Source organism: Pseudophryne corroboree, chromosome 5 (assembly GCF_028390025.1).
Source record: "Pseudophryne corroboree isolate aPseCor3 chromosome 5, aPseCor3.hap2, whole genome shotgun sequence".
Lineage (NCBI taxonomy): Eukaryota > Metazoa > Chordata > Amphibia > Anura > Myobatrachidae > Pseudophryne > Pseudophryne corroboree.
In genome coordinates, this window is record NC_086448.1 from 678,427,451 (window position 1) to 678,571,629 (window position 144,179).

At 45.3% G+C, this 144,179-nt stretch overlaps 1 long non-coding RNA gene across 1 annotated transcript; it reads left to right on the top strand.

The window, feature by feature from the left end:
• The first annotated feature begins 22,618 nt into the window (after positions 1-22,618).
• LOC134928253 (uncharacterized) lies at positions 22,619-108,162 on the top strand. Its single transcript, XR_010177871.1, has 3 exons — positions 22,619-24,443; positions 41,008-41,127; positions 107,960-108,162. It is a non-coding gene; the product is annotated as an uncharacterized LOC134928253 (long non-coding RNA).
• Positions 108,163-144,179: the final 36,017 nt, after the last annotated feature.

Below are 144,179 nucleotides of genomic sequence, written 5' to 3' on the forward strand. Positions count from 1 at the left end.
CGGTTGGATCCGAAGTAGTTCACCAGTTCACATTATGTTACATTTTAGGGCACAGTACCCCCAATTCACATTATGATATACAGTGCCCCCAGTTCATATTATGCCACACCATAGTCATATTGCCCCCACTTCATATTTTGCCGCATTACAGTGTCACAGTTTATATTACAGTATAAACATTTTAATGCCCGCCAGCAGGGCTTAAAGTGTTCCTGGTGAGCTGGTGGAACTCATGGAGGAGGACCATGGAAGCACCAGGACCTCAGGAAGGAGTAGGTGGCTGCAGCTCATCAGCAACACTAGTGCCACCTGTATCATCGATTGACGCAGATGATGGGGCGGGCTTTTCTGTTGGAATTACTGTGCAGGGCAATGGAGGAGGTGGAACTAGTTCCCCCTACAATTACAGGTGGTGGAACTCAGTTCCACCTCATTCCCCCCCACTTTAACCCCTGCCCGCCAGTTCATTTTATACCACATTACAATTAGCAGGTCCAAGGGCATAACTAGCAGTGACGTGTGGTGGGGTGAGGCAGGTGAGACAGAGCCTTTCCTGTCATACTAACATTTGTGCCAGAGTTTTGACTGTATAAAGTATATGAAAAATACAAAGAATATGTTTGAAATATCTTCTTTACATTATCCTAATAATTTTTATAGCCAAAACTCTGGAGTAAAAAGTCTATGGCAGGTGTGGCAGTGCATCCATACATCTCTGATCAAAACTCACCGAATTTCAAGGAGTTTATACTGCTGTACCTGTGTATATTGCACATGTGTACCCTTTGGCTCATATATTGCGTGCAAATGCACGTCCGTGATAACTGGATATATTGTAGGCTCCAAGGCAAAAGTTTGTAACAGTCCCTATGTACCACCCAGTCGTGAAAAATGCATATAACGTGTAACTGTTACAGGGAAGGTGGCCCCTCTCAGCTCTGGGCCCCATAGCAGCTGCACTCCCTGCACCTATGGTAGCTACGCGCTTGCCCACAAGTCCAGGGCCAGCTCCAGGCCTACTAGCACCCTGAGCGAGAAATTTTGAAGCGCCCCCTAATGCGCGCGTGCTCCTGGGAAAGTGGGCATGGCCTTGCAACTTTATTATCAAACTATAAATATATTTTCACACACCCCTCTACACACACAATAAGCAGCCTTACACATAACGCCCACAGTAGGTTTCCATACATATAATGTCCTCAGTATAGTGTCAGATACACATAACATTCTAGTATAGTGCCAGATACACAAAATGATCCCGGTATAGTAACAGATACATATAATGACCCCAGTAGTGCAGTGCCAGATGCACATATGCCCCCAATATTGTAGTGCCAGATACACATGTTCCCTCAATAGTGGCAAATACACATATGCCCCCAGTAGTGCAGTGCCAGATACACATATGTCCCCAACAGTGCCAGATACACATATGCCCCCAGTAGTGCAGTGCCAGATACACATATGCCCCCAGTAGTGCAGTGTCAGATACACATATGCCCCCAATAGTGCCAGAAACACATATGCCCCCAGCAATGCCAGATACATATATGCACCCAGCAGTGCCAGAAACACAAATGTCGCCAGCAGTGCTAGATACACATATGCCTCCAGCAGTGCCAGATACACATATGCCCCCAAAAGTGCAATGCCAGATACACATAATGCCTCCACAGTGCAATGCCAGATGCACATAATATGCCCCCACAGTGCAATGCCAGATACACATAATATGCCCCCATGGTGCAATGCCAGATACAAATAATATGCCCCCACAGTGCCAAATACACATTATATGCCCCCACAGTACCAAATACACATTGTATGCCCCCACAGTGCAATGCCAGATACACATTATATTCACCCACATTGCCAGATACACATTATATTCCCCCAGAACACCAGATACACATAATATGCCGCTACAGTGCCAGAAATCACATGCCTCCACAGTGCCAGATACACATATGCCCCCACAGTGTCAGATACACATAATATTCCCCCCAGTGCCAGTTACAGATATGCCCCCAGCACTAGTTACAGATATGCCCCCAGTGCCAGTCACAGATATGCTCCCTGTGCCAGTTACAGATATGCCCCCAGTGCCATGTACAAATATGTCCCCAGCACCAGATAATCACTGCTGCTGCCTCAGCTGGTCTCAGCCACCGCTGCCTCCGCTGGTCCCTGCCGCCGCTGCTTCCGCTGGTCCCGGCCACCACTGCCTCCGCTGGTCCCGGTCGCCGATGCCTCCGCTGGTCCTGGCACGCTGTGAGGCTCCGGTCTCTGGTGGGTAAGTCAAGTACGGCACCGGTTCGTGAGCCAATCATAGCTCGCGATCCTGCAGACAATCAGGAGCCACCGCCGGTCTGTGAGCTGATTGGCTGATGAACCAGTGCCATTTTTTACATAACTGATGGGCTGGCTGATGGCCGCCCTTAGGAGTCGGGCACCTCGTGCGACCGCTCCTATGGAACGTGCCTCGAGCCGGCCCTTGCAATTGTTACAACCAACCCAGGCTATGAGTGCTAGTGCTTGGATCATGAAAGTGAGATACTGTAGATAGATAGATAGATAGATAGATAGATAGATAGATAGATAGATAGATAGATAGATAGATAGATTGTTTTGATGTCTACTTTTAAAGTGGGCAGTTGGAATGTAGGGGGCATGAACTCCCCGCAGAAATGGAAAAAAGTGCTCATTTATTTAGAGAAACTTCATTTGGATTTGGTATTTTTACAGGAATCTCATCTTTTGTCCACAGATGTTCAGAGGCTCAACGCTTTGGGCTGGAGGGTGTTAGCGGCTGCTTCATTCTCCAAGAAAGCCAGAGGTGTGGTTATTTTGTCTAAACAATCTATGCCTATTGATGTTCAATCTGTCTCTGCAGATGCAGATGGGTTATATGTCACATTCTGTATAATAACCAAATTTACACGCTATGTAACGTGTACGCCCCTAATGTCTACAACAAACACGTTCTACAGTCTATCCTCACTAAATTGACACCCTTAGTGGGTTCCCCCATTATTCTGTGTGGGGATTGGAATATTATATCCTCCAAGTATTTAGATAAACAATTCCCGAAAGAGAAAGGGGGCAACCCACCTAAATTTGGAATACCTTCTTTGACCAATAAGCTCCAACTGGTTGACATTTGGAGAGTCATGCACCTGACTGATCGTGATTTTACGTGCTTATCTGCAGCGAGAGGCACACTGTCCCTTATAGATTGTATACTTTTGTCTGAATTTCTGCTAGCCAAAACCATACATTCTGAGATTGAATCTATTCCTTATCTGACCATGCAGTCATATGGGTAGAGCTTCAACTATCATCTTCGCAGAAAATTTTTATTTCATGGCATTGCCCCCCTGCTCTTGCTACATCCCCTTCCTTTTGACAGAGGGTTCGGGATAGCTGGGATGAATTTGTTTATCATAACGCTACTATACAATCCACTAATCCCCCTTTGTTTTGGCAAGCTTTGAAAGCAATGATTAGAGGCAATTTTATTGCTCATTCATCTTCATCAAAGAAAGCTCTTTTGAAAGATTATATAGTGGCTCAACATGCCCTAACGGGTGCATTTAATATTTTTAAACATACTCCTTCGCTCACTACTAAATTACACTGTTTGATGCATTACTCACCAAACTTTCGGCAAATTACTCATTCAGGAAAAATTAAACAGATTTTATAAATTTCGCAATAAGTCCAGTAAAACTTTATCGAACATTTTAAAGGGGCAACGTCCCTCTTCCACAATACACCCTTTAAAAATGGAGGACAGAACCCTATCTTCCAGTAATGAACAGACTACACAAGTTTTGACAAATTTTTACACCGCTCTTTACTCCCACCCCACTGTCCCAGGCAGATAACGCCTCCTTCTTGGATGCTCTTCCTAGCGCGCAAATAAATGCGGCTCAAGGTGCTTCCTTAATTTTCCCGATCTCTGAATTTGAAGTGGCTAGAGCTATTTCAGGGTTAAAATCCAGAAAAGCCCCGGGCCCGGATGGCTTTACTCCAAACCATTATAAATTGCTTGGCCCTGCTATAACACCAACCTTAACCTCTGTCTTTAATGCCATTATTAACTCAACTCTATACTTCTTATTTTAACTCATCTGTTTTAAGATTACTCCCGAAGCCTGGTCGTAATCCCTCTGATCATGGGTCCTATAGACCAATATCCCTTCTTAATATTGACTACAAATTATTAACAAAAATACTAGCTGACAGGCTCAAGGTGATTCTCCCTAGTATCATACACCCTGACCAAACGGGCTTTGTGAAATCCCAGAACCCGGTGGTTAATATTAGGCGGGTTCTGGCAGTGGTGTGTGGGTCTCAGTGCGCCATGTCTAATGTGTCAAAAGCTATTTTATCACCTAACGCGGAAAAAGCATTTGACATGGTGCACTGGGAGCACCTCTACGATACCTTGCACCGCTTTGGGTTCCCGTGGCGATTATAACCACTTTGCAAACCTTATATGCTAATTCATCATCCCAATTAATCTGCAATGGTACTTTATCCGATAGTTTCCCAATATTGAGAGGGACCAGGCAAGGATGCCCCCTTTCTCCCCTATTATTCGTGCTCGATCTGCAACTGTTGGCGATAGCCTTGACACAATCCCCCTTGTTTTCAGGTATCCTGATTGGTAACGTGGACCTGCGTTTGTCCCTCTTTGCTGATGATATGTTACTTTTCCTTTCAGACCCAGAGCTCTCCATTACCCTAATTTTTGACATTATACAATGTTTTAGTTCATTCTCAGGGTATGAAATTAATGTTGATAAATCTGAACTCCTCATGCTTAGAAGACCCCATCTCTCTTTTTTGGGCATGACTAATTTAAATTCTATTAAAGTCATGCATTCCCATCTTAAATATTTGTGTGTCATGCTCCCTAATAATTTGTCATCTCTATATCAACTCAACTATACCCCAATGATTACTCATTTTGCTAAATCTCTGGAGACTGGAATAAGCTACCTTTGTCTTTATTGGGCAGACTGGAAGTGATTAATAGTATGCTGCTGCATAAGCACACATATTGCATGCAAATGCTGCACATTTGGCTTACGATGAAAGATATTGGAGAGCTATATTTGATTCTTTAGAGCTTTATATGGAAATCTAAGAAATGAAGTTTTTCTAGACAAAAACCTCAATTGCCAAAGGCTGATGGGAGTTGGGGATTCCCAGACTTACTTCACTACTCCAGTGCTTTAATGTTTAGATATATTTACGACTGGTTACTGGAAACGAGTAAGTACACCTCTTATAATTTAGATTGTGCTTTATTTTCACCCTATGCTCCTGGAGCACTCTTATACACCGCCATGGCTAATTTACCTTCGGAAGTTTATTCTAACCCACTTTTTAGGGACACATATAATGCCTGGTGGGCAGTTAACAAAAAATTAGGTAAAAACTCTCAAAATTCAAAATGGATACCTGTATGGGGTAATCCCATGTTTATTGCTGGGCTACAGAATACTTTTTTCTATAGACTCAAACTGAAATGGCTCTGCAACACTTCCCAAGTGGCCAGTTTATATCTTTTTCCCATCTGAAGGAGACATATGGGGTTTCAGATCATTATTGTTTCCCTTATTCTCAACTCGCACACTATATCAGATCTCTGTCCCCTATAATGCTACAGCCGGATTTTCTGGATCCTGTAGCCCTAGTGGCAACTCATTTCTTGAATGATAAATACAAAATGAGACTTATAATCAGAAAATGATTTCTCCTAGTAAACATACGGTGTGGGAGTCTACGGCTGAGTTGTGGAGGAGAGATATCCCGTCCCTTATATCTGGAGCCACGTTGTTTAAATATTACCATAAAACATTTAAAATGCTTCACACATCCTCCCTCCAAGAAACTCACATTAAACATTGTATAGGGGCGTACATATCACAGAAACAAAGGAGTTCAAGAGGAGGATGGGTCTTGTGGCCAGGTTAAACGTTTTTGGCATAAACTGAGAAATTTTATTAATCCTTCCTACTCTTTGACCATTCCCCTAGAACCATCCTCGATGTTATTTGCCAATTTTGATATATGGTCTCTGGCTGTCTGTGATAGATATCTTTTACCTTTTTTACAGTGCTGGTCACTGTAGCTAAAAAAGTGATCCTAAACTCTTGGATCTCCAAAACCGTCCCGTCTCTTACGGAAGTTCATAACCTGCTACGTAAATTAATGTATTTTGACAGATATTCCCTATATCCAAATGTTCAGTTGGGTACCACAAAATTCTTTCATAAATGGAGGCCTTATATTACCACGAGACCCTCAGAAGAATACTCCCAAATCATACAGATTTTTTAACAAGTTATTGCATAACTCTCCTCTTACCTTTGTGATTGGTGGGTTTGGCAACGGCCTTGGTAGTAGTATTTTCTTCCCTATGGTACGCTGTTAGGGCAGTTCCTGTCAGCCCCATAGCGCATGTGTGCCGGCGCATGTGGAGGTCTCGTGATCCATTCCCACCCCCCCCCCCCCTTTTTTTTTCTTCTTCCTCCCATCCCTATCTCTTTCTTTTCTGTGTTGCTTATTATATGTGTTGATGCAGAGATTTATTTGTATTTTGACTATTGGTCTCTCTCGATCGTTGTTTTTGATGATTTTAATTGTCTTTTCTAATATACTTATATAGTAACAGACTGAGACATTTTCAATTTTTTCTGTAGATTTATTGCTAAAGACTTTTCACTCTACAGGAACATTATTTCTATTTTGTATACACTCTTTTCACACCTCTGTGGTACATTTTTATTGTTGGAGAAATTCTATTTTCTTGCTGTGTGATGTATTTGAATTTTTTCACTCTCACGTGACCAATATGTTCTGCTGTCCATGTTGATATACTCTCTGTATGTCTGTTTATTCTACTGTGTTTAACTTCAAAAATGCAATAAAAATGTGTTTTAAAAAATAATAAAAAAGATAGATAGATAGATAGATAGATAGATAGATAGATAGATAGATAGATAGATAGATAGATAGATAGATAGATGTGCAACTCAACAAACACATCAGTGCACTTTAGCTTACAGCATACATTTTACATCTACATTTTGGGCACAAAAGCATAACCCCCTAATAAGACTTTTTGCTAAGCTACCTGAAACTGTGTTTCAGTAATAACAAGACATATCTAAAAAAGTCTAAAAAGTCTAGTGCCAATTGTTCTTCTGCATTTTTTATCATTGATGTAAAGATGTAAAACTTAGAAACGTGTGCATTGAGATATTTATATTATTGCATATGCTTAAATATTGTATTGGAACAAGAGAAGCAGAGCTACTGTAGGTAAACTGTATTTGCTCTTATGGAGCCATCTAGTGGATATATATATATATATATATATATATATATATATATATATAGTACTGCGCCACTTGTGAAACCAACAACAAACAATGAATAAGACAGATGTGTAACGACACTCCCATAATACAGGGCGTCTGCTGACCCCCAAATACACAGGGATGGTAAATCCCTGAAACAAGTAGAGCTAGCAAAAAAGGGGGATGGGGGGTATAGCGACCAGCGGTGTCTATAATAAAATTATATAACAGTATAAAAATATATAGCAAATAATTTATTAACAATAATCTAAAAAATTGATGTACACATCTCTTTAAAAAAAGGGACAAAAAACATACACAATAATGAATAAATATAAGTAAAGTGCAGCGTATTTGTAAAAGGAGGTAGCTTATCTGAATATGAGGTCAGTAACAGGATGCCCAATGCGTTTCGTCACACAGATTTCATCAAGGGGTAAAGGCAGAATGGGACTGGGCTTCTATTTATGATAGTACTTATCCATACTTAATTATGACATCATATCCTGTCTTAAAATTAGGCCACTAATTGCTGGAGTTAGTATTATGGTTAATAAAGGAGGAGGGCTGCTGCTGGTGATTCTGCTGGGTCTCCGCCTCCTTGTCCCCGCTGCCGCCTGGGTTGCAGCACCTGTCCTATGTACCATTCACAGACATCTAGATACGGCGCATGTGCAGCAGCTGTGACGGTACTGTGCATGCGCAAAACTACGGCTTCTGTGGACTGCATCAGCAGCAGTCCATAGAAGCCGGCTAGGGCTGACGAGGCAGGGAGCTGGCTTCCTACAGGAGCTAGCTCTCTGCCTATTGCAGCCCAGTCTGGCAGTCTCGGAGGGAGGAAACACCTCTCAATGGGACTGCCTGTAGTGTCTGTGATTGACAGGTAAGACTTCCAATAGGAAGTCACTGCCAGTCACAGTGAAGCCAGTGCAGTCTCACGGACTACATCTGGCTTCACTGACAGTGAACTGAGTGGCGGATTTTACCTGTCGGGGGCTACAGTCCTGCAGCCTATAGGTAAAAATCGCCACTGTAGTAAGGTAAACATAGTTTCCAAAAGTCAAAGCTTGTACTAATTCTGTAGTGTTCTAGATGACATGATTCATATATTTTTTTCTAGGTTACAAATCTCTAAATAAAACTCTGATATAAAAGTGGGCTGCTTCTCTGTGTTTTTCTCAGAATGCCTGGCCTGGTTATAATTGTCCATTCCTATAACAGGGAGTACTTATTCATTGAAACAAGCCACTATAAGTAAATAAAGCCTCCAGTTATCTATGTAGAAATGTCACAGCTTGTGTTTTATAATATTGAGTCCACAATAGTTCATTTCCCGGGATTCGTTGAGTTGTGGCTTCAGCAGTAGCGGATCTTGCCACGGGCAAGCAGGACTTTTGCCCGGGGCGCCGCCTTCCGGAGGATAGTAAGAATTTTTTTTTTTCAGTGGCGCTACTCTACTGTACAGGGGGCATAACTGACCATGCCCCCTTATGAAGCTATGCCCCTATTTCCCGCCCGGGGCGCCAAAAGGGCAAGAACCGGCCCTGGGCTTCAGACACAGATTTATCTGTCAGTCAAAAGTTATTTACCCAGTCTGTGAGGATACTCCCTTTTATCTCACACCTTGAAAAGGGTGAGGGAGCATATTTATTTTATACTTTTTTATGGATTGTACCATTTTGTAATATCTCTGAATTTGTGATATTAAATTAATATTTACTAATTGGCCTTTAGCCTCTTGTTTGGGTGACTATTTGGTGAGGGGTTGTCTACTACAGGTCCCCAGATATAAGTATTCTTCAACATACAAGTTATACCTACGTGGGTTTTCTTGGAAGAATCATCATAAATACGCTTTATATAGCGCGCTTGGGAATTGTGTTATAATTTGTATGTCATTGAGATCTGCCAACAGGGATCTCTCCCATAGTGCTGATTTTGTTCGGGCGCAAGATAAGGGTACTGTTGTACTGTGTATGTGTATATATATATATATATATATATATATATAAATCTCCAAATAGACAGCACTCCCAGCAAGTAAACACAAGTGGTGCCTTCCGTTAGGGTCCTGTGCAGGGAACTCCAACAATAGCATACATACGGCGGCACTCCAATAAATCACGCTGACACCGGCAAGTGCTTCAACGTTTCGAGGGTTTATTCCCTCGTCATCAGGATAAAATACAGTGTACAAACTTACTTCTTAAATCCCCTCACCACACCGCGTGCAAGGCGCCCGGATCCGGAAACTGGTAGGCGTCGCCCTCATGTGACGTCATCCTCCACTTCCCGTCTCCATGGCAACCACAAGACAATAACAAACATACTGTGAAATGTAAAAAAGCATCATAAGGTCACAGAATAAATGACTACTCACATAATATGCATACATAATAGTCATATAGGATTTAAAGAGGCATTCAATCCACATTTTCTACAGGTACCATACTGCTTAAAGGCCTAATAAAAGACATCGTAATAATCATATATCTGTCACAAGAAGCAATGTAGCCCCAAATTTTCATTGAGGCCTCTTGGTGATAAAGTGCCCAACCTGTGGATCCACCTTGATTCACAGCGTAAGAGGGACAGAGATCTATCTCCTCCCCTAAGCCTCGGGGGAATATGATCTATGATCCTGTATCTAAGGGCCGATAAATTATGACCAGCACTCATGAAATGCCTAGAGACTGGCTGATCGCTGTATCCCTTTTCAATAGCATTTCTAATTGATAGTCTATGTGTGGCCATTCGTTCCCGCAGTGTCCTATCGGTTTTGCCCACATAGCTTAATCCACATGGGCATGTGATCATGTATACTATATAATTAGTAGTACATGTCACCCGATGTCTAATTAGGTACTTTTTGCCACTATGTGGATGCATGAAAAAGTCGCCAGCAACCATAGAGCGACAAGTTGTGCAATTCAAACATTTGTAGCATCCATTCTTCCTGGCTAGAAAGCATTGTTGGACACTATCATTCTTGACTATAGTGATATCCGTTTTCACCACCCAGTCGCGGATGTTTTTGCCGCGGGTGTAGCAGGGCATCAGAGTCTGATCTTTCAAATTTAAGTTCTTATCACTACTTACAATGGGCCATACATTTTTAGCAATTTTGTTAATATCACAACTCCTAGCATTATAATGATTGACCCACGGGATACGTGTAGATTCTGCCCTTCTAACTTTTGATGTAAGGAGTTGGTCACGTGGTATGGCCAATGCCCTGTTTTTTGATTGTGTCAGCTTTCGTATATCATATCCACGCTGCACAAATTTCTCAATCATATGGTCAATATTTGAGATAGCTACATTATGATCACTGCATATGCGTCTTGCACGTAGAAATTGGGAATACGGCAGACCATATTTTAATGGTTTTGGATGGAAACTTGCGGCATGAAGCAAGGTGTTACGGTCAGTGGGTTTACTATATAATTTTGTGCTGATGTGACCTCCCTCCAGTTCTACTAACACATCCAAAAAATGTACTGACCTACTATCTATAGAGAATGTCAATTTAAGGGGGCTATCTGAATTATTGTGTGTAGAGATAAATATATTAAATTCCTCCTCAGAACCTGTCCATATTAGGAACAAATCATCAATATACCTGGCATAAAATTTAATTTTATCACACATCTCAGGTCTATTGAAAAAAATGTCTTGTTCTGCCCTAAACATGTACGCATTGGCGTACGTTGGGGCCACATTGGACCCCATCGCACAGCCAGATGTTTGAAGATAGAACCGGCCATCATGTAGAAAGTAGTTTTTTGTCAATATCATTTCTAAGAGCTCAGTAATAAAGTTAATGCTTGGTCCTGTATACTGTGGATTGGACTGAATTAAATCCCTGACAGCACGTAAACCTTCATTATTAGGGATCACAGTATACAGATTAGATACATCTATGCTGCATAAGAAACTGTTAGTTGGTATATTTTCTACGGCATATAATTTTTTCAAAAAGGAGGTGGTATCCTGTGTATACATAGGATGGTTCATAATGCATGGTTGTATAAGGCAATCAAGATATGTTGAAATCGGTTAGAAGTGACCCCCTGGCCGAGATGATAGGTCTACCAGGTGGGTCTCTGTATCCCTTGTGAATCTTAGGGAGTGTATAGAGCAGAGGGACCACTGGCTTTTTACATAATAATGTTGTACTTAATTCAGATGAAATCTCCCCATTCCCTACTGCCCTATCCAAACATTTCTCCAACACACAACTGAAACTATCAGTAGGATCTTGCGGTAATAACCTATAAACATCCTCATTAGCCAGCTGGCGCTCAATCTCACGCTTGTATGCATCAATCCCTTGTATAACTATAGCCCCGCCTTTGTCAGCGGGGCGTATAGTTATATCTGAATATGAAGCCAGATCCTTTAAAGCCTTAAATTCACCTTTAGACATATTACTATATGCATTATTACTTGACTTAAAGGCAATCATACCCTCCACATCCTGGCTTAACATCCTAGAGAATGTTTTAATGGAATTACTATTGGTCTGTGGATCAAATGTGGATCTTTTTTGGAAACGTCGTACTGCCTGTGGTATATCAACAACATTCTTCACAGGTATTTGTAACCTATTACCCTGAAAATGTTCATGAAGTCTCAACTGTCTATTCAGGCGATATTTCTCCACTTCCCAGTTGAAGCTATCAAAGCCCCTACCGGGTACAAATGATAAACCACGGTTAAGTACCTTAAGTTCAAGTTCAGATAATACACGAGTAGATAGATTAATTACAATTTCTTGCGGTACGATTTTGGTGGTCGCCCCGGTCTTCGTCCTCCTGTTTTGGCCCCCTCTCCTCGTGAACTTCCTCTGCCGGCTAATTGGTCGTGTGTACCCACTCCTAAAGGGATCAGGGGACGTCTAGGGGCAAAGTCCGAATCACTTGTATTTCCCCGTCCCTGAGAGGAGTCAGAGTCGGCATAAAAGTCTCGGGTCGGTTTCTGCTGTCGTCGCTTATTCTCTCTAGAACCACTACCCACCCAATGGTAGACTTGGTTATGTTCATAATCCGCAATCACTTTTGATAACTTCATTTTTTTTATTTTTTTTTTGAATTGGATCAAGTTCTGTTTGTAAGTTATCAGTTGTTTATCCAATTTATCTAACCAATTGGTATTGGTGTCAGAAATCAGTGTAGAACGGTTGGCGGTCTCAAACTCTTTAATGGAATCCCTAGTCACAGTAAGCTCGCGTCCCACCTCCTCTATGACGAGGAGCATTAAATCGTAACTACATTTATTTAGGACTGCTATCCATCGTTTACAAAAGGGCACACTGTGTCGCCCGATGGTCGGGCAGTTCTTGACGCGGAAACCGCGTGGAATCCTTTTATCCTTATAGTAGTCACTTAAGGTCACGGCGTGATAATAATAATCTAATTCACACTGTTTAAGTCTGGACCATTCACGATATAGATGCTCATTCGTCTTGAATTCAGGTTCTAGGTGCATACTATCTTTGCATAGCATTTGTTCAGCCTCAGATTCCGAAAATGATAGGGCTGTCCCTTGAGTGATTTTGGCTAAATTCAAAGCTTCATATACTATTTCGTCAGGTATGCTGTGACCCTCAGCCATGTTTAAAAATAATCGGAGTCTGACGCTCCAAAAATGCAACCCGATGCACGTAGTGAATAAGGGTTAATTCAGTCCGGGTGCTCTATGTCTAAGGCAGGTCAGTGTCCGGTCACCATACCTCCCAGCATAAATCTCCAAATAGACAGCACTCCCAGCAAGTAAACACAAGTGGTGCCTTCCGTTAGGGTCCTGTGCAGGGAACTCCAACAATAGCATACATACGGCGGCACTCCAATAAATCACGCTGACACCGGCAAGTGCTTCAACGTTTCGAGGGTTTATTCCCTCGTCAACAGGATAAAATACAGTGTACAAACTTACTTCTTAAATCCCCTCACCACACCGCGTGCAAGGCGCCCGGATCCGGAAACTGGTAGGCGTCGCCCTCATGTGACGTCATCCTCCACTTCCCGTCTCCATGGCAACCACAAGACAATAACAAACATACTGTGAAATGTAAAAAAGCATCATAAGGTCACAGAATAAATGACTACTCACATAATATGCATACATAATAGTCATATAGGATTTAAAGAGGCATTCAATCCACATTTTCTACAGGTACCATACTGCTTAAAGGCCTAATAAAAGACATCGTAATAATCATATATCTGTCACAAGAAGCAATGTAGCCCCAAATTTTCATTGAGGCCTCTTGGTGATAAAGTGCCCAACCTGTGGATCCACCTTGATTCACAGCGTAAGAGGGACAGAGATCTATCTCCTCCCCTAAGCCTCGGGGGAATATGATCTATGATCCTGTATCTAAGGGCCGATAAATTATGACCAGCACTCATGAAATGCCTAGAGACTGGCTGATCGCTGTATCCCTTTTCAATAGCATTTCTAATTATATAGTATACATGATCACATGCCCATGTGGATTAAGCTATGTGGGCAAAACCAAAAGGACATTGCGGGAACGAATGGCCACACATAGACTATCAATTAGAAATGCTATTGAAAAGGGATACAGCGATCAGCCAGTCTCTAGGCATTTCATGAGTGCTGGTCATAATTTATCGGCCCTTAGATACAGGATCATAGATCATATTCCCCCGAGGCTTAGGGGAGGAGATAGATCTCTGGCCCTCTTACGCTGTGAATCAAGGTGGATCCACAGGTTGGACACTTTATCACCAAGAGGCCTCAATGAAAATTTGGGGCTACATTGCTTCTTGTGACAGATATATGATTATTACGATGTCTTTTATTAGGCCTTTAAGCAGTATGGTACCTGTAGAAAATGTGGATTGAATGCCTCTTTAAATCCTATATGACTATTATGTATGCATATTATGTGGGTAGTCATTTATTCTGTGACCTTATGATGCTTTTTTACATTTCACAGTATGTTTGTTATTGTCTTGTGGTTGCCATGGAGACGGGAAGTGGAGGATGACGTCACATGAGGGCGACGCCTACCAGTTTCCGGATCCGGGCGCCTTGCACGCGGTGTGGTGAGGGGATTTAAGAAGTAAGTTTGTACACTGTATTTTATCCTGATGACGAGGGAATAAACCCTCGAAACGTTGAAGCACTTGCCGGTGTCAGCGTGATTTATTGGAGTGCCGCCGTATGTATGCTATTGTTGGAGTTCCCTGCACAGGACCCTAACGGAAGGCACCACTTGTGTTTACTTGCTGGGAGTGCTGTCTATTTGGAAATTTATGCTGGGAGGTATGGTGACCGGACACTGACCTGCCTTAGACATAGAGCACCCGGACTGAATTAACCCTTATTCATTACGTGCATCGGGTTGCATTTTTGGAGCGTCAGACTCCGATTATTTTTAAACATGGCCGAGGGTCACAGCATACCCGACGAAATAGTATATGAAGCTTTGAATTTAGCCAAAATCACTCAAGGGACAGCCCTATCATTTTCGGAATCTGAGGCTGAACAAATGCTATGCAAAGATAGTATGCACCTAGAACCTGAATTCAAGACGAATGAGCATCTATATCGTGAATGGTCCAGACTTAAACAGCGTGAATTAGATTATTATTATCACGCTGTGACCTTAAGTGACTACTATAAGGATAAAAGGATTCCACGCGGTTTCCGCGTCAAGAACTGCCCGACCATCGGGCGACACAGTGTGCCCTTTTTTAAACGATGGATAGCAGTCCTAAATGAATGTAGTTACGATTTAATGCTCCTCGTCATAGAGGAGGCGGGACGCGAGCTTACTGTGACTAGGGATTCCATTAAAGAGTTTGAGACCGCCAACAGTTCTACACTGATTTCTGACACCAATACCAATTGGTTAGATAAATTGGATAAACAACTGATAACTTACAAACAGAACTTGATCCAATTCAAAAAAAAAAAAAAATTAAGTTATCAAAAGTGATTGCGGATTATGAACATAACCAAGTCTACCATTGGGTGGGTAGTGGTTCTAGAGAGAATAAGCGACGACAGCAGAAACCGACCCAGGACTTTTATGCCGACTCTGACTCCTCTCAGGGACGGGGAAATACAAGTGATTCGGACTTTGCCCCTAGACGTCCCCTGATCCCTTTAGGAGTGGGTACACACGACCAATTAGCCGGCAGAGGAAGTTCATGAGGAGAGGGGGCAAAAACAGGAGGATGAAGACCGGGGCGACCACCAAAATCGTACCGCAAGAAATTGAAATTAATCTATCTACTCGTGTATTATCTGAACTTGAATTTAAGGTACTTAACCGTGGTTTATCATTTGTACCCAGTAGGGGCTTTGATAGCTTCAACTGGGAAGTGGAGAAATATCGCCTGAATAGACAGTTGAGACTTCATGAACATTTTCAGGGTAATAGGTTACAAATACCTGTGAAGAATGTAGTTGATATACCACAGGCAGTACGACGTTTCCAAAAAAGATCCACATTTGATCCACAGACCAATAGTAATTCCATTAAAACATTCTCTAGGATGTTAAGCCAGGATGTGGAGGGTATGATTGCCTATAAGTCAAGTAATAATGCATATAGTAATATGTCTAAAGGTGAATTTAAGGCTTTAAAGGATCTGGCTTCATATTCAGATATAACTATACGCCCCGCTGACAAAGGCGGGGCTATAGTTATACAAGGGATTGATGCATACAAGCGTGAGATTGAGCGCCAGCTGGCTAATGAGGATGTTTATAGGTTATTACCGCAAGATCCTACTGATAGTTTCAGTTGTGTGTTGGAGAAATGTTTGGATAGGGCAGTAGGGAATGGGGAGATTTCATCTGAATTAAGTACAACATTATTATGTAAAAAGCCAGTGGTCCCTCTGCTCTATACACTCCCTAAGATTCACAAGGGATACAGAGACCCACCTGGTAGACCTATCATCTCGGCCAGGGGGGTCACTGTTCCAACCGATTTCAACATATCTTGATTGCCTTATACAACCATGCATTATGAACCATCCTATGTATACACAGGATACCACCTCCTTTTTGAAAAAATTATATGCCGTAGAAAATATACCAACTAACAGTTTCTTATGCAGCATAGATGTATCTAATCTGTATACTGTGATCCCTAATAATGAAGGTTTACGTGCTGTCAGGGATTTAATTCAGTCCAATCCACAGTATACAGGACCAAGCATTGACTTTATTACTGAGCTCTTAGAAATGATATTGACAAAAAACTACTTTCTACATGATGGCCGGTTCTATCTTCAAATATCTGGCTGTGCGATGGGGTCCAATGTGGCCCCACCGTACGCCAATGCATACATGTTTAGGGCAGAACAAGACATTTTTTTCAATAGACCTGAGATGTGTGATAAAATTAAATTTTATGCCAGGTATATTGATGATTTGTTCCTAATATGGACAGGTTCTGAGGAGGAATTTAATATATTTATCTCTACACACAATAATTCAGATAGCCCCCTTAAATTGACATTCTCTATAGATAGTAGGTCAGTACATTTTTTGGATGTGTTAGTAGAACTGGAGGGAGGTCACATCAGCACACAATTATATAGTAAACCCACTGACCGTAACACCTTGCTTCATGCCGCAAGTTTCCATCCAAAACCATTAAAATATGGTCTGCCGTATTCCCAATTTCTACGTGCAAGACGCATATGCAGTGATCATAATGTAGCTATCTCAAATATTGACCATATGATTGAGAAATTTGTGCAGCGTGGATGATATACGAAAGCTGACACAATCAAAAAACAGGGCATTGGCCATACCACGTGACCAACTCCTTACATCAAAAGTTAGAAGGGCAGAATCTACACGTATCCCGTGGGTCAATCATTATAATGCTAGGCGTTGTGATATTAACAAAATTGCTAAAAATGTATGGCCCATTGTAAGTAGTGATAAGAACTTAAATTTGAAAGATCAGACTCTGATGCCCCGCTACACCCGCGGCAAAAACATCCGCGACTGGGTGGTGAAAACGGATATCACTATAGTCAAGAATGATAGTGTCCAACAATGCTTTCTAGCCAGGAAGAATGGATGCTACAAATGTTTGAATTGCACAACTTGTCGCTCTATGGTTGCTGGCGACTTTTTCATGCATCCACATAGTGGCAAAAAGTACCTAATTAGACATCGGGTGACATGTACTACTAATTATATAGTATACATGATCACATGCCCATGTGGATTAAGCTATGTGGGCAAAACCGATAGGACATTGCGGGAACGAATGGCCACACATAGACTATCAATTAGAAATGCTATTGAAAAGGGATACAGCGATCAGCCAGTCTCTAGGCATTTCATGAGTGCTGGTCATAATTTATCGGCCCTTAGATACAGGATCATAGATCATATTCCCCCGAGGCTTAGGGGAGGAGATAGATCTCTGTCCCTCTTACGCTGTGAATCAAGGTGGATCCACAGGTTGGGCACTTTATCACCAAGAGGCCTCAATGAAAATTTGGGGCTACATTGCTTCTTGTGACAGATATATGATTATTACGATGTCTTTTATTAGGCCTTTAAGCAGTATGGTACCTGTAGAAAATGTGGATTGAATGCCTCTTTAAATCCTATATGACTATTATGTATGCATATTATGTGAGTAGTCATTTATTCTGTGACCTTATGATGCTTTTTTACATTTCACAGTATGTTTGTTATTGTCTTGTGGTTGCCATGGAGACGGGAAGTGGAGGATGACATCACATGAGGGCGACGCCTACCAGTTTCCGGATCCGAGCGCCTTGCACGCGGTGTGGTGAGGGGATTTAAGAAGTAAGTTTGTACACTGTATTTTATCCTGATGATGAGGGAATAAACCCTCGAAATGTTGAAGCACTTGCCGGTGTCAGCGTGATTTATTGGAGTGCCGCCGTATGTATGCTATATATATATATATATATATATATATATATACACACATATACACGGGGGTGCAAGTGGTGAAAGTAGAAAAAAATTACTAGTTGTACTGTGTGCACGCGCCTTCGGCAAAAAATGGGTGTGGTAACATGGGGCGTGGCCAATGAAAATGGGGGCGTAATACACATGACCCAAATAGTGCAGTGCCAGATACACATATGCCCCCACAATGTCAGATATGCCCCCCACGGTGCTAGATATGCCCCCACGGTGCCAGATACACATATGCCCCCACAGTGCCAGATATGCCCCCACAGTGCCAGATACACATGCTCCAACAGTGCCAGATATGCCCCCACATTGGCAAATACACAAGCCCCCCACAGTGCTAGATATGCCCCCACAGTGCCAGATACACATATTCCCCCACATTGCCATATATGCCCCACATTGCCAGATACACATGCCCCCACAGTGCTAGATATTCCCCCACAGTGACAGTTTAGATATTTTTACCTGCACGTTGCCAGGGCTTTCATGCGCATTTCCAGGGGTTTTACATGTTGTGTCATGCTTGTACCCAGGGGTTTATGCTTTGGGATCCATGCTCGATGCCACGGGGAATGCTCGTTGCCCAGGGGTAGCTAGGGATGGCTAATGATCATCGATGGATAAACCACCGATGGCCATCCCTAGCATTTGCATTTGATGGTGGGCACTAGCCCGCCAGCACTATAATGCTCTCTCCTTCCATCCTCCCTCCCCCCCTGTACTTCACTCGGCTGGCGGAGATTTCAGGAATGACACGATCACGTCATTCACTGGGCCGGTCGAGCAGAGTAAGGAGGGGGAGAGGGGCCCACCGCTGTCAAAGGGCCCACCGCTGTCAAAGGGCCCAAAGCAAGCCGCATTTCACCTCTTCACTGGCATGCCAATGTAGGCGACGTCGCTCATAGAGCATGTCGCCTAGTGTGTACCCACCTTAAGTTTGTATTGTATTCAACTTCCTTTCAATTTTACTTATGTTAAAAAGAATATGTATAGTTGATACATACCTCCCAACTTTTGATTCACATGGGTAGGAACTTGTGACTCATAAAGGTGGGCGTGGCTATGCATAATAATGCTAGAATTGTGCGTGATCAGTTTTACAGGCGTGTACCAGTGACGTGCGGTGAGGTCACTGGTTGGGGAGGCACTGGCAGCTAAGAAGCCCTCCCCCCTCCCCCCCCCCCCCCTGAAAAAAAAAAAAAAAGTGTGGTCCCCCGACACACCAGTAAAACCAGCACTAGGCAGAACCAGCTAGGGGGAGTAATGCCATAGCAGGGGAGACACTCAGTGTGGGGTCCCCCTGCCATTACATTAATCTGCCCCCCAGCCAGTCAGCCCAGGGTTGGAATTACTCGGAAAGTGGGAACCCCAAAAAATAAAAATGGGGTCCCCCCTCCCGAGCAGTAACCAGCACTGGGCTGATAGCCCAGTGCTATGCCCCGCACCCCTGGTGGCGGTGGGTGCGGGGTTCATTGTGTGTTAATATTGTTCTTTACAGGTGGCCTACAAGTCCCAGCAAGCCTGCCCCAGCATGCTGGCACTTGGAGAACCACAAGTGCCAGCATGCCCGGACACAAAGGGCCTGCTGGCACCTGTAGTCCACCTGCAAAGAATAGTAATATTGTTCTTTACAGGTAGCCTACAGGTCCCAGCAAGCCTGCCCCAGCATGCTGGCACTTGGAGAACCACAAGTGCCAGCATGCCCGGACATAAAGTACCCGCTGGCACCTGTAGTCCACCTGTAAAGAAAATATTAAAATAAAAACACCACACTATCTTGAAAATAAACTTTATTAAACTGGGTCTTCACCTGGGGGCGGCGGCCTTTAAGCTCTTTTGCGTGGCCGCCGCCTTCCCAGGGCTTCCGGCGTCTTCACCTGGGGGGGCGCCACCCCCCCAGGGCTTCCAGCGTCTTCACCTGGTGGGCGGCGGCTGCTAAGCTCTTTTGCATAGCCGCCGCCCAGCCAGGACTTCCGGCGTCTTCATTCTTCAGGAGCTCTTCACTGCTCCTCCTCCGCCGTCGGACTGACTCTCCTCCGCCTCGCGCTGACTTATATAAGTCAGCCGGCGGGGGCGGGGCGATGACGCGGCGGTGATTGGCTCGCGGCGGCCATCTTGAATTTCAAAAATTACGCTGAGGCGCCATTTTTGAAACTGGAACCGCTCCGCTGCCAAACTCTGCAGAATAAAGGTAATTTCCGCCACCGCACCACCGCCGCAACCCGCACCGCCGACGCCCGCTCCACCGCCGCATCCCGCCGCCCGCACCATCGCCGAATCCAGCCGCCCGCACCTCCTCCCCCACGTCGCTCACACAGTGATTGACAGCGGATCCAGGGACGGATCCGCTGGCCAATCACTGTGGCCTCACTGACAGGGACGTGCTTTCATAGGTTGAAAGCACGTCCCTGTATGAAAGCGGCACCACTAATGGTGCCGCTTTCCCATATATTTTCAATGGGCTTTTACAGCCCAAGGCTAGTCCCCGCCCGTGCCCGCCCCCCGCTCCCCATACTTTCCGCAGTGACAACGAGAGGCACCACGATCGGTGCCTCCCAAATACATAGAGAGGGGAGAAATGTAAAGAATAATATAAAGAAGATACATATGACACAGAATATGTGTCATATGCATCTTCTTAGTATTATCTTAATCATTATGACAGGGGAGGCACTGCCTCCCCTGCCTCCCCTGACTGCACGTCCCTGGCGTGTACAGAGCGATTTTATGCAGTATACACTTAAGGGCCCCATACACTAGAACGATAATGCCCGACTTCAGCCCAATTCGGCCATTCGGACCGATATATTGGGTAAAATCGGGCATTTTATTTGTGCTTTACAGCCGATCTGATCCGATGCGCGTTCCCGTGAGCATCGGATCGAATCACCCTAGATCCGACATATCACGAGTGCTGCACTCGTGATATGTCGGATCCCGCAGGAATGGATGGGATAGTAAAAGATCCATCATATGCAAAAGGACAGCATACGATGTATCTTTTACTATCCTGCTGCCTGGGAGGCTGCCGGGAGATTGAAGGGAAATCCTAGACGACATGACGGATCGTCATGTCGTTTTAGTGTATGGGGCCCTTAAGCCAACTGACGTAATATTATAGTTATTATCCTTTATTTATATGGTGCCACAAGGGATCTGCGGCGCCCATTTACAGAGTACACAAACGAATAATCAGAACAGGAAAACAGTGACTGCCCAGTCTGCTTCATGCCTCACTCTTCTATATAAGCAATTCACTGTACAGTATGTTATTTTGTCTTTGCTGCCATCTGGTGATTATCAGAAACATTGTTTTCATTTTTTAGCACCAAAAGGTTCCATACAATACTGTGTATATATATATATAACACAGGTTTTGAGAAACAGAGCATTAATACAAGCTTGCTAAATTGCAGTAAAAAACAAATTAAAAAAAAGCAATGGCATTTTATGATAACATTTTGTAAAAAGCGTTAGCCCAACTATACTGAAAATGATTGCAATTTTTTAAAGTGTCAAATTGCAAATGAAGTCAATATTGAATAGTGTGTTGCACTGTATTGCCTATCAAAAAGTTGGTGGTTTAAATTCCCAGGCAGGCAAAACCCTGTTTGTGCTATATATCCGGGGCAGTACGGACGGTGTAATGGTTAGCATTACTGCCTCACAGCACTGAGGTCATGGGTTCGATTCCCACCATGGCCCTAACTGTGTGGAGTTTGTATATTCTCCCCGTACTTGCGTGGGTTTCCTCCGGGTACTCCGGTTTCCTCCCACAATCCAAAAATATACTGGTAGGTTAATTGGCTTCCAACAAAAATGAACCCTAGCATGAATGTGTCTGTGTGTACATGTGATAGGGAATATAGATTGTAAGCTCCACTGGGGCAGGGACTGATGTGAATGGGCAAAATATTCTCTGTACAGCGCTGCGGAATATATTTGTGCGCTATATAAATAACTGGTAATAAATATATATATATATATATATATATATATTGCAATATACTGAGGCACTCCCGGACTTCCAACTTGGTGAAACAAATGCGGTGATTTAATTCAACGTTTCGGGGAACTGCCCCCCGTCATCAGGACACACACACATCAAACAGTGTACAAACTACAGTGCTTAAATACATACTTACAGGTCTCCAGCCTCCCAGCGCGTGTTCCCGGCGTCTGCGTCTCACTTCCTGTCCCGAGTGTGACGTCGCCCCGTAAGTGACGTCCGCCGGGCCACCATGCCAGGGCTAATCAGGTTGTCATGGTAATACAGCCGACGCTGCTGCCTCCCCATGTGCTCGGATACCCAGTTCCCAGTTAGTACTCATGGCGTTCATGTCCCCCTTCCGATCCCGACTATGCCATCGCCCCGGAAGTGACGTACGCCGGGTACTTCCCCAAGGACTTGTCCCCGTTGCCATGGTGATCCCACAGCAGCCTCCGCTGACTCCATATGACCTGCTGATGCATAATACATATTCAATAATAACAATGCAAATCATTATACAGTGCAACTATCAGCTAATAATAATAAAATACATATTCACTAAAACACATGTGTAAATATCCTAAATACAAGATCATACCTTGATTAGATATGAATAGATAGCACCAAACCTCTCTGTCGCCATCTAGTGACTACAATTCATTATCACATCCTAAATTAAAAATTAAAAACTAGTGTTGCTAACCTCCACTGTAATTAATATTCTACAATTGGTGTTAATATCGAACAATCTCCATGTGCAAATCTGTCAAACATATATAGACTATATTCTCTCCCACCGAGTCTATGTTGTTCATCACTAAACTATATCACCCATCCCTGCTGTCTAAAGCTGTATTATGCAACCACAAAAATAGTTAAAAGAAACAACTGAGATTTAGGGCTTCATTCAGCCCATGTGGGCTAACCGTATTCAAACGGTATATCCATTTGCATTCCAGTTGCAACAACTGCTTATCTCTATCCCCCCCTCTCAAGTTGGGGGGGATCTGATCAATTATTCTGTATCTGAGGTTTGCCATGGAGTGTTTGGCCCTAAGGAAGTGGCGTGCTACTGTCTGGTCACTCCTCCCTTCGCTGATTGCTGCTCTTAATGCTCCTCTATGTAGGGCCATTCTTTCTTTGAATTGCCTCTTGGTTTTCCCAACATAGTGGAGTCCGCAGGGGCAGGTGAGTAAATAAATGACATATTTCGAGGTGCATGTCACAGGATACCTGATGTGTAGTGTTTTCCCAGTGTGAGGGTGCGTGAACTTGCTGCCAGCAATCATATAGCTGCAGGTGACGCAACCTGTGCATTTGTAGCACCCTCCTGGTCTAGTCAAAAAATGTGTTTTAGGGGGTTCAAGCCCTGTTATATCTGTTTTTACCAAAAGATCTTTTAAATTAGGGCCTCTCGTGTAACTGGGAATAAGTTTGGTATTCTTCAATATTGTTAAATTGGGATCTTTAGTAATAATAGGCCATAACGCTTTGGCCCTTTTCGTGGTATAATTACTTTTTGTATCAAACTGGTTGACCCATGGGAGGCTATCCCTTTGACTTGAATCAGCCCCTCTGTCCTTCTCCTGTAACAGAACTGCTCTGTCCATCCCCATAGCCTTCTGTTTGGCTATTAATAAATCCTTACGTGGATAACCTCTCTCTACAAATTTATTCAACATGTCATCCAGCTGTTTATCCCTCTCTAATTCATCGTTGTTAATTCTACATACTCGGATGAATTGCGAGTATGGCAATCCTCTGACAGTAGTTTTGGGATGGAAGCTATCGTATTTAAGTATCGTATTCCGATCAGTCGGTTTGGAGAACAACTTGGTGTACAATTTCTGATCTACGCAAGAAATATTCACATCTAGGAAGTTTACCTCCTTTTTGCTCATGGTGAGGGATAATTTGGCTGGACATGAGGATTCATTGTGATCAGTCTGGGTATCCGAGCACATGGGGAGGCAGCAGCGTCGGCTGTATTACCATGACAACCTGATTAGCCCTGGCATGGTGGCCCGGCGAACGTCACTTCCGTGGCGACGTCACACTCGGGACCAGAAGTGAGACACAGATGCCGGGAACACGCGCTGGGAGGCTGGAGACCTGTAAGTATGTATTTAAGCACTGTAGTTTGTACACTGTTTGATGTGTGTGTGTCCTGATGACGGGGGGCAGTTCCCCGAAACGTTGAATTAAACCACCGCATTAGTTTCACCAAGTTGGAAGTCCGGGAGTGCCTCTGTATATTGCAATTTGTATTCAGGGATCTGTTTGACCCAAAGGAGAGCACCCTGGCAAGGTATCAGTAAGCTATCCAGGGAGTGCCGGCTGATGGAAAATGTTATATATATATATATATATATACAGGAAACAAAGGCTGCGGCACTCAGGGTCTTGTACTTGAAAAAGATTGTATTTGAAATTCAATTACATAGCGCACCCGCGCCCCATATATACATACATATATATAGAGAGAGAGAGAGAGGGAGAGCGAGACGGGCGGCACTCCACGGATTCAAAAACATGAGACAGCTACACAGGCTTGATTTCAACGTTTCAGGTGCTACTTTAATGGCACCTTTCGTCTAGATGCCATTAAAGTAGCACCTGAAACGATGAAATCAAGCCTGTGTAGCTGTCTCATGTTTTTGAATCCGTGGAGTGCCGCCCGTCTCGCTCTCTCTGTACTTGCTCCGTCTGGATCATGGGAAGGCACCCAGGTATTTAAAGCAACATATATGGAGTGCCGGTCATACTGGAACTGTATATATATATATATATATATATATATATATATATAAAATCTGCGGTGCGGTAATTTGCTCAGTAGAGGGGTGTATTGGTGCAGTGTCTAGGTGCTTAATCATTTTGGCAGCTAGTCTACAGTAAAAGTCTCTCTCACAGTCTCTCTCAAGTCTGCCTGCTGGCATAGCACAGGCTCCGGCCTGTCTTGGGGCCTAATTCAGATCTAATCGCTGGGCTGAAAATTTTGCTGTCCTGCGATCAGATAGTCGCCACCTCTAGGGGGAGTGTAAATTCGCCGTGGAAGTGTGCGATCGCATGTGTATGCCAAGCTGCGAAAATCCACTTTGTGCAGTCTCATCGCAGTCCAAGACTTACTCCTCCGTCAACACGAAACACATGTATAGTCATCTCACCAAGTCCATGTAACAACGCCCACTCCCGTTTCCGGCCGCCACAGCTGCGCCGTCATTAGGAGATGACATCATAATGTGTGCTTAAGCACAATTACAAATGCATTTCAAAATATAACAATACAATAATACACAAACACACATAGATAATACATTACATAAAAACACTGCTGCTACTATTTTAATGCCATATAGATACATATAACCAACAATACCTCTATACACACACGGGTGGCTACATAATGAGCCAATGTAACAACATTTAACAAGGCAGCTGCAGGCCAAGGGGATGTCATCAGTAATAATCAAATACTATAGAAAGCATCTCATTATTATTGTATTTTTATATTTTGAAATGCATTTGTAATTGTGATTATGATGTCAGCTCTTAATAACGGCGCAGCTGTGGCAGCCGGAAACGGGTGTGGTCGTTGTTACACGGACTTGATGAGGTGACTATACATGTTTTTGGTGTTTGTTCTTGTATGTGGATGGCTTGACAAAAGCACATTAAAGAGTGCTGAAATGTTGCCTACAGCTACGTGTTTCTGAGCATTATTATATCGGAGTGCCGCCGTTTGTAGGTTTTATGCATGGAGTGTGACTGCATGCAGGTTACACGCTTGGAGAGCACCTGGACAAGCTACAGTGTATATCCAGTGAGTGCAGATCTTTGGATTCTTTGTATGTGACAAGTGGAGCGGGTTTGCAGACTGGCTCACCTGTCTATGTTTGATAAGGCACCAAAGGGAACAGTTTCAAGCATCTCATCCTAGTCCCGGTTATGCTTTGATTTTGGGATAAAGCTTGCTGTTCTATTTCAAGACACATTGGAAGTGTTGTGGTGATACACACAGGTTGTAGCTGATGATAAGCCTAGATACCTGAGTTTGTAACACAGTATTGTCCCTTCCATCATGGCTGCTGACAATATGGGGGGGGGGGGGCATCAGGGAATTGTGTTGGAGCAAGGAGCTACATTTAGCTTCTCTGAGTCAGAAGCTGAGGCTATTTTATTTACTGATGATATGTAAGAGCATAGCAATGCACTTACCTGCAATGAATGGTTTAATGATCTGATTCGAATGAAAAAAAAGGTGACATTGACTTTTTCTACCACGGATTGACACTGTCCAATTATTTCAAGGATAAGAGGATACCCAGGGGGTTCTGTTTGAAAACTGGGACAGTACAATATAGAATTTTGTAAGAAGTAGACATCTATCCTTAATAAATGTTCATTTGACTTGTTACTGCTTGTAATTGGGGAGTCTAAGAGGGAGATGGAGATTACCAGAACTGTACATCTACCTACATTTGTTGCTGATAAACAGTGTGATTGGATGGACAAACTGAATTCCCAAATAGAGGCTTATAAGGTTGATATGATAAAATTCAAAAACGAAAAGCGCAAAAAAGTAGACGCTAATTATGATCAACAAAGGGTCTACAGTTCACAGGTGATTACCAGAGGGATGATAGACATCCGTTATTTAGGAGGACTTTAAAGAAATCACATTTTGACACTTCTGACGATGCTGACACTACGGGCAGAGAAAGTGATGTTACACAGACTGGGAGAACACAGAGCGGTGCCACAGCCCCAGTGTGGGGATGTACAAGAGCTCGTTTTTTAGACCCCCAACACAAATTCAGCCGTAGAGGGCAACAAAACGAAAGGCAGAGGAAAAGCTGCAAAACCACCTAAGGGATGCAGGAACTCATCGTGTGTTGTCTCCCCCAAGAATTGGCTGTACAAGTTATCTAGGGGCCTCTCTTTCGTGCCTACGGTACTGATTAGCAGCCTGGCTGCAGTGGAAAATTGAGTTAATAGAGGCATTAAATTGAAAGAATTTTTTTCTGATAAAACACAATCCGCCTCTGATTTGCCTGCACAGCTGTTAAACTTGGTACCTAGATCTAAGTTTGACCCCATTAGTCAAAATGCTTCATAAAAAACTTTTATTAGGATGTTGGACACTAATGTACAGGGACATCCGTGTGTGAAAAAAACAGTTTTGGAATCTGCCTGTTGTTGAGAAGAGAGCATTAAAGGCTTTGTCTTTATATGATGATATAGATATCTGCCAGGCGGATAAAGGTGGGACTATTGTAATTTTGGATTTGGATGAATATAGAATAGAGGGTGCTAGGCAACTTAATTATAGTACTACTTATAGGAGGTTGCCATGTGATCCAACATTGTCTTTTAAAAAATAACTAGATTTAGTGGTGGGAACTGCTGGCACAGATGGTGTGATTACTCCGGCCCTGAAAAAAGCACTTGAAGTGACATGTCTGATAAGACATTTATTTTACATGATTACCAAGTTAATTAAAGATCCTGTTCATTCCCCGGGCCGCCCCATCATTGCGGTTGGTGGATCACTATACCAGCCTATCTCGACCTATTTAGATGCTCTAATGCAGCAGTGCGTGCAAGCATGTCCCACCTATCTTAAAGATACTAGTGATTTACTGTTATCTTTTGCACAATTGAAGGATCTCCCTTTTTGTTGCTTTCTGTGTTCAAAAGAGACATTAATGAACAAAAAAATCTACATAGAAAATAAGAATACAAAAAGAACAACACAAATGACACACCCACCAGGAAAAGTACAATCAAAATGGAACAAGCCACCACAAAAACTAAGAAATTTTGAGCCAAGAAAATTTGAAGAAAGAAAACCACTAATAAATACAACTCCGACAAGTATAGAATATAGAAGATACCCACCTTACAATCATAAGAACTTTTCATACAGAAACTTATATCATATCATCAAAAACTCATACAAATCTGGACAAAAAGCAGCCATTCAAGAAGATGAGAGATAGACCTAGGAAACAATCAACAAAAAGACACCACTGCGAAGAAGAAGAATCATCAGAAGATGAAGTAGATTTTTTAGAAATTACTCACGGGATTCGCAAACCCCCAGATTCCAGAACCCCAAACCTCAAGAAACAAAGAAAAAATATGGACCAAGAAGAAGAGGAACAAGAGGTGGAAGTAGGAACAAGAAGAAAGAGGTACAACTAGAATCTCCACAAACCCGACAAACCATCTTCAATTTAAGTGACAAAGCACTAACAGAACCACAAATAAAAATACTACACAAGGGCTTAAAATTTGCTCCGGAATAAAAAATTAACAAGTTTGATTTATTTATAGACGTACAAAAATTCACACGAAAGTTATGTCTGAAAAAACATTTTTCAAAACAAAAAAGATATAGACCAAGGAACAGAAAATCAAGTTATGCACACAGAATTTAAACCCACATCAACATTCAACCCTAATTTTTGTAAATGACCACACATTGACACATTCCAAAAATTGCTAGAAAAAGAAATAGAAGCCATACCCGAGAAGCAAAAAATAAAACAAAACGTATCTAAAGAAGAAAGAGCTGCAATCAAAGAATTGAGAGAAGACAGAAGTTTAGTAATCAAGCCGGCGGACAAAGGAGGAGGAGGAGTAATCATGGGATGGACACAATATGAACAAGAAGCTAACAGATTACTATCAAATACCATCACATATGAAAGACTCCCCCAAGATCCAAACAAGAAATATGTTCAGGAACTAAAGGAACACCTAGAAGAAGGCCTTCTGATGGGAATTATTACTAAAAAAGGATTTGACTTCATCTATCAAGAACATCCAAAAATACCGACCTTTAATTTCCTCCCAAAAATTCATAAAGATTGTATCAACCCACCAGGCCGTTCAATAGTATCCGGAATAAAATCCATTTCATCCAATCTGTCAAGATACACTGATTCCTTTTTTTCAAACATTAGTCACACAACAAAGAAGTTATCTCAAAGACACAACTGTCATTCTGCAAAAACTTGAAAACATACAATGGAATGACAATTATATACTGTGCACAACATGACAAAGGCTGTTCGCACACAAGACATTATCTCTCAACAAACACTCAATTATCAAATCAACAAATAAACTTCATTATGGCTAATATTGACTTTGTGTTAACACACAATTATTTTTGGTACAAGGACCAATTTTTCCTTCACAAGTGTGGCACCGCCATGGGTACGCTCTTGGCACCCAATTATGCCAACCTGTTTGTCTCCAAATGGGAAGACGACGACATCTGGAGCAATAACACATATCAGGAGCAGCTTGTATGTTGGTATCGCTACATAGATGATGTGTTCTTCATCTGGGGAGGACCTGAAGAGCAATTGGAAAACTTCAAACAATACATCAATTCAAATACAATCAATCTGGAATTCACTACCACCTCGAGCAAAACAGAAATTGTTTTCTTAGATCTAGAAATATACATCAAGAACACTATGATTCATACTAGAAGCCATTTCAAACCAGTTAATGGAAATACCATCCTTCCTACTACAAGCAACCATCATAGGAATTGGATTGCGAATGTCCCTAGAGGCCAATTTCAACTATTAAAAAGAAATTGCTCTGATCAGGACACATACCTGTCTCAAATTAAAAAAATGATGGGTAATTTCATTGAAAAAGGATACAAGGAAGAACAACTACAGATACAAATGGACAGAGTACAAAATCTGGAAAGAACGGAAATGTTAAAATACAAAGAAAAAACAATAAATAAAGTGTCCAACATTCCCTTCATTACACAATTTAACAGCAACACTCAAACAATAGAAAACATGATCAAGAATCACTGGCACGTATTACAATTAGATGAAATCCTGAGACCATTCATCACAGAACAACCCCAAATAATATACCGTCGAGCTAAAAACCTTAAACAAAAACTAACATCAAGTTTCCTACAATCAGACAGTCAACTAACAATGACTTCAGGCAAAAAGGGATATTATAGATATCTAGAATGCAAGGCCTGTAAAAATTCCAAAGAACTCTCAACTGAAGCGACAACACAATTTAAATCAACCACTACAGGAAAAACTTATACTATTAAAGATAATTTATCATGTAATACAGAAGAAGTTATTTATATGGCAGAATGCTCATGTGGCCTTCAGTACGTGGGACAGACAAAAAGAAAGGCAAAAATAAGATTTGCGGAACATCTATACAATTTAAAGAGAGGCTTAACCACACACAGTCTGTCGAACCATTTCTTGGAAAAACATCAGAAAAACCCAGCTGGAATAAAATGTATTGTCATCCAGAAAGTAAAAAGAAGTTGGAGAGGAGGAGATATTGTTTCAGAAATCAAAAAAACTGAAAGCAAATGGATCTTTGAACTAAAAACTCTTCAACCGAGAGGTTTGAATATCGATATTGAGCTGAATGCATTTTTATAAAATTTACCATCATACTCACTAATCTCAACCATTTTATATATTTTGTATTTATTTTTTTAGAAAACATGGCACCTATAGAAACCGAATAACAACACATGTATAAAAACATGTGATTCCTGCTGTTTTTAACACTTCCGGACCGGAACTTCCAGACCGGAACTTCCATTTTCTAATCAGAACAATAAAGTTTTTTTACTATAAAATAGGACCAAAGAGAACAGTCACTTCATCCTTGAAAAAGTGCACTGAATGTGTACGAAACGCGTTGGAGACGTGACCTGGACAGCCAGGCAGAATATCTACCATCCCGGAGACCTGCACTCCCTGCTAAATCGCACCATCAAGAACTTCCGCTGGATGCAGCGCTAAATGACGCCACAACATCAGAGACTCCACGCCAGCTAGTGTTCCTCGCTCCCTGTAGTGGAAGCGTGACGGAAACACCACGTGGAGCCACGGGAGGGACGAAGTAACATAATCTCCGTGGAAATAGGGTAAGATAGGGAAAGCCACATCTGATCCACTCCTGACTGTCCAAGAAAAACCCGCTCCAAAAGGAGCTGTAAACATTATGTTTTTAACCAAATTTCTTTCACAGGTGCCATGTACATTTATTTTTATTTAATCACAAGCGCTCATTTATTTTTTATCTAACTATCTCTTTTATTTTGAGCTGCTAAATTAAACACAGTGCGGACCACAATCGTTTCTATGCTTTCTGTGTTTAGTTGATGTTTGCAACCTCTATACATGTATCCCGCATGCTTTGGGGTTGCAAGCTACTAAATCCCTACTTCATAACAACAGTTTATATTGTGGCCTGGATGTACCATTTGTATTATCTCTACTAGAGCGAGCTAGTGTTAACTAGAAACTATTTTGTTCATGATGGGGCTTATTATATTCAAATGTCTGGCTGTGCGATGGGGTTGAACGTGGCGCCATCTTACGCCAATGTGTTTATGTTTGAAATTGAGGAAGATGTCTTTTTTTCTAAATCTGAGATTGCTGCCAAGACTTTGTCATTTTATTGGTATAAAGATGATTTGCGGATTGTCTGGGGTGGTACTGAAGGAGAATTTATTCAGATTAACTACACCCACAATGCCACTGATAGTCCAGTGAAATTCACCTTCTCTATTGATAGTATGAAGGTTAATTTCTTAGACGTCACTATTACTAAGTCTGATGGGCTTCTTATAATGCCATTGTACAGTAAACTCACAGACAGGAACAATATGTTGATGGCGAGTAGTGCACATCCTGTCCCCTTGAAAAAGCTTTACCGTATTCCCAGTTCTTAAGGGCTGCCCGGATTTCCTCAAACAGAGAGGAGGGGATTAGACAGATTGATGTGATGTTGGCAAAGTTTGTAGAAAGGGGTTACCCATTAATTGAGCTGAATCAAGCTAAAGATAAAATATTATCTATGTCTAGAGAACAATTAACCACCAAAAATAAATCCTCTACATGGCTACAGAATAGACATGTTTGGGTTAATCAATATAATCATGAGTACTTATATTAACAGAGAGGCGAAAAAATGATGGCCATTAATCTCCTCAGAGGTAAAAGCATAAGATATTATGTTGTGCATAATGACATTTCTAGATTGGGTAAAAAAGCCACCACCACATCTACGAGAATTCCTAGGTAAACCACGGAATGGATGTTATAAATGTCCCTATTGTACGACGTGTGGATACTTGCAAACAGGTGAATTTTTTTACCACCCTTATTCAGGTGTAAAATTCAACATTCGGCACTATTTAACTTGCACTACTAAATTTGTTATTTATACCATCACGTGTCCTTGTTCTAAGGTATACGTTGGTAAAACAAATTGTTTCTTTAAAGAACGGGTGACCCAACGCCGCTCAGCTATTAGAGCAGCTTTATCCTCAGGTACAAGTGAGCAGCCTGTAGCGAGGCATTTCGTTGAGGCAAGTCATAACCTTTCTATGCTCAAATACTGCATTATTGATCATGTACCTCCTCTTTTGAGAGGGCGTGATAGATCTTGTCGGCTTTTGCAATTATAAGCCCAATGGATAGTTAACCTTGACACTTTGACACCCAAAGGGTTAAATCAGATACTGGGGCTCCAGTGTTTCTTGTAACAAGAAGCTTTCCATAGTACTTGATTTTTTACTGATGACATCCCCTTGGCCTGCAGCTGCCTTGTTAAATATTGTTACATTGGCTCATTATGTAGCCACCCGTGTGTGTATAGAGGTATTTTGGTGGTTATATGTATCTATGTGTCATTAAAATAGTAGCAGCAGTGTTTTTATGTAATGTATTACCTATGTGTGTTTGTGTAGTGTTGTATTGTTATATTTTTTAATGCATTTGTAATTGTGATTAAGCACACATTATGATGTCAGCTCCTAATGAAGGCGCAGTGGGCGTTGTTACACTGACTTGGTGAGATGACTATACATGTGTTTGGTGTTTGTTCTTGTATGCGGATGGCTTGACAAAAGCACATTAAAGAGTGCTGAAACGTTGCGTACAACTAAATGTTTCTGAGCATTATTAACCAGAGTGGCGCTGTTTGTAGGTTTTGTATATATATATATATATATATATATATATATATATATATATATAGATATATGACCGGCATGTGACCGGCAGTAGGGAGACCGACAGTCACATGACCTCCTCCACCATCCCGACCCCTCACTATGCCAATGGTCGGCATGCCGACCAACAGGGACTATTTCCACTCGTGGGTGTCCACGACACCCATAGAGTGGGAATAGAACCTGTGGCGACCGCAGGTCGCCACCGTGCCCACAGCGTGGCGAGCGCAGCGAGCCCGCAAGGGGCTAGCTGCACTCGCCCCTCCCCGCCGGGATCCCGACGTCGGTTGGTCAGCCATACTACACCCCTTCCAGAGGTGTTGCTCATCAATACATGTGGAAAGAACAGAGGCGGCACTCACGCATGTACCAACATGTTTCGGGGACTCACCCCGTCCTAAGGCCCTGAGGACGGGGTGAGTCCCCGAAACATGTAAGTACATTAAACTGACTTCTTGATACCTGCAAAAGCCTGCGTGAGTGCCGCCTCTGTTCTTTCCATATTATATATATATATATATATATATATATATATATATAGCAGTAGAAATAAGGGCGGCACTGAGAGTCTTTGCAATAATGGTGAATAAACCGTGTCTTTTATTTCATCAGCGTTTCGGGGACGCAGCCCCTTCGTCAGGATAACCACACTGTGTACAATATTGTGCTTAAATACCTTAGAAAGAGAGGAGGTCTGCACCGCCGCCTCCAGCCACACTGCCCGGGTCCCGGTCCTGACGTCACTCCGCCCACAGGAAATGACGCGGCTCCAGTCCGTCCGGCTGGCGCACTAGGGCTAGGGAAACAGTAACCATAGCAACTGATTACACAAAGTACCAGCAGCGCTGACCAAAGTAAAGTGCATAGTGCCTAATACAGAACTGATAAAGATTAATCAAACCAGTATGTTAGTGTAAACATATCACTTAGTGTCTCAAATTAAAATATACATAATACTAATACACAAATATGAATGTAAAAAACATACTTATATACATTACGTCATACTGTATTGAACCAATAATGGGGAAGTAAACCTACTCTTATCACCATTACTAACACTCCTTTCTTATTTCATGATAGATATCATAATAAATATAATGACCTCTGTTCCAAATGTACCTAACTGATATATACATCACAGAAAGCATATGAGGCTGAGTGCTTCATTTAAACCCCTAGGAAATTGGGTATGGAGTAAATAAATCCATTTGGATTCAGCCTGTAACAATTTTTTGGAACGATCCCCACCTCGCAACGAAGGTGGGACATGATCAATTATTTTATAACGTAGCGTAGCCATTCCGTGTTTTGCTAACGCGAAATGGCGTGCCACAGGTTGATCGCTACCTCCTGATTTAATGGCCTCACGTATGGCATACCTATGTTGTGCCATTCTTGTCTTGAAGGTACAATCGGTCTTGTCGACGTAGGCAAGTCCACAAGGGCAAGATAATAAGTATATTACAAATTTTGAATCACATGATAGAGGATACCTAATATTGTACTTTTTCCCAGTATGGGGATGCTGAAAAGTATCTCCCTGTGTCATATAACCACAAGTCGTGCAGCCACTGCATCTATAGCACCCATTTTTACGCCTGAGGAAATTTTTTGTATTACTCTTCTTAAAAGAAGAAATATCAGTCCTAACCACAAAATCCTTGATGCTACGCCCCCTAGAATAACTTGGCAGTAGTCTTGACTGATAAGCTTCACCCAAATCTCTATCAGAGGCAATAATGGGCCACAGTTGTCTAGTGAGTTTAATTAAACGCGTACTGCTGGTGTTATACCTTGTCACCCAGGGGAACCTTCCATTAAGTTGTTTGGGTACATTAGGTTTCAACAGTTGCTGGCGCATAACACTCAATGCTTTTTGTTTAGCTTGTTCCAACAGATCCACTGGGTACCCTCTCTCAATAAATTTGCCTAGCATCTCATTCAATTGTTTGTCTCTCTGTATCTCCTGGCTGTTAATCCTACAGACCCGTAGGAATTGTGAATATGGAAGGCCTGAAATGGTAGATTTAGGATGGAAGCTGTCAAACCTTAGTAGGTTATTCCTATCCGTGGCCTTAGTAAATAGCTCAGTGTTAATAACACCATAAGTTAGGGTAATATATACATCTAGGAAATTAATCTGCTTGTCATTACTCTCCATAGTAAATTTGATAGGGCTAGAAGTAGCGTTATGTTGCTCTATAATGTCTATCAGCTGATTTTCAGTACCCATCCAAAAAACGAGTACGTCATCTATATAACGCTGGTATAGACATAACTGCGATGAAATGGCCACATCTTGCAGAAACACCTCCCTTTCCACTTCCCACATAAAGCCTGTAACAATTTTTTGGAACGATCCCCACCTCGCAACGAAGGTGGGACATGATCAATTATTTTATAACGTAGCGTAGCCATTCCGTGTTTTGCTAACGCGAAATGGCGTGCCACAGGTTGATCGCTACCTCCTCATATACCGTACACGAGCAATCTTAGCCGGACGAGAAGTGCCCCAACGAGGCGAGGGGGGCAAACAAAGAGGCAGACGGGGGGGAAGCGCAGGCACCAAACCGCCAAAGGGGAGACGCAATTGATCTTTGATCAACTGTTGAAACCTAATGTACCCAAACAACTTAATGGAAGGTTCCCCTGGGTGACAAGGTATAACACCAGCAGTACGCGTTTAATTAAACGCACTAGACAACTGTGGCCCATCATTGCCTCTGATAGAGATTTGGGTGAAGCTTATCAGTCAAGACTACTGCCAAATTATTCTAGGGGGCGTAGCATCAAGGATTTTGTGGTTAGGACTGATATTTATTCGTTTAAGAAGAGTAATACAGAAAATGTCCTCAGGTGTAAAAATGGGTGCTATAGATGCAGTGGCTGCACGACTTGTGGTTATATGACACAGGGAGATACTTTTCAGCATCCCCATACTGGGAAAAAGTACAATATTAGGTATCCTCTATCATGTGATTCAAAATTTGTAATATACTTATTATCTTGCCCTTGTGGACTTGCCTACGTCGGCAAGACCGATTGTGCCTTCAAGACAAGAATGGCACAACATAGGTATGCCATACGTGAGGCCATTAAATCAGGAGGTTGCGATCAACCTGTGGCACGCCATTTCGCGTTAGCAAAACACGGAATGGCTACGCTACGTTATAAAATAATTGATCATGTCCCACCTTCGTTGCGAGGTGGGGATCGTTCCAAAAATTTGTTACAGGCTGAATCCAAATGGATTTATTTACTCAATACCCAATTTCCTAGGGGTTTAAATGAAGCACTCAGCCTCAAATGCTTTCTGTGATGTATATATCAGTTAGGTACATTTGGAACAGAGGTCATTATATTTATTATGATATCTATCATGAAATAAGAAAGGAGTGTTAGTAATGGTGATAAGAGTAGGTTTACTTCCCCATTATTGGTTCCGTACAGTATGACGTAATGTATAGGAGTATGTTTTTTACATTCATGTTTGTGTATTAGTATTATGTATATTTTAATTTGAGACACTAAGTGATATGTTTACACTAACATACTGGTTTGATTAATATTTATCAGTTCTGTATTAGGCACTATGCACTTTATTTTGGTCAGCGCTGCTGGTACTTTGTGTAATCAGTTGCTATGGTTACTGTTTCCCTAGCCCCAGTGCGCCAGCCGGACGGACCGGAGCCGCGTCATTTCCTGTGGGCGGAGTGACGTCAGGACCGGGACCCGGGCAGCGTGGCTGGAGGCGGCGGTGCGGACCTCCTCGCACGATATTGTACACAGTGTGGTTATCCTGACGAAGGGGCTGCGTCCCCGAAACGTTGATGAAAGAAAAGACACGGTTTATTCACCATTATTGCAAAGACTCTCAGTGCAGCCCTTATTTCTACTGCTGCTTATTGGATCCAGGTCCTACGAGGTGAGGGCACGGGAGCAGGTTGCCGAGACGCTGGGGAGCGTGAGGAGTGCCGGGTCACACCGCACCACATGTAAGCTAAGGCCCTTGTTGCCGCAGGGCCCTGAAGCAATAGACCAAGGCACCCTTTATTTACCTGTTTAACCGGTCGCAGGAGGTTCACTTGCACCAGCACTTTTACAGCACTAAAGAACTTTTGGACACTGCACTTGTTTTGCACTTTATATACCGCTACATTATGTCAAATACTGATGAAACAGCAGCGGAGGGAGCAACTTTGTTCCTGCAATGTGATACCTAAGATACACTGAGTTTCTCCGAAGCTGAAGCGGAGAGTATCCTTTACAAAGAACCGTTGTTTGACACTGATTTAGGAGTATCCAGTGAGGATACCTATAAGGAATTCCTGAAGTTACGTAAAAGAGAAATTTATTTTCTTTATCACGCCATGACACTGTCTGACTACCACAGGGCGAAGCAGGTCCCTCGTGGATTTAGGATCCATAATATGCCGACCATCGGTCGATATGATGTGAATTTCTGTAAGAAATGGATTGCAGTGCTCAGTAAGTGCTCTATGGACTTGCTACTACTGGTGATAGAGGAGTCCACTCGCGAGCTAACTATCACCAGAAACAAAATTGAGCAATTTGAAGTCGAGCATGATCTGAAAAAAGTACCGGCACCAGAGTGGCTGAATAAACTCTCTGAAGATGTTGAGTTATATAAAACTAATTTGATTAAGTTCAAAAAACAGAAGAGAGTACAGAGTACGTGTCCAGCAGGACTATGATCAACACAGAGTATACTCGTGGCTGGGAAATCAAGCCACCCAAGGCCGTGGAACACAGTCGACTTACAATAGGCGAAGATTTCAACGCCCTCAGTATTCGAGCACATCTGCCAGTGAGACGGAAGAAGGAGCTCAGGGAACCCCGCATAACAGAAGGGAGATCCCTTTAGGGGTCCGTACCCGAGCAATCTTAGCCGGACGAGAAGTGCCCTAACGAGGCGAGGGGGGCAAACAAAGAAAGAGGCAGACGGGGGGGGGGAGCGCAGGCACCAAACCGCCAAAGGGGAGACGCAATTGATCTTTGATCTTTCTACAGAGCGGATTTCGGAGATGGAATCTAAGGTGTTAAGTAAAGGACTCTCCTTTATCCCCACATCCTGTGCTGATCCATTCCTTCAGAAAGTTGAGAACTACAAATTAATAAGGGCCTTGAAGCTAAAGGAACATTTCGCGAAGGATAATGTGGTGAACTCATCTGCAGGGACTAGCTCTCTCCCACCTCAGGTGAGAAAACTCAATAAATCCACATTCGAGCCACATTCCTCGAACGCCTCTATTAGAACTTTCAGCCGGATACTCGAGACATCTGAGCAAGATAATAAATATAAATGTTATCCTAATTTGTCTAAAGATGAGTTTAATGCTCTGAAGGATCTAAGTAAGAGGGAAGATATCATAATCCGCCAGGCTGATAAGGGTGGGGGGATTGTGGTTCTTGATGCAGCGAAGTACAAGGCGGAATGTTCACGGTTATTGTCAGATAGTTCCACTTATGCTAGGTTGCTAGGTTGTCTAGGGTCCCCACTGGTCAGTTTAAGAGGGAGCTAGACGAAATATTAAAACTGGCAGTGGACGCTGCAATTATTACTCCTGCTGTGGCTAAGGCACTTTGTATTGATTTCCCTGTGGTTCCTATATTTTACGTGATCCCTAAGATTCACAAGGATGCTGTGAATCCCCCTGGCAGACCAATTATCTCTGCCAGGGGCTCATTGTGTGAAGCCGTTTCCATCTATTGTGATAGTTATCTCCAACCATGCATACAGGATACGCCAACACATTTGAAAGACACATCATCACTTCTACGCATACTTGAGGGTCTGGGTGTTCTACCCTGGAATATTGTCTTGGCATCTGTTGATGTGACAAGCTTATACACTTGTATCCCCCATGGGGCGGGACTGTCAGCGGTAGAACACCTGTTAACTAACAACCCCAGGTACACAGGTCCAGAAATCAAGTTCTTTTTGTCTCTCTTAGAATTTACGTTGACACACAATTATTTTATGTATGACAATCACTTTTACATTCAACGCACTGGCTGTGCCATGGGGAGTGCTGTGGCTCCGGCATTTGCTAATGCGTTTATGTGGGAAGTGGAAAGGGAGGTATTTCTGCAAGATGTGGCCATTTCATCGCAGTTATGTCTATACCAGCGTTATATAGATGACGTACTCATTTTTTGGATGGGTACTGAAGGTCAGCTGATAGACATTATAGAGCAACATAACGCTACTTCTAGCCCTATCAAATTTACTATGGAGAGTAATGACAAGCAGATCAATTTCCTAGATGTATGTATTACCCTGACTGATGGTGTTATTAACACTGAGCTATTTACTAAGGCCACGGATAGGAATAACCTACTAAGGTTTGACAGTTTCCATCCTAAATCTACCATTTCAGGCCTTCCATATTCACAATTCCTACGGGTTTGAAGGATTAATAGCCAGGAGACACAGAGAGACAAACAATTGAATGAGATGCTAGGCAAATTTATTGAGAGAGGGTACCCAGTGGATCTGTTGGAACAAGCTAAACAAAAAGCATTGAGTGTTACGCGCCAGCAACTGTTGAAACCTAATGTACCCAAACAACTTAATGGAAGGTTCCCCTGGGTGACAAGGTATAACACCAACAGTACGCGTTTAATTAAACGCACTAGACAATTGTGGCCCATTATAGCCTCTGATAGAGATTTGGGTGAAGCTTATCAGTCAAGACTACTGCCAAGTTATTCTAGGGGGCGTAGCATCAAGGATTTTGTGGTTAGGACTGATATTTCTTCGTTTAAGAAGAGTAATACAAAAAATTTCCTCAGGCGTTAAAATGGGTGCTATAGATGCAGTGGCTGCACGACTTGTGGTTATATGACACAGGGAGATACTTTTCAGCATCCCCATACTGGGAAAAAGTACAATATTAGGTATCCTCTATCATGTGATTCAAAATTTGTAATATACTTATTATCTTGCCCTTGTGGACTTGCCTACGTCGGCAAGACCGATTGTGCCTTCAAGACAAGAATGGCACAACATAGGTATGCCATACGTGAGGCCATTAAATCAGGAGGTAGCGATCAACCTGTGGCACGCCATTTTGCGTTAGCAAAACACGGAATGGCTACGCTACGTTATAAAATAATTGATCATGTCCCACCTTCGTTGCGAGGTGGGGATCGTTCCAAAAAATTGTTACAGGCTGAATCCAAATGGATTTATCTACTCAATACCCAATTTCCTAGGGGTTTAAATGAAGCACTCAGCCTCAAATGCTTTCTGTGATGTATATATCAGTTAGGTACATTTGGAACAGAGGTCATTATATTTATTATGATATCCATCATGAAATAAGAAAGGAGTGTTAGTAATGGTGATAAGAGTAGGTTTACTTCCCCATTATTGGTTCCATACAGTATGACGTAATGTATAGGAGTATGTTTTTTACATTCATGTTTGTGTATTAGTATTATGTATATTTTAATTTGAGACACTAAGTGATATGTTTACACTAACATACTGGTTTGATTAATATTTATCAGTTCTGTATTAGGCACGCCGCACTATGCACTTTACTTTGGTCAGCGCTGCTGGTACTTTGTATAATCAGTTGCTATGGTTACTGTTTCCCTAGCCCCAGTGCGCCAGCCGGACGGACCGGAGCCGCGCCATTTCCTGTGGGCGGAGTGACGTCAGGACCGGGACCCAGGCAGCATGGCTGGAGGCGGCGGTGCGGACCTCCTCTCTTTCTAAGGTATTTAAGCACAATATTGTACACAGTGTGGTTATCCTGACGAAGGGGCTGCGTCGCCGAAACGTTGATGAAATAAAAGACACGGTTTATTCACCATTATTGCAAAGATTCTCAGTGCCGCCCTTATTTCTACTGCTGCTTATTGGATCCAGGTCCTACGAGGTGAGGGCACGGGAGCAGGTTGCCGAGACGCTGGGGAGCGTGAGGAGTGCCGGGTCACACCGCACTATATATATATATATATATATATATATATATATATACATATACAGTATTACTAAAAACTCCATTGGCTATGGAGGGGTTCTTAAGGTTGGACCTAGCCTCTGCACTGGGGAAAATGACTTCATGGGGCCTGTTAAGAAACGCACATTAGGCATATGGCTGTCTGTAATTCTGGTATGTGTGTATTATTTTGAATTGCTGTGGATGTATTAAATTCTGAAACAATTTTGCACTAGGAGGCGCTCTTGGTCTTTAGTTTTCAGAAAAATTTACTTGTGTGAACTAGAGGATACTACATCTGAGCTGCCACCAGGACATTGGGAAGTGCATTTCCTAAATGAACAAGAGGATGAGACTGTTTTATTTTAATTTTCCTTTGAATAGACATTGGTTCTTTTAGCTCTGATCTTGATCACGCAGTTTGGTGCCATTTTCACCACTTTATTTTTGTGTGTGTGTATATATATTTATATTTATATATATCATTGAGCTTGTCACTCTCCGCACACAATATGGATACCTTTCCCGTGGGCTTCCGTTGTAGAGGCCTCTGCAGCTCCCCAATGTAGAGTAAACCTGTATGGTGGCATTCAGGTAAATAAAGACATAACACAGCCTGTTTTGCCAACGTTTCAAAGCATCCGTTTTCCATCAGGGCATATACAAAATGACATAAACTCACCATTTATGTGCTCACCATTCACCACGCTGACTCGCGCCGCCGGCATCTCTTCCGATATGCCATGCGCGGATTGATGATGTCACTAGTGCAACCCAGCACCAAAGAAACATATATACAACCATATATACAAGAATCGCATAGTATATAACACTGTTTCAACAGACATCTTGCATACAGGCACTCACTATTGCACATATAAAACAATCCTAATAATAAAAATATACATATACAACATTAGAAAACTACAGAGTAAGAGCAAGACGCATCAGCAGAAACCTATCAAAATAGAATAGAAAGGTCACATACCTTAAAACGAGTGATAGAAGATGTAAATACAAGCATAAACTCATATGGACAGCCAATCCAGCCACATATCAGATAAAGCTATTTAACCCACTATTCTCATTCAAACCTTTAGGGCTAAGAGTGTCACGTCCCGGAGTCTTACAAGGGACTCAGCGCCACAGGGACTGCCACTCAGGTGGCTGGCGGGCAGCGGCGGAGCTGGGCTGCTGTGGTGGGTCCGTCTGCGGCGGAGAGGTGCTGCTGCGGTGGACTCGCCGGCACAGGGAGTAGCTTCCGGAGAGGCCAGAGGGAGTCCTGGTGCTGTAACATTGAAGGTGTGTCTGCTGCACAGGGGCTGCTATGTTGGAAACCAAATCTCTGAACCAATTGCACAGGCTCATTCTGTTCAGCCAATCCAGGGAGATCTCTCCTCTTAAAAGGGAGCTGGTTGAGGATATGGGAGCCACTGCTTCAAGCTACTACTTAGGTGGCGGATCTCCAGCTCTGTGCTCCCAGGTTACTTCAGTACCTTGGTTACTCTCCAGCATTGCTCTGCCTCTGTCTTTCTAGTTGCAGTAGTCCCACTGTCCCTAACCTGCTACCATCTGGGGAGGCGCTCTCAGTAATCTTGATACCTCAAGATTTGGTCATAGACAGTTACCATGCTCTTTAGCCTCATTATTCAAGCCACAGGTCACAGTCTTCAGTTCATTATCTTCAGTGTTCTTCAACCTCGACTTTCAAGACACAGCCACAGTTCATTATCTTAAGTGTTCTTCAACCTCATCTTTCAAGCCACAGCAGTTCACAACCCACAGTTCATTATCTTCAGTGTTCTTCAACCTAATTTTTCAAGCCACAGTTCACAACCCACGGTTAATTATCTTCAGTGTTCTTCTACCTTGTCTTTCAAGCCGCAGCTCACAGTCTTCAGTTCATTAACTTCAGTGTTCTTCAACCTCATCTTTCAAGTCACAGTTCACAGTCTTCAGTTTTTCAAGTCACAGTTTACCACCCGCAGCTCATCATCTACAGTGATCTTCCTGTCTTCTTCCCTTGCAAATGTTAGCGATTAGGATTAGCAAAAAATATGTTTTTTTCAACTGTTATCATATAGGCGTTGGCGTAAGTTGGGGCCACAGAGGACCCCATAGCAAACACCCCCATCTGAGGATAATGTTTGCCATCATAATAAAAATAATTTTTCCATTTCACCATTTCTAGTAAATCACACACAAAAAATTAACATCAGGCCCCTTACGCCATTTGTTATTGGTAATAAGGAGTCTTGTTGCTGCTATTCCCTCAACATGTGGAATACATGTATAGAGGGAACTAACATCAATGCTAGAGAACAAAACAACAGAAGGAATCTTTTCAGTCTTGTAGCAATTATGTAGTTTCCTTCAACACATACTGTGCATTTTGTATACATGGCTGGTGGTACGTGTCTAAATACACAAAGACCGGTTGGTAAATGGAACCCCGGGCAGAGATTATAGGTCTGCCCGGGGGATGCAACTGATCCTTGTGCACCTTCGGTATAGTATACAAAATGGGTTTGATAGGAAACTCTGTCATAAGCAAACAGGCTACATCATTAGAAATAACACCACTATCCACAGATTGAAGCAGAAATGTGTCTAATTGTTTTTTAAACTTAGCAGTAGGGTCACAAGGCAGCAGACAATAAGTGTCACAATCAGATAATTGATGGGCAATTTCACATTTGTAATCAGCAAGGTCCTGAACCACAATCAAGCTGCCCTTATCTGCGGCTCAAATAACAATGTCCTGTCTGGACCCTAACGATTTTAAAGCTTGATACTTAGAAATATTGCAGTGTCCACCAGTCTGTAGAAAGATTGCAGTGTCCACCATCCTAGATTGCGGTTATCAACCGCAGTGTCCACCAAGCGGGTGAAGGATTTAATTGAAGCGCTGTTTGAAGGATCCATCATTATTTAACCTGTTCATCAAAATTTGTTGTCTACGCTCTTATCTGTCCCTGTGGTAAATATTATATCGGTAAGACCGAGTGTGAATTCAGGGTCAGAATGGGTTAACATAGATAAGCTCTCAGAGAAGCTGTTTTGTCTAGCAAGAGTGAGCCAGTGGCTCAGCATTTTGCCCTGGCTGGCCATTCACCAACATCATTAAAGCATAAATTATTGACCACATTCCTCCGTTGTCTTGGGGAGTTAACCGATCCAAGCTGCTTTTGCAGCGTGAAGCAAAATGGATCTTTTTATTAGATACTCTTAGCTCTAAAGGCTTGAATGAGAATAGTGGGTTAAACAGCTTTATCTGATTAACCCACTGGCTGTCTATATGAGTTTATGCTTGTATTTTACATCTTCTATCACTCATTTTAAGGTATGTGACCATTCTATTCTATTTTGGTCAGGTTTCTACTGATACGTCTTGCTCTGTGGTTATACTAATGTTGTTTATGCATATTTTTATTATTAGGATTGTTTTATATGAGCAATAGTGAGTGCCTCTATGCAAGATGTCTATTTAAACACTGTTATGTAGGGTGGTCTTCAGTTTGCCGGCGGCCGGGCTCCCGACGACCAGCATACCATCGCTGGAATCATGACCGCTGGCATACCGACAGCTTTTCTCCCTCTTGGGGGTCCACGACCCCCCTGGAGAGAGAATAAATAGCGTGCACGGTGCCCGCAATGAGCCTGCAAGGGGCTCATTCGCGCTCGCCCAGCTGTCGGTATGCCGGTGGTCGGGATTCTGCCGCCGATGCTGGCCGCCGGGAGCCCGACCTCCGGCATAACATACTACACCTGTTATATACTATGCGATTCTTGTATATATGGTTGTATATATGTTTCATTGGTGATGGGTTCCACTGGTGACGTCATCAATCCATGCACAGCATACCGGAAGAGAGCCCTGCAAGACAGCATGGTGAATGGTGAGCACATAAATGGGTAAGTTTACGTAATTTTGTATATGCCCTGACGAAAAAGCGGATGCTGAGAAACGTTGTTAAAACAGGCTGTCTTATGTATTTATTTACCTGAGTGACGCCATACACGTTTAATATATATATATATATATATATATATATATACACACACACACACACATATACAGTGTATATATATATATATATATATATATATATATATATAAAGAATAGGGGTATCAGCGACCAATGGTGCCAGAACTAGAATATAATGCAGTAAACAATAATACAAAAATTATGTATTTCTTAAAAAGGGACCGTATAGCGAATATGAAAATTTTACATAGACAATTTATTATAAACAGGATACGGCATACAAGTATTTTTTTTAAAGCGACTTGTATAAAAAATACTTTTTTGACTAAGATCAGTGAAAAATTAGATAAAATATAAAAACATTATCTAAATAAAAAAATTCTGAGCTCAAAAAGGAAGTTTTTTTAAGATAATCAAAAGGTTGCTTATCTGAGTGCAGGAGGTCAAAGATGTATAACCAACGCGTTTCGTCTGTGAGACTTCATCAAGGGGTTAGACGAAAGTGTTTGTGGATCCCCTATGTATATAATTTATTATGTGTCTGTGTATGTGTGTATACAAAAAAATTCACAGACATTGGGGTGCCCATGTTTTCGACACTCTGCCCCTGCAATGGTCCGTCGCTGCCCCCCACCCGCCCCATGAACCCCTTTGCTTGTCAATCAGGCAGAGGTGTTCGCACCGACCGAGAGCTGAACGCATTCGTGAGAGCTTCTGCTGTACCATTTTAGGGCCATTTAGCATCAACTAGAAATCCTTCTAACTGTTACACCAGATTTACGTAAGCATGATTACAGAGAAGTTACATCCCACCATGTGTGCCAGTCTGTCTCCAGCACAGAAGCTGTAAGTACAACTTGTAATTAGGAAAAGCATTGGATAGAGGCATGTTCAGGAAGTGGCAAGAAAGAGAGTCATTTTCATTAGGTACAATATAGACCATCGGTACTCAACCTCAGCCCTCAATTGGTTCCCAACCTCAACCATCAACCTCAATTTTCCCAACCAGTCATGATTTTTGGGTTTCTGTGCACCTGTGCATGATTAAAAAAAATCCACCAAACATGACCTGTTGGTGGTACTTGAGGACCGGAGTTGAGAACCCCTGATATAAACACATGCGGCCAGATGTAATGACGCCCGAGATCGCTGGAGGTAAGAGATGCCGGCTGATCTCTGACGTTTTTTTTAAGGGGCAGTCACTTACAAGGCATGGTTTTGCCTTGTAAGTGATTGCCCCTTTAAAAAAAAGTCAAAGATCGTCCGGCATCTTCCACTCCGGCGACCTCGGGTGTCATTACATCCAGCCCATTGTCTACTATCTATCCAATTCAACTTTAAACATCTGCTTGGACATCTTGGCAAGTTCTGTGTTCCAATTCAATAAAGATGAAGTGGAAAAAGAACATAATGTTGCATACGCATTTACTTAAAAGAAATTGTGCTTAAGTTTATGGACGCATTTTAAGGAGCAACTAAAAAGAACCACAGATTACTTAACAAGGGCACACCTTGCTCCAATTTAGCTCCAAATATTCTGAATTCCTGCCTAGCTACTCTGTGTACCAGACACTGCTTGCTAACCGTTTCTGAATCTGAGCCTGTGACCTTGTTATCTGTTTATGATTATGTGCTTGAGACTCTGACCTTTTGATTTGCCTGACCATTCTCTAGTAGTCCGATTCTGTACAACGCCATGCTACCACCTAGGCTCCCAGCCAGTCATGTGAGAGGGCAGTTAGAGGGCCGCAACCTGTGGGCTCCCAGCCCTAAAGCCAAAACTACCTTGTGACAGTTCCTGGTGAAGACCCAGGAGATCCTTACACACACCGAGACACTGCCTGAGCCAACCGTGCACTGAGGAACGGAATCATTCCTTTCTGTTTGCCTCATGACATTTCTCTTTTCCATAATAAAGTCATATAAGGCAGACAATCGCTGTGGAAGCTGTCATTTTATGCTGTTTTACTTTACACTAAATTTGCATTGTTCCTTTCCTACCATTTGATTAGATTTAAAATGAAAAGAATTATATAAAATATAATGCAATATTCTTACTGATAATCACATAACACATTTTCTACAACTATAAGAATATCATTATTTATTATACAAAACTAAGCAAAACACACAATTTAGAAACTGTTACCCCACTCAGTGCAAATGTGAAATGTGGTTGTTACATACAGATGGGTCCATGTTTATCTTGACCTTTAATAGGATTAACTGAGACTGGGCAGTCGGACTTAATCCCCTGCTGTAATGATTTACTCCCCTGCTGTATTGTTCTCTGTATTGTATTGCAGCTGAGAACAATAGATGAAGGGTTTATGCTAATAAATCATGTTGTGCCTAGGCGCAGCAAACTAGCCAAGATAACCATGGACCTATCTCATGGACCCATCTGTATATAAAACAGTATATACAGAACATGTACAGCACCAGATTATATTACTCTATGTACCCACTCTCTCCCTTTAAAATGATTTATACATTTACTGTATATCTAATATTACTTATTTTTTTCTTCTCCTAACCAACAATAACAAACTACAAATTGGGTGACAACAGCAAAAAATAATCAATGTATGAAATAAATTAATGAAATAAATATATATGCACTCATCACAATGAATTAAATAAATACTGTGGCCATATCAGCAGGGATTGTGCTGAAAAACAAGTGAAACTGTGCATGGCTGAAGAAATCTGCCCACACAGAGAAGAAAAGGGGTGTGTGAACACACATAGAGGCTGCCCTGTGGAGACACAACCCTGTTGGGGTTCTAGCAGTCAGAAAGTTCAGGTGGGACTGCAGTCGGAGACCAGTGTGGGCTTGGAAGCCAATGGTGGCTAGGAAGCCAGGTTCTTGCCTGTAGGAGACAAGGATAGCGCTAAACCTCTGAACTGCAACTGTGAAGTTGTGACAGCCAGCCAAAACAAGCCAGGCCTGTCTTACTCTGGGGATCGGTATGTGATACCGCCTCATAGGATGTCGAATGGCAGGATACCGACATCGGCATCCCATGCACCAGTATGCTGGCAGGGGGGTGCGAGTGCAGCAAAGCCCCTTGTGAGCTTGCTGCGTTCGCCACGCTGCGGGCTCGGTGGCGAGCTTCACTCACCACAGGTTCTGTTCTCCATCTATGGGTGTACCCACCAGCTGAGTTGAAAACTGAATTTTGCTAGTAAAAATTTATAAAATATATAAAATATGATTATTGCAGGCAGTAAGGTGCAGCTCCTAGCAAAGGAAATGTTCTATCTCATTAAAATAATTAGGATTCACATTTAGGAGCACAATAAAAACTGCTTAATTTTATTTCAAGAACATTAAAAATCAATGTACATAATCCTGCTTAATGTGGACTACAAGTTAATAGCCAAAATAATGGCTGATCACCTGCAGTCTTTTCTTTCTTCCATATTAACTGAGCATCAACTTGGTTTTGTACGGGGAAGACACTCAGTAAAGAGTATCCATACTGCGATTGCGGATTTAGCTGCCACACTAAAACCAAACTGAGCCATCTTTTAAACCTTGACGTGACCAAAGCATTCGACATGGTATCATGGACCTACTTTCATGAAATATTGGTCAGGAGAGGATTCGGACCTTTATTCATTAACATAATAAAGTTTTTTTTTTAAACACAACCAATGACTTTCCTATTAATAAATGGCCAGTTGGGAGATCCATTAGTTATATGTAGGGAAGAAGACAGGGTTGTCCCCTATCACCCATTTTGTTCAACCTTAGACCCAATGATCAGAGTGTTGCAAAATTAGTCTTCTTTTCAAGAGATCAAAATTGGTCAACAGACAGTTAAAATCATCAGTTTTCGCTGATGATGTTCTCTTATATGTCTCGAACCCGAGGGAGGTTCTTTCACCTCTGATGGATCGGCTCACAGAATTTGGTTCAATTTCGGGCTTTCAAGTAAATTTAGAAAAGTCCACAGCTTTATACCTGCGACAGGGATTAGCGTGGGCTAATAACATCCATATTACGTGGGCAACTAAATTTATAGTTTATTTAGGGCTAAAAATCCCTAAAAACATCACAAATCTATATAATTATAATTTGAAAACAATTTTACAGAGTATAAGAGAGGACACTATGAGATGGTGCAAACTTACTTTATCTTATTTGGGATGCACTAACCTGGTTAAAATTATTTTATTTCCAAGGCTGCTGTATCCTCTCCAATCTCTACCCATTCTTTTAACGAAAAAAGACACTCTAGACATTGAAGGTATGATTAGAACATTTATTTGGAATGGTAAAAAAGCAAGACTAAGTCGAGTAAAACACCAACAAACTAAGGCCAATGGGGGTATCAACTTACCCAATATCACAACATACAGTCATGCGGCACATTTGCGGTATTTAAGGGATTGGTTGCACAATACAAACATTTATACTAATGTATCAGTAGAATCTGATTTTTTAGAGGGGACTAGTTTGACTGCATTTGTACGTTTACATGAGAGTGAAATACCCCTAACGGTTCAAAATAACCCTGTTGATATCAACAAGAATATTGTGGCACATTCTTAGGCACAAACATCTTTTAAATCCATATGTATCGCTTTTTTAATCCTGGCTTTCAGAATGTAGAAGCAAGGCATCCATTTTACTATATGGGCACACTCAGGCCTTACGCGTGTGCACCAATTTACTGACCCCTCCATTAAAAAAACAATGCTATATTTAAAAGCAGTTGATACATTCCCGATCTTAAAATCTTACCCAGTATTATTTCTAAAAGTTCAATATTATGTTGCAACGCTAATTAAAAATGTAAAGCCAGCACACTGGTACAACTCCTTAGATGGAATCCTAAAGGAGATAAACTCCCCGTATAAACCCATATCTCTACATTATTCATTTTTACGCACTACACTTCAATATGATATACTTACCACAGATCTGGCTCAGTGGCGGTAACAATTTCCAACATTAACCAACAAAGTTTTGTTGAAAACTTTGGCTCAATCTATTAAATTGGTCCTTGCAGCAGCATATTTGGAACTTTTTCTAAATATCTTTCATAAAACATATCTCACCCCAACTCGAAGATTCTTAACCGGATTAGCAACGACTCACGCTTGTCCCAGATGTGGGTTCCCAAGAGCGGATTTATTACATTGTATTTGGGCATGTCTTGTGATACGCTGTTTTGTGATATGGCATTATGCGACTAAGCATTTACTTAGCTACCTATCCCTAGCACCAGAATGGGCCGTATTCGGTATTATACTGAATGGTATAAGAGTAACACAAGAAGTTAGAAAATTATTAATAATAATCTCTACAGTTGCTAAGAAATGTATTCTGCAATTATGGATTCAACCCTCCATACCGCCATTCTGTCTTTTTTTGGAAAAATAATTTTATATATTCAGAATGGACTGGTTGGAAGCCTCCCAAAATAAAGAAACATTTACGGAAAACTTTTTTTTAACACATGGGAGAGCTATATTGACACCTTATCTCGAACAATCAAAATTCAACTTAGGAACGGTTTCAAAAATACCCTATGGTACGGGACATGTGTATGTTCTTCTGATCCTCCGATTGCTGACAATGATCCAGTGTAGGTGGTCATGGGGCATGGGTTCGAGAAATAAATAAATCTTTTGTCTTAATTTTAATTGTATGCATACCAAATATAAAAGTAACCAAATGTATTACTCAGTTTGAGATATCTGATAGCCAAATTTGATCAGTTACTTGTTCAATTGATACTTGCAATGTTTAGAAATCATTGTATAACATATTGTATGTTTATGCTTCAATAAAGAACCATTTTTGGAAAAAACAACAACAATATACATCTCACATAAAAAGGATAAATAAACACATATCATATAGATATTCCCAATAATAAAGAATTTGATAACTAGGTGGGAATTCATTTGGCAGCAGACGCACTTGATGGCAGCCCAATCTCGCACAAGACTTTTCGCTACCCCATAGCCTAGTAAGCACTCTTGTGCGTTTTCAGCAGGGCAGGGAAATGGTGTAACATGCGGTGCCATTGCCAGTGTTTAATGGCAGTTTGCACTGCTCATTCAGAATTTAATTCCCCCTCCTGTGTCATTCATTCAGTGAAGTGACCCCACGTGTACTAAACATTGCAGTCTCTGTGCCAGTCTATTTGTCGCAAATGAAAAGTGCCATGTGTATTACTGTATTTCAGTGTTGTACTGAATGTTCACATTACCGCCACATCCAAGCGACTGCATACCTCCCAACTTTTAATGCCTCTGATTCGGGAACCTGGATGATGGAGAGGGCATGGCCTTTGGTGGAGGGGTGTGGTCTAGTGCCATGACCCCCGTTTTCGTAATTTTGGGGGCATGCCCAGCACTCCCTAAGCAGCTGGGCAGCCCCCAGCTAACCCTCCCTGTACTGATAGATGCCGTGCACATTCAGTGATCACAGGCTGCTTTGCAGAGCAGACCAGCGGTGATGACTGGCTCTCCAAATCTGCCCCTGCCCGTAGGACACTGCGACCCGCGTAAGGGACAGTGTCCAAATAGCGTGCCTGTCCTGCTGTATTCGGGACAGTTGGGAGGCATGCAACTGTTTAGCTATCAGATTTGAGTGCTCGCAGCATCCATGCACTGCTATCCTGTACTGCACTGTAGTTTTCATAAGCAGTGCACTGGCAACCCAGTGATTGAGCTGAGTACAGTATAGTGTGAACCGTTTTACATCTAAGCTTGCTATTGCATGGCTTTATCACATGTTTTTTAACGTGCCAAGGACAGCTATTTGTTGTGATTTTAGGACAGATATATGTATGTGAACACAACTGTATAAAAAAGAAAAGAGAACCATGGAGACTTGAAGACTGACAAAACAAAAAATCCAGGCAAGTGCATGATGGAGAATAATCGGAATATAAGCAAGTCCAGAATAAATCCATAATGGCTGCATCTTTAGATTTACCATCAGTGCACCACCAACACTAGGACCAGCCTTATGGCAGCTGCAGTTTCTCTGTTTGAGTTGGACTCCTATGTGAGCGGTTGTGTGTCTTTGGATGCCGCCGCTTACAGTGACATGCTCACGATACGCTTGCATCTGCTTAGCCGCCCCGTTACCTCCCAGGAATGCCCACTGAATTCCACAGACCGTGCGTCTAATTCTGTTCTGTGTCTCTGAGCGCTTACAATCGGGACACATGCGCTGTGCCACTGGGACACATGCACAGAATTAAAGCATAGGCAAACAGTGTGAGGCACAGACACTGCATGCGACTGAGAATGAGGCCCATAAAATGCAACCTCTAGTACTGTTTAATTAAAATTGGTCCATTTAAGTAGAATGACAAACATGGGGGGTAATTTAGACCTGATCGCTGCTGTGCGTTTTCGTACAGCGGGCGATCAGGTCTGTACTGCGCATGCGTATGCACCGCAATGCGCACGCGCGTCGGACAACAACAACAGGGATCGAGGGTCAGCGATGGGTTTGTGCGAAGGAACCATTTGTATGGGCGATCACAAGGAGATTGACAGGAAGAGGGCGTTTATGGGTGGCAACTGACCGTTTTCAGGGAGTGTTAGGAAAAACGCAGGCGTGTTCAAGCGTTTGAAGGGAGGGTGTCTGACGTCAAATCCGGTCCTGAACAGGCTGATGTGATTGCAGCGGCTGAGTAAGTCCTGGGCTGCGCAGAGACTGCACAAGATCTGTTTGTACAGCTCTGCTACACATGCGATCACACAGTTGCAAAGCGAAAATACACTCCCCCTGTAGGCGGCGACTATCCGATCGCACAGCTGCAAAGATCGCTGCCCAGCAATCAAGTCTGAATTACCCCCATAATTTTGATGAGTTGGAGGACAGACAAATTTTGTAGCTGTCATAAATAGTAAATAGTTATGTATGTTTTTTATTTTCATATTTTCCTTTCATATGTTTCCTTTGGTGGCCCAGAGGAAGCAGCGAATGAAAGGGTCGCACAGCGGCTGCAAAATAATTTTGTGCAGTTTCAGAGTAGCTTCAGACCTACTCAGCGCTTGCGATCACTTCAGACCATTCAGTTCTGGATTTGACGTCACAAACATGCACTGCGTTCGGCCAGCCACGCCTGTGTTTTTCCTGGCACGCCTGCGTTTTTTCGAACACTCCCTGAAAACGGTCAGTTGACACCCAGAAACGCCCACCTCATGTCAATCACTGTGCGGCCAGCAGTGCGACTGAAAAGTTTCGCTAGACCTTGTATGAAACTACATCGGCTGTTGTGAAAGTACGTTGTGCGTGCGCATTGCGCCACATACACATGTGCAGAAGTGCCGTTTTTTTGCTTCATTGCTGCGCAGCGAACATTTTCAGCTAGCAATCAACTCTGAATGACCCCCATGGGCTTTATCCCAAATGGCCTGCAGAGTTAACATTGTAGGCAAGGAGCCAATGGTTCTAGCATAGTAGAAAGACTCATTTTATGAGCATTCTTTTTGTGCTGAAATAGGACAATCATGTGCTACTATATGGTTACTTGAGAACAGGTCCTATTACTTACAACCTATATAAAATAGGGACACAACCAGGGACATGCGGTGAGGTAAATGGCTTAGGAGGCACTGGCTAGTAGTGGAGCCAAATTTACACACAATACATGTGCCAAAGGGTTCATGTGGGCATTATGCAAAGGTGCAGCAGTCTAAACTCCTGGAAATTTGGTGAGTTTTGATCAGAGATGTGCAGAAAAGATAAGCAGATGACACATAGACTTTTTGCTCCTGAGTTTTGACTATAAAAATTATTAGAATAATATAAAAAAGATATTTCTAACATTCTTTGTATTTTTCATATACTTTATATAGTCACAACTCTTGTCCAAACGTTAGTATGACAGGAAAGGCTCAGCCTCACCTTCCTCACCCCACCACACGTCACTGTTCACAACCAGCCTTAAAGACATTAGCATGCTAACGTTTAGCGTCAGAACAGACACTTTACAACGCTCTGAAACTTTTTTTTTTTTTTTTTTTGAATTATTTAGGTAGATTTTAGGCTATTATTGAGACAAATGTATATATTAAAATCAATTAAAAAACAACAACCAGTAAACAAGCAAGGATACATTGTCGTTTTTATAATGTGTGCAATGTGTGCAGTGCACATGGGCCCCTGGGTCCAGGAGGGGCCCACACAAATTGGTCTCCGCAACATGGCAGACGCCATGTTTCCAGAGACCTGCGCATGTGCAGTAGACTCCGGCAAATGCCGGAGACTACTGCGCCGTGCAGAGGAGGGGGCCCGCCAGGAGGTGCACATGGGTCCCCTACTCTGTTTAAACGCCTCTGCCAGGATACCCCACAGCCAAAGTACTACTGTAACAAAATAATTTCATATGTGAAGCTTTCAGACACTGTTATGGGAAACTATTATGGGAAAACCCACGCAAGCATGGAGAGAATATAAAAACTCCACACAGTTTGGCCCATGGTGGGAATCGAATCCAAGACCTCAGTGCTGTGACGCATTAATGCTAACCATTAAGCCATAGATATTAAATCAATAGAGAAGTTTTGTTTTGTTTTGTTTTTTTAAATATCTCAAATTATCAAAAGTCTCATGCACTAAATATTGAGCTCATGTTGCAATACCGGTATTGCTTGCTGTCATTTTGCTTCATCTTTTGCCATCATTGACAGCAGGAAAAGCTGATACTTCTAGCAGTTGTCCTGACTCCCTGCATCACACGTCTCCCAATGAATTATGGATAGGGCATTCATAGTGTTGACTTCATAATTAATTATTCATAATTAAAGTCAGACCTTTATCTGCACCAAACCACTACCAAACTGACCAAAGGCTACTGTATTAGCCTTAATTGCTGTTAAAGTACATTTACCATAATAATAATAATAATAATAATAATAATAATAATAGAAGTAATAATCATTTAAGCAACTACAGTGAGAATAAGTAGTGTGCCAGAAATCACTAACAGGACCCAGCAACTAGCTTAGGCCCTCATTCCGAGTTGATGCGTTAGCAGCCGTGCAAACGCATAGTCGCAGCCCACGGGGGAGTGTATTTTCGCTTTGCAAGAGTGCGAACACCTGTGCAGCCGAGCGGTACAAAAACATTTTGTGCAAAACAAGACCAGCCCTGTAGTTACTTATTCTGTGCGATGATTGCTGTGACGAAGGTCCCGGAATTGACGTCAGATACCCGCCCTCAAATGCCTGGACACGCCTGCGTTTTTTTAAACACTCCCAGAAAATGGTCAGTTGACGCCCATCAACGCCTTCTTCCTGTCAATCTCCTTGCGATCGGCTGTGCGAATGGAATCTTCGCTAGAAGCAATGCAAAACAACTATGCACTTTGTACCCGTACGCCATGCGTACGCATTGCGGCCCATATGCATGCGGAATTTTGCCATTTTTTTAAATGATCGCTACGCAGCGAACAACAGCAGCTAGCGATCAACTCGGAATGAGGGCCTAAGTGCAATGGTGCAATGGCCACCAGCTACTGTACGTTAATCCACTAAGCAGTGATAAAAGTGGAGAAGTGAGCCAGTGGAGAAGTTGCCCATGGCAACCAATCAGCATTGACGTAACATTTATAATTTGCATACTATAAAAGTATAAACACTTTTGCTTCCCGGTGCTCAATAGCCACTATTCAATAAATATCCCTTATTTTGTATTATACTTATTTAATCTAGCTGCAGGGTGCTGATTATGGGGATAATTCAGTAAAACTCGTAAAAAGTACAAATTAGCAAAAACTGCAACCAATCGCAACATTGAGAAAGCACGCCCAAACGGAAAATCTGCAACACTAATTTAATGTTACAAAACAAAGGTGGACTTGTCAAATTTGCAAATTTTGCAATGATATTTAAAACTGCGCATTTTTTGCTAAAAAACGTACACTTAGTCGCATATTTTGCATAACGCTTTCTGATGTCACAATTTAACATCAGCCACACATAACATTGAGCCAACCATGCCTACTGACAGGATGCATCGAACAACAAGACGAGCTTCTGCCGCTAGTGAATCCACAAACGCAGGCGGAAAAAGGAAAAGAAAATATTAGGGGGTTTTTTATGTTGAAAGTTTACATACATGACATATTAATGCTTCTTTGTTATTATTAACATTCCTTATGTTATTGTTTAATGTGAAAAATATTTATTTAAAAAAAAGTGGTGCATAATTAAAATGTCCACAAAATCACAATTATTGTGGTGATGTTATTGAACATATGTTTCTTTGTCAAGGGAGAAAAAAAACCTAACACATGTATGTTAGTATGATTTTTGAAGATAATAATTGTTTGTTGCTTTAAATCAGAAAAAAACTCAGCTTTTAAACAAAAAGCCATTAACCAAAAAAAAAAACTTGCTTGTAAATGTTATTGTACGTTTGTAGGAAAACAAGTGTGTTCTTGACAAACCTGCATTGTTATTAACTTAAAGAATTATTAGGTTACTACTAACATACATTTTAGAGTAATACATGTGTTAAATAGTTTAAACCTCCCTTACATGTTAAGTTTCAATGCAGCTGAATAAACTGAATTATGATCAGCAGTGTGAGCTGCTTCAGCTGGGTGTAATGAAGCAATGATTGCAGTATACATCCAACATTCTACAACTGAGGTCAGCTTGTGCAGATTTTAAGGTAGACCTGTAGTCACTCAGAAACTGCACACCATAAATGTGCGTTCAGTTGCAAAAATTGCGTATGCGCCGCCTACTTATCATCAGCATACACCCACAACACGCCCCACAACACTCCCCTGCTCGTAGTTTTTGCGAGACCAGCCCTTTAGTACACCCCCTACATGCCTAGTTTTCATAGTGCATACACAGTTTTTGCTATGTCTCAGAAGTTGTATTTTTTGTCTCAGATTTTACATATTTTTGCAATTTTTGCAGTTTTGCGTTCCTTGTTGAATTAGCCCCTATGACTGTATGTGCATAAAGAATATACTCCTGTAAACACAAGAGACCAAGGGGGTCATTCCAAGTGGATTGCTCGCTAGCTACTTTTTGCAGCCGTGCAAATGCATAGTCGCTGCCCACAGGGGAGTGTATATTTGCTGTGCAAGGGTGCGATCGCTTTTGCAGCCAAGCGGTACAAAAGTAGTTTGTGCAGTTTCTGAGAACTTAATTCAGCCCTTGTGATCATCACTTCAGCCCTTCCGGTCCCGGAATTGGTGTCAGACACCCGCCCTGCAAAAGCTTGGACACGCCTGCGTCTTTCCAAACACTCTCAGAAAACGGTCAGTTGACACCCATAAACGCCTTCTTTCTGTCAATCTCCTTGCAATCGGCTGTGCGAATGGATTCTTCGTTAAATCCTTCGCACAGCAATGATCCGCTTTGTACCCGTACGGCGCTCCTGCGCATTGCGATGCACACGCATGCACCTGATCGCTGCGCTGCAAAAAAATGGCAGCGTGTGATCAGGTCGGAATGACCCCCCAAAAGACCTACAAAGTATCGCACTGCCCTAATAGACCAATTTAGCACCGGTATGAGTAGAATAACATAGAACTATTGTTTATAATTTAAAAAAAAATAGTTTTATGACAAATATATGTGCATATACCAATATTCATATAAAATCAATATATTCAAATGTAGAGCAAATCCTTTCAATACTTTCTATAAACATCATATGCATGCATGTATAATGGCCCTCATTCCGAGTTGTTCGCTCGCAAGCTGATTTTAGCAGCTTTGCACACGCTAAGCCGCTGCCTACTGGGAGTGAATCTTAGCATAGTAAAATTGCGACCGAAAGATTCTCAAAATTGCGATTACACACCTCTTAGCAGTTTCTGAGTAGCTTCAAACTTACTCGGCATCTGCGATCAGTTCAGTGCTTGTCGTTCCTGGTTTGACGTCACAAACACACCCAGCGTTCGCCCAGACACTCCTCTGTTTCTCCAGCCACTCCCGCGTTTTTCCCAGAAACGGTAGCGTTTTTTCGCACACACCCATAAAACGGCCAGTTTCCGCCCAGAAACACCCACTTCCTGTCAATCACATTACGATCACCAGAACGAAGAAAAAACCGTGAGTAAAATTCCTAACTGCATAGCAAATTTACTTGGCGCAGTCGCACTGCGGACATTGCGCATGCGCGACTAATCGCTCCGTTGCGAGAAAAAAATAACGAGCGAACAACTCGGAATGACCCCCAATATACATTCCCCTAAGGTGGATCAATTGAGGTTTTATTATCTGTGCACAGTCAAATGTTTATATTGCAGAGTTGTCCCAGTCCTACCCCTGTCCTGGGCGAAGCTGACCTCTCATTCCCCTATCTTGGTCTCCACTCCCAGGCACTGCGGGTGGATCAGAAAGTGGTAGAAGGAATGTTCAGTAGGGGCAAACCTAGGAAAGCCACAGGCCCGGATGGAGTATTGCCATCTGCCCTAAAGAACTGTGCTGTTCAGCGCGCCTCCATCTTCTCCAGGATCTTCAACACCTCACTGGAGACTTGCAAGGTTCCCTCCTGCTTTAAATGTTCAACAATCGTCCCGGTTCCAAAGAGCACAGCTGCAAAAGACCTAAATGACTACAGGCCGATCGCACTAACATCGCATACCGAGCGGACAGTAGTGGTCAGGACACAGTTAACTTGGGCTGCACTACATCCTACAGCACCTAGACTGACCGGGCTCTTATGCGAGGGTCCTATATGTCGACTTAATTTCAGCATTCAACATAATCGTCCCCAGTATCCTGCAAGCCAAACTCCTCTCCTTAGGAGTCCCAGAATCAACATGCTTCTTGATCGTTGACTTCCTGACAGCAAGGAAACAGATGGTGAAAGCCGGGTCATTCAGGTCTAGTGGGCGCACGATCAGCACGGGAACCCCTCAAGGATGTGTCCTCTCCCCCCTGCTCTTCTCTCTATATACCGACTGCACCTTGGCCGCGCAATCAGTAAAAATTATAAAATTTGCAGACAACACTATCGTCATCAGCTTAATCAAGGACAAAGACGAATCTGCATACAGACGCGAAGTGGAATGGCTAACGCATTAGTGCGGCAGGAACCACCTTGACCTAAATCCCCTCAAAACAGTTGAGATGGTGGTGGACTTCAGAAGGAAACCTAATGACATGCAACCACTCGTAATAGCCGACAGCGTGGTTTCGTGGGTCGACTCCTTCAAATTCCTAAGGTCAAAAATTTCCCGAGACCTCAAATGGGGACCCAACATAAGCACTGCCATAAAGAAGGCCCAGCAGCGAATGTTCTTTCTGAGGCAACTCAGGAAATTCAACATCCCGCAGAGGCTGCTACTCATCTTCTACACAGCGATCGTAGAATCGGTCTTATGTTCCTCGATCACAGGCTGGTATGGAGCTGCCAAAGAGAGTGACAGACGGAGGCTGCAAAGGGTGGTGAGGACAGCTGAAAAGATTGTTGGGGCTGACCTACCTCCTGTCCAGGAATTATACCAGTCAAGGGTCAGGAAGCGAGCAGAGAAAATCGTTGCCGATATGCAGCACCCAAGTCACAAACTGTTTGAACCGCTTCCATCAAGCAGACGCTACAGGTCCATTTGCACGAAGTCGACCAGATCCATTAAAATCTTCTTCCCACTAGCTGTCCACCAGCTGAACAAAATATAAAAAGTCTAACATGTATAATATGTCTAATATGTCGAGTCTATCGTACAGTTGCAATGTGCAATATGAACTCATACGTGTAATGTTTGTAATGTATGCTACGTTTTTCCCCCTTCTTATGCTATGCATTCCCCCGTCATGTTGCTGCTTGGCAATGCACTGTACCGCAAAAAATTCCTAGTGTACGTGAGTACACCTGGCCAATAAACCTGAATCTGATTCTGATTATATATATATAAAAAGGCCTTATTAAAATTATATATAAAATGCTGTAACTCCGTGAGTCTCAGACTCTATCTAATAATGAGCAGAAAAACTTGGGACGTGGGAAAATGGCAACGTCTGAAATTGGTAATGACAATCCTGCACAGCGAATCTCAGGAATGCCTGATGAGGAGGGTATATGGGGACATGAAGGTATGCATCCTTTATGTCCAGTGAGACCATAAACTCCCCCCCCCCCCCCCCGTCCAGACTGGAGATCACCGCTCGGAGAGATTCCATCTTGAATTTGAATCTCCTCAAATACAGGTTTAGGGATTTTAGGTTTAGAATTGGTCTGACCGAGCCGTCCGGCTTCGGGACCACGAATAGAGTTGAATAAAACCCCTTCCCCTGTTGTAACCGGGGAACCATGATAATCACTTGCTGTTGACACAGCTTTTGTATTGCCGCTGCAATTATTGTTCTCTCTGGGAGAGAAGCTGGTAAGGCCGATCTGAAAAATCGGTGTGGAGGCACGTCTTCGAACTCCAGTTTGTACCCTCGGGTCACAATTCCTAGCACCCAAGGATCCAGGTCCGACTGAACCCAGACCTGGCTGAAGAGCAGAAGACATGCCCCCACCGGTGCGGACTCCCGCAGGGGAGCCCCAGCGTCATGCTGTGGATTTGGCAGAAGCCGGAGAGGAATTTTGCTCCTGGGAACTAGCCGTAGCTGGTGTTCTTTTCCCTCTTCCTCTACCTCTGGCGAGGAAAGACGATCCACGCCCCTTTCTGAATTTATGAGACCGAAAGGACTGCATCTGGTACTGAAGCATTTTCTTTTGCTGTGGGGGAACAAAAGGCAAAAAAGAAGACTTACCCGCGGTAGCTGTGGAAACCAGGTCTGCGAGGCCATCCCCAAACAACACTTCACCTTTGTAAGGCAGAGCCTCCATAAGTCTCTTGGAGTCAGCATCACCAGTCCATTGACGGGTCCACAGCGACCTCATAGCTGAAATTGCCATTGCATTGGCCCTTGATCCCAAGAGGCCAATATCCCTTGCAGCCTCCCTTAGGTATAATGCTGCGTCTTTTATGTGACCCAAAGTTAACAGAACAGTATCCCTGTCGAGGGTGTCCATGTCAGATGACAAGTTATCTGCCCAAGCTGCAATAGCGCTACTCACCCATGCCAACGCAACTGCCGGTCTGAGGAGGGCTCCCGTAGTCGCATAAATTGATTTTAAAGTGGTTTCCTGCTTGCAGGATCCTTTAGTGTCGCCGTGTCCGGGGACGGTAGGGCCACTTTTTTGGATAACCGCATCAAGGATTTATCCACCGAGGGAGAGGATTCCCACCGTAACCTGTCCTGTGAGGGGAAAGGATACGCCATAATAATTCTCTTGGGAACCTGCAGCCTCTTGTCTGGAGTTTCCCAAGCCTTTTCAAATAGAGCGTTCAGTTCATGAGATGGGGGAAACGTTACCTCACGTTTCTTCTCTTTAAACATACAGACCCTTGTGTCAGGGACAGAAGGGTCCTCTGTGATATGTAATACATCCCTTATCGTGACAATCATGTACTGAATACTCTTGGCCACCCGTGGGTGTAATCTCGCCTCATCATAGTCGACACTGGAGTCGGAATCCGTGTCGGTATCAGTGTCTGCTATCTGGGTAAAGGGACGTTTCTGTGACCCTGATGGGTTCTGAGACACAGCAATATCCATGGATTGACTCCATGCTTGGTTCTGAGACTCAGCTTTGTCCAATCTTTTATGCAATAAAGCCACACTTGCATTCAAAACATTCCACATGTCTACCCAATCAGCAGTCGGCGGTGCCGACGCAGTCACTATCACATTTTTCTCCTCTTCCTCCCTCGAATAGCCTTCCGCCTCAGACATGTCGACACACACGTATTGACACCCCCACACACACTGAATTATAGGGGACAGACCCACAAGGAGGTCCTTTGGAGAGACAGAGAGGAAGTTTGCCAGCTCACACCCAACGCCGCCACAGTCTGAAATATAATAATACCCCAGACCTGTATAGCGCGTTTTATATATAATATATATATATCAAATCAGCACCAAATATTGTGCCCCCCCCCCCCCCCGTCGTTTTGCACCCTGTTACTTGTAGATATCAGGGCAGGGTCCGGGAGCAGCATCTCTGCAGCCAAGCTGTGGGGAAAAAATGGCGCTGGTTAGAGCTGAAGGACGAAGCCCCGCCACCTCGGCAGCAGGCTTCGGTCCAGCTAATATTTATACTGGTGGGGGTTTTAAATACCCTGCAATGCAGTGTATATAGCCTGCCCAGGGCGCCCCCCCTGCGCCCTTGCAGTGCCTCGTGTGTGTGCGGGAGCAAAGGCGCGCAGCGCAGTACCTTCCGAAGCTCTGATGTCTTCTGCCACCTGTGAAGTCTTCTTTCTTCCTATACTCACCCGGCTTCTATCTTCCGGCTCTGTGAGGAGGACGGCGGCGCGGCTTCGGGAACGAACAGCTAGACGACACCAGTGTTCAGACCCTCTGGAGCTAATGGTGTCCAGTAGCCTAAGAAGCAGAGCCCATCAGTCCAGGAAAGTGGGTCTGCTTCTCTCCCCTCAGTCCCACGAAGCAGGGAGTCTGTTGCCAGCAGTGCTCCCTGAACATAAGAAACCTTTCAAAGTCTATTTTCTAGAGAAACTCGGTAGAGCTCCCATAGTGTGTGACCAGTCTCCTCTGGGCACAGGATCTAACTGGAGTCTGGAGGAGGGGCATAGAGGGAGGAGCCAGTTTCACGCCCATTAAAGGTCTTAAAGTGCCCATGTCTCCTGCGGAGCCCGTCTATACCCCATGGTCCTTACGGAGTCCCCAGCATCCTCTAGGACATAAGAGAAACAGGCAATAAAATATTATTGTAAGATTTCTCATATACAGTATGTTCTTAACACCTAGCGCCCCTCCTGCTGTGTAAGGGAGACTACAGTGCCATAAAAGGCAGTACAGAGACTGCTCAGGTGGCCAGGACAGCAGGGTGAGAGCAGAGGATGGGTTGGCTTTCTGTCACTAGGCTCAGTCTCCACACTCTATATAGGAGGGAGGAGTTAGCAGTGGTGGCAGATAGTCTATGCTGCACTAGGAAAGGCATGGAGGTGGAGGCAAGGGGGTTAAGGGGAGGTGCGATGGGCCTGAAACAGCATGGGCTGACAGTGTGCAGGTTGTGGGTAGCGTGCATGCTATTTTTTTAGGCGGATCAGTAGCCGGCCTGCTCTTTCCCAACAGACAACAGTGTGAGTGTAAGACACTGAGCCTGCACTGTTTTTCATGCAGCACAGTCCGGCCCCAGGTCATTGAGTAAGTAGTTGGCCAAGCAGCGGATCCTTTGCTTAATCTGAGAAGGGGGGGGGGGGCATATGTGAGCCAGCCCAGCGGAAACTGCATGATAACAACCCCTCCCTTTCAGCACCTGAGAGGCATTACTAATTTGATTGAGCAGCTTCCATTTTAACTTAAATTTAGATAGGCATAGATGGGACCTGCATTTGGAGAGCATGCTGGTTCCTATAGTGCCGTTCGGGGGACTTACGGGTGACTCCTGATAAATTGGCTTTACATTTATATATTTTTGCATGTGTTATTATTATGTAGCCTTACATTAGACCCAGAGTGGGTACTGTTATCATGCAGTGTAGGGACCACCAATCAGAGAAGCCTTGATGTTTGGCCTGGGGGCTTATCATATCTTTGCAAATTTATGTAAGGGTGTGTACACATGGTGAAATATTTTATTTCGTTTTTGACTATATAGTCAAAATCGCAAGAAAAGCTAGTGCAGATCGCTAGGTGAAAATCACCTTGCGATCCCGATGCGCGGTCCCGCCAGGTCGGCATCGCAAGAAAAGATAGACTGTGCAGGCAAGTCAATCTTTGCTAGATCGGTGTACTATCTAGTTCATCTCACATGTCAATGACATCTCACATAAGCCAAAATCGTAAGCACACATAGTCCATATCTCAAGAAAAGTTAGTCAAAATCTGTGCTATCTGGGCTCCGGGGAGTTCAAGGGAAATCGCAAGTGAAAATGAGGCATAGCAAGGATCCCACCGTGTGTACACACCCTTACTAAGATCTCTGAATTGAATGTAGAAAAAGATTTTGTACACAAACAAGACTTTTCCTTTTCAAGAAAATTCTTATCGGTCCTGACACAGTCTGGACTTTTAAATATTTGAGTGAACCTTCAAGATATCTCTTTACCCCAAATAAATGAGGATTATTAGAGACACTAAAGAACACAGAAAATAGCGTAGCAATCTTTTAATATGAACAACATTTAATACGACAGATTGTACTACAAAACACATGGTTTAAAGTATATCACAAATAGCTCCATTGGATAAAGCAGCATATATCACTCATCAAGTATTTGAAAGTCCAGACCCTGTCAGGACCAATAAGAAGTTTCCTGAAAAGGATTATTCATCCATTGACTGGTTTTACATATGAGAACGCTGCTTCTTTTTATGGTGATTGATTTTGTTATTTGCATGCAAAGGGCACTAACTGGTGTTACATGTTCTAATGTGATATTTGGCGAGCACTCTTGTTTGTGTACAAAATCTTTTTCTACATTCGCCTCTGTTTTAGGGCTGTGGGGATACACACTTGTTTGTACATACTGTAGCTGCACACCAAATTTTATTGCGCAATTTGGCTAAATTTCTTTCCTATCTAAGATCTCTAAATTATCTACTATCCTGAAGTTTTTCAAATCTTATTGCTAATACTTCATGGCGTGGCGGGGAACATCTGTTTTGTGTATCGTTCTAGTTTAGATCAACCCCTACATTTTAGCACCTGAGAGGCATTACTAATTTGAATGAGCAGCTTCCATTTTAACTTAGGTTTAGCTGTACAGTAAGGGTTTCTACAAGTAATAAATAATTGCGGTTCCGGTATGAATGGTCGACCATGTTATGGTCGACAGTCATTAGGTCGACCACTATTGGTCGACATTGACATGGTCGACATGGACACATGGTCGACACATGAAAATGGTCGACACATGAAAGGTCGACATATGAAAAGGTCGACATGAGTTTTTTAACCTTTTTTTGTGTCGTTTTTTGCGTAAAGTGACTGGGAACCCCAATTAGTGCACCGCGTCCCCACGCATGGCTCGCTTCGCTCGCCATGCTTTGGGCATGGTGCCTTCGCTCCGCTACCGCTTCGCTCGGCACACTTTACGATCCACATGGACTACGATTGGAACGGTAAAGTATGGAAAAGTTCCCCAAAAGAAAAAAAAAAAAGTTAAAAAACTCATGTCGACCTTTTCATGTGTCGACCTTTCATGTGTCGACCATTTTCATGTGTCGACCATGTCAATGTCGACCAATAGTGGTCGACCTAATGACTGCCGACCATGTGAACGGATACCAATAATTGCTGTGTATTCTAAGTGAGGTAAGAGACAGATAAGTAGATAAACAGTGTTAAGGTTTGGTTCTTTATCATCTTTTACTATGTCTAATTATACTAAATAATTGTATGTAAGAGATTTTTTGGTATGACCCTTGAGAATAGACTGGTACACTTCTAGGAGTTTAGAAATTATAGGTATGAGAGAATACCAAATTAGATATCTCCCATATGACAAGGGAGGATAGATACATCATGCCTGACTAGCAGCAACAGGTTTGTAAATAGAGGAAGATGGAACAAATTCATCATTGTCCCAGTTAGTGCTGCTATATCATTGAGAGAAATTGTGGACTTTTGCAAAAAAAGTCAGAGCCAAACTCTGTATTACTCCCCATTTCTCTGGAAGAGTCATCGCCCATCATTCAAAGCATGTACTGGAATGAGGGGTGCTTTATCACGATTCAAACTTACGGTCCATACACACTAGACGACAAAATGAAAGATGCAGCATGGCTATCATTCCCCCCACCACTGCTGCCTGTCCCGGCCGCATCGGCAAGTGTGTATGCACTTGCCAATGCTGGCCTCCCTACCGCCAATATCGGCGTCGGCAGGGATCGGGTAATGTGTATGGGACTTTAAGAATCATCTTGCCTGTAGAGGGTGCTGCTCTGCTGACTGAGCTATTATGGTTGTTTATAGTAAAGGACAGTTCTACTATGAAAGATAAGGCTATAACAATGTGGTGTATAACTTTTGCTACTAGCAAATTTTTCATGAATACCACTCGACACTGGCGTATTTATAATTGGTATAGTGTGTGCAGTGCACATGGGCCCCCGAGGTCCAGAGGGGCCTAAACTGCAGAAAGGAAAATGGTGCATGCGCAGCAAGAAAATCACTGGGAAAATGGCCATTTTCCCAGAAACCCGCACATGCACACTAGACTCTGGGAAAGCGCAAGGATCCCCTAATGACCCTAGTGCCCAGAGTCTACAGCGCTGCCGACTAGAGAGGAGGGTGCCCAGAGGGAGTCTGCACACGGGCCTCCTCCTCTCTTGAAGTGCCCCTGCCACTTGATGAACTCTATGCAGGTGGGGATATGATGTTCCAATGGACAATGTATAAGGTGTATTTGAGAAGCAAAATAACATGACAGAACACTGGTAGAATAGCACTTTCCAATAAAACTGTAACCTACTGCATACTTACCTACTCTCCCGGAAGCTGCGGGAGGCTCCCGTTTTTTGGGGTAGCCCCCCGCATACCCGGAAGAGTGGGCTGGTCTCCCGCATCCTGCTCGCACCCTAGTGATGCGAGCAGGATGGAGAGATAACCTCGGGTGGAGAAGGGGTTAAAATGACACTAATCGCATCATTTTAGCCACGCCCCCTTCCCGCGGACCCGCGACTCGCGGCATTTCCCGATGCGGTGGCGGGGCTTAGTGATGTCACAGCCCGCCCCCGCCCCCCCGAAGGCACCTGCAGCGTCTCCTCTCCGGTCTTCTCCCGGAGAGGAGAAAAACAATGTAGGTAAGTATGACCTACTGCTGTATGGAGATGGAAAGGAAAGATTCTGGAGATCTAGTTTAGCACAGAAACCATCCTGTTTTAATGAAAGGGGAATATCATACAAACTCTCCATATGGAGTCTTATGGGTTTTGAAAAGCTGTTTAACACTCTTAGGGGGATATCCAATTAGCCCGGACAATGTTGCACAGGGGGTTTTTCACGATTTTTAAAACATTTACGCAAGCTGTTTTTTTCTTCCGCCGGATAGCCTATTGTTGCGCACAAAACCCCCCCATAATTTTGTGTTTTTCTCAGAGTCTTATTTGTGAGATCAGCAAATTATCACCCAATAATACATTACAAGCTGCCTCAATATCTTAGAGAAGAGAGTTGGCACATCAGGCAGGCCTATAAAATTCCCGAGCACCATATAACACTCCTCTATTCATGTAGACCTGAATGCCTGGTTACAATTTTTATGCACCTCAGAATGCTCACGCAAAGCCCAGTGTGAGGAGTACAGGTTAGACATAGGTGTCCGGGCTAGAGCCACACTTGCAAAGCATACTTGCCTACCCTCCCGGAATGACCGGGAGGCTCCCGAAAAACCGGTGACCCTCCCGGCCCCCCGGAAGCGCAGGCAAGTCTCCCGACTTACGGTGGTCACCCCTGCCCGCCGCCCACTTAACGAGTAAAGTGGGCGGTCCGGGCAGGCGATGACGCGATTCTTGTTGAATAGCGTCATCGTAACCACGCCCCCTGCTGTATAATGCCGGTAATCGTGGCATTACACAGCGGGGGGTGGGGCTTAAATGAAGCGGCCCTGAAGCCGCGCCCCGTCCCGCCTCTGGCCCGCCCCGTTCCGCCTCTGGCCCGCCCCCCTGTCTAGTCACTTCACTGCCCGCCCCCCCCTGCTGAGCCGACGGGCTGCTCTCTCCCGGAGAGAGCAGCCCAGAAGTCGGCATGTATGTTGCAAAGTGACATTAGGATTACCGTTCAGTAGTGTGGGAATTATGAGGAAGGGAAAGTGTAAGTGAGACTGGCCAGCAGTGACAGTCACATCATCATTTATTCAGAAAATGGGTTTCCTATGTATTTACCTATTACAGGCAATATCAGGGAAACTTGTGTCTGAGTCTGAGCTGGCATCCCTATGAGGATATATTTATTTGTTGGTGGGAATATTTGTCTTGAACATGTGCCTATCTCAAAAGTCTCATTATCAGAATCTATTTATACCTCAGATTCTGAAAGATTATTATTTATTTCCTCACAACTAATACCTGAGAAGTATGATGGGGATGACACAGTGATACACCTTTATGTAGTTTTTAGTAAATTTGAGCCTACTACAGTTAGAGGTAAAAATATGCACTATATCTAACAGAGCTCCTGCGCACGCAGGGGGGGTTTCAGAGTACCTAGAAACCCCCCATGGCAGCGGATCCATCGGAGAGCTTAGGCAGGGTTTTCTCCTCTCACGGCTGCCGAGAAGAAGCTGGCTGTGTGGCTGCTGGCTGCCTGTAGGGGGAGCAGCAGCGTAACTGCACAGCTCCTCTCAGGCAGAAGTGAAAGAAGGTTGAGGTTTGAAACAGCAGCCAGGTGGGTGTTACATATTTTCGGGTGGTGACGGAAGGCCAGCACTGTCAGTGGAGTTACAGGATGCCCCAACTACAGCAGCAGTTTATGTGAATTGTTTGAATAACGTGTAAGGGAAGAGGGAAGAGGGGGGTTGTGTCCTGCGGAGTTTCATGTTAATGGTAAGTGTGTGTGTGTGTGTGTGTGTGTGTGTATGTGTGTGTGTGTGTGTATACTCTGTGTGTGTATGCTCTGTGCATGTATATTGTGTGTGCATGTAAACTGTGTGTGTATATACGTGTATGTGTGTATACTGTGTGTGTGTGTCTATGCTGTGTACATGTTTACTGTGTGTATATATAATAAGAATTTACTTACCGATAATTCTATTTCTCGTAGTCCGTAGTGGATGCTGGGAACTCCGTAAGGACCATGGGGAATAGCGGCTCCGCAGGAGACTGGGCACAAAAGTAAAAGCTTTAGGACTACCTGGTGTGCACTGGCTCCTCCCCCTATGACCCTCCTCCAAGCCTCAGTTAGGATACTGTGCCCGGACGAGCGTACATAATAAGGAAGGATATTGAATCCCGGGTAAGACTCATACCAGCCACACCAATCACACCGTACAACCTGTGATCTGAACCCAGTTAACAGCATGATAACAGAGGAGCCTCTGAAAAGATGGCTCACAACAATAATAACCCGATTTTTGTAACAATAACTATGTACAAGCATTGCAGACAATCCGCACTTGGGATGGGCGCCCAGCATCCACTACGGACTACGAGAAATAGAATTATCGGTAAGTAAATTCTTATTTTCTCTGACGTCCTAGTGGATGCTGGGAACTCCGTAAGGACCATGGGGATTATACCAAAGCTCCCAAACGGGCGGGAGAGTGCGGATGACTCTGCAGCACCGAATGAGAGAACTCCAGGTCCTCCTCAGCCAGGGTATCAAATTTGTAGAATTTTGCAAACGTGTTTGCCCCTGACCAAGTAGCTGCTCGGCAAAGTTGTAAAGCCGAGACCCCTCGGGCAGCCGCCCAAGATGAGCCCACTTTCCTTGTGGAATGGGCTTTTACAGATTTTGGCTGTGGCAGGCCTGCCACAGAATGTGCAAGCTGAATTGTACTACAAATCCAACGAGCAATAGTCTGCTTAGAAGCAGGAGCACCCAGCTTGTTGGGTGCATACAGGATAAACAGCGAGTCAGATTTTCTGACTCCAGCCGTCCTGGAAACATATATTTTCAGGGCCCTGACTACGTCCAGCAACTTGGAGTCCTCCAAGTCCCTAGTAGCCGCAGGTACCACAATAGGCTGGTTCAAGTGAAACGCTGAAACCACCTTAGGGAGAAATTGAGGACGAGTCCTCAATTCTGCCCTGTCCGTATGAAAAATTAGGTAAGGGCTTTTATAGGATAAAGCCGCCAATTCTGAGACACGCCTGGCTGACGCCAGGGCTAACAGCATTACCACTTTCCATGTGAGATATTTTAAGTCCACAGTGGTGAGTGGTTCAAACCAATGTGATTTTAGGAACCCCAAAACTACATTGAGATCCCAAGGTGCCACTGGAGGCACAAAAGGAGGCTGTATATGCAGTACCCCCTTGACAAACGTCTGAACTTCAGGAACTGAAGCCAGTTCTTTCTGGAAGAAAATCGACAGGGCCGAAATTTGAACCTTAATGGACCCTAATTTTAGGCCCATAGACAGTCCTGTTTGCAGGAAATGCAGGAAACGACCCAGTTGAAATTCCTCTGTAGGGGCCTTCCTAGCCTCACACCACGCAACATATTTACGCCAAATACGGTGATAATGTTGCACGGTTACATCCTTCCTGGCTTTGATCAGGGTAGGGATGACTTCATCCGGAATGCCTTTTTCCTTCAGGATCCGGCGTTCAACCGCCATGCCGTCAAACGCAGCCGCGGTAAGTCTTGGAACAGACAGGGTCCCTGCTGGAGCAGGTCCTTTCTTAGAGGTAGAGGCCACTGGTCCTCCGTGAGCATCTCTTGAAGTTCCGGGTACCAAGTCCTTCTTGGCCAATCCGGAGCCACGAGTATAGTCCTTACTCCTCTCCTTCTTATGATTCTCAGTACCTTGGGTATGAGAGGCAGAGGAGGGAACACATACACTGACTGGTACACCCACGGTGTTACCAGAGCGTCCACAGCTATTGCCTGAGGGTCCCTTGACCTGGCGCAATATCTGTCTAGTTTTTTGTTGAGGCGGGACGCCATCATGTCCACCTTTGGTTTTTCCCAACGGTTCACAATCATGTGGAAGACTTCTGGGTAAAGTCCCCACTCCCCCGGGTGGAGGTCGTGTCTGCTGAGGAAGTCTGCTTCCCAGTTGTCCACTCCCGGAATGAACACTGCTGACAGTGCTATCACATGATTTTCCGCCCAGCGTAGAATCCTTGCAACTTCTGCCATTGCCCTCCTGCTTCTTGTGCCGCCCTGTCTGTTTACGTGGGCGACCGCCGTGATGTTGTCCGACTGGATCAACACCGGCTGACCCTGAAGCAGAGGCCTTGCTTGACTTAGGGCATTGTAAATGGCCCTTAGTTCCAGGATATTTATGTGAAATGACGTTTCCATGCTTGACCACAAGCCCTGGAAATTTTTTCCCTGTGTGACTGCTCCCCAGCCTCTCAGGCTGGCATCCGTGGTCACCAGGACCCAGTCCTGAATGCCGAATCTGCGGCCCTCTAGAAGATGAGCACTCTGCAACCACCACAGGAGAGACACCCTTGTCCTTGGAGACAGGGTTATCCGCTGATGCATCTGAAGATGCGATCCGGACCATTTGTCCAGCAGATCCCACTGAAAAGTTCTTGCGTGGAATCTGCCGAATGGAATCGCTTCGTAAGAAGCCACCATTTTTCCCAGGACCCTTGTGCATTGATGCACTGACACTTGGCCTGGTTTTAGGAGGTTCCCTAGGAACAGCAGACGTGTCGTCGGAATCAGCTGCGATTTTGGAATATTTAGAATCCACCCGTGCTGTCGTAGTACTACTGGAGATAGTGCTACTCCGACCTCTAACTGTTCCCTGGACCTTGCCCTTATCAGGAGATCGTCCAAGTAAGGGATAATTAAGACGCCTTTTCTTCGAAGAAGAATCATCATTTCGGCCATTACCTTGGTAAAGACCCGGGGTGCCGTGGACAATCCAAACGGCAGCGTCTGAAACTGATAGTGACAGTTCTGTACCACAAACCTGAGGTACCCTTGGTGAGAAGGGCAAATTGGGACATGGAGGTAAGCATCCTTGATGTCCAGAGACACCATATAGTCCCCTTCTTCCAGGTTCGCTATCACTGCTCTGAGTGACTCCATCTTGAATTTGAACCTTTGTATGTAAGTGTTCAAGGATTTCATATTTAAAATAGGTCTCACCGAGCCGTCCGGCTTCGGTACCACAAACAGCGTGGAATAATACCCCTTTCCCTGTTGTAGGAGGGGTACCTTGATTATCACCTGCTGGGAATACAGCTTGTGAATGGCTTCCAATACCGCCTCCCTGTCGGAGGGAGACGTTGGTAAAGCAGACTTCAGGAACCGGCGAGGGGGAGACATCTCGAATTCCAATTTGTACCCCTGAGATACTACCTGCAGGATCCAGGGGTCCACTTGCGAGTGAGCCCACTGCGCGCTGAAATTCTTGAGACGACCCCCCACCGTACCTGAGTCCGCTTGTAAGGCCCCAGCGTCATGCTGAGGACTTGGCAGAAGCGGGGGAGGGCTTCTGTTCCTGGGAAGAGGCTGCCTGCTGCAGTCTTTTTCCCCTTCCTCTGCCCCGGGGCAGATATGAGTGGCCTTTTGCCCGCTTGCCCTTATGGGGACGAAAGGACTGAGCCTGAAAAGACGGTGTCTTTTTCTGCTGAGAGGTGACCTGGGGTAAAAAGGTGGATTTCCCAGCCGTTGCCGTGGCCACCAGGTCCGATAGACCGACCCCAAATAACTCCTCCCCTTTATACGGCAATACTTCCATATGCCGTTTGGAATCCGCATCACCTGACCACTGTCGCGTCCATAACCCTCTTCTGGCAGAAATGGACATCGCACTTACTCTTGATGCCAGAGTGCAAATATCCCTCTGTGCATCTCGCATATATAGAAATGCATCCTTTAAATGCTCTATAGTCAATAATATACTGTCCCTGTCCAGGGTATCAATATTTTCAGTCAGGGAATCCGACCAAGCCAGCCCCGCACTGCACATCCAGGCTGAGGCGATTGCTGGTCGCAGTATAACACCAGTATGTGTGTATATACTTTTTAGGATATTTTCCAGCTTCCTATCAGCTGGCTCTTTGAGGGCGGCCGTATCAGGAGACGGTAACGACACTTGTTTTGATAAGCGTGTGAGCGCCTTATCTACCCTAGGGGGTGTTTCCCAACGCGCCCTAACCTCTGGCGGGAAAGGGTATAATGCCAATAATTTTTTAGAAATTAGCAGTTTTTTATCGGGGGAAACCCACGCTTCATCACACACCTCATTTAATTCATCTGATTCAGGAAAAACTACGGGTAGTTTTTTCACATCCCACATAATACCCTTTTTTGTGGTACTTGTAGTATCAGAAATGTTCAAAGCCTCCTTCATTGCCGTGATCATGTAACGTGTGGCCCTACTGGAAAATACGTTTGTTTCCTCACCGTCGACACTGGAGTCAGTGTCCGTGTCTGGGTCTGTGTCGACCATCTGAGGTAACGGGCGCTTTAGAGCCCCTGACGGTGTTTGAGACGCCTGGACAGGTATTAACTGTTTTTCCGGCTGTCTCATGTCGTCAACAGTCTTTTGTAAAGTGCTGACGCTATCACGTAATTCCTTCCATAAGACCATCCAGTCAGGTGTCGACTCCCTAGGGGGTGACATCACTATTAAAGGCAATTGCTCCGCCTCCATACCATTTTCCTCCTCATACATGTCGACACAACGTACCGACACACAGCACACACACAGGGAATGCTCTGATAGAGGACAGGACCCCACTAGCCCTTTGGGGAGACAGAGGGAGAGTTTGCCAGCACACACCAGAGCGCTATATATATACAGGGATAACCTTATATAAGTGTTTTTCCCTTATATAGCTGCTGTATTTATTAATCTGCCAAATTAGTGCCCCCCCTCTCTTGTTTTACCCTGTTTCTGTAGTGTAGGACTGCAGGGGAGAGCCAGGGAGCTTCCCTCCAACGGAGCTGTGAGGGAAAATGGCGCTTGTGTGCTGAGGAGATAGGCTCCGCCCCCTTCTCGGCGGCCTTTCTCCCGCTTTTTTAAGGAAAAACTGGCAGGGGTTAAATGCATCCATATAGCCCAGGAGCTATATGTGATGTATTTTTAGCCATCTAAGGTGTTTTTATTGCGTCTCAGGGCGCCCCCCCCAGCGCCCTGCACCCTCAGTGACCGTAGTGTGAAGTGTGCTGAGAGCAATGGCGCACAGCTGCGGTGCTGTGCGCTACCTTATTGAAGACAGGACGTCTTCTGCCGCCGATTTCCCGGACCTCTTCTGCCTTCTGGCTCTGTAAGGGGGCCGGCGGCGCGGCTCTGGGACCCATCCATGGCTGGGCCTGTGATCGTCCCTCTGGAGCTAATGTCCAGTAGCCTAAGAAGCCCAATCCACTCTGCACGCAGGTGAGTTCGCTTCTTCTCCCCTTAGTCCCTCGGTGCAGTGAGCCTGTTGCCAGTAGGACTCACTGAAAATAAAAAACCTAATTTAAATTTTTACTCTAAGCAGCTCAGGAGAGCCACCTAGTATGCACCCTTCTCGTTCGGGCACAAAAATCTAACTGAGGCTTGGAGGAGGGTCATAGGGGGAGGAGCCAGTGCACACCAGGTAGTCCTAAAGCTTTTACTTTTGTGCCCAGTCTCCTGCGGAGCCGCTATTCCCCATGGTCCTTACGGAGTTCCCAGCATCCACTAGGACGTCAGAGAAATATATATATATATATATATATATATATATACACACACACACACACACACAAACAAACAGAAAACCCTGCACTCTACTAAGCAGCTTCATTCACCTTAACGCTTTAATATACATCTGAATAAACAATGGGGTTTTGGTTTATGAATTGTACAATGCATGTAAGCTTGCGGCCCACTCCACGGGACCACATTTCACCGCAAGTCCTACTCTATCACAAACTTTCACATAGATTTTATAGAAACCTGGCAACTGCTGTCTCATAGGGGAAAATGTGCTTATCTGGTTTAAAGCTTACCTGACACACTTATGGCTTTTAAAATGTAATACAGTCACCAACACAAATAGCACAACTACACAAGTGTGCTTGCTTACCTGGTTTACAGCTCACCTGCCAACAGACTACTGGCTTTCAAGTGAGACAGTCACCAACACACCTAAGTAGCAGCTGATCCAGGTTAAAGGTAAATGAGCTTAGGGGTGCATGAGAGAGAGATATGGTCACAAATGGGCCAATTAAAAATTAAGTTTGAGTGCAGGGTTTTCTGTTTGTGTATATTTGAGTTCGGTGGTCACATCCCACCGCACCCCAGCCCCGTCCCGTGGAGTGGGCCGCAAGCTTACATGCATTGTACAATTCATAAACCAAAACCCCATTGTTTATTCAGATGTATATTAAAGCATTAAGGTGAATGAAGCTGCTTAGGAGAGTGCAGGGTTTTCTGTTTGTGTATATTTGAGTTCGGTGGTCACAGCCCACCGCACCCCAACTCCTGGGAATGGTGAGTGCAGTGGTTCCTCATGTTTTTTTTTTTTTTATATATATATCTATATATATATATATATATATAAGTGATGAGCGGGTTCGGTTCCTTGGAAACCGAACCCCCCGAACTTCACCCATTTTACACGGGTCCGAGCCATACTCGGATTCTCCCGTATGGCTCGGTTAACCCGAGCGCGCCCGAACGTCATCATCCCGCTGTCGGATTCTCGTGAGATTCGGATTCTATATAAGCAGCCGCGCGTCGCCGCCATTTTCACTCGTGCATTGGAAATGTTAGGGAGAGGACGTGGCTGGCGTCCTCTCCGTTTATTAATATTGATGCAAATATTTGTGCTTATTGCTTAATTGTGGGGACTGGGGAGCAGCTGTATTATATAGGAGGAGTACAGTGCAGAGTTTTGCTGACAGTGACCACCAGTATACGTTGTCTGCCTGAAAACACTCCATATCTGTGCTCAGTGTGCTGCATATATCTGTGCTCACACTGCTTTATTGTGGGGACTGGGGACCACCAGTATATTATATAGGAGGAGTACAGTGCAGAGTTTTGCTGACCAGTGACCACCAGTATTATACGTTGTCTGCCTGAAAAACGCTCCATATCTGTGCTCAGTGTGCTGCATATATCTGTGCTCACACTGCTTTATTGTGGGTACTGGGGACCACCAGTATATTCTATGGGAGGAGTACAGTGCAGAGTTTTGCTGACCAGTGACCACCAGTATATGTTGTCTGCCTGAAAAACGCTCCATATCTGTGTGCTGCATATATCTGTGCTCACACTGCTTTATTGTGGGTACTGGGGACCACCAGTATATTATATAGGAGGAGTACAGTGCAGAGTTTTGCTGACCAGTGACCACCAGTATACGTTGTCTGCCTGAAAAACGCTCCATATCTGTGCTCAGTGTGCTGCATATATTTGTGCTCACACTGCTTTATTGTGGGGACTGGGGACCACCAGTATATTATATAGGAGGAGTACAGTGCAGAGTTTAGCTGACCAGTGACCACCAGTATACGTTGTCTGCCTGAAAAACGCTCCATATCTGTGCTCAGTGTGCTGAATATATCTGTGCTCACACTGCTTTATTGTGAGGACTGGGGACCAACAGTATATTATATAGGAGTACAGTGCAGAGTTTTGCTGACAGTGACCACCAGTGTATATATAGCAGTACGGTACGGAAGGCTACTGCTCTACCTACCTCTGTGTCGTCAAGTATACTATCCATCTAGATTCTATACCTGTGGTGCATTTTAGTTTTGCAGTTTGCTGACAGTGACCACCAGTATATATAGCAGTACGGTACGGAAGGCCACTGCTCTACCTACCTCTGTGTCGTCATTAAGTATACTATCCATCTACATTCTATACCTGTGGTGCATTTTAGTTTTGCAGTTTGCTGACAGTGACCACCAGTATATATAGCAGTACGGTACGGAAGGCCACTGCTCTACCTACCTCTGTGTAGTCAAGTATACTATCCATCCATACCTGTGGTGCATTTCAGTTGTGCGCAGTATATATAGTAGTAGGCCATTGCTATTGATACTGGCATATAATTCCACACATTAAAAAATGGAGAACAAAAATGTGGAGGTTAAAATAGGGAAAGATCAACATCCACTTCCACCTCGTGCTGAAGCTGCTGCCACTAGTCATGGCCAAGACGATGAAATGCCATCGACGTCGTCTGCCAAGGCCGATGCCCAATGTCATAGTAGAGAGTATGTAAAATCCAAAAAACAAAAGTTCAGTAAAATGACCCAAAAATCAAAATTGAAAGCGTCTGATGAGAAGCGTAAACTTGCCAATATGCCATTTACGACACGGAGTGGCAAGGAACGGCTGAGGCCCTGGCCTATGTTCATGGCTAGTGGTTCAGCTTCACATGAGGATGGAGGCACTCATCCTCTCGCTAGAAAAATGAAAAGACTTAAGCTGGCAAAAGCACAGCAAAGAACTGTGCGTTCTTCTAAATCACAAATCCCCAAGGAGAGTCCAATTGTGTCGGTTGCGATGCCTGACCTTCCCAACACTGGACAGGTAGAGCTTGCGCCTTCCACCATTTGCACGCCCCCTGCAAGTGCTGGAAGGAGCACCCGCAGTCCAGTTCCTGATAGTCAAATTGAAGATGTCACTGTTGAAGTACACCAGGATGAGGATATGGGAGTTGCTAGCGCTGGGGAGGAAATTGACAAGGAGGATTCTGATGGTGAGGTGGTTTGTTTAAGTCAGGCACCCGGGGAGACACCTGTTGTCCGTGGGACGAATATGGCCATTGACATGCCTGGTCAAAATACAAAAACAATCACCTCTTCGGTGTGGAATTATTTCAACACAAATGCGGACAACAGGTGTCAAGCCGTGTGTTGCCTTTGTCAAGCTGTAATAAGTAGGGGTAAGGACGTTAACCACCTAGGAACATCCTCCCTTATACGTCACCTGGTCCGCATTCATCAGAAGTCAGTGACATGTTCAAAAACTTTAGATGACAGCGGAAGCAGTCCACTGACCACTAAATCCCTTCCTCTTGTAACCAAGCTCCTGCAAACCACACCACCAACTCCCTCAGTGTCAATTTCCACCTTACACAGGAAAGCCAATAGTCCTGCAGGCCATGTCACTGGCAAGTCTGACGAGTCCTCTCCTGCCTGGGATTCCTCCGATGCATCCTTGAGTGTAACGCCTACTGCTGCTGGCGCTGCTGTTTTTGCTGCTGGGAGTCGATCGGCATCCCAGAGGGGAAGTCGGAAGACCACTTGTACTACTTCCAGTAAGCAATTGACTGTCCAACAGTCCTTTTCGAGGAAGATGAAATATCACAGCAGTCATCCTGCTGCAAAGCGGATAACTCAGGTCTTGCCAGCCTGGGTGGTGAGAAACGTGGTTCCGGTATCCACCGTTAATTCAGAGGCAACTAGAGACTTGTTTGAGGTACTGTGTCCCCGGTACCAAATACCATCTAGGTTCCATTTCTCTAGGCAGGCGATACCGAAAATGTACACAGACCTCAGAAAAAAAGTCACCAGTGTCCTAAAAAATGCAGTTGTACCCAATGTCCACTTAACCACGGACATGTGGACAAGTGGAGCAGGGCAGACTCAGGACTGTGACAGCCCACTGGGTAGATGTATTGCCTCCCGCAGCAAGAACAGCAGCGGCGGCACCAGTAGCAGCATCTCGCAAACGCCAACTCGTTCCTCGGCAGGCTACGCTTTGTATCACTGCTTTCCAGAAGAGGCACACAGCTGACAACCTCTTACGGAAACTGAGGAACATCATCGCAGATTGGCTTACCCCAATTGGACTCTCCTGGGGATTTGTGACATCGGACAACGCCAGCAATATTGTGCGTGCATTACATCTGGGCAAATTCCAGCACGTCCCATGTTTTGCACATACATTAAATTTGGTGGTGCAGAATTATTTAAAAAAACGACAGGGGCGTGCAATAGATGCTGTCGGTGGTCCGAAGAATTGCGGGCCACTTTCGGCATTCAGCCACCGCATGCCGAAGACTGGAGCACCAGCAAACAGTCCTGAACCTGCCCTGCCATCATCTGAAGCAAGAGGTGGTAACGAGGTGGAATTCAACCCTCTATATGCTTCAGAGGATGGAGGAGCAGCAAAAGGCCATTCAAGCCTATACATCTGCCCACGATATAGGCAAAGGAGGGGGAATGCACCTGACTCAAGCGCAGTGGAGAATGATTTCAACGTTGTGCAAGGTTCTGCAACACTTTGAACTTGCCTCACGTGAAGTCAGTTCAGACACTGCCAGCCTGAATCAGGTCATTCCCCTCATCAGGCTTTTGCAGAAGAAGCTGGTGACATTGAAGGAGGAGCTAAAACAGAGCGATTCCGCTAGGCATGTGGGACTTGTGGATGGAGCCCTTAATTCGCTTAACCAGGATTCACGGGTGGTCAATCTGTTGAAATCAGAGCACTACATTTTGGCCACCGTGCTCGATCCTAGATTTAAAACCTACGTTGTATCTCTCTTTCCTGCAGACACAAGTCTGCAGAGGTTCAAAGACCTGCTGGTGAGAAAATTGTCAAGTCAAGCGGAATGTGACCCGTCAACAGCTCCTCCTTCACATTCTCCCGCAACTGGGGGTGCGAGGAAAAGGCTAAGAATTCCGAGCCCACCCGCTGGCGGTGATGCAGGGCAGTCTGGAGCGAGTGCTGACATCTGGTCCGGACTGAAGGACCTGGCAACGATTACTGACATGTCGTCTACTGTCACTGCATATGATTCTGTCACCATTGAAAGAATGGTGGAGGATTATATGAGTGACCGCATCCAAGTAGGCACGTCAGACAGTCCGTACGTATACTGGCAGGAAAAAGAGGCAATTTGGAGGCCCTTGCACAAACTGGCTTTATTCTACCTAAGTTGACCTCCCTCCAGTGTGTACTCCGAAAGTGTTTAGTGCAGCCGCTCACCTTGTCAGCAATCGGCGTACGAGGTTACTTCCAGAAAATGTGGAGAAGATGATGTTCATCAAAATGAATTATAATCAATTCCTCCGTGGAGACATTCACCAGCAATTGCCTCCAGAAAGTACACAGGGATGTGAGATGGTGGATTCCAGTGGGGACGAATTAATAATCTGTGAGGAGGATGTACACAGTGAAAGGGGTGAGGAATCGGAGGATGATGATGAGGTGGACATCTTGCCTCTGTAGAGCCAGTTTGTGCAAGGAGAGATTGATTGCTTCTTTTTGGTGGGGGCCCAAACCAACCAGTCATTTCAGTCACAGTCGTGTGGCAGACCCTGTCGCTGAAATGATGGGTTCGTTAAAGTGTGCATGTCCTGTTTATACAACATAAGGGTGGGTGGGAGGGCCCAAGGACAATTCCATCTTGCACCTCTTTTTTCTTTAATTTTTCTTTGCATCATGTGCTGTTTGGGGACAATTTTTTGAAGTGCCATCCTGCCTGACACTGCAGTGCCACTCCTAGATGGGCCAGGTGTTTGTGTCGGCCACTTGTGTCGCTTAGCTTAGTCACACAGCGACCTTGGTGCGCCTCTTTTTTTCTTTGCATCATGTGCTGTTTGGGGACTATTTTTTTGAAGTGCCATCCTGTCTGACACTGCAGTGCCACTCCTAGATGGGCCAGGTGTTTGTGTCGGCCGCTTGGGTCGCTTAGCTTAGTCACACAGTGACCTTGGTGCGCCTCCTTTTTTCTTTGCATCATGTGCTGTGTGGGGACTATTTTTTTGAAGTGCCATCCTGCCTGACTCTGCAGTGCCACTCCTAGATGGGCCAGGTGTTTGTGTCGGCCACTTGTGTTGCTTAGCTTAGCCATCCAGCGACCTCGTTGCAAATTTTAGGACTAAAAATAATATTGTGAGGTGTTCAGAATAGACTGAAAATTAGTGTAAATTATGGTTATTGAGGTTAATAATACTATGAGATCAAAATGACCCCCAAATTCTATGATTTAAGCTGTTTTTGAGGGTTTTTTGTAAAAAAACACCCGAATCCAAAACACACCCGAATCCGACAAAAAAATTTCAGGGAGGTTTTGCCAAAACGCGGCCGAATCCAAAACACGGCCGCGGACCCGAATCCAAAACCAAAACACAAAACCCGAAAAATTTCCGGTGCACATCACTAAATATATATATATTATAGGCTCCTCTATCAAATAGGAAATATTAATATAGGAATGTAATGTAAATGTAAATGGAGGTTTTTTTGTGTTTTTATATACTGGTCACGCTAAGTCTAATATATCGAATTTTTCATTAATCTTACTTATCTTTATTATTATTGGACAAAGTACTATATCAGTTGAATATGCTCTATTCATCTTATCACAGCACTGTTGGTATTTTTCAGACACTGTTTATTATACAGTAGCACTTTAATTGTATTAGGGATCTATTACACGGTTATTATTTACCTCAGATGTTCCAATTTTTTGACGTTTTTGGCATATTTGTCTATGGACGTCAGTATCCCTATATTTACATATATTAGTAGGGAGAGTAATGCAACCAGGGTCCTGCCTCCATTTCAGGGGTTAATAATGTCCACTTCTTTCTAGTTATAAGGTGGAGGTTTTCTGTCATTGGAGAGATACACGATGTCCAATAGTGGAGGTGTCTTCTGTGCATGTGGGGATTGAGATTAGTAACTATCGCTGACGGAACCGGCCTGCGTCGCGGTTGCTATGGTGACCAGTTGGCGCAGAGCGGGTGACGTCAGTGGGAAAGGACCAGCAACGGAGCGGAAATCCGTGGCGCTGGTCCGAACATGGTGCACTGGCAGGCTTCTTCACAGTATAAAGGTAATCACTTGTTTGTTATGTGTTTGTTTCTCACCTTGACAAAGGGGCGTGCAAGTCCCGAAACATCGGCCATTGCTTTGATGTGAAATACACGTTTTGCTTTATTACAAATCCCTTTGAGTGCTGCTGCTGTTTGATAGAGGAGCCCATACCATGCATTCCAGGGGACACCGGGGTTCAGCTGTTGCATGAAGGGAGGAGTGCCGGTCCAACCATATATATATATATATATATATATATGTGCACAAATAAGGATGCACTCACCAGACTTCTCCAGGGTGAAATTGATAGATTTTAATCCAGACAGCACATACTCACAAACAGAAGGTCAACATTTCGGCTCACAGCAGAGCCTTTGTCAAGACCAGATTACCAGGTTGCCATCTCCCTAGCACTGCTCTGAATAGTGAAACCATATATACCCTTGGGGCAGCCACACACCCCAATCATCCAATTAGCAGCATGAACAAACAGGCCTTTTTAATGTGATGATTTTTGATTGTTTTGGATCAGAGGACGTGGGCATAGATCAGGTTTGCAGATATATTGTAGCTACCAGTTTTCTGTAGGATGTCACATGCCCTAGGCATATTGGATGAGCAGTCACTGAGTGATGCAGAACATTTGCTGGTCAGCCTTACTGATGACAAGGCTGAGCGTGTATTATTCAATCAGGTAGAATTTCTTGCAATTCAAGCACCAACTTTCCACCATGCGGTCCATGATAATTGACTGGGTGCCTCCTCTTGCCAGGGGAGGGGACAGGAACAAGTTGTTACTGAAACGCGAGGCATATTGGATCCATTTTTTGGGGACAATGTCACAGAAAGGACTCAATGAACAGAATCCATTGCACAATCTATCAATTTCACCCTGAAGAAGTCTGGTGAGTGCATCCTTATTTGTGCACATGTATCGTGGAACTTTGTTCTGATAGGACCTGTTCCTGGATTTTGCACCCCAGCAACTGTGATTATTAACGACATGTGAGTGCGGCTCTTCTACAATGGATATATATATATATATATATATATATATATAATTATACACACACACAAAACCCCCCATGAAAATCCTGCGTTTGCCACTGCAGAGAAGTCAATAGTGTCAAATCTTACTTTAAAGACACAGCTGTCCCAATTCCTTCCTCAGAATCCCCATCTACCTACAAAAGAGGGACTTGAGGATTAATCAATATGGGAAGGACCAGCAATGGCTTTATGATGAGAGGACCCTTTAATCATGTTTCCGGGTCTTCACTTGATGCTATCACCAGGCTGCGTACAATGCTATCTATGGGCAGTACTGTTCTGTCAGCTCTAGACAGGATATTTTTGGCTGCTACAGGAAGCTCCAAAAAAATTATAAAATAGATTTTCCTTAACAGGCGTCCCTGGAACAAATCCACTTTATTATTTGTATTTATTATATATTTATTTTGATAGCAACATACTTCCCATAACATGGAGGAAACCCTGAATGATAAGATCAAAGTTTTACATCAGAATCTGAGGTAAATTGGCAAAAGGGTATTATGGCTAAAGGATTTATCATTCCATCTGAAAAATACATTTCTCAGATGATGGAGTAGTGGACGCTTTTATGTCCATTTTAACACTATATGGGTCTCATTTATCAACGAGTGATAAAATAGGATTTTAATTACCTACCGGTAAATCCTTTTCTCGTAGTCCGTAGAGGATGCTGAGGTCAACATTAGTACCATGGGGTACAGACAGGTCCACTAGGAGCCATTGGCACTTTAAGAGTTTGAGAGTGTGGGCTGGCTACTCCCTCTATGCCTCTCCTACCAGACTAAGGGGGACATGTACTAAGCAGTGATAAAAGTGGAGAAGTGAGCCAGTGGAGAAGTTTCCCATGGGAAACTTATCAGTATTGACGTAACATTTATAATTTGCATACTATAAACACATACAGAGCAGCTGATTGGTTGCCATGGGCAACATCTCCACTGGCTCACTTCTCCACGTTTATCACTGCTTAGTACATGTGCCCCTCAGTCTGGAAACTGTGCCCGAGGAGACGGACATCTTCGAATGAAGGATTTAACACAGATCGTGGCGAGATTCATACCAGCTCACACACAAGGCAAAACAAGCGAACCAGCTTGAAACTCAGCAACCGCTGAAACATTACTTATCAAGTAACAATGCTGTACGTAACTAAAAACCAAAGTTGTACTGAACCAGATAACCCATGCTGGAAAACAAAGCGCTGGGCGAGCGCCCATCATCCTCTACAGACTACGAGAAAAGGACTTAGCGGTAGGTAATTAAAATCCTATTTTCTCTTACGTCCTAGAGGATGCTGGGGTCTACATTAGTACCACGTGGATGTACCAAAGCACCCAGAATGGGAGGGAGAGCGCGGAGGCTCCTGCAGAACTGAATGACCAAACTTCAGGTCCTCAGCGGCCAAGGTATCGAACTTGTAGAACTTTGCAAACGTGTTCGACCCCGACCAAGTAGCCGCTCAGCAAAGCTGTAAAGCCGAGACCTCCCGGGCAGCCGCCCAGGAAGAACACACCTTACGAGTAGAGTGGGCCTTAACAGATGTAGGACACGGCAATCCTGCCATAGAATACGCATGCTGGATAGTGAACCTGATCCAGCGAGAGATCGTCTGCTTAGAAGCAGGACACCCAAGTTTCTTCGGATCATACAGGACAAAAAGAGAGTTCGATTTTCTGTGACGAGCAGTCCTCTTCACATAGATTTTCAGAGCCCTTACAACATCCAAGGACTGTGATGAAATTGAGGAGTCAGTATCAACTGGCACCACAAAAGGTTGGTTGATATGAAATGCCGACACAACCTTCGGAAGGAACTGTTGACGTGTCCGGAGCTCAGCCCTATCTTCATGGAAGATCAAGTATGGGCTTTTACATGACAAAGCCCCCAACTTCGACACACGTCTAGCAGAAGCTACGGCCAACAAAGTGAAAGCCTTCCATATGAGAAACTTGACCTCAACCTCCTGTAGAGGCTCAAACCAGTCCGACTGGAGGAACTGCAACATCACGTTAAGATCCCAGGCTGCCGTAGGCGGTACAAAGGGAGGCTGGATGTGCAGAACTCCCTTAAAAAAAGTCTGAACCTCCGGGTGGGCAGCCGACTGTTTCTGGAAGAAAATGGATAGGGCCGAAATCTGGACCTTTACGAAACCTATTCTCAGGCCCATATCCACACCTGCTTGGAGGAAGAGGACAAACCGTCCAAGTTGAAACTCCACCGTAGGAAACTTCTTGGATTCACACCAAGACACATACTTTTTCCAAATGCGATGGTAATGCTTTGACATTACTCCTTTCCTAGCCTGTATCAGGGTAGGAATAACCTTGTTCGGAATGCCCTTCCGAGCAAATATCTGGCATTCAACCTCCATGCCGTCAAACGTAGCCGTGGTAAGCCTTGATAAGCGAACGGCCCCTGCTGCAGCAGGTCCTCCCGAAGAGGAAGAGGCCTCGGCATTCTAGCAGTAGATCCAGTAGATCCGCATATCAAGCCCTTCTTGGCCAGTCCAGAGCAATGAGGATTGCCTGAACTCTTGTTCTCCTTATGAGTTTTAGAACTCTTGGAATGAGTGGAAGTGGAGGAAACACGTACACCGACTGGAACACCCACGGAGTTACTAGGGCGTCCACCTCCACTGCTTGGGGGTCCCTCGACCTGGAACAATATCGCCAAAGCTTCTTGTTGAGACGAGAGGCCATCATGTCTATTTTGGGTACGCCCCAAAGATCTGTTACCTCCTTGAACACCTCCGGATGGAGACCCCACTCTCCTGGATGGAGATCATGTCTGCTGAGGAAGTCCGCTTCCCAGTTGCCTACTCCCGGAATGAAGATAGCCGACAGCACCAACACGTGTTTTTCCGCCCAGAGGATGATTCTTGTTACCTCTGCCATTGCAGCTCTGCTCTTAGTTCCGCCCTGTTGGTTTATGTAAGCCACCTTTGTCACATTGTCCGACTGCACTTGAATGGTCCGATTTCTCAGAAGATGGGCCGCTTGGTGAAGACCGTTGTAGACGGCTATTAGTTCCAGAATATTTATTGGCAGGCCGGCTTCTAGACTTGACCACCTTCCTTGGAAGGTTTCCCCTTGAGTGACTGCGCACCAGCCCCGGAGACTTGCATCCATGGTTAGAAGGATCCAGTCCTGAATCCCGAACCTGCGGCCCTCCAGAAGGTGAGGTAATTGCTGCCACCAGAGGAGTGAGATCCTGGCCTTTGGTGACAGACGTATTCTCTGGTGCATGTGTAGATGGGATCCCGACCACTTGTCCAGGAGATCCAGTTGGAAGGACCGAGCGTGAAACCTCCCGTACTGCAGTCCTCGTAAGAGGCCACCAGCTTCCCCAGAAGGCGAATGCACTGATGAACTGACACCCGGGCTGGCTTCAGGACATCCTGGACCATCGTTTGAATCACCAACGCTTTTTCCTTTGGGAGAAACACCCTCTGCACCTCCATGTCAAGGATCATTCCCAGAAAGGACAACCTCCGGGTTGGTTCCAATTGTGATTTTGGAAGATTCAGGATCCAACCATGTTCCCTGCGAAGCTGGGTCGTGAGTGTTATGGACCGTAATAGCTTCTCCTTGGATGATGCTTTCATCAGCAGATCGTCCATATATGGAATTATGTTCACCGTCTGTCTGCGGAGGAGAATCATCATTTCCGCCATCACCTTGGTGAATACCCTCGGTGCTGTGGAGAACCCGAATGGGAGGGCCTGGAACTGAAAGTGACAGTCCAACAATGCGAATCGAAGATGAGCTTGATGCGGCAGCCAAATTGGAATGTGGAGGTACGCATCCTTGATATCCAGGGATACTAGGAATTCCCCCTCCTCTAGACCTGATATCACTGCCCTTAGAGACTCCATTTTGAACTTGAACTCCCTCAGAAAGGGGTTTAGTGATTTTAAGTTCAGAATGGGCCTGACCGAACCATCCGGTTTAGGTACCACGAAAAGGTTCAAATAGTAACCTTTGTTTTGCATATGAGGAGGTACTGGTACAATAACTTGTGTCTTCACCAACGTCTGGACGGCTTCTTGCAGGACAGTCCTGTCTGCCAGCAGAGCTGGCAAGCCTGATCTGAAAAATCGGTGAGGAGGGAGATTTTGAAATTCCAGCCTGTACCCCTGGGACACAATATCTTGCACCCAGGGGTCCAGGCCGGAGGACACCCAAACATGACTGAAATGTCTGAGTCTCGCTCCCACCGGCCCCACCTCCGGGGCGTGCAGTCCACCGTCATGCGGAGGACTTTGGTGTACCTGAAGCAGGTTTCTGTTCCTGGGAACCTGAAGCCGCAGGTTTCTTGAACTTGGGCCGACCTCCCCAAAAGAAGGTGTTGGATGGCTTGGCCTTTCTGGACTTGTTAGACCGAAAGGGCTGTGATGTAACTGAAGAAAAGGGTTTCTTCGGAGCAGGTGTAGCTGAGGGAAGAAAGGGTGAGACCAGCCGTAGCCGTGGAGATCCACGCTTTCTCAAAGAGAGCCTGACCTGTGTAGGGTAGGGTCTCCACACTTCTCCTGGATTCCGCGTCGGCAGACCACTGGCGCAACCACAGTCCTCGACTAGCTGATACTGACATGGAGGAAATCCCCGCAGCCGTGGAACCCAGGTCTTTCATGGATTCTGGACAAGTGGTGTGGGTGCAGGGAGTGGGCGCTGGAAAGGGGGTGGGGAGTGAAGCTGATGATTCAGCTGGGAAATTATGTTTTTTTAGTGATGAGGAAAGATACTTATCTTGGGTGTTTTCAATGGATTTCTGATTTCTGAGAGAAGGATGGATTTTTCTCCAGGAATAATGCAGTCATACGGCGTGGTATTATGAAAAATACAAAAAGGCAAATTTTTGGTTTTGGGGAGCCTCAATGGGGATAATGAACACTTTTATGAGCAAGTGGGGAGGGATCTCGAGTAAGGTAATCGTACCTCACTTACAAAAGTGAGTGAGGTTGAAAACGTGTAAAGGTTTCTTTAGAAAATGATACTGGAATTTTCAGCGTACCTAACTTGCAATAAAAAGTATAGGTATAAACACATCAGGGTATCTTTGTAAGCTGTGCTGCATACCGGTACTCACTGGAAGGGGCGTATTCAGTCTGCACATCAAGGTAATATTCTCTGTGTGTTTCATTTGTTTTTATTCACTTGTTTTTATCCAATAAACCCTTCCTTCAAAATGGGTGGCTGAATAAGTATGCTGATTGGATAAAAGATACCTTGATGTGCAGACTGAATATGCCCCTTCCAGTGAGTACCGGTACGCAGCACAGCTTACAAAGATACCCTGATGTGTTTATACCTATACTTTTTATTGCAAGTTAGGTACGCTGAAAATTCCAGTATCATTTTCTAAAGAAACCTTTACACGTTTTCAACCTCACTCACTTTTGTAAGTGAGGTACGATTACCTTACTCGAGATCCCTCCCCACTTGCTCATAAAAGTGTTCATTATCCCCATTGAGGCTCCCCAAAACCCAAAATTTGCCTTTTTGTGTTTTTCATAATACCACGCCGTATGACTGCATTATTCCTGGAGAAACATCATCCTTCTCTCAGAAATCAGAAATCCATTGAAAACACCCAAGATAAGTATCTTTCCTCATCACTAAAAAACCATAATTTCCCAGCTGAATCATCAGCTTCACTCCCCACCCCCTTTCCAGCGCCCACTCCCTGCACCCACACCACTTGTCCAGTTTTTACCTTTTTGGATTATTTTTGGGATTAATCCAGTGGTGCAAGGGAGAGGCAGCAGGTACCTTCATTCACCAGGAGCGCCTCCTTCATTCTACCAAATTTTTGTTCCAAACCTTTCATGGATTCTACCAGAAATCCTGCCGCATCCTGAATGTTACGTAAAACAATTCAACATCACATTTCTCCACAGTATCGAAGTCCTCAAGTAACGTGCCTGACCACTTTACTATAGGTTTGGCTATCCAAGCACTGGCAATAGTGGGAAGTAGGATTGCCCCAGAAGTCGTGTACATGGATTTGAGCGTATTATCAATTTTACGATCAGCCGGCTCTTTCAAGGCGGTAGATCCTGGAACAGGTAAAACCACCTTTTTTGAGAGTCTGGATACTGATGCGTCAACAATAGGCGGGTTTTCCCATTTTTTCCTATCCTCTAGGAAACGCTACCAGAACCCTTTTAGGTATCTGGAATTTTTTATCCTGGTTTTCCCAAGCCTTTTCAAATATATCATTTAATTCCTTTGACGCAGGGAAGGTTAGCGAGGCTTTCTTATTTTCAGTGAAGTAAGCCTCCTCAACCTGCTCGGGTGTTGTATCAGCAATATTCAACACATCCCTAATAGCCTCTATCATCAACTGCACCCCTTTTGCAAGAGATGCAGCCCCCCGCAACACATCCCTGTCACCGTCTGCAGTATCAGAATCGGTATCATCCTGCATGATCTGAGCAAGAGCACGTTTATGTGAATATATTACGGGGAGCCCTGATGTACCAGAACTGGGCCAGACTGCCATAGAGTTCTGTAAAGCCTGAGTTGCCGATTCATTTTGTGCAACCCTATTTGAAATCTGAGAAATCATATATTTGATAGAGGATAACCACTCAGGCTCCCTTGCTGGAATCTGTGCTAAACCAGTGCAATCCTGATTACATGGAATGGGATCATCCTGCAGCATATGACACAGAGTCCCTGGAAATTGCTTAATGGAGACCACAGACACTCCACAGACACAGAGGGGAGGGCAGACAGAGTTTCACCCCCAAGAATGGCAAGAGAGACACAGAGATTGGAGCCAACCCACACACAGCACTTTTAATATAAAGGGAGACCCCCTATCAGCGCTGACTGTACACCTTAATAGGTTACACAGTCGTTTTGCAGCCTCCCCCCCCCCCTTCTACAACCTCCTGGTACCTTGATAGATAGCTGGAGTTGCTGTGGAGGGACTTGCTATTTACTGACAGCGTTGTGCAGGCAGGAAAAAGGCTCTGAACGCTGCTGGGTCCGCTCTGAGGAGAAGCACCGCCCCCAAAATGGCGCTGTCTTCTCGCTCTTCATAGGATTATACTGGCCTGAGGATTTGTGCTGGCTGAGTTCCGGGGACCCCAACAGGCTGTGTGACCAGTGTAAGGTATAGGCGCTGGCTCAGGGCGCCCCTCACAGCACCGCACTATGTACCGCTGAGCCTCTGAAGCGCAGTTAATAATGCGCTCCTACCCTTATGCCGCCATCTTCACCCCCCTTCCCCGCTTGCGAGGGGGGTCGGTGACTCACTCGTCACAATCTTCAGCTCTGTAAGGGGTTGGCAGCATGCTGCCGGGGTGAGCGATCCCCTGTGGCGGGGAAAGATCTATCCCCTCAGGGGCTCAGTGTCCTGTCAGCGGAGATAGTGGCTCAGACCCCGCAGGGTGGACACTACTCCCCCCCTTAGTCCCACGAATCAGGGAGGCTGTTGCCAGCAGCCACCCTGTAAAATAATAAACTCTAAGATAAACTTTACTGGAGAAACTCTGTAGAGCTCCCCTAGCTGTGACCAGCTCCTCCGGGCACATTTTCTAAACTGAGTCTGGTATGAGGGGCATAGGGGGAGGAGCCAGCCCACTTAAAAAGAGCCAATGGCTCCTGGTGGACCCGTCTATACCCCATGGTACTAATGTGGACCCCAGCATCCTCTCGGACGTAAGAGAAAATAAGATTTTAAACCTACCGGTAAATCTTTCTCTGACGTCCTAGTGGATGCTGGGAACTCCGTAAGGACCATGGGGAATAGCGGGCTCCGAAGGAGGCTGGGCACTCTAGAAAGATTTAGGACTACCTGGTGTGCACTGGCTCCTCCCACTATGACCCTCCTCCAAGCCTCAGTTAGATTTCGTGCCCGGCCGAGGTTGGATGCACACTAGGGGCTCTCCTGAGCCCTTAGAAAGAAAGTATAATTTTAGGTTTTTTATTTTCAGTGAGACCTGCTGGCAACAGGCTCACTGCAGCGAGGGACTAAGGGGAGAAGAAGCGAACTCGCCTGCTTGCAGCCGGATTGGGCTTCTTAGGCTACTGGACACCATTAGCTCCAGAGGGATCGACCGCAGGCCCAGTCCTTGGTGTTCGGTCCCGGAACCGCGCCGCCGTCCCCCTTACAGAGCCAGAAGCAAGAAGAGGTCCGGAAAATCGGCGGCAGAAGACATCAGTCTTCACCAAGGTAGCGCACAGCACTGCAGCTGTGCGCCATTGCTCCTCATGCACACTTCACACTCCGGTCACTGAGGGTGCAGGGCGCTTGGGGGGGGGGGGGCGCCCTGAGCTGCAATAAAAACACCTTGGCTGGCAAAAATACCACAATATATAGCCCTAGAGGCTATATATGTGGTAAATTCCCCTGCCAGAATCCAGAAAAAAGCGGGAGAATAGGCCGCGGAAAAGGGGCGGAGCTATCTCCCTCAGACACACTGGCGCCATTTCTCCTTCACAGATCCGCTGGAAGGAAGCTCCCTGGCTCTCCCCTGCAGTCTACACTTCAGAACAGGGTAAAAACAGAGAGGGGGGGCACTAAATTTGGGCGCAATACATATATAATATAAAAAGCAGCTATAGGGGACATAACTTAGTTAGTCCCTGCATTATATAGCGCTCTGGTGTGTGCTGGCATACTCTCACTCTGTCCCCCCAAAGGGCTTTTGTGGGTCCTGTCCTCATTCGGAGCATTCCTTGTGTGTGTGCGGTGTGTCGGTACGGCTGTGTCGACATGTTTGATGAGGATAATGATGTGGAGGCGGAGCAGATGCCTTTAGAAGGGATGTCACCCCCTGCGGGGCAGACACCTGAGTGGATGGGCTTATGGAAAGTAATGAGTGCACGTATAGACTCCTTATATAAGAAAATCGACGACATGCCAAATGTGGGACAGCCGACTTCTCAGCTCGTGCCTGCCCAGGCGTCGCATGGGTCGTCAGGGGCTCTAAAACGCCCGCTACCTCAAGCAGACCCAGATGTCGACACGGATACTGACACCAGTGTCGACGACGATGAGTCAAACCTGATGCCCACTAAAGCCATTCACTGTATGATTGAGGCAATGAAAGAGGTGTTAAACATTTCTGATATATCTACTGGTACCACTAAAAAGGGTATTATGGCCCTCATTCCGAGTTGATCGGTCGCAAGGCGAATTTAGCAGAGTTACACACGCTAAGCCGCCGCCTACTGGGAGTGAATCTTAGCTTCTTAAAATTGCGACCGATGTATTCGCAATATTGCGATTACTAACTACTTAGCAGTTTCAGAGTAGCTTCAGACTTACTCTGCCTGTGCGATCAGTTCAGTGCTTGTCGTTCCTGGTTGACGTCACAAACACACCCAGCGTTCGCCCAGGCACTCCCACCGTTTCTCCGGCCACTCCTGCGTTTTTTCCGGAAACGGTAGCGTTTTCAGCCACACGCCCCTGAAACGCCGTGTTTCCGCCCAGTAACACCCATTTCCTGTCAATCACATTACGTTCGCCGGAGCGATGAAAAAGCCGTGAGTAAAATTACTTTCTACATAGCAAAGTTACTTGGCGCAGTCGCAGTGCGAACATTGCGCATGCGTACTAAGCGGATTTTCATTGCGATGCGATGAAAAATACCGAGCGAACAACTCGGAATGAGGGCCTATGTTTGGAGAGAAAACACGTAGTTTTCCCCCCATCAGATGAATTAAATGAAGTGTGTGAAGAAGTGTGGGCTTTCCCTGATAAAAAATTGGTAATTCCTAAGAAGGTACTAATGGCGTTCCCTTTCCCGCCAGAGGATAGGTCACGTTGGGAAACACCCCCTAGAGTGGATAAAGCGCTCACACGTTAGTCTAAAAAGGTGGCACTACCGTCTCCGGATACGGCCGCCCTCAAGGAACCTGCTGATAGAAAGCAGGAGGCGATCCTGAAGTCTGTATATACACACACAGGCATTATACTTAGGCCAGCTATTGCGTCAGCTTGGATGTGCAGTGCTGCCGCTGCGTGGTCAGATAAACTGTCAGAAAATATTGACACATTAGACAGAGACACGATCCTGTTAACCATAGACCATATAAAAGACTCAGTCTTATATATGAGAGATGCACAAAGGGAAATCTGCCGATTGGCATCTAAAGTAAGTGCATTGTCCATTTCTGCTAGGAGAGGCTTATGGACTCGCCAGTGGACAAGAGATGCAGATTCAAAAAAGCACATGGAAGTGTTACCATATAAGAGTGAGGAATTATTTGGGGATGGTCTCTCGGACCTAGTTTCCACAGCAACGTCTGGGAAGTCAGCATTTTTACCCCATGTCCCCTCACAGCCTAAGAAGGCGCCGTTTTATCAGGTTCAGTCCTTTCGGACCCAGAAAAACAGGCGTGGAAAAGGCGGGTCCTTTCTGTCCAGAGGCAGAGGTAGGGGAAAAAGACTGCAACAAACAGCAGGTTCCCAGGAGCAAAAGTCCTCCCCCGCTTCTTCTTCCAAGTCCGCTGCATGACGGTGGGGCTCCACAGGCGGAGCCAGGTACGGTGGGGGGCCGCCTCAAGAATTTCAGCGATCAGTGGGCTCGCTCACAGGTGGATCCCTGGATCCTTCAAATAGTATCTCAGGGGTACAAACTGGAATTCGAGGCGTCTCCACCCCACCGGTTCCTAAAATCTGCCTTGCCGATTGCTCCCTCAGACAGGGAGGCGGTGCTAGCGGCAATTCACAAGCTGTATTCCCAGCAGGTGATAATCAAGGTACCCCTACTTCAACAAGGCCGGGGTTACTATTCCACACTATTTGTGGTACCGAAACCGGACGGTTCGGTGAGACCCATTTTAAATTTGAAATCCTTGAACACATACATAAAAAAATTCAAGTTCAAGATGGAATCGCTCAGGGCGGTTATTGCGAGCCTGGACGAGGGGGATTACATGGTATCCCTGGACATCAAGGATGCTTACTTGCATGTCCCCATTTACCATCCTCACCAGGAGTACCTCAGATTTGTGGTACAGGATTGCCATTACCAATTCCAGACGCTGCCGTTTGGACTGTCCACGGCACCGAGGGTATTTACCAAGGTGATGGCGGAAATGATGATACTCCTTCGAAAAAAGGGAGTTTTAATTATCCCGTACTTGGACGATCTCCTAATAAAAGCGAGGTCCAAGGAACAGTTGTTGGTGGGAGTAGCACTATCTCAGGAGGTGCTGCACCAGCACGGCTGGATTCTGAATATCCCAAAGTCACAGCTGGTTCCGACGACACGACTACTGTTCCTGGGTATGATTCTGGATACAGTCCAGAAAAAAGTGTTTCTCCCGGAGGAGAAAGCCAGGGAGTTGTCATCTCTAGTCAGAGACCTTCTGAAACCAAAACAGGTATCAGTGCATCGCTGCACGCGGGTCCTGGGAAAGATGGTGGCTTCTTACGAAGCAATTCCCTTCGGCAGGTTCCATGCCAGAATCTTTCAGTGGGACCTGTTGGACCAGTGGTCCGGATCGCATCTTCAGATGCATCGCTTGATAACCCTGTCTCCAAGAACCAGGGTGTCGCTACTGTGGTGGCTGCAGAGTGCCCATCTTCTAGAGGGCCGCAGGTTCGGCATACAGGACTGGGTCCTGGTGACCACGGATGCCAGCCTTCGAGGCTGGGGGGCAGTCACACAGGGAAGAAACTTCCAAGGACTATGGTCGAGTCAGGAGACTTCCCTTCACATAAATATTCTGGAACTAAGGGCCATCTACAATGCCCTAAGTCAAGCAAAATCCCTGCTCCTACACCAGCCGGTGCTGATCCAGTCAGACAACATCACGGCAGTCGCCCATGTAAATCGACAGGGCGGCACAAGAAGCAGGATGGCGATGGCGGAAGCCACAAGAATTCTCCGATGGGCGGAGAATCATGTACTAGCACTGTCAGCAGTGTTCATTCCGGGAGTGGACAACTGGGAAGCAGACTTCCTCAGCAGACACGACCTCCACCCGGGAGAGTGGGGACTTCATCCAGAAGTCTTCCAGATGCTGGTAAACCGTTGGGAAAAACCACAGGTGGACATGATGGCGTCCCGCCTCAACAAAAAGTTAAAAAGATATTGCGCCAGGTCAAGGGACCCTCAGGCGATAGCTGTGGACGCTCTAGTGACACCGTGGGTGTACCAGTCGGTTTATGTGTTCCCTCCTCTGCCTCTCATACCAAAGGTATTGAGAATAATAAGAAAGCGAGGAGTAAACACCATTCTCGTGGTTCCGGATTGGCCAAGACGAGCGTGGTACCCGGAACTTCAAGAGATGCTCTCAGAGGACCCGTGGCCTCTACCGCTCAGACAGGACCTGCTACAACAGGGGCCCTGTCTGTTCCAAGACTTACCGCGGCTGCGTTTGACGGCATGGCGGTTGAACACCGGATCCTAAAGGAAAAGGGTATTCCGGAAGAAGTCATTCCTACGCTTATTAAGGCCAGGAAAGATGTTACGGCAAAGCATTATCACCGCATATGGCGGAAATATGTTGCATGGTGCGAGGCCAAAAAGGCCCCAACAGAGGAATTTCAACTAGGTCGATTTCTGCATTTCCTGCAAGCAGGAGTGAATATGGGCCTAAAACTAGGCTCCATTAAAGTACAGATCTCGGCTCTGTCGATTTTCTTTCAAAAAGAACTAGCTTCAGTACCTGAAGTTCAGACATTTGTGAAAGGAGTGCTGCATATTCAGCCCCCATTTGTGCCTCCTGTGGCACCTTGGGATCTCAACGTGATGTTGAGTTTCTTAAAATAACACTGGTTTGAGCCACTAAAAACCGTGGATCTGAAATATCTCACGTGGAAAGTGGTCATGTTATTGGCCTTGGCTTCAGCCAGGCGAGTGTCAGAATTGGCGGCTTTATCATGTAAAAGCCCTTATCTGATTTTCCATATGGATAGGGCAGAATTGAGGACTCGTCCCCAGTTTCTCCCTAAGGTGGTGTCAGCGTTTCACCTGAACCAGCCTATTGTGGTGCCTGCGGCTACTAAGGATTTGGAGGACTCCAAGTTGCTAGACGTTGTCAGGCCCTGAAAATATATGTTTCCAGGACGGCTGGAGTCAGAAAATCTGACTCGCTGTTTATCCTGTATGCACCCAACAAGCTGGGTGCTCCTGCTTCTAAGCAGTTTATTGCTCGCTGGATTTGTAGTACAATTCAGCTTGCACATTCTGTGGCAGGCATGCCACAGCCAAAATCTGTAAATGCCCATTCCACAAGGAAGGTGGGCTCATCTTGGGCGGCTGCCCGAGGGGTCTCGGCTTTACAACTTTGCCGAGCAGCTACTTGGTCAGGGGCAAACACGTTTGCAAAATTCTACAAATTTGATACCCTGGCTGAGGAGGACCTGGAGTTCTCTCATTCGGTGCTGCAGAGTCATCCGCACTCTCCCGCCCGTTTGGGAGCTTTGGTATAATCCCCATGGTCCTTACGGAGTTCCCAGCATCCACTAGGACGTCAGAGAAAATAAGAATTTACTCACCGGTAATTCTATTTCTCGTAGTCCGTAGTGGATGCTGGGCGCCCATCCCAAGTGCGGTTTGTCTGCAATACTTGTAAATAGTTATTGTTAACTAAAGGGTTATTGTTGAGCCATCTGTTGAGAGGCTCAGTTGTCTTCATACTGTCAAACTGGATATAGTATCACGAGTTGTACGGTGTGATTGGTGTGGCTGGTAAGAGTCTTATCCGGGATTCAAAATCCTTCCTTATTATGTCTGCTCGTCCGGGCACGGTGTCCTAACTGAGGCTTGGAGGAGGGTCATAGTGGGAGGAGCCAGTGCACACCAGGTAGTCCTAAATCTTTCTAGAGTGCCCAGCCTCCTTCGGAGCCCGCTATTCCCCATGGTCCTTACGGAGTTCCCAGCATCCACTACGGACTACGAGAAATAGAATTACCGGTGAGTAAATTCTTATTTTTTCACCTAGTCCGTAGAGGATGCTGGGGACTCCATAAGGACCATGGGGTATAGAAGGGCTCCGCAGGAGACATGGGCACTATAAAGAACTTTTAGTATGGGTGTGCACTGGCTCCTCCCTCTATGCCCCTCCTCCAGACCTCAGTTAGAGAAACTGTGCCCAGAGGAGATGGACAATACGAGGAAAGGATTTTGTAAATCTAAGGGCAAGATTCATACCAGCCCACACCAATCATACCATATAACCTGGAAAATATGCAACCAGTTAACAGTATGAACAAAACAGTATCAGTCAAAGATCGATGCCAACTGTAACATAACCCTTATGTAAGCAACAACTATATACAAGTCTTGCAGAATAAGTCCGCACTGGGACGGGCGCCCAGCATCCTCTACGGACTAGGTGAAAAAGATTTACCGGTAGGTTTAAAATCTTATTTTCACTTACGTCCTAGAGGATGCTAGGGACTCCGTAAGGACCATGGTGTTTATACCAAAGCTCCCAACCGGGCGGGAGAGTGCGGATGACTCTGCAGCACCGACTGAGCAAACTCAAGGTCCTCCTCAGCCAGGGTATCAAACTTAGAATTTTGCAAAAGTGTTTGAACCCGACCAAGTAGCTGCCCGGCAAAGCTGTAATGCCGAGACGCCTCGGGCAGCCGCCCAAGAAGAGCCCACCTTCCTAGTGGAATGGGCCTTTACCGATTTAGGTAACGGCAATCCCGCCGTAGAATGAGCCTGCTGAATCGTGTTACAGATCCAGCGAGCAATAGTCTGCTTAGAAGCAGGAGCGTCAATCTTGTTGGCTACATACAGGACAAACAGAGCCTCTGTCTTCCTAATCTTAGCCGTCCTGGCCACATAAATTTTTAAGGCCCTGACTACATCCAAGGACTTGGAGCCCTCCAAGTCCCCCGAAGCCACAGGCACCACAATAGGTTGGTTCATATGAAACAAAGAAACCACCTTAGGTAAAAATTGAGGAAGAGTCCTCAACTCCGCTCTATCCACATGGAAAATCAAATAGGGGCTCTTGTGAGACAAGGCCGCCAATTCGGACACCCGCCTTGCAGATGCCAAGGCTAATAACATGACCACCTTCCACGTGAGAAATTTGAGTTCAACCTTTTGAAGAGGCTCGAAGCAGTGAGATTTCAGGAAACTTCACACCACGTTAAGGTCCCACGTTGCCACCGGGGGCACAAAAGGAGGCTGGATGTGCAGCACTCCCTTCACAAACGTCTAGGAGAGAAGCCAATTCCTTCTGAAAGAATATAGAGAGGGACGAAATCTGTACCTTAATGGAGCCTAACTTCAGGCCCATATCCACTCCTGTCTGTAGAAAGTGGAGAAATCGGCCCAGATGGAAATCTTCCGTAGGAGCATTCTTGGCTTCACACCAAGATACATACTTCCTCCAGATACGGTGATAATGCTTCGCCGTCACCTCCTTCCTAGCCTTTATCAGAGTAGGGATGACTTCCTCTGGAATACCTTTCCCAGCTAGGATTTGGTGTTCAACCGCCATGCCGTCAAACGCAACCGTGGTAAGTCGTGGAACACGCAAGGCCCCTGTTGAGAGGAAGAGGCCACGGATCTTCTGTGAGCAGATTCTGAAGATCTGAGTACCAGGCCCTTCGAGGCCAATCTGGAACAATGAGTATAGTCCGTACTCCTGTTTGTCTTACGATTCTCAATATTTTGGAGATGAGAGGATGAGGAGGGAACACATAGACCGACCGAAACACCCAAGGTGTCACCAGGGCATCTGTCGCTACTGCCTGAGGGTCCCTTGACCTGGCACAATACCTCCGATGCTTCTTGTTGAGGCGTGACGCCATCATGTCTATTTGAGGAACTCCCCAAAGGTTTGTTATTTCTGCAAAAACTTCTCGATGAAGTCCCCACTCTCCTGGATGGAGATCGTGTCTGCTGAGGAAGTCCTCTTCCCAGTTGTCTACTCCCGGAATGAAGACAGCTGACAGAGCGCTTACGTGATTTTCCGCCCAGCGAAGAATCCTGGTGGCTTCCGCCATCGCCACTCTGCTTCTTGTCCCACCTTGGCGGTTTACATGAGCCACGGCTGTGACGTTGTCTGATTGAATCAGAACCGGTAGGTCGCGAAGAAGATTCTCCGTTGTCGTAGGCCGTTGTATATGGCCCTCAATTCCAGTATGTTTATGTGTAGACAAGCCTCCTGGCTTGACCATAGTCCCTGAAAATTTCTTCCTTGTGTGACTGCTCCCCACCCCCTGGAGGCTCGCGTCCGTGGTCACCAGAACCCAGTCCTGAATGCCGAACCTGCGACCCTCTAGAAGGTGAGCACTCTGCAGCCACCACAGGAGAGACACCCTGGCCCTGGGGGACAGGGTTACTTTCTGATGTATTTGTAGATGGGATCCGGACCACTTGTCCAGAAGATCCCACTGAAAAGTCCTCGCATGAAACCTGCCGAAGGGGATGGCCTCGTAGGCCGCCACCATTTTTCCCAGAACTCGAGTGCATTGATGAACAGACACTCTTCTTGGTTTTAGCAGGTCTCTGACCATGTTTTGGAGATCCTGGGCTTTTTCCAACGGAAGAAAAACCCTCTTTTGTTCTGTGTCCAGAATCATGCCTAGGAATGACAGCCGATTCGTTGGAACCAATTGTGACTTTGGCAGATTGAGAATCCAACCGTGCTGTTGCAGCACCCTCAGAGAGAGCGACACGCTCTTCAGCAATCGATCTCTCGAACTCGCCTTTATCTGGAGATCGTCCAAGTATGGGATAATTGTGACTCCCTGCTTGCGCAGGAGCACCATCATTTCCGCCATTACCTTGGTGAAAATCCTCGGGGCCGTGGAAAGCCCAAACGGCAACGTTTGAAACTGGTAATGACAGTCCTGTACAGCGAATCTCAGGTACGCCTGATGAGGGGGATATATGGGGATATGAAGGTAAGCATCCTTTATGTCTAGTGACACCATAAAATCCCCCCCTTCCAGGCTGGATATCACAGCTCTGAGCGATTCCATCTTGAATTTGAACTTTTTCAAGTACAGGTTTAGGGATTTGAGATTTAAAATGGGTCTGACCGAACCATCCAGCTTCGGGACCATGAACAGGGTTGAATAGTATCCTTTTCCCTGTTGGACCAGGGGAACCTTGACAACCACTTGCTGTTGACACAGCTTTTGAAGTGCAGCTAACACCACTTCCCACTCTGGGGGTGAAGCTGGCAAAGCCGACTTGAAAATTTGCGAGGGGGCACTTCTTCGAATTCCAGCTTGTAGCCTTGGGAAACAATTTCTATCACCCAAGGATCCACGTCTGAAAGAACCCAGATCTGGCTGAAAAGTCGAAGGCGTGCCCCCACTGGCGCGGACTCCCTTAGGGGAGCCCTAGCGTTATGCGGTGGATTTTGTAGAAGCCGGGGAGGACTTCTGCTCCTGGGAACTAGCCGAAGCAGGCGTTCTCTTTCCTCTACCCTTACCTCTGGCAAGGAAGGAGGAGCCCCGACCTCTTCTGGACATATGCGACCGAAAGGACTGCATCTGAAACTGTGGAGTTTTCTTTTGCTGTTGGGGAACAAAAGGTAAAAAGGTAGACTTCTCCGCGATAGCTGTGGAAACTAGGTCCGTGAGCCCTTCCCCAAACAACACTTCACCCTTGTAAGGTAAAACCTCCATATGCTTCTTTGAGTCTGCATCACCTGTCCATTGGCGGGTACATAGAGCTCGTCTCGCAGAAATAGCCATGGCATTGGCCCTGTGACAATGCTAAATTCCTTTGTCGTATAAACAACCCTTTATGAAGCTAAGAACACTGTACGCTGTTTACTTAAGAAGTACCGTAATGGTACGCTATCTGCGTAGCGATCGCTCAGCCGTAGGCGAGACGCTCAAGCGTCACGTTCGCTCACGGCCCAGTGATCACAGGACACGTTATTGGTTATGTCTAGGGGAATGATTCGCTGTAGCGTAGCATACGCTCGAGACCACGAGGAGGTCACCAGCGATGCAGACGCTTACAACACTATACCTTTATGTTAAAACCTTATACCAATGAAATACACTGAATACCTTAATGTGAGTACAGGGTGTAAGTGCAACCTTGTGTAACCTGACTATCTACAAAGCTGCATGAGCGTCACCGACGCTCAAATGAACACTTATCACTATAGAAAATACACAGATGCTGGTTTAGGTTCCAAGGCCTATTAACTGTATTATATCTAATATACTTGTAAAAGGGGATAACAGTACAAATGATACACTACAATATAACAAAGACTTCCTAACCAGATAACTACACAAGAAATACAATACAATACAATTACTATTTATGGGAAAATGGAAGGGGAAGAGAAGAAGAGAGAGATAGAGAGAAATGGCTCATGATAACATTAAATAAGAGACAACATGGTTGCAGATAAAACTACACATGTGAGAGACAATCGCTGCGCAGTTAGTCAATGCTGAATACAGCATGGGATGGAAGCTAGACTCCATTTTGAGAAACCTCCACTTGATTCCAAAGACCACACCACATGGCTGAAAGGGGGAGGGGAAGACATCCAGCAGCAGCCATTTTAGATTTGCAGGTCCAAACACATGGCACTCTATACTAAACCACAATCACATAGCAGAAAACACAAGACTCCATTTTCTTCCAAAATGTCCAAGCCTCAAAACAATGCATATGTTCTGATTTTACAATTCCAAACCATCTAAAACACCTTTCACAATGTAATCCAACTTCCTAGAACCATCTCATAATTTCACATCCCAAACAACTTCAGTATCTCAATAACCAGAGCATATGAGTTATCACAAGACCAGACCACCAGGTACTCACAAGTATCAGCCTGCCATTGCTACCAGCACATATTCAAAAGTACTGCATGGTGGTATTTATGATTAACAAGATCCCAGCTACCATCACAGATTCCACAGGGCACCAACACTAACACCCAACAATCATCACAGCCAAGTTACAATATCCTATTTAAACCAGAAAGCAATATGTCTATATTTCCTTCTATAGCCATGTGATTATATACTTAGCCTTTAGTTTGGAAGATGTCCTGGGGATTCAGCCGCCATGCTGCTTGGTGCCAGGTAGCTGTGTGTGTGTCTGTGAGTGTAGCTACATTACATCTGTTCTCTGAGGCCACACCTGACCACTACCTTCCTGTTTGACCAGTACCTGGGGGAGGGGTCTTTCTTTCTCCTTTGTATTGAGTCACCATTCTCTTTATATATGCTAATCAGGTTCAGCCCTGAAAACTTAGTAAAAGGTTGTTTTGAGCATCCATTATTCTAACAATATGATCTTAGCTTTTATACATATAATCATATCTATCCGCTGCAATGTCCCACAACAACACAACAGGCCTCAAACTAACCCACACCTGATTCTGCTTGCTTCAATACCAAACATGATGTGTTTATCTGGTTCGGTTCGAATGATACACATCCATGACATTAATTCATTAGCCAATTCTAAATCTCCTTGGTGTCTGGTGCTGTTCATTATTATAACCATGTACTGTATGAAACAAGTGCCGAATCCATCTCTGTGCCATGTCCGAGCAAATGCGTGTGTTTCCATATATTGCTGTGCTCGCTGCGCATATTTGCAAGTATAGCGACTTATATGTGTGCAGTTTATATGGTCTCTCTATGTAATATTTTTGACTTTGACAGTCCACCCTTTGGCAGTCACCAATAACTGCCACTTCCTAAAACATTTCAAAAAGAGAAAAATATATGTCAGGGGTTAATACATTTCAATGGTTGGGTAAGGGAGGAGAGAGGAGAAGGTGTGAAGAGGGTATGACCTAGTGAGATAGCAGAAGCATGTGTGTATGAATCCATGTTTGGGGGGGTCATGTATCATCGTGCCGTACGTGTTGTACATCAAGCTTCGAGGTATTGCGAAGTATACATTTGAATTCCTTCTTATCCCGTACTAAGGGTCTGTGGATGGGCTGTCAAACTCTACCGAGCTCATTTCGGCTGTGGTTGTAACAAAATGGGGATGCACATTTTAATTGGTGATACATGAATGGGGGAGGTATGTGGTTGCTGATATCTGTGCCTGTATTCCCTATCGTCTATGTGTGTTATTACCTGAGGGTTGTAGAGATGAAGATAAAGAACACTTATGGAAAATGCAATGATATTCTATGTCAGGGAAATGTACATCTGTCGTTGAGGTTGTGTTCGGTATCTGTTGAGAGTCGTCTTCTTTGCGCTGTATTGCTCCTTAGGCATGAGCAAATAGCTTTGTCTGAGCCATCAGATTTACAAAAATGTTGGGCTAGCGTGAGTTTAAAGATACTAGGGAAACTGGGGATCCATGGCAAAGTTCATCAAGTGTCCATATTTAAAGTTGTCAAATCTTCTTCTTTGGTGCTTGTCTGTTGTCTGTATACATCTCGTCTCGTCAGCTTCCTCGTCCAAGGGGGTCTTTGTATCTGGGAGAAAAGCAGAAAAACAGGTGAAAGAAACGGACCGTATAATCGCATTTTCATCACATTCTGGTTTCTATCATTGGGTCATAAATCAAATCCAGGTTAATTACAGTTTCCTCACTCCTCAAGCTCATCACTTTTGTACTTTGTTTGCACCTCATTAAAGCCTGCCCGCATCTAAATATCAATCCAATCGATATAACGACACCTAAGATACATAGTAGAAACTTTCCAACATCCATTATGACTCCTTGAGCCCACTCTCCTAAACCGGAGAACCAATTTCGCGGGTTCAACCATGACACCCAACCAGTCAGCTCATTACCTACAGCAGCAAGGGTGAGATTGTGTTTTCGACGAAATTCCCACTTCAATTGGAGAATATCGTCCATCTTTTGGTCTATGACCTCTACCGGATCCTCGGTGCTATTTGTGATATACGTGCAACACTTTATGCCGTACTGTGTTGCCAATGTAACACAATATCCGCCTGTTACTGCTGTAAGATAATTAAGAACCATCCTATGCTGAACTAGTTCTGTTTTATAAGCTTGAAGTTCTCTTCCAGTGTATCTAAACGTGTCATCATACATTTCAGTGATATTATCTAACAAATTGGCGAGTGCGGAAATGTATCTATAATTCATCACTCCCCGAGCGGTACGAGTGAAATCTAACGCTACCAGAACCTGAATCCCGGTGGATTCATGGATAAGATCAGAGGCCGGATGCTCTAACCTTTCTGACAGTTGTCTTTTAACTCGGTGCTCGTAATGAGTGTGAGTATAAGGAGCTTGGGCACCACGGTGTATGTCCTTCATTTTGTCATGTGTAACAGTCATCACTTCAGGCAATACTTTTCCAATATAACACAATCCTTCAGAGTTTGGGGCAAGCCATTTGTACGCCTTTCTCCCGCATATGAAATATGCATCATCGGGGAGAACATAAGGGACGGAGAAGGACATGACCATGTTACAAACCTTCCAGGTGAAATCTCCTGACCCTAATTCTTCCAACTGCTTAATGCACGTATCGGTTTGTACGATATGTGCGCAGTATCCTGGTGATACCTCTCCAACTCTAGTAATCTTATTCCCTAAGGTATATCGATACCGGAAAGATTTTCCTCTACTGGCTATGTGGCGTACGAGCTCTGTATCTGTAGGCATTCTATCTGCTCTGTGTGAAAAGGTCATGGTAAGGTTGCTCCATGACACTTCCCAATTTCCCGGTTTTCTGGGATTGGAGATGTTAAAACATATGAGGGACCTATCCACATGGTATTGGTGGAGCTTCAAACTAGGAGGGCTGGAGATATTAAACCTCCTGTCCACCGGTCTCCCACCACTTAGCTCAAGTACCTCCCCTAATGTTAAAGGAAATGGTACTAGCCCTGATTTACTATGACCCTGAGGTACTTGAGAGCATACCCAACAATCAGTTTTATTTAACACACTACCCACTAAGGAGTGATAGTCACTCAATGGATGCCGGTCCATATGGATATTAAGACTGGATTGGCATTTCTTTATGCATCCATCTTCAACCATTGTCACAGAGCCTACAGATACAGTTTTTCTTTTTGAACTAACAATCCTTCAAAGAAAATGTTTACAGATAACATGGTTGTTAGATCGTGCCCGGTACTCGCCTTTGCTTGGTGATTGGGTTGCTATTGGAAATTTACACCTCCGTCTCAGTCATCAGGACCTTTCTGGATCCTTTCTCGACCTCACTGGTACTCTCACCGAAACAGACTGCTCTGGTCAACATCATGGTTAACGGGAAAATCCATATCACAGTCTCTTGGGGCAAGTCCATCTTACAGGAGGAGAAAAGAAGAAATTTGTAAAGGGGGTATAAGAAAACAGTTTGAGGGGGAGAGAACTTGTTACGATAATAAGTTCTCTCGTCTTGTTGTTCTTCTTGTTCTGCTGTCCTCTCAAAGGTGCTGTCTCTCAGTCTTCCAAACGAACATTCTGGTGATGCAATATTCCTTCCTAACCGGCGATCTTTCTGTAAGGAGAAAAAATCTGGCATTACCATTGGTCCAACTGAGGGATGACATACCATCTTTAAACCATGGAAACATGAGTGGGAAGAGAGAGACAACAAAAAAACAAAAGAGATAGAGAACAATTCATGTGCATATATACATTACATAACTCGACAATAACCACCAATGAGAAAAGAGAAACAAAACATTTTTAAACATTGTCAACATTAAGAAAACATTGTTAGCATTAGAAAAACATTGTCAGACTTATTAGGCTGTCGTATCTACGTGTCTAATGGTTTCCTTGAGCAGTCCCTCCCCACCAGCACTTGCATTATTCCACTGTCTGTATCTGGCCAGAATACATTGTGGTGGATAGGTCATGCTGGGGTTTGGTAGACTTCTGCAAGGACCAAGCGAATATGCAATGTTTGAATTCTTACCAATAATCGTCAGAGATGGGGATAGAGAGAGAAAGAAAAAACATTTTTCACAAATACATTTACAACGTTTAACCTGGTCATTCCTGTGTCTTCAGTGAATGACCTCCCAATTTATTAACCGTTACCTCAGGCTTGCCTCCATTCCTAATAATCACCTTTCCTAACTATATATTATGGGTGTGGCCCAAAATTCTTCCTATATGATCCCTGCTTGTAATTTGGTGTGTCATAACTTTTGCTCATTTTCATGTCTAGGGGGTCTAACTTTATGTGGGTTATTGCAGTTCTCTTTTGCACAGATCACAACTCCTTAAGTTCCTCCATGTGCCAATGGCCTGGGGTTTTGGTTGATTTGATGCCTCCTCAAACGTTTGGATGCTCATCACCCTCAACCGCTTTCCCTGTACCTACCTGGTTCCTTGGATACCATGATTATGTCGTTGTCTAGGGAGTTGATATGCCTTCTGTGAATCTTTGATCATACAGTTAGATCTTTCCTAGGATCTGGGTAATCAGACATGATTGATCTCAATTCTGTCCGGGACCAGGGATGGCGCATTGCACTGTCCTTGACGGGAATGATTCCCTGATCGTCAGTCTTCCCATTGGGGACTGTGATCACCCTGACAGGACTAAACTCAATTACATCACCTTGTTTTGGTCTTACAATATGGGGTACATTTGTTTGTGCGTGATATAAAACATTGTACGTACCTGTGGACACGACCTCACCTGACCCTCCGTTAGGGGGTTTGATTATTGCCTTTACCAATTTGGTCGCGTCCACCTGGATGTCTTGTAGGATGGCTTCTTTAAGAGGTGCCGACATCGTTCTGGGCTCACTTTCTTGTTGGTAATCCTGAGGGAAGTTTAACATGGGGTGCGACTTGCACAGGTTAACATTTGTAATTTTTACACTTTCATTTTCATAAACATTATTACATTTAACACTTTCATTCTTAATACAGTTACTAAGTGCATTTTTATCGTACAACATTGTGCCATTTCTCTGCAACCATAATCCTCTTCAATGCCATGTCTCTCCTCTCAAGATGAAAGTTAGATATGTAAGTTACATTTCTTTGCATTTCACTTTCCTGTTGCCATAACTGCAAACAATCATCATGTTTAACTCGTTGTTTCCAGGATTTTATGAGACTGATCCTTTGCCTTAAATTATGCAACACCTCTAAGTCAAAACTACCTATCCCGGGAAATGGTGCCTTATCCCCCGCAGTCATTCGTGTCCATTCATCACAAAAGGTCTCAGTGTGGGGACCATATTTCCCCCACATTACTAACCGAGCAGACCCTCGGGGTCTGCAAGCCTCTGGAGTCTGAATCCTGACCTCCGACCGTCTCTGTGTTGTGCACTTGGCTGCCATTGTGGACCTTTTTAACACAGAAAAACTTCCTAAAATGCACCAAACACAGAACTTCGTTGGAAATCCTTAAAGCTCTTCCACTGAACTTCTTCTGCTCCGGGTATCTCCGGTCCGCCTTCTAGCAGACACGTGTAGCCGTTGCAGGCCCTATCTCTAGAGATTTTCCTGAGAAAATTCCCTTCCTTTTTCTTTACACAAATCACGCTTGCATGTGCTCCCTACAACACGTATGAGGGCATGATTTACGCATGGATATACGACCTCATATCACGTTGCGTTATTGGTCACACATACAACCGTGCGGTCCAATCGTACCACTTATAGACACTTGTTGCCCATAAATGGTAGGATCATTGGAGTCTCCCTACTGTGCTCCAAAACAGCCAGAGCGTAATACAACGAAAACTTTATCACACTCTGTTGCACGTTTTCACTCAGATCGTGCTCATCACGTTCCACATAGATCACAAAGTTCACAAAGTCCACAAAGCGGAATTCAATACCGTTTTATCACATAGATCACAAAGTCCACAAAGCGGGATTCAATACACTCATACCGTTTTCAACCCACTATCATTCTTATAGTTTTCTGATCAGAAAAATCATTTCCCGTAGTCTGATAGCTCTCCCCAGAGGCGTTACAGTAAAGTAAGGTATTTAAACTAAATTTTGGAAACTGAACAAATGTGTGCTATTGTCTTGTGGCTTCTGTATCGCCTTACTATAAGCGATATTTCACTATATAAACGCTTACCAAACACCACACAGTATCTTCTATGCTGTGTGCTTGTTTTTTCTCAGCACGTTATCAATGCAAATGGCAAACAGGAAGGTGAGATGTGAAACTTACACAGATGAAAATGCAATTCTAAATTTAATCTAATAACATACATTGATGTAAGCACACGCATATAGATATTACATATAAGTACCAATCACTATTACTTATGATTGACTATGATATAGATTAAATAAATGCATTAAAAAAAACTCATTAAATGATGATTTCTTTTTGACAGTGGATGGCTGATTGTTTCCTGAGTCAACTGAAAACCAGCCGCTCAGAAAAAAAAAAAATTGACCTTCCCAAAATGGCCGCTGCTCCTCCCCCTTCCACCTCCATGAGGGTCACACAAAATGGTGGACAGACCATGCGGCCTCTTGTCACAAAGAAAGTCATCATTCAAAACTCCTAAAGTTATTCTAGGCCTGAGTGTGTAGTTGGCACCAAATTGAAATAAAAACCAGATTTTCAAAGACAATAGCGTACTGTTCTTACCTCCGGTTACCGGGTTCCTTCAGCACTCTTTATCTAAGCGAAGCAGACGCTTATCCCGTCAGCACTGTGAGACAACCTCCCACCCTTTGCTGGAGGGATAATGTCTGCTGATCTACCTAGTGCAGATATGAGAAGTATAGGACGAGCCCAATTGACAATGCTAAATTCCTTTGTCGTATAAACAACCCTTTATGAAGCTAAGAACACTGTACGCTGTTTACTTAAGAAGTACCGTAATGGTACGCTATCTGCGTAGCGATCGCTCAGCCGTAGGCGAGACGCTCAAGCGTCACGTTCGCTCACGGCCCAGTGATCACAGGACACGTTATTGGTTATGTCTAGGGGAATGATTCGCTGTAGCGTAGCATACGCTCGAGACCACGAGGAGGTCACCAGCGATGCAGACGCTTACAACACTATACCTTTATGTTAAAACCTTATACCAATGAAATACACTGAATACCTTAATGTGAGTACAGGGTGTAAGTGCAACCTTGTGTAACCTGACTATCTACAAAGCTGCATGAGCGTCACCGACGCTCAAATGAACACTTATCACTATAGAAAATACACAGATGCTGGTTTAGGTTCCAAGGCCTATTAACTGTATTATATCTAATATACTTGTAAAAGGGGATAACAGTACAAATGATACACTACAATATAACAAAGACTTCCTAACCAGATAACTACACAAGAAATACAATACAATACAATTACTATTTATGGGAAAATGGAAGGGGAAGAGAAGAAGAGAGAGATAGAGAGAAATGGCTCATGATAACATTAAATAAGAGACAACATGGTTGCAGATAAAACTACACATGTGAGAGACAATCGCTGCGCAGTTAGTCAATGCTGAATACAGCATGGGATGGAAGCTAGACTCCATTTTGAGAAACCTCCACTTGATTCCAAAGACCACACCACATGGCTGAAAGGGGGAGGGGAAGACATCCAGCAGCAGCCATTTTAGATTTGCAGGTCCAAACACATGGCACTCTATACTAAACCACAATCACATAGCAGAAAACACAAGACTCCATTTTCTTCCAAAATGTCCAAGCCTCAAAACAATGCATATGTTCTGATTTTACAATTCCAAACCATCTAAAACACCTTTCACAATGTAATCCAACTTCCTAGAACCATCTCATAATTTCACATCCCAAACAACTTCAGTATCTCAATAACCAGAGCATATGAGTTATCACAAGACCAGACCACCAGGTACTCACAAGTATCAGCCTGCCATTGCTACCAGCACATATTCAAAAGTACTGCATGGTGGTATTTATGATTAACAAGATCCCAGCTACCATCACAGATTCCACAGGGCACCAACACTAACACCCAACAATCATCACAGCCAAGTTACAATATCCTATTTAAACCAGAAAGCAATATGTCTATATTTCCTTCTATAGCCATGTGATTATATACTTAGCCTTTAGTTTGGAAGATGTCCTGGGGATTCAGCCGCCATGCTGCTTGGTGCCAGGTAGCTGTGTGTGTGTCTGTGAGTGTAGCTACATTACATCTGTTCTCTGAGGCCACACCTGACCACTACCTTCCTGTTTGACCAGTACCTGGGGGAGGGGTCTTTCTTTCTCCTTTGTATTGAGTCACCATTCTCTTTATATATGCTAATCAGGTTCAGCCCTGAAAACTTAGTAAAAGGTTGTTTTGAGCATCCATTATTCTAACAATATGATCTTAGCTTTTATACATATAATCATATCTATCCGCTGCAATGTCCCACAACAACACAACAGGCCTCAAACTAACCCACACCTGATTCTGCTTGCTTCAATACCAAACATGATGTGTTTATCTGGTTCGGTTCGAATGATACACATCCATGACATTAATTCATTAGCCAATTCTAAATCTCCTTGGTGTCTGGTGCTGTTCATTATTATAACCATGTACTGTATGAAACAAGTGCCGAATCCATCTCTGTGCCATGTCCGAGCAAATGCGTGTGTTTCCATATATTGCTGTGCTCGCTGCGCATATTTGCAAGTATAGCGACTTATATGTGTGCAGTTTATATGGTCTCTCTATGTAATATTTTTGACTTTGACACCTGGAACCCAGCAGCCCAACGTCTCTTTGAGCGTCCCTCATATATAAGACTGCGTCTTTAATGTGGGCTAAGGTTAATAAAATAGTATCCCTGTCTAGGGTATCAAGGTCAGCTGACAAGGTATCTGTCCACGCTGCAACTGCGCTACAAACCCATGCCGATGCAACTGCCGGTCTGAGCAAAGCACCTTCAAAGTAGTCTCCTGTCTGCGATCAGCAGGATCCTTGAGGGCTGCCATGTCCGGAGATGGCAGCGCCACCTTTTTAGACAAAAAGCCTTATCCACCCTGGGAGAGGATTCCCAACGTACCCTGTCCTGTGCAGGTAAAGGATACGCCATAAGCGCCCTTTTGGGAATCTGCAGTTTTTTATCTGGAGTTTCCCAAGCTTTTTCAAGTAACTCGTTAAGCTCATGGGATGGGGGAAAAGTTACCTCAGGCTTCGTTTCCTTATACATGCGCTCCCTCATGTCAGGGACAGAGGGGTCATCAGTGATATGTAAAACATCTTTTATTGCAATAATCATACACTAAATACTTTTTGCCACCCTTGGGTGCAATTTTGCATCATCGTAGTCGACACTGGAGTCAGAATCCGTGTCGGTACCTGTGTCAACCAATTGTAGGGGACGTTTTTGAGACCCTGCAGGGCCCTGTGACCTAGTGCAATCCGTGGATTGACTCCCTGTTTTCTCCCTGGACTCTGCTTTGTCCAGTCTTTTATGTAAAGAGGCCACACTTGCATTCAACATATGCCACATGTCCATCCAATCATGTGTCGGCGTTGCCGACGGAGACACACCACACATCTGCTCCACCTCCTCCTTAGACAAGCCTTCCACTTCAAACATGCCGACACGCACGTACCGACACCCCACACACACAGGGATATATCTAAAAGGGGACAATTTCCCAACAAGGCCCTTTGGAGAGACAGAGAGTATGCCAGCACACACCCAGCGCCAACTGACACTGGAATAAATCCCAGACAGCGCTTTTATATTATATAATCAATGTTATACACTCACTGCGCCAATAAATGTGCCCCCCCCCCTCTTTCCAGCCCTCTGTCACCGAGTTCAGCAGGGGAGAGTCCGGGGAGCCAGCTTCTCTGCCGAGTTCTGAGGAGAAAATGGCGCTGGTTAGTGCTGAGGGATCAAGCTCCGCCCCCTCCAGCGGCGGGCTTCGGTCCCGCTTCAATATTCAAAAAATGGCGGGGGTCTCTACATTTACTGCCTCCGCAGCTTAATGCCCCTATTAAAGCCAGGTCAGAGGTTTATTGCAGCCCAGGGCGCCCCCCTTGCACCCTGCACCCATCAGTGCCCTCAGTGTGTGTAACGTGTGGGAACCTCAGTGAAGATCCGCTGTCTTCTGCCGCCTTGAAGTCTTCATTTCTTCTCATACTCACCCGGCTTCTATCTTCCAGCTCTGCAAGGAGGACGGCGGCGCGGCTCTGGGACGAACGGCGGGGGGGACCCGCGTTCCGACTCTCTCTGGAGCTAATGGTGTCCAGTAGCCTAAGAAGCAGAGGCTATCACTGAAGTAGGTCTGCTTCTCTCTCCTCAGTCCCACGATGCAGGGAGCCTGTTGCCTGCAGTGCTCCCTGAAAATAAAAAACCTAACAAAATTCTTTTCAGAGAAACTCAGGAGAGCTCCCCTGTAATGCACCCTATCTCCTCTGGGCACAAAATATAACTGAGGTCTGGAGGAGGGGCATAGAGGGAGGAGCCAGTGCACACCCATACTAAAAGTTCTTTATAGTGCCCATGTCTCCTGCGGAGCCCGTCTATACCCCATGGTCCTTACGGAGTCCCCAGCATCCTCTAGGACGTAAGTGAAACAGGGAATCCATCTTTCGCAGATCGTTCGACCTCTTCATGTAGATACAGAGAGCCCGTACAATGTCCAGAGCCCTAGAGCCAGAAGAGGCAGGTGAAAACACCGGAACCACAATGGGTTGATTAATATGGAAGGCGGACACCACCTTAGGCAGGAAAGCATGTTTAGTGCGTAATTCAGCCCTGTCGGCATGGAAGATGAGGTAAGGAGGTTTGCAGTATAAGACTCCCAGTTTTGACACCCTTCGAGCCGATGCCAAAGCAAGGAGGGTGGCTGTTTTCCGAAAAACGAACACTGGAGGAAGTCCAGGACAAGAGCCAAGTTCCAAGGAGCAGTCGGTGCAGTAAATGAGAGTTAGATACGTAACACCCCCTGCAAAAATTTGGATGTCTGGCAGCAAGGCCAAACGTTGTTGGACGAATATGGACAGGGACAAAATCTGAACCTTTAGAGACCCTAACCGCAATCCGGCATCAAAACCCGTCTGCAGGAACGGTAAGACACCACCCAACCGGAAAACAGTAGATGGATAACCTTTTCGCTCACACCAGACCACATAAGCCTTCCAAATGCGGTGGTAATGTTTGGAAGTGAACTTTTTTCTAGCGTGAAGCATGGTAGGAATCACCGAGTGCGTTATACCCTTCCTAGCTAGTAATGCTTTTTCAACAGCCATGCTGTCAAACGTAGCCGCCTTAAGTGTGAAGAAACGAAAGGACTTTGCTGAAGAAGATCATCCTGAAGGGGCAGGGGCCATGGGTTGTCGACAAGAAGATCATACAGGTCGGCATACCACCCCCTGCGAGGCGAATCCGGAGTGATGAGAATTGTCAACACACCCTCTTGTTTTATTTGCTTCAGTACCCGAGGAAGCAGAGGGAAGGGAGGAAATATGTAGATCATCAAGAACCCCAAATGTGTAGTCAGTGTGTCCACTGCCACTGCGGCCGGATGCTGCATCCGTGAACAATATCAATTGAGTTTGTTGTTGTTGCGAGACATCATCAAATAGATCTGTTGTCCCCCACCGAGCGATGATCTATTGGAACACCTGAGGGTGGAGACCCCATTCTCTGAGGTCTAGATCCTGTCTGCTTAAATAATCCGCCTCCCAATTGCAGACTCCGGGGATGAATATCACAGAGATTGCGGAGGCGTACTTCTCTGCCCATTGCAGGATCCTGGTTACCTCCCTCATGGCCGCCCTGCTCTTCGTTCCGTCCTGGCGGTTGATGTAAGCCACAGCTGTGGCATTGTCCGACTGTACTTGAACAGGGTGGCCCTGCAGTAACGGGAAAGCCTGACAGAGGGCGTTGAAGATTGCCCTCAACTCCAGAATATTGATTGGGAAAGCAGCTTCTGTGCTGGACCAACGACCCTTAAAATGAGAACCCTGGGTCACCGCCCCACAACCCCTGAGGCTTGCATTTGTGGTTAGGAGGATCCAGCTTCTCATGCTGAAGGACCGACCCGCCAGCAAGTGCATGCTCTGTAGTTACCACAGGAGCGACAGGCGAGTGAGGAGACAGGTGGATTATCTGATGCATATGTAGATGCGAACCCCGTCCATTTGGAGAGTAGATCCAACTGAAATGGGCGGGAATGAAAACTTCTGTACTAAATAGCTTAGAAGGAAGCTACCGTCTTGCCTAAGAGACGGATGCAGAGATGTATGGAAACTTGACGAGGTTGTAGGACCAACCAGACCATAGTCTGAATTGCCTGGGCTTTGTCCAGGCGCAGGAAAACCCATTGCGACACAGTGTCGAGGATCATCCCCAGGAACTGTAGCCTTTGAGTGGGTTCCAGTTGAGACTTTTGAAAGTCGAGAATACACCTGTAGTGGATGAGTAGATTCTGAGTGAGCGATATGCTGTGGAGTAACCGTTCCCTGGACGGTGCTTATATGAGGAGGTTGTCCAGGTAAGGTACAACATTCACTCCCTGTAAATGGAGCTGTGACATTATTTCCATCATGACCTTTGTGAAGACCCTGGGTGCTGACAAGAGACCAAAGGGAAGGGCCTGGAATAGATACTGGGCTTCCCTGAGGGCAAAACGAAGGTAATCCTGATGTGGAGGGCAGATAGAGATATGGAGGTAGGCATCCTTGATATCCAAGGATATCAAAAACTCTTGTTCCTCCAAACCTGCAATTACTGCCAGCAGTGACTCCATCTTGAATTTGAAAACCCTGGCGATACGGATTCAGGGATTTCAGATTCAGGATAGGCCTGACTGAGCCGTCCGTCTTGGGCACCACAAACAAATTTGAATAGAAGTCTTTGTTGCGGTGGTGAGGTGGCACTGGAACCACCACTGCCTGATCCAGGAGCCTTTGAATGGCTTGCTGTAGAATTACCTGTTTTTCTTTTAAAACTAGCAAACCGGAGGTGAAGAATCTGTTCAGAGAAACAGTTTCGAAGTCGATCTTGTATCCCTGCCGAATGAGATCCTTGACCCAGGCGTCTTGGCAGGTGCCCTCCCAGACATGACTGAAGTCCCTGAGACGAGCTCCTACCTTGGAATCTTCCTGGTAGGAGAGAAGACCGTCATGCAGTGCGCTTGGCAGCGGTCTTCTGTTCCGATGGAGCAGCAGCGGTTGTTTTGCATCCTCTACCTCTGGTACCACGAGAGGCATGAGATCCACCTCTGGCTTTGCCACGAAATCTTGAGGGCCCTGAATAAGTATGGTGAGGAGTCGGGGCTGCAGAGGGAAGATAAGTGGATTTTTCTCCTGTAGCTTTAGATATCCACTTATCCAATTCGTCTCCAAAAAGAGCATCGCCCGTGTAGGGGAGACTTTCAACCCCTCTTTTCGATTCTGCATCCACAGACCACTGTCGGAGCCACAATGCTCAGCGTGCCGACACTGACATATCCAAAATCCTGGAATTGAGCAGGCCGATCTCTCTGAAGGCCTCACAGAGATACACTGACGATTCCTGGATGTGTTGTGACAAGGTGATTAACTCATCTTGGGACATATCACCCTGAATGCCAGAAGCAAGCTTCTGCGCCCATACCTCTATGGCCCTATTAACCCAGCAGCCAACTATTACAGGGCGTAGTGACCCCTGCTGCTGTGTACATATATTTTCGGGTGTGTTATCCAACTAATGGTCAGACGGATCCGTCAGTGAAGTAGCCCCTGGTACCAGAAGTACAATTTTCTTTGACAATCTGGATACTGGTGGATCCACCTGAGGAGATTTTTCCCAATGCTTTCTATTATCCGGAGGGAAAGGAAAAGAAGTAAGAATACGTTTAGGTATCTGGAACTTCTTGTCAGTGTGTACTCAGGCTTCTTGAAATTGGCTGTCCAATTCCATTGATATAGGAAAGGTTACCAGTGATTTTTGCTTTTTACCAAAAAAAGAAGGCAGAGCAGGTTCTGCCTCTTTATCTGGGAGGTTTAAGACATCCCTAACCACCTGTATAAGAGCATCCACCCCCTGAGAGGAAGTATCAGAATCTTCAATGTGTGATTCTTAAGGGGGGTACACACGGAGAGATCCGTGTTTAAAATCTAAGCAATCTGACTAGATTGCTTAGATTTTAAGCACGGATCTGCCATGTGTATGTCCCCCAACGATAGCGATGTGCAGCCCCGTGCATCGCTATCGCCGGTGCTAGATTGAGCCTGCATGCAGGCTCAATCTAGCGAGTCGCTCACTTCAGCGCTGTGTGAAGTGAGCGCCCCCCCGTTGTCATCCCCCCTTGCTCAGCACATCGCGCTGTGCAGGGTGGGGGGAGAGATGTGTGCTTAGCGGTCTGTGTTAAGATCGTTCAGCACACATCTCTCCCGTCAGTACCCCCCTTTACTCAGTTTCCCCAAACTCATCTTTCTCTAGGGCCAGCATGTCGTCATCGTCTGATGCACCAAATTGCAAGTCCATAGAGAGTAAGTGCTTCTTTGACACAGGTTGAGCCGGGTGAGGTGAGCTGTGTTGTGAACCCATAATGGTTACTAAAGAATCAACAGACTTCTTAAGTGCCCGGGCCCATCCGGGCTCCAAGGCTTGTATGGGGGGCGGGGGGGGCTGCTGTGGGCGCTCCGCTGCCGCTGACCCTGGAGACCCGGCTAGGTGTCCGGACCCCAGCAACCAGGGATCCGGACACCTACCACTAAAGGTGGGGCCGCATCCTCCCCAAAGGTTTACACGTTGCCAGTAGACAGTGGCCTACTGTCTACCTGTGAAGAAAAGACTTTAAAATAAACATAAATTAAAGAAAAATCTCTGGATCCCTCTAGAGTGTGACCAGCGGCTCTGAGGGCACTTTTTCTAAAAATGGGTCTGATGGGAGGGGCATAGAGGGGAGGAGCCAGCACACACACACAAACATTATTTTTTAAAGTGCTCTCGGACCCCATTTATACCACACTGTAAACAGCAACTCCAGTATCCCCTACATATGACTGAGAAATAGGGATTTTCCCCAAATTTATCACCTGCTCAGACGTGGTGAATTGAAATCTGTGGTAAAATTACTACAAATCAGTTTTCGTGGACAATTGAGTAGAAGCGATTCACAGAAAATTTGTGGTTTTCGTTGCTAATTGAATTCAGCCCTTGGTGTGTAAATTCCTTACAACACATTACAAAGAAAACAAATGTAAAAGACATGTAATAATAAGATTTTACTCACCGGTAAATCTATTTCTCGTAGTCCGTAGTGGATGCTGGGCACTCCGTAAGGACCATGGGGGATAGCGGCTCCGCAGGAGACTGGGCACAACTAAAGAAAGCTTTAGGACTACCTGGTGTGCACTGGCTCCTCCCTCTATGACCCTCCTCCAGACCTCAGTTAGGACACTGTGCCCGGAAGAGCTGACACAATAAGGAAGGATTTTGAATCCCGGGTAAGACTCATACCAGCCACACCAATCACACCGTATAACTCGTGATACTATACCCAGTTAAAAGTATGAAATATAACTGAGCCTCTCAACGGATGGCTCAACAATAACCCTTTAGTTAACAATAACTATATACAAGTATTGCAGACAATCCGCACTTGGGATGGGCGCCCAGCATCCACTACGGACTACGAGAAATAGATTTACCGGTGAGTAAAATCTTATTTTCTCTGACGTCCTAGTGGATGCTGGGAACTCCGTGAGGACCATGGGGATTATACCAAAACTCCCAAACGGGCGGGAGAGTGCGGATGACTCTGCAGCACCGAATGAGCAAACTCAAGGTCCTCCTCAGCCAGGGTATCAAACTTGTAGACTTTTGCAAAAATGTTTGAACCCGACCAAGTAACAGCTCGGCAAAGTTGTAAAGCCGAGACCCCTCGGGCAGCCGCCCAAGAAGAGCCCACTTTCCTTGTGGAATGGGCTTTTACAGATTTAGGGTGCGGCAGTCCAGCCGCAGAATGTGCAAGTTGAATCGTGCTACAGATCCAGCGAGCAATAGTCTGCTTAGAAGCAGAAGCACCCAGCTTGTTGGGTGCATACAGGATAAATAGCGAGTCAGTTTTCCTGACTCCAGCCGTCCTGGAAACATATATTTTCAGGGCCCTGACTACGTCCAGTAACTTGGAGTCCTCCAAGTCCTACGTAGCCGCAGGCACCACAATAGGTTGGTTCACATGAAAAGCTGATACCACCTTAGGAAGGAATTGGGAACGAGTCCTCAATTCCGCCCTATCCATATGAAAATCAGATAAGGGCTTTTGCATGACAAAACCGCCAATTCTGATACACGCCTGGCCGACGCCAAGGCCAACCGCATGACCACTTTCCACGTGAGGTATTTTAGCTCTACGGATTTAAGTGGCTCAACCCAATGCGACTTCAGGAAATCCAACACCACGTTGAGATCCCACGGTGCCACTAGAGGCACACACGGGGGCTGAATATGCAGCACTCCCTTAACAAAAGTCTGAACTTCAGGCAGTGAAGCCAGTTCTTTTTGGAAGAAAATGTACAGAGCCGAAATCTGGACCTTAACGTAACCCAATTTTAGGCCCGTAGTCACTCCTGACTGTAGGAAGTGCAGAAATCGACCCAGTTAAAATTCCTCCATTGGGGCCTTCCTGGCCTCACACCAAGCAACATATTTTTGCCATATGCAGTGATAATATTTGCGATCACATCTTTCCTAGCCTTAATCAGCGTAAGAATGACTTCCTCCGGAATGCCTTTTTCCTTTAGGATCCGGTGTTCAACCGCCATGCCGTCAAACACAGCCGTGGTAAGTCTTGGAACAGGCAGGGCCCCTGCTGCAGCAGGTCCTGTCTGAGCGACAGAGGCCATGGGTCCTCTGAGATCATTTCTTGAAGTTCTGGGTACCAAGCTCTTCTTGGCCAATCCGGAACCACGAGTATAGTTCTTACTCCTCTCCTTCTTAGTATTCTCAATACCTTGGGTATGAGAGGCAAAGGAAGGACCTTACACCGACTGGTACACCCACGGTGTTACCAGAGCGTCCACAGCTATCGCCTGAGGGTCCCTTGACCTGGCGCAATAACTTTTTAGCTTTTTGTTGAGGCGGGGGTGGCTGCTGTGGGCGCTCCGCTGCCGCTGACCCTGGAGACCTGTGGCCTTTCCCAATGGTGTACAATCATTTTGAAGACTTCTGGATGAAGTCCCCACTCTCCCAGGTGGAGGTCGTGCCTGCTGAGAAAGTCTGCTTCCCAGTTGTCCACTCCGGGAATGAACACTGCTGACAGTGCTAACACATGATTTTCCGCCCATCGGAAAATCCTTGTGGCTTCTGCCATCACCATCCTGCTTCTTGTGCCGCCCTGCTGGTTTACATGGGCGACCGCAGTGATGTTGTCTGACTGGATCAGCACCGGCTGGTGTTGAAGCAGGGTCTAGCCTGACTTAGGGCATTGTGAATGGCCCTTAGTCCCAGAATAATTACGTGTAGGGAAGTCTCCTGACTTGACCATAATCCTTGGAAGTTTCTTCCCTGTGTGACTGCCCCCCAGCCTCGAAGGCTGGCATCTGTGGTCACCAGGACCCAGTCCTGTATGCCGAATCTGCGGCCCTCTAGGAGATGAGCACTCTGCAGCCACCACAACAGCGACACCCTGGCCCTTGGAGACAGGGTTATCAGCCGATGCATCTGAAGATGCGACCCGGACCACTTGTCCAACAGATCCCACTGGAAGATCCTTGCATGGAACCTACCGAATGGAATTCCTTCGTAAAAAGCTACCATCTTTCCCAGGACTCGCGTGCATTGATGCACGACACCTGTATTTGTATTAGGAGGTCTCTGACTAGAGATGACAACTCCTTGACCTTCTCCTCCGGGAGAAAACCTTTTTTCCTGTTCTGTGTCCAGAACCATACTCAGGAACAGTAGACGCGTCGTAGGAACCAGCTGCGACTTTGGACTATTCAGAATCCAGCCGTGCTGTTGTAGCACTTCCCGAGATAGGGCTACTCCGACGAACAACTGTTCCCTGGACCTCGCCTTTATAAGGAGATCGTCCAAGTACGGGATAATTATAACTCCCTTTTTTCGAAGGAGTATCATCATTTCGGCCATTACCTTGGTAAATACCCTCGGTGCCGGGGACAGACCAACGGCAACGTCTGGAATTGGTAATGACAGTCCTGTACCACAATTTTGAGGTACTCCTGGTGAGGAGGGTAAATGGGGACATGCAGGTAAGCATCCTTGATGTCCAGTGATACCATGTAATCCCCTTCGTCCAGGCTTGCAATAACCGCCCTGAGCGATTCCATTTTGAACTTGAACCTTCGTCTATAAGTGTTCAAGGATTTCAATTTTAGAATGGGTCTCACCGAACCGTCTGGTTTCGGTACCACAAACATTGTGGAATAGTAACCCCGTCCTTGTTGAAGGAGGGGTACCTTGATTATCACCTGCTGGAAGTACAGCTTGTGAATTGCCGCCAGTACTACCTCTCCTCGAGGGCAGCAGGCAAGGCTGATTTGAGGTAACGGCGAGGGGGAGTCGCCTCGAACTCCAGCTTGTATCCCTGTGATACTATTTGCAGAACCCAGGGATCCACCTGTGAGCGAGCCCACTGGTCGCTGAAGTTCCCGAGACGCGCCCCCACCGCACCTGGCCCCACCTGTGGAGCCCCAGCGTCATGCAGCGGACTCAGAGGAAGCGGGGGAAGATTTTTGATCCTGGGAACTGGCTGTCTGGTGCAGCTTTTTCCCTCTTCCCTTGTCTCTGTGCAGAAAGGAAGCGCCTTTGACCCGCTTGCTTTTCTGAAGCCGAAAGGACTGTACCTTATAATACGGTGCTTTCTTAGGCTGTGAGGAAACTTGGGGTAAATATTTTCTTTCCCAGCTGTTGCTGTGGATACGAGGTCCCAGAGACCATTCCCAAACAATTCCTCACCCTTATAAGGCAGAATCTTCATGTGCCTTCTAAAGTCAGCATCGCCTGTCCACTGCCGGGTCCCTAATACCCTCCTGGCAGAATGGACATTGCATTAATTCTGGATGCCAGCCGGCAAATATCCCTCTTTGCATCCCTCATATATAAGACGACGTCTTTAATATGCTCTATGGTTAGCAAATAGTATCCCTGTCCTGACAGGGTAATAGACCACGCTGCAGCAGCACTATCCATGCTGAAGGCAATTGCAGGTCTCAGTATAGTACTTGAGTGTGTATATACAGACTTCAGGATAGCCTCCTGCTTTTTATCAGCAGGCTCCTTTAAAGTGGCCGTATCCTAAGACGGCAGTGCCACCTTTTTGACAAACGTGTGAGCGCCTTATCCACCCTAGGGGATATCTCCCAACGTGACCTATCCTCTGGCGGGAAAGGGTACGCCATCAGTAACTTTTTAGAAATTACCAGTTTCTTATCGGGGGAACCCACGCTTCTTCACACACTTCATTCACTCATCTGATGGGGGAACAAAACACTGTCTGCTTTTTCTCCCCAAACATAAAACCCCTTTTTTTGGTACCTGGGTTAATGTCAGAAATGTATAACACATTTTTCATTGCCGAGATCATGCAACGGATGTTCCTAGTGGATTGTGTATATGTCTCAACCTCGTCGACACTGGAATCAGACTCCGTGTCGACATCTGTGTCTGCCATCTGAGGTAGCGGGCGTTTTTGAGCCCCTGATGGCCTTTGAGACGCCTGGGCAGGCGCGGGCTGAGAAGCCGGCTGTCCCACAGCTGTTACGTCATTCAGCCTTTTATGTAAGGAGTTGACACTGTCGGTTAATACCTTCCACCTATCCATCCACTCTGGTGTCGGCCCCACAGGGGGTGACATCACATTTATCGGCATCTGCCCCACCTCCACATAAGCCTCCTCATCAACCATGTCGACACAGCCGTACCGACACACCGCACACACACAGGGAATGCTCTGACTGAGGACAGGACCCCACAAAGTCCTTTGGGGAGACAGAGAGAGAGTATGCCAGCACACACCAGAGCGCTATATAATGCAGGGATTCACACTACCCACAGTGATTTTTCCCTTATAGCTGCTATAATACACATATTTGCACCTAAATTTAGTGCCCCCCCTCTCTTTTTAACCCTTTGAGCCTGAAAACTACAGGGGAGAGCCTGGGGAGCTGTCTTCCAGCTGCACTGTGAAGAGAAAATGGCGCCAGTGTGCTGAGGGAGATAGCCCCGCCCCTTTTTCGGCGGACTTTCTCCCGCTTTTTTATGGATCCTGGCAGGGGTATTTTACACATATATAGCCTCTAGGACTATATATTGTGTTATTTTGCCAGACAAGGGGGTAAATTTACTAACATTCGTAATTTTCGGAAAAAGGTCAAAGTTCAATCACGAATGACATCGAAAGTGTAAAACTGCAACTTTTTGAATTGATTACGACTAATTTACTAAGCTGTCGTATTCGGGTTTTTCTTTTGTTCCGATGTCGATGTCATTCGTGTTTTTTTTTCTATTTTTACGGCAGTGATTAGCAAAACACTGCCGACTTTTTAAAAATGAATCTCGGCCGGATCTGTGTGATCCGTGCTGGGGTTCATTTTTTTTTTTTTTTTTAAATTAAACAGTGTAAAATTTAAAAAAAAATTGCGTGGGGTCCCCCCTCCTAAGCATAACCAGCCTCGGGCTCTTTGAGCCGATCCTGGTTGCAGAAATATGGGGGAAAAAATGACAGGGGTTCCCCCATATTTAAGCAACCAGCATCGGGCTCTGCGCCTGGTCCTGGTTCCAAAAATACGGGGGACAAAAAGAGTAGGGGTCCCCCGTATTTTTAAAACCAGCACCGGGCTCCACTAGCTGGACAGATAATGCCACAGCCGGGGGTCACTTTTATATAGTGCCCTGCGGCCGTGGCATCAAAAATCCAACTAGTCACCCCTGGCCGGGGTACCCTGGGGTAGTGGGGACCCCTTCAATCAAGGGGTCCCCCCCCCAGCCACCCAAGGGCCAGGGGTGAAGCCCGAGGCTGTCCCCCCCCATCCAATGGGCTGCGGATGGGGGGGCTGATAGCCTTTGTTGTAAATGAAAAGATATTGTTTTTAGTAGCAGTACTACAAGTCCCAGCAAGCCTCCCCCGCATGCTGGTACTTGGAGAACCACAAGTACCAGCATGCGGCGGAAAAACGGGCCCGCTGGTACCTGTAGTACTATTACTAAAAAAATACCCAAATAAACACAAGACACACACACCTTGAAAGTAAAGATTTATAACATACATGCACACAAACATACATACATACTCAGGGCCGAAACTAGGGGGGGGCTAGGGGGGCAGGCGACCTGGGCACCAGATTGGAGGGGGCGCCGAGACCCCCTAACACCCGCCGCGGCACTTACTTTTAAACCCCCTTCTCCCGAGTGCCCAGCTCGGGGGGCGGGGTTTCGCGGAATGACGCGATTGCGTCGTGACGTCACGGCGCAAACGCGTCATTCCACGAAACCCCGCCGGAGGAGGGAGAAGGGGGAGCCCGGAGCCGCGCAGACGAGGAGGGAGAGGCGGCTGAAGAGCGGCGAGAACCGCTTCAAATGTAAGTCAGCCCCTCTCCCTTCCTCTCTCTCTCTCTCCCTCCACCACCTGCCGCAATGTGTAAAATGGGGACCTGTGCCTGCCGCAATGTGTAAAATGGGGACACTTGCCAGCGTACTGTGTAAAATGGGGACCTGTGCCTGCCGCTATGTGTAAAATGGGGACACTTGCCAGCGTACTGTGTAAAATGGGGACCTGTGCCTGCCGCTATGTGTAAATTGGGGACACTTGCCAGCGTACTGTGTAAAATGGGGACCTGTGCCTGCCGCAATGTGTAAAATGGGGACACTTGCCAGCGTACTGTGTAAAATGGGGACCTGTGCCTGCTGCTATGTGTAAAATGGGGACACTTGCCAGCGTACTGTGTAAAATGGGGACCTGTGCCTGCCGCTATGTGTAAAATGGGGACACTTGCCAGCGTACTGTGTAAAATGGGGACCTGTGCCTGCCGCAATGTGTAAAATTGGGACCTGTGCCTGCCGCAATGTGTAAAATGGGGACACTTGCCAGCGTACTGTGTAAAATGGGGACCTGTGCCTGCCGCTATGTGTAAAATGGGGACACTTGCCAGCGTACTGTGTAAAATGGGGACCTGTGCCTGCCGCAATGTGTAAAATTGGGACCTGTGCCTGCCGCAATGTGTAAAATGGGGATACTTGCCAGCGTACTGTGTAAAATGGGGACCTGTGCCTGCCGCTATGTGTAAAATGGGGACACTTGCCAGCGTACTGTGTAAAATGGGGACCTGTGCCTGCCGCAATGTGTAAAATGGGGACACTTGCCAGCGTACTGTGTAAAATGGGGACCTGTGCCTGCCGCTATGTGTAAAATGGGGACACTTGCCAGCGTACTGTGTAAAATGGGGACCTGTGCCTGCCGCAATGTGTAAAATGGGGACCTGTGCCTGCCGCAATGTGTAAAATGGGGACCTGTGCCTGCCGCAATGTGTAAAATGGGGACACTTGCCAGCGTACTGTGTAAAATGGGGACCTGTGCCTGCCGCTATGTGTAAAATGGGGACACTTGCCAGCGTACTGTGTAAAATGGGGACCTGTGCCTGCCGCAATGTGTAAAATGGGGACACTTTTTCCTGCCGCAAAGTGTAAAATGGGGACACTTTTTCCTGCCGCAATGTGTAAAATGGGGACACCTGTCTGCCGCAATGTGTAAAATGGGGAATGGGGACACTTGCCTGTCGTAATGTGTAAAATGGGGACACTTTTTCCTGGATATGAAATTTATGTTAGAAAAGGCAGTTTTTCAGGTAAAAAAGTTCTGAAAGAGATATATATATATATATATATATATATAATATTTTTATTCATTTATTTTTTATTTTATTTATTTTATTTTATTATTTTTATTTATTTATTGTAAAATATATATTATTATTTTTTTGCGGGGGGGGGGGGGGGGGGGGTGTCAAATGACTACCTTGCCCCGGGTGACAAAAATCCTAGTTTCGGCCCTGACATACTTACCTTATGTTCACACGCAGGTCGGTCCTCTTCTCCAGTAGAATCCAAGGGGTACCTGTTGAATAAATTACACTCACCAGCGGTGACGTCACTTTAGGTCAACCGCAGGGCAGAAAGTTCCCACCATTGGTTACAATGGAGCGCATAGGCGCTACATTGTAACACTGCCGTGTGCCGCCTGTCACTCAGTACAGGAGCACACAGCCGATCAGGAGAGTGCTACAACGTAGCGCTCCCTGATTGGCTGAAGAAACCCACTTAGACAGAAGTCAGAGTTGGTTTCTGGCATTCGGGGAAAGGAGTCCCATGTGAAAACATGGGGACCCTTTCAGTTCGTGGCTCGGGTATCCGTTTTGTTATTTTATTCAAGTACGTGGATTACACATGGATGCGACGAGGAGCCTGGGACCCTGGATCTGGTGAGTGTAATTTATTCAACAGGTACCCCTTGGATTCTACTGGAGAAGAGGACCGACCTGCGTGTGAACATAAGGTAAGTATGTATGTATGTTTGTGTGCATGTATGTAATAAATCTTTACTTTCAAGGTGTGTGTGTCTTGTGTTTATTTGGGTATTTTTTTAGTAATAGTACTACAGGTACCAGCGGGCCCGTTTTTCCGCCGCATGCTGGTACTTGTGGTTCTCCAAGTACCAGCATGCGGGGGAGGCTTGCTGGGACTTGTAGTACTGCTACTAAAAACAATATCTTTTCATTTACAACAAAGGCTATCAGCCCCCCCATCCGCAGCCCATTGGATGGGGGGGACAGCCTCGGGCTTCACCCCTGGCCCTTGGGTGGCTGGGGGGGGGGACCCCTTGATTGAAGGGGTCCCCACTCCCCCAGGGTACCCCGGCCAGGGGTGACTAGTTGGATTTTTGATGCCACGGCCGCAGGGCACTATATAAAAGTGACCCCCGGCTGTGGCATTATCTGTCCAGCTAGTGGAGCCCGGTGCTGGTTTTAAAAATACGGGGGACCCCTACTCTTTTTGTCCCCCGTATTTTTGGAACCAGGACCAGGCGCAGAGCCCGATGCTGGTTGCTTAAATATGGGGGAACCCCTGTCAATTTTTTTCCCATATTTCTGCAACCAGGATAGGCTCAAAGAGCCCGAGGCTGGTTATGCTTAGGAGGGGGGACCCCACGCAATTTTTTTTGAAAAAATCATCACTTTCCCACCCCTTCCCACTGATATACATGCACGGATCTCATGGATCCGTGCATGCCTATCCAATCACGAATAAAAAAAGCAGGTCTGTTTTTTTTAAGCACTTTTTTACGAGTTGTAATTTTTCACGGCAGTGTTTTTTTTTTTTTTGCTTTGCACTTCTTAGTAAATGACCGAGATTCATACTTAAACAGCCGCGTTTTGACCGATGGTGTATTCATTCGTGATTTTTTTCCTAGGACTTCCAAATATTACGAATGCCCTCATCACTGCCGTGATTTGAGTTTAGTAAATTACCGAGATGACACTTTGATGAAAAAACGGCATCTCGGTCAAAATCGGGACTTTAGTAAATTTACCCCAAGGTGTTAATATTGCTGCTCAGGGCGCCCCCCCCCCCCCCCCCCAGCGCCCTGCACCCATCAGTGACCGGAGTGTGAGGTGTGCATGAGGAGCAATGGCGCACAGCTGCAGTGCTGTGCGCTACCTTGTTGAAGACCGAAGTCTTCTGCCGCCGATCTTCAGGACCATCTTCATGCTTCTGGCTCTGTAAGGGGGACGGCGGCGCGGCTCCGGGACCGAACGATCGAGGTCGGGTCATGTGTTCGATCCCTCAGGAGCTAATGGTGTCCAGTAGCCTAAGAAGCCCAAACTAGCTCCAATCAGGTAGGTTCGCTTCTTCTCCCCTTAGTCCCTCGTAGCAGTGAGTCTGTTGCCAGCAGATCTCACTGAAAATAAAAAACCTAAAATATACTTTCTTTTTCTAGGAGCTCAGGAGAGCCCCTAGTGTGCATCCAGCTCAGCTGGGCACAAGATTCTAACTGAGGTCTGGAGGAGGGTCATAGAGGGAGGAGCCAGTGCACACCAGGTAGTCCTAAAGCTTTCTTTAGTTGTGCCCAGTCTCCTGCGGAGCCGCTATCCCCCATGGTCCTTACGGAGTGCCCAGCATCCACTAGGACGTCAGAGAAATACAATTGATAGAAAACTTCACCAGGTGGATATATAGGTAAAATGGAGGAGTGGTTTCTTGAGTTTCCAAACTCAGTGGCGCACGCAGGGGGATTTCTGAGTACCTGGAAACCCCCCCTGATAAGACAATTCTTTTATTTTTGAGCGATCAAAACCGCTTACTATAGCTGCTGTCTGTGTGTGTGTGTTTGTGTATGTATAAATTAATGTGTGTGCTCTATGTAAGTATATATACTCAGTGTGTGTATTAAAAAACTGTCATCAGGAATCCAAACATTAAAAAGGTCTTGTCACAACTGAGGGCCTGAGCTGACGGGAGGCAGCCTCAGTTGTAGGGGCTGAGATGTAACGGAACCTGGGAGGTTGTATCAGACCCCTAGACATGTAAGTAACATGTAGAATAACTGCCCGAAGGCGTGACCACGACAACCAGGATAAAAGTCAATGATGTTTATTATGACAAACTCCGTAACACAGCAGCAGTAAAGGAAACATAAAAGTCAACAGAGGATAAATACAATTCCTGGGTACTACAGGGTGGCAAGGGCCACAGGCACTGGTAGAGTGAGACAGTTCTTATAATCTTCTAGTTGGAAAGTCCTTACCAGACCTGACTGTAGCAATGGAGAGAACCCAGGATCGTACCAGCTGGTGTTCCAGGAAAGGCTGGGTTGCTGAAGATAAAACGGCTGCTGTGGATACTGGCTGGAACCAGACTGTTGTTGGTACGGAGTGGATACTGGCTGGAACCAGTTAAATAATAAACGAACTTGAGAGCGATGAAATAATAATGAAGTTTGGAGTTTGAGAGCGGTGAAATAATAATACCGGTGGAGAGTGGTAAACTGCAGAAAGGACACCGGCCCTTTAAGAGAAGCTGTACACTGCTGGAAGCTGGGCTGGAAGCAGGTGATTGATGAAGTTTGGAGTTTGAGAGCGGTGAAATAATAATACCGGTGGAGAGTGGTAAACTGCAGAAAGGACACCGGCCCTTTAAGAGAAGCTGTACACTGCTGGAAGCTGGGCTGGAAGCAGGTGATTGTTGTAACTGGAAACAGGTGAGTCCAGAATGGATCGGAGAGTCAGGCTACACCGCAGATGGAATGCTGGTGCGGGTCTCTATAGCAGAAGTCTGGAGACAGGAGCTGGAACCTGGAAGACAACCACAGGAGAGAGACAAACTGGAACTAGGTTAGACAACCAAAGCACTGACGCCTTCCTTGCTCAGGCACAGCTTACTTATACCTGCAGCAAGGAAGGGGTTGGCTAGGCAATTATGCAAATCAACAATACAGACAGCAGATTGGTGGAAATGCTCAGATGACAAAATCCAAGATGGCTGCGCCCATGCAGACACTTGGAGGGAAGTTTGGTTTGTAATCCATGTGAGAATTGAAACAGTAATGGCGACGCCGGCCACAGGAGACAGGAGACGCCAGACTGACAAGCGCACATTTAACCACGCGGGCACAGCGGAGGCCGCGGCTGATGAAATCACCACTCTGACATTCTGCATGTGGAAACTCAGGAACAGCGGGATCCGGTCTTGGAACGCTGAGACAGCCTTAGGAGGCATCTGAAGGGTAAGTAATGGCGTCCAGATACCCGGATCGTGACAGCACCCCCCCCTTTAGGAGTGGCCCCAGGACACTTCTTAGGCTTTAAAGGAAACTTTGCGTGGAAATTTCGGACCAAGGCAGGAGCATGGACGTCTGAGGCATTGGTCCAAGAGCGTTCTTCAGGACCATAGCCCTTCCAGTCAATGAGGTATTGTAACTGACCGTAACGGAAACGTGAGTCCAAAATCTTGGCCACCTCGTACTCGACTCCCCGTTGAGTCTGAACTTTGGGAGCTGGAGGAAGTGCGGAATGAAACCGATTCAGGATCAGCGGTTTCAACAAAGAAACATGAAATGTCCTGGGTATTTTCAAGAAGGATGGTAACTGTAACCTGTAGGCAACAGGATTGATGACTTGTTCAATCTTGAAGGGTCCGATGTAGCGAGGTGCAAATTTCATGCTGGGAACTCTCAACCTCAAATTCTTCATGGACAGCCACACACGATCACCCACCTTGAGAGCAGGAACCGCTCTACGCTTTCTATCGGCAAACTTCTTATACCTGAATGAGGCTTTAAGCAGGGCTGCGCGGACGTTCCTCCAGTTATTTGAAAACTGACGCAAGGTGACATCCACTGCTGGAACAGAAGTTGCGGGAAGCGGTTGGAATTCTGGGACTTTAGGGTGGAATCCATAATTAATGAAGAATGGTGTAGAAGAAGATGAGGAATGGTATTGATTGTTGTGGCTGAACTCGGCTCAAGGAAGGAGCTGAACCCAGTCATCTTGAGAGGAAGACACATATATACGGAGGAAGGCCTCCAAGTCCTGATTCACCCTCTCGGTTTGACCATTGGTCTGAGGATGGTAAGCCGTGGAAAACTTTAACTTGACTTGGAGGGCTTGACACAAACTTCGCCAAAATTTGGCTACAAATTGTACTCCACGATCCGAGATTATCTCTTCAGGAAGACCGTGAAGTCGGAAGATCTCTTGTATATACACTTGAGCCAACTTGGAAGCTGACGGAAGACCGGTGAGAGGGATGAAATGTGCCATCTTGGTGAACCGGTCAACTACCACCCAGATGGTATTAAACTTGTTGCAGATAGGTAGATCGGAAACAAAGTCCATCGACAAATGGGTCCAAGGTCGACGGGGAACAGATAATGGAACCAGTTGCCCCGCAGGCGACTGGCGGGAGACTTTGTGTTGGGCACACTTTGGGCAGGAGGCAATAAATTCCATAACGTCCTTCTTCAGAGTTGGCCACCAGTAGGACCTAGAAATAAATTCAAGGGTTTTCTGAATGCCTGTATGTCCAGCAAAACGGGAAGCATGGGCCCAATGCATGAGCTTCTTCCTTAGAACTGGCTTAACAAAACTTTTCCCTGGTGGAGGCGTAGAGTCCATCCCTACCGTGGAGAATGCCAACGGATTAATAATAGGATGCTTGTCTGCAGACTCTGACTCATTTTCTTGCTCCCATGAGCGGGAAAGGGCATCGGCCTTACGATTCTGAGAACCCGGACAGAACTGGAGTTTAAAGTCAAACCTAGAGAAGAAAAGTGCCCATCTGGCCTGACGAGGATTCAGACATTGTGCGCCTTTGAGATATAAAAGATTTTTGTGGTCGGTAAGAATGGTGATTGAGTGGGAAGCTCCCTCCAACAGGTATCTCCACTCCTCCAGAGCGAGCTTGATGGCTAGCAACTCCTGATCGCCAATGGCATAGTTGCGCTCAGCTGGGGAGAACTTCCGGGAGAAGAAACTGCAAGGATGTAGATGTCCATCTTTGGCCCTCTGGGATAACACTGCTCCTACTCCAACGGAGGAGGCATCTACCTCTAAGATAAAAGGAGAGTCGGTGTCGGGCTGTTTCAGAACTGGTGCAGAGATGAACCGTTGCTTCAGAAGGTGAAAGGCCTGTGTAGCTTCCTCGGACCACTTGGACGGATTAGCACCTTTCTTGGTTAATGCAGTGATAGGCGCCACAATGGTGGAAAAGTCTCGTATAAATTTTCTATAATAATTGGCGAACCCTAAGAACCTCTGGACCCCTTTGAGGCTTAAGGGTATAGGCCAATTCTGGATTGCTTGGAGTTTCTCAGGATCCATCTCTAGTCCGGAACCGGACACAATGTAACCTAGAAACGGAATGGTTTTAACTTCAAACACACACTTCTCCAATTTACAATAGAGGTGATTGACACGGAGACGGGAAAGAACCTCTTTTACCCAGAAACGATGATCTTCGAGATTATTAGCAAAGATGAGGATGTCGTCTAGATAAACCACGACATGGCGGTACAAGATGTCCCTGAAAATCTCATTCACGAAGTGCTGGAAGACTGCTGGAGCATTGCTCAATCCGAAGGGCATGACGAGGTACTCATAATGTCCGTCACGGGTGTTAAAGGCGGTCTTCCACTCGTCACCCTCACGGATTCGGATGAGATTGTAGGCACCCCTCAAGTCCAGCTTTGTGAAAATAGTTGCACCACTAACTCTATCAAAGAGCTCGGTAATCAGGGGTAAAGGGTATCGGTTCTTGACGGTAATGTCGTTCAGACCTCTGTAGTCGATGCACGGACGCAGACCACCGTCTTTCTTCTTAACGAAGAAGAAGCCTGCGCCGGCTGGAGAAGAAGATGGTCGGATGAAACCCTTCGCCAGGTTCTCTTTGATGTACTCTTCCATGGAGTGTGTCTCAGGCAGAGACAACGGATAAGTTCGGCCTCGCGGTAGAATCTTCCCTGGAATGAGGTCGATTGGGCAGTCCCATTCTCTATGAGGAGGAAGGATATCAGTAGAGGCTTTACTGAACACGTCTGTGAAGTCTTGATATGGAGGAGGCGGAACATCAGATGACCTGGGGAAGGAAGAACAAACAGGAAGAACTTTGGCTAAACAAGTCTCAGCACAGGAGGGACCCCATGCCAGTATTTGCGTAGTCGTCCAGTCAATTGATGGGTTGTGGAGACGGAGCCATGGAAGGCCTAAAACCACTGGATGTGTGGCTCTTGGAATCACTAAAAAAGAAATATACTCAGAATGAAGAACTCCCACTCTCAGACGAACTGGAAGAGTCCTTAAGGAAATGACTGCGTCAAAAATCTTGCTGCCATCCACGGCAGTCAAAGAGATGGACGAGGACAGTCTCTCGGTGGGTAGGGACCACCGTTTAACATAAGCTTCGGTTATGAAATTCCCAGCTGCTCCGGAATCAAGGAGGGCAATGACGTTCCTGTAACGTTGAGCAATTTGGAGCGACACTGGGAGGTTACAGTCATGAGGAGATGGAGAGGAGATCATTACTCCTAGCCGGCCCTCTCCTTGGCGAGCTAGGATCTGGAGTTTCCCGGACGTTTGGGACAGGCATTGATAGTGTGCGACGGAGCTGCACAGTAGAGACAGAGAGACTCAGAGAGACGTCTTCGGCGCTCAGCGGGAGATAGACGAGAACGACTAATTTGCATAGGCTCATCCTTGGATGGAGATGGTTGACGAGGAGGAGGAGCAGAAGATTTAGGAGTAGATGATCTTCCTCGCTCAGTTGCTCTCTCTCTGAAACGTAGATCAACCTTCGTGCAAAGAGAAATTAGCTCATCCAACTTAGAGGGCAAGTCTCTGGTAGCTAACTCATCCTTGATGCGTTCTGATAAGCCATGCCAGAATGCAGCATACAGGGCCTCGTCGTTCCATGCCAGTTCGGATGCCAGGATTTTAAACTGTATAAGATACTGTCCCACAGTACGTGTTCCCTGGCGTAAACAGAGAATCTCAGATGAAGCAGATGTTATCCGGCCTGGCTCGTCGAAGATGCGCCTGAATGTAGCTACAAAGTCAGTATAGGAGGATAGCAGGGGATCAGACTTCTCCCATAAAGGTGATGCCCAGTCAAGGGCTGAGCCACTGAGAAGGGAGATGATATAGGCAATTTTGGTACGGTCACTGAAGAAATTGCCAGGTAGAAGCTCAAAGTGGATTTCACATTGATTGAGAAATCCCCTGCAGAACCTTGGAGATCCATCAAATTTTGCTGGCGTTGGAAGATGAAGATGTGGACTGGAAATGGGTAAGGTGGGTGGGGTTACAGCTGGTGTCACTGTAGTGGACGCACCGGACGTGCCAGGTCCACGGAGGGTCGTTTGAATCCCATCCAGCCGTGTAGAGAGATCCTGGAGACAGCGGATGATGTGGCCCTGTGCAGCCTCCTGATGTTCAAGTCGGGCTGCCAGTTCTTGCATTGGCCTGGCCGCTTGATCCTGGTCTCCGGCTGGATTCATTAGGTCAGTGCTTACTGTCACAACTGAGGGCCTGAGCTGACGGGAGGCAGCCTCAGTTGTAGGGGCTGAGATGTAACGGAACCTGGGAGGTTGTATCAGACCCCTAGACATGTAAGTAACATGTAGAATAACTGCCCGAAGGCGTGACCACGACAACCAGGATAAAAGTCAATGATGTTTATTATGACAAACTCCGTAACACAGCAGCAGTAAAGGAAACATAAAAGTCAACAGAGGATAAATACAATTCCTGGGTACTACAGGGTGGCAAGGGCCACAGGCACTGGTAGAGTGAGACAGTTCTTATAATCTTCTAGTTGGAAAGTCCTTACCAGACCTGACTGTAGCAATGGAGAGAACCCAGGATCGTACCAGCTGGTGATCCAGGAAAGGCTGGGTTGCTGAAGATAAAACGGCTGCTGTGGATACTGGCTGGAACCAGACTGTTGTTGGTACGGAGTGGATACTGGCTGGAACCAGTTAAATAATAAACGAACTTGAGAGCGATGAAATAATAATGAAGTTTGGAGTTTGAGAGCGGTGAAATAATAATACCGGTGGAGAGTGGTAAACTGCAGAAAGGACACCGGCCCTTTAAGAGAAGCTGTACACTGCTGGAAGCTGGGCTGGAAGCAGGTGATTGATGAAGTTTGGAGTTTGAGAGCGGTGAAATAATAATACCGGTGGAGAGTGGTAAACTGCAGAAAGGACACCGGCCCTTTAAGAGAAGCTGTACACTGCTGGAAGCTGGGCTGGAAACAGGTGATTGTTGTAACTGGAAACAGGTGAGTCCAGAATGGATCGGAGAGTCAGGCTACACCGCAGATGGAATGCTGGTGCGGGTCTCTATAGCAGAAGTCTGGAGACAGGAGCTGGAACCTGGAAGACAACCACAGGAGAGAGACAAACTGGAACTAGGTTAGACAACCAAAGCACTGACGCCTTCCTTGCTCAGGCACAGCTTACTTATACCTGCAGCAAGGAAGGGGTTGGCTAGGCAATTATGCAAATCAACAATACAGACAGCAGATTGGTGGAAATGCTCAGATGACAAAATCCAAGATGGCTGCGCCCATGCAGACACTTGGAGGGAAGTTTGGTTTGTAATCCATGTGAGAATTGAAACAGTAATGGCGACGCCGGCCACAGGAGAAAGGAGACACCAGACTGACAAGCGCACATTTAACCACGCGGGCACAGCGGAGGCCGCGGCTGATGAAATCACCACTCTGACATTCTGCATGTGGAAACTCAGGAACAGCGGGATCCGGTCCTGGAACGCTGAGCCAGCCTTAGGAGGCATCTGAAGGGTAAGTAATGGCGTCCAGATACCCGGATCGTGACAGGTCTTACCTTAAATACATGAACATATTTTCACATACATTCACATTTAAGGTAAGACCTTTTTAATGTTTGACGACAATCTTTTAATAAAACCAGAACGTAGAAGCATTTAATATCACGTTTCCTTTATGACCGTGAGTGCCATCATGTGTGTGTGTGTGTGTGTGTGTGTGTGTGTGTATATATGTATATATATATATATAATATAATATGTAGAAAACGTTGTTTCTCTGGGGTGCGCCTACGACTTATATATTTCAAAGGGGTGGTAACCTTTATACAAAAGACAGAAAATCTCTTATAATATTCTAATAGACAAATAAAATAAAAATAGAACAGAATAAAATAGCATCAGTCTTTTTCTTCTTCAAGATTTACATACATTTATTTCTTAAAAATTCTCCCTTAAAATAGTATTTACTAAAACTTAGTACAATAAGACAGTATTGTGTACATAGATACAATTTGTTTCTGTAGATACTTGATAGATAATTTATTCTTTCCCTTTAAGGATCCAAATACTATATCACCCAACGTGTTTCGTCGTTTAAGACTTCATCAGGGGTGTCCTTAGTATCCACTATCAAACATTACTCAATTAACTGCCCATAGTGTGATCTCCTTGGTTAGACTGATGTTCTCTTCAGTATCAGTATTCTGACAGTTTCTTTGGCTGGTGCCTGTATTAAGTAACTACTTGTAGATTTTTCCCTCAGGGGAATTTTTCGGGATTCTAATTTTCCAAATCAATGTTTTATCCTGCATTCGGCCAGATGGCCACCCAAATGATTGCCCTCTGGCTGCCCTCTAGTTTTCCCAATCAGTGTTCTCAGCCAATTTTGAGGGAAAGCAAAAATTAGAGGATTCCCACCAATTCCTTGGATTCTTTAGAGTAAGGATCCCTCTCCTGGTCTGTCCTGTTTCCTTGTCTGTCAGGCTACCAACCCTTTGAAATATATAAGTCGTAGGCGCACCCCAGAGAAACAACTTTTTCTACATTCTTACAAAAGATCCCTTCAGGTAGAGGACCAGTCTTTGGAGTTGCTGCCGATTGATATAGAATACATAAGAATTACAGTAGTAAAAAAATTGTTGTTCTATTCAAAACTAGTAAGTTTTAAAGCGCAATACTAGTTAATTAATCTTTCTAATATATATATATATAATATATATATATATATACACAAACACACACGATGGAAGGCGGCACTCGGAGACTTTCATCTATTCAAAAAAGCGTGCTTTAATCAACGTTTCGGGAGACGTACTCCCTTCCTCAGGACACAGCAAACAAGTGTACAAACAGTGCAAAACAACATTTAAATAGCTTACCAGCCCCTGGCTCGCCCGTTCCCGCCGCAGGCAGTGGCGTCCCGTTCCACGGTGCCCGCACTTCCGGGTTCAGATTACTCCGCCCCTCAGCAGTGACGTCCTTCCGTGGACGGGCAATGACGCTGCTGCAGGGGTAAACACAGGAAGTGACAACACGTTACCATGGGGATGTAACTACACAATAACAACACATATCAAGCATATTGACGTGACATGTAAAATCTGACCACATCCTGCGGAAATTAGTGTTTTAAACATAAAAAAAAAACCAAAGTGCACATTAAGACACACACTGCGTAAGACAAGAGTGTGATGACAAAAGTGAAAACCATATCTAAAATCCATTTTTAAAAAAATATGTAAGAAATACATGATATTCATTAAAGGCATATCCCCTTTTCTATTAAATATACTGCTTTAATCAATTTAATAATGATCTAACCCGTAGTCGCACACTGATTAAAAGCACACAAAATTGGTGACGGACATCACATATACCTACACCAAATATGTGTGCCAATATTTTTCAGATTTTTACATAACAATACAGAGTGGGCTTTCCTACACTGCCACTACACATGCCGCCTGGCTCAAAAGGGCCACTGCCTATGGATGGAATATTGGCCCCACCATAGGTGTGCGCAGGGGGGGTGCCTGGTGCGCACAGGCACCCCCTAATGTCTGGCACTCCGATCTCACATGCCTGATGCAGCGATTGCCGAGCAGGCTGATTACTGTCCCCTCTGCGCTGCACCCTGCAGGACTGCATTACTGACCAGACGCCTGGGTTAATCAAGGGTGCCACTGCCACCGGCTTTCAAATTCCCAGCTCCACCTCCATGTACAAAAACAGTGTGATGTGATGTGATTACGTCATGCTGCTCGCACGTCCATCCGTCACACGCCCACCTCTCTCCTTCTATGCTATGCCAACGCCAGCCACTGATGAGGAGCAGCATGCAGCCAGCGTTCCTCTTAGGAAGACAAATTCAATACTGGCAGACGGCCGGCAGCAGCTTTGACACGTCACTCGTTTTTCCAGCAGCAGCAGTAACTAGTCTGCGATTGTCAGTGTCAGTGAGTGACTGACTTGTAAGTAAGCTGCTGCAGCTTGCAGGGGAAAGAGAGGGGGAGCCAGACCAGGCTGAGGAGGAGCAGTGTAATTGCATGAGTGCCATCAGGGGTGTTTGGTGCACACCACAACATCTGACAATGTATCTGCTTTATTAGGATTGGTACAAAGGTGGATATTTTATATGCGTTGACCATCAATAGATGGTGCTAGACACGCCCAAAAGGCGGTGCTAGACACACCCCTCCGACGGTGCACCCCCTAATAAAATGTGCTGCGCACGCCAGTGGGCCCCACCTCTTGACTTTAAAGAAAACAATTAAGGCTCAAGTATTCATTTAAGCCTTGCGGGTGGATCGTGTCCAATTTATGGATCCACCTTGCCTCAAGGTGTAACAATTTATTGGCACGATTACCTCCCCGCAATGAGTCTGGGACCTGATCCACAATTTTATATCGTACCGATGCCATACTGTGGCGCATCTGTGCAAAGTGACGCGCCACTGGTTGGTCACTCTTGCCCGCTGCTAATGCCGCCCTGATGGCGGATCGGTGTTGGGCCATCCTTTCTTTAAACATGCACTGTGTTTTGCCCACGTAGTATAAACTACAAGGGCAAATCAGCACATAAATGACAAACACTGAACTACATGTGAGTGCTCGTTGAATCCTGATCTTTCTTCCTGTGTGGGGATGCGGGATGGAATCCCCTGTCAGCATGTAGCTGCAGGTGGTGCAGCCCAAACACTTGTGGCAACCCGCTTTACGTGTCAAAAAATGAGTGCTGGGTTGCATTCACTTAAACCCGGTCACATCATTCTTCACTATTAGATCTTTTATATTTGCGCTACGGGTATAACACGGCATGATTCTGCTATTTTTTAACACTTGTAAATTGGGATCAGAGGTTATAATGGGCCACATTTGTTTAACTTTTTTACAAGTTGTCTTACTGGCAGTATTAAATTGATTGACCCAAGCCACCTTAGTAGACTGGTCTGTGCGTATCTTCACCTGAAGTAGCTCCTGTCTATTATTCGATCTAGCTCTTGCACATGCCTATTTCAATAACCCAGGGTTATTGAAGTTTGTAGAAACTTTTCAGTCATGGCTTCGAGTTGCACTTCCAGATCCTCAGGGGCACTGGTGATTCTGCACACCCGGAGGAACTGGGAATAAGGTAAACCTTGAATTAACGCGGGCGGATGGAAACTATCATGTCTAAGCAGCGTATTGCGGTCAGTCGGCTTGGTATACAATGTCGTCTGAATCTGTCCCTCTCGCAACATGATTTTGATGTCCAAAAAGCAGATTTAAGACAAATGGGTGTTAAGGGTAAATTTGACCGGACTCATGGACCGGTTATGTGTTTCAACCAACCGAGACAAAACCTCCTCTTTGCCAATCCAGAAAAGCAGGAGGTCATCTATGTACCGTGTATATAGCTTAATCTGACCAGCTATCTCTTTGTCTTCAAAAAACACCTGTCGCTCCACTTCCCACATATAGGCATTGGCCAGCGATGGGGCCACCGCCGACCCCATTGCACAGCCGCTGTTCTGTATATAGAACTTGCCGTTAAAAAGAAAATAATTGTGAGTTAACGTATATTCCAAAAGGTTGATAAACAAATCAACATCGGGGGGCCCTCATATAAAGGATTATTCGTGATGAGATGTCTCACGGCTGCCAGCCCAGCTCGGTGCGGTATACAAGTGTAAAGGCTCGTTACATCGAGCGTGGCTAGCACCGTGCCTACCTGTAGTGGCCCCAACTGTGCGAATTGTCTCAACAGCGTACTGGAATCTTTTAAATGAGAGAAGGTAGCTTGGATGCATAGTTGTAGGAAAAAATCCAAATAAACTGCAATAGATTCACACAGCGACCCCCTGGCCGAGATGATAGGCCGGCCAGGGGGGTGCTGCGGATCTTTGTGAATCTTGGGGATTGAATAGAAGACAGGGACTACCGGGTATGGACACACCAATCTGTTGTATATTTCATTTGTAATTAAGCCCCCTGTCCTAGCCTGTATTAACATTTGATCTAATTCCACCTTATATTTGGCAGTTGGATCCCCATCCAATACACTATAAGTAAGACAATCTGCTAACAACCGATCACACTCCGATATAATCACTGGTATCTAGAATAACAATCGCTCCCCCTTTGTCCGCGCCCCTTATAATAATGTCTTGTCTGACACTTAGATCCTTCAGGGCGCTATATTCCTCACAGGACATATTTCTATGAACCTGGGGGGGCGGATGATCTTGCAAGTGTTCCAGCATCCGTATAAATGTCTTGATCAAGGCGTTATGCGAGACAGGATCAAACTTGGAACCAGACGTTAACCATTTTACTTGAGGAATAGATACCCCCCTCTGTGTATGATCTGTGTTTTTCCCAAAGTGTTCCTTGAGTTTCAACGTTCTATTAAATTTAAACGCTTCAACCTTCCACTGAAAAATATCCGGGGTTTTAGTGGGGACATAAGACAAACCTCTACTGAGGACGGCCAGTTTAGCCTCCGTCAGGGTAGTCCGTGATAAATTAAAGATCAAGTCCGTGGCGCCCTGGGAGGTCTTCCTACCCACCTGCCGCCTCGACTGGCCCCCCCGTCTGGGAGGTTTCTTCTTTTTCCAGATGCCAGGGCTCGGGTCACCGCCCCTAAAGGGACACCCTGAGTAGAGACTGCAGAATCAGAAAACGCTGTTTCCTCCGTTTCACTAGCGGACGTGCTGTATTGTTGTCTCTGTGTCCTCCGTTTAAAGGACCTCATGGTATTCCCTCTGGCTGGTGCCCCTGCCGGTTTGGAGAGCCAGGTGTACACTCGGTGCTGCTCATAATCTGCTTGAATTTTGTGTAGTTTGTTCTTTTTGTATTTCAGCAGCTCGAGCCTATAAGTCTCCACCTGGTTTTTAAGTTTATCCAACCAGTTGGTCATTTTATCATCAGCGAGCGTTTGCAAATGCTGTTCCTCAAAATTACGTAGCTTCTTTCTAGTCACATTGACCTCACGGGTGGATTCCTCTATAACCATGAGCATGAGGTACCCCCCCATACACAGAGGGGGGTATCTATTCCTCAAGTAAAACGGTTAACGTCTGGTTCCAAGTTTCATCCTGTCTCGCATAACGCCTCGATCAAGACATTTACACGGATGCTGGAACACTTGCAAGATCATCCGCCCCCCCCAGGTTCATAGAAATATGTCCCGTGAGGAATATAGTGCCCTGAAGAATCTAAGTGTCAGACAAGGCATTATTATAAGGGGCGCGGACAAAGGGGAAGCGATTGTTGTTCTAGATACCAGTGATTATATCGCGGAGTGTGATCGGTTGTTAGCAGATTGTCTTACTTATAGTGTATTGGATGGGGATCCAACTGCCAAATATAAGGTGGAATTAGATCATACTGTATGTTAATACAGGCTAGGACAGGGGGCTTAATTACAAATTAAATATACAACAGATTGGTGTGTCCATACCCGGTAGTCCCTGTCTTCTATTCAATCCCCAAGATTCACAAAGATCCGCAGCATCCCCCTGGCCGGCCTATCATCTCGGCCAGGGGGTCGCTGTGTGAATCTATTGCAGTTTATTTGGATTTTTTCCTACAACCATGCATCCAAGCTACCTTCTCTCATTTAAAAGATTCCAGTACGCTGTTGAGACAATTCGCACAGTTGGGGCCACTACAGGTAGGCACAGTGCTAGCCACGCTCGATGTAACAAACCTTTACACTTGTATACCGCACCGAGCTGGGCTGGCAGCCGTGAGACATCTCATCACGAATAATCCTTTATATGAGGGCCCCGACGTTGATTTGTTTATCAACCTTTTGGAATATACGTTAACTCACAATTATTTTCTTTTTAACGGCAAGTTCTATATACAGAACAGCGGCTGTGCAATGGGGTCGGCGGTGGCCCCATCGCTGGCCAATGCCTATATGTGGGAAGTGGAGCGACAGGTGTTTTTTGAAGACAAAGAGATAGCTGGTCAGATTAAGCTATATACACGGTACATAGATGACCTCCTGCTTTTCTGGATTGGCAAAGAGGAGGTTTTGTCTCGGTTGGTTGAAACACATAACCGGTCCATGAGTCCGGTCAAATTTACCCTTAACACCCATTTGTCTGAAATCTGCTTTTTGGACATCAAAATCATGTTGCGAGAGGGAGAGATTCAGACGACAGTGTATACCAAGCAGACTGACCGCAATACGCTGCGTAGACATGATAGTTTCCATCCGCCCGCGTTAATTCAAGGTTTACCTTATTCCCAGTTCCTCCGGGTGTGCAGAATCACCAGTGCCCCTGAGGATCTGGAAGTGCAACTCGAAGCCATGACTGAAAAGTTTCCACAAAGGGGGTATCCCCCTGGGTTATTGAAACAGGCATGTGCAAGAGCTAGATCGAATAATAGACAGGAGCTACTTCAGGTGAAGATACGCACAGACCAGTCTACTAAGGTGGCTTGGGTCAATCAATTTAATACTGCCAGTAAGACAACTTGTAAAAAAGTTAAACAAATTTGGCCCATTATAACCTCTGATCCCAATTTACAAGTGTTAAAAAATAGCAGAATCATGCCGTGTTAAACCCGTAGCGCAAATAATAAGATTTTACTTACCGGTAAATCTATTTCTCGTAGTCCGTAGTGGATGCTGGGGACTCCGTAAGGACCATGGGGAATAGACGGGCTCTGCAGGAGACATGGGCACTTTAAGAAAGAATTTAGATTCTGGTGTGCTCTGGCTCCTCCCTCTATGTCCCTCCTCCAGACCTCAGTTAGAGAAACTGTGCCCGGAAGAGCTGACAGTACAAGGAAAGGATTTTGGTAATCCAGGGCAAGATTCATACCAGCCACACCAATCACACCGTATAACTTGAGATAAACATACCCAGTCAACAGTATGAACAACAACAGAGCAACAGGTCAACCCTGATGCAACCATAACATAACCCTTATTTAAGCAATAACTATATACAAGCATTGCAGAAGAAGTCCGCACTTGTTCTAGATACCAGTGATTATATCGCGGAGTCTGATCGGTTGTTAGCAGATTGTCTTACTTATAGTGTATTGGATGGGGATCCAACTGCCAAATATAAGGTGGAATTAGATCATACTGTATGTTAATACAGGCTAGGACAGGGGGCTTAATTACAAATTAAATATACAACAGATTGGTGTGTCCATACCCGGTAGTCCCTGTCTTCTATTCAATCCCCAAGATTCACAAAGATCCGCAGCATCCCCCTGGCCGGCCTATCATCTCGGCCAGGGGGTCGCTGTGTGAATCTATTGCAGTTTATTTGGATTTTTTCCTACAACCATGCATCCAAGCTACCTTCTCTCATTTAAAAGATTCCAGTACCCTGTTGAGACAATTCGCACAGTTGGGGCCACTACAGGTAGGCACAGTGCTAGCCACGCTCGATGTAACAAACCTTTACACTTGTATACCGCACCGAGCTGGGCTGGCAGCCGTGAGACATCTCATCACGAATAATCCTTTATATGAGGGCCCCGACGTTGATTTGTTTATCAACCTTTTGGAATATACGTTAACTCACAATTATTTTCTTTTTAACGGCAAGTTCTATATACAGAACAGCGGCTGTGCAATGGGGTCGGCGGTGGCCCCATCGCTGGCCAATGCCTATATGTGGGAAGTGGAGCGACAGGTGTTTTTTAAAGACAAAGAGATAGCTGGTCAGATTAAGCTATATACACGGTACATAGATGACCTCCTGCTTTTCTGGATTGGCAAAGAGGAGGTTTTGTCTCGGTTGGTTGAAACACATAACCGGTCCATGAGTCCGGTCAAATTTACCCTTAACACCCATTTGTCTGAAATCTGCTTTTTGGACATCAAAATCATGTTGCGAGAGGGAGAGATTCAGACGACAGTGTATACCAAGCAGACTGACCACAATACGCTGCGTAGACATGATAGTTTCCATCCGCCCGCGTTAATTCAAGGTTTACCTTATTCCCAGTTCCTCCGGGTGTGCAGAATCACCAGTGCCCCTGAGGATCTGGAAGTGCAACTCGAAGCCATGACTGAAAAGTTTCCACAAAGGGGGTATCCCCCTGGGTTATTGAAACAGGCATGTGCAAGAGCTAGATCGAATAATAGACAGGAGCTACTTCAGGTGAAGATACGCACAGACCAGTCTACTAAGGTGGCTTGGGTCAATCAATTTAATACTGCCAGTAAGACAACTTGTAAAAAAGTTAAACAAATGTGGCCCATTATAACCTCTGATCCCAATTTACAAGTGTTACAAAATAGCAGAATCATGCCGTGTTAAACCCGTAGCGCAAATAATAAGATTTTACTTACCGGTAAATCTATTTCTCGTAGTCCGTAGTGGATGCTGGGGACTCCGTAAGGACCATGGGGAATAGACGGGCTCCGCAGGAGACATGGGCACTTTAAGAAAGAATTTAGATTCTGGTGTGCTCTGGCTCCTCCCTCTATGTCCCTCCTCCAGACCTCAGTTAGAGAAACTGTGCCCGGAAGAGCTGACAGTACAAGGAAAGGATTTTGGTAATCCAGGGCAAGATTCATACCAGCCACACCAATCACACCGTATAACTTGAGATAAACATACCCAGTCAACCGTATGAACAACAACAGAGCAACAGGTCAAGCCTGATGCAACCATAACATAACCCTTATTTAAGCAATAACTATATACAAGCATTGCAGAAGAAGTCCGCACTTGGGACGGGCGCCCAGCATCCACTACGGACTACGAGAAATAGATTTAACGGTAAGTAAAATCTTATTTTCTCTAACGTCCTAGTGGATGCTGGGGACTCCGTAAGGACCATGGGGATTATACCAAAGCTCCCAAACGGGCTGGAGAGTGCGGATGACTCTGCAGCACCGATTAAGCAAACACAAGGTCCTCCTCGGCCAAGGCATCAAACTTGTAGAACTTTGCAAAAGTGTTTGAACCTGACCAAGTAGTCGCTCGGCAAAGTTGTAATGCCGAGACCCCTCGGGCAGCCGCCCAAGAAGAGCCCACCTTCCTAGTGGAATGGGCCTTAACTGATTTTGGCAGCGGCAGTCCAGCCGCCGAATGAGCCTGCTGAATCGTGTTACAGATCCAGCGAGCAATAGTCTGCTTTGAAGCTGGAGCACCAAGCTTGTTGGAAGCATACAGGATAAACAAAGACTCTGTTTTCCTGACCCCAGCCGTTCTGGCTACATAAACCTTCAAAGCCCTGACTACATCAAGCAACTCGGAATCCTCCAAGTCCGTAGTAGCCACAGGCACCACAATAGGTTGGTTTATATGAAAGGATGAAACCACTTTCGGCAGAAATTGTGGACGGGTCCGCAATTCTGCTCTATCCGCATGGAAAACCAGATAGGGGCTTTTATGTGACAAAGCCGCCAAACTCTGACACACGCCTAGCCGAAGCCAAGGCTAATAGCATGACCACCTTCCACGTGAGATATTTCAACTCCACCGTTTTGAGTGGTTCAAACCAGTGGGATTTCAGGAAACTCAACACCACGTTAAGATCCCAAGGTGCCACTCGAGGCACAAAAGGGGGCTGAATATGCAGCACTCCCTTTACAAACGTCTGAACTTCAGGTAGAGAAGTCAACTCCTTTTGAAAGAAAATGGATAGGGCCGACATCTGTACCTTAATGGACCCCAATTTTAGACCCAAATTTACTCCTGACTGTAGGAAGTGAAGGAAACGGCCCAGCTGGAATTCCTCCGTAGGGGCATTCCTGGCCTCACACCAAGCAACATATTTTCGCCATATATGGTGATAATGTTGAGCTGTCACGTCCTTCCTAGCCTTTATCAGCGTATTAATGACCT